Source organism: Phodopus roborovskii, unplaced genomic scaffold (assembly GCF_943737965.1).
Source record: "Phodopus roborovskii unplaced genomic scaffold, PHOROB, whole genome shotgun sequence".
Lineage (NCBI taxonomy): Eukaryota > Metazoa > Chordata > Mammalia > Rodentia > Cricetidae > Phodopus > Phodopus roborovskii.
In genome coordinates this window covers 4,525,213-4,668,899 of record NW_026126418.1, presented here as the reverse complement: position 1 = coordinate 4,668,899, position 143,687 = coordinate 4,525,213, and the positions used below count along the sequence as shown (strand labels likewise).

At 43.0% G+C, this 143,687-nt stretch overlaps 4 protein-coding genes across 7 annotated transcripts; all 4 read left to right on the top strand.

Annotated features, from left to right (window-relative positions):
* Positions 1–32,089: 32,089 nt before the first annotated feature.
* Lmo2 (LIM domain only 2) lies at positions 32,090–43,460 on the top strand. Of its 3 annotated transcripts, none has more exons than XM_051184098.1 (5): positions 32,090–32,204; positions 32,551–32,700; positions 32,930–33,149; positions 37,806–38,021; positions 42,503–43,460. In XM_051184098.1, exons 3-5 carry the CDS (start codon positions 33,109–33,111, stop codon positions 42,720–42,722), a joined length of 477 nt encoding a protein of 158 aa, XP_051040055.1. In that variant the 5' UTR covers positions 32,090–32,204; positions 32,551–32,700; positions 32,930–33,108; the 3' UTR covers positions 42,723–43,460. The 3 variants fall into 3 exon arrangements, with proteins under 3 accessions (XP_051040055.1, XP_051040053.1, XP_051040054.1); XM_051184096.1 differs by having other exon boundaries at positions 32,551–32,802; XM_051184097.1 differs by lacking the exon at positions 32,090–32,204 and having other exon boundaries at positions 32,511–33,149.
* Positions 43,461–82,654: 39,194 nt separating this feature from the next.
* Fbxo3 (F-box protein 3) lies at positions 82,655–109,246 on the top strand. Of its 2 annotated transcripts, none has more exons than XM_051184078.1 (11): positions 82,655–82,823; positions 85,273–85,362; positions 88,763–88,926; positions 94,002–94,116; positions 95,349–95,553; positions 96,614–96,659; positions 98,919–99,003; positions 99,866–99,988; positions 101,730–101,845; positions 103,256–103,446; positions 108,142–109,246. In XM_051184078.1, the coding sequence occupies exons 1-11, from the start codon at positions 82,720–82,722 to the stop codon at positions 108,337–108,339; spliced, it is 1,437 nt and encodes a 478-aa protein (XP_051040035.1). In that variant the 5' UTR covers positions 82,655–82,719; the 3' UTR covers positions 108,340–109,246. The 2 variants fall into 2 exon arrangements, with proteins under 2 accessions (XP_051040035.1, XP_051040037.1); XM_051184080.1 differs by lacking the exon at positions 108,142–109,246 and adding an exon at positions 104,383–105,783.
* Positions 109,247–121,480: 12,234 nt separating this feature from the next.
* Positions 121,481–131,008, top strand: Cd59 (CD59 molecule (CD59 blood group)). Its single transcript, XM_051184101.1, has 3 exons — positions 121,481–121,568; positions 128,905–129,006; positions 130,629–131,008. The coding sequence occupies exons 1-3, from the start codon at positions 121,508–121,510 to the stop codon at positions 130,880–130,882; spliced, it is 417 nt and encodes a 138-aa protein (XP_051040058.1). The 5' UTR covers positions 121,481–121,507; the 3' UTR covers positions 130,883–131,008.
* An 8,756-nt stretch (positions 131,009–139,764) lies between these two features.
* CUNH11orf91 (chromosome unknown C11orf91 homolog) lies at positions 139,765–141,765 on the top strand. Its single transcript, XM_051184100.1, has 2 exons — positions 139,765–140,342; positions 141,576–141,765. The coding sequence occupies exons 1-2, from the start codon at positions 139,844–139,846 to the stop codon at positions 141,659–141,661; spliced, it is 585 nt and encodes a 194-aa protein (XP_051040057.1). The 5' UTR covers positions 139,765–139,843; the 3' UTR covers positions 141,662–141,765.
* The last annotated feature ends 1,922 nt before the right edge of the window (positions 141,766–143,687 follow it).

Genomic DNA, 143,687 nt, shown 5'->3' with positions numbered 1-143,687 from the left:
CTCTGGAGGCTATGTTAATAAAATTAACCTTGGATCAGAGAGTGGAGCCAGCAACTAGTTGACAAGAATCAGCCTTAGTACAGAGAACCCAGGAAGATGATGAGAGATGCACAGGAAGGAGTAGGGAGGGACTTAGATATTCATGAGATTTTTTGGTTTAGGACAGGTGGAGAGCCATGCTCTTGCTGGATCTTCAGTCAAAAGGAAGGTCAGATGGTTGCTTCTCAGCTTCTCTGATGTAGTAGGTTTTCACCATATCTGTCTCCTGAGTCTTTATTGGTAAATAGTACAACTTATCTAAAAACAGCAGTCATCTGTGTTGCATTTGGATTTTGCTTTAACTCCTTTGAACTTAGTCATAAGGTTCTCTAGTGAGTCAGGTCTGTCTGTCTGTCTGTCTGATCTCATGATGCTGTGCCCAGCTTTTTCTTCCCTCTCCCTACCTCAGCCTCATGTGTTTACTGTTCAACTTCATCCTGCTCTGCCACTGAGTCCTGCCCTGTCTCCACTAGCCCTGGAAACACACAGGGATTCAGCCGTTTCTAAGCTAATCCTATAGGAGTCAAGTGTCAAGGGTTTCCTAAGACTCCTTTGGGTTTTAACTTTGAACCTTTATTCAGTCTTACGACATGAGTTTAATTGTGCTGTTTTTGTATTTTTCTTGATACTGAGTCTTATTACATAACTCTGCCTGTAGATCATGTTGGCTTAGAACTCATGGAGACCCACTTGCCTCAACCTCCAAAGTGCTAGGATGAAAGGTATGCACCACCATACCTGGCTTTTTTCCCCTCAAGTTTATATATCTGAACATGAAGTCATTTTAAGGTATATGTGGCTGTAGTTGATGGGGTGCAGTCCTGACAGCTCAGGGACAGAAAGCACTACAAGTCTGCTAGAAGCAAAGAGGGGTAGAGTGGGCTCTTCAGAGGCCTGTGGAAGGGGTCATGAACTGTTTCTCTCTAAGGTTGCTTACGTGGGCATGGTTCTTTGTCATCAGTCTTGGGGGAATCCACAACCTGTCAGTGGTTAACTTTCCCTGAAAAGCATCTTTGAAAAACCTCCCAGAGCTCAGGGAAAAAGGAAGAAACTTGTTTCTTATCTGGCAAATAATGAAAGCATTTGCTTGTTTGTTTTGCTTTTTTTTTTTTTTGAGACAGGGTTTCTCTGTGTAGCTTTGGAGCCTGTCCTGGAACTTACTCTATAGACCAGTCTGGCTTCCAGCTCACAGAGATCCATCTGCCTCTGCCTCCCAAGTGCTGGGATTAAATGCTTTCAGCACCACTGCCCAGCGATGAAAACATTTGTAAAGATAATAACAGATGGTGTTTATTGAGTCTTTTTATGTTCCAGGCACTACTAGAAGCTATTTAAATATCTTACTGAATCAAATCCTCACAACAATGCCAAGAGATGGGTGTATATTTCTTAAGGACTTTTCTAGATGACAGAATAGAGGCTGGGAGAGATAAAATAATACGTCCACAGATAATGAGAAAGCCACAACAATGGAGTTCACTCAGAGCCACCCTGCTACTAGGGCTATCTATCCCCCATTCAGGTACTTAGTTTCAGTAGAGGTCCAAGTCTCACAAGGGCTCAAAGACAGCTGGGGGATAGTCCCATGTGGTTACACCAACTCAGAGGAGAAGCATCCACAGGATGGGCAGTGAGTTTTCAGGCTGGTTCCAATCTAGAGATGACACTCAAGTCAACATCTTTGACAGGGAAAGTCAGGTCAGGAACACAAGGGTTCAGAAACAGGATGTCAAGGTCAGCATGGTAACTGCAGGAGGCCTGAAGCTGGGCAGAGAGCTGGAGAGAAAGATGATTTTTCCAGTGTGCATGTGTGTGTGTGTTTGCATGTGTGTTGATCATGAAGGGCAAAGGACAACTTTCAGGAGTAGTTGCTTCTCTCCATCCATCACACAGAGTGGAACTCCTACCTTTTGCAGCTGAGCCTTCTTGCAGGCTAACCTGGCTTCTCAAATGCAGGTACTCCAGTCCTCAAGTTCAGGTTTTGGCCCATGATTCTGTCCCAGGTATTTAGTCTATAATCTAGACCACAAAGCATCTAACAGAGAGGTTCCCTTGAGTTGGGAAGAGCACAGATGCGTGTGGTCAGTGGGCATCAGAAACAATGTAAAAAATATTTCCTGGACTGAGCTCTCTAGACATGGGCCCACACAGTGCCAGCAGGATTCCTGAGAGATAACAATCATCATCATCAAATAGAAAAGACGACAGCAACAACGAAAGGCAACTGAGGTGATTGGTGGGAGGTCACAGGCACTTTGGCAGACTGTTGTCCCTCAATACTGCCCCCAAATCCTGTAGAACTGCAGGCTGGAGAGGGTCAGGCTGTGCTTAGGAGCGTGACCTCCTCCACCAAGCATGCCTGCTCCTTTGAACACGTTTTGAATGGTGGATGTCTCTTTTTCTAGGTAGAAACTTTATAACCAGATGCCTAGAGTTAGTTACCTATGACTCTCAAACTAAAAACCTTTTGAGGAAAAGGGGTAATTTTAAAAAAATGTGGTAAGATAGCTAACCCAACTCTAGCACAGAAATGTTGGGTTTAAGGACAGAGGGGAAAGATAGATAAGCATTTCATGTGAAGCCATGGCAAAGGGGAGTATCACAGAAATGTGGCCTCTCCCATGGGGGTTAATCTTGCCCTTCTGTGGTACCCAAGTTATAAGAAGTGAACAGTTTTTAGCTGGGAAGGAAAAGGTGGTTCTGTGAAGCCTGTAGAGCCCTCCTGTGGATAAGTCCTCCCAGCCTTGGCTTCCTTTTCAGGTGAAGGGGGTGACATTTGTCCATGAAGCCATTGCCCAGCAGGTTTCCATGTCCTGCCTGAGGTAAGCAAAAGGCTGCACTGCATGTCCACTTTCACTGCCCTAAATGGGAGGCACTCGGGGCCTGGGATCTGGGATTCCTATGTCCCCTGTCCAAATGCCACTCTGCCATTTCCTTGTTGAGCCACCTTGGGGAAATTAGTACCACCTATTAGGACTCAGAGATGTCCTGGGCACATAGTATCCATGGCATTGTACTGAAAAATATTACATTATTGAATGACTAAAAAGTAAATTATTAGGAATGACTCATGGTCTTAAAAATAGCATTACACAATGAGCCACCAAGAGCCTTATTTGGAATGTTCTGAAAACTTTTCTAGGCTGGGGGTAAAGCTCAGTGGTAGAGTGCTTATGTGATATTGGAAAGCTCTAGGTTCCAGCCCCAGATTCTTAGTATAAAATGGGTTGGTGGGGGAGGGACTTTCTAAAAAAAAAAAAAAAAGACAGCTTTTTTTTGATAATTTTTTAATTTAAAATTGCAACAAGCTTGTTTTAAATGTCAATCCCAGTTCCCTCACCCTCCCCTCCTCTTCCGTCCCCCCAAGCCCCATCCCATCTTCTTACTGCTACCCAGGGAGGATGAGGCCTTCCATGGGGGATCTTCAAAGACTGTCATATCATTTGGAGCAGGGCCTAGGCCCTCCCCCATACTCTAGGCTGAGAGAGTATCCCTCTATGTGGAATGAGTTCCCAAAGTCCATTCCTGTATTAGGTATAAATACTGATTCACTATCAGAGGCCCCATAGACTGCCCAGTCCACCTAACTAACACCCACATTCAGGGGGTCTGGGTCAGTCCTATGCTGATTTCCCAGCTATCAGAATGGGGTTCATGAGTTCCCCCTTGTTCAGGTCAGCTGTTTCTGTGGGTTTCTCCAGCCTAGTATTGAACCCTTTGCTCATCACTCCTCCCTCTCTGCAACTGGATTCCAGGAGTTCAGCTCAGTGTTTAGGTGTGAGTGTCTGCTTCTGTTTCCATCAGCTACTAGATGAGGGTTCTAGGATGGCATATAAGGTAGTTATCAATCTCATTATTGGGGAAGGGTGTTTAAGGTAGCCTCTCCACTATTGTTTAGATTGTTAGATGGGGTCATCCTTGTAGATCTCTGGACATTTCCCTAGTGCCAGATTTCTCTTTATACCTATACTGGCTCCCTCTATTATGGTATCTCTTTTCTTGTTCTCCTCTATTCTTCCCCTGACTCAATTTTCCTGCTCTCTCATGCCCTCCCCTTCCCTCCCCTTCTCTTTCTCCTACCTCCCTCTCCCTCCCCCATGCTCCCAATTTGCTGGGGAGATCTTGCCCCTTTCCCCTTCTCAGGGGAACCATATATGTCTCTTTAGGGTCCTCCTTGTTTCCTAGCTTTTCTGGCAATGTGGATTATAGGCTGGTAATCCTTTGCTCTATGTCTAAAATCCATATATGATAAGTACATACCATATTTGTCTTTTTGTGACTGGGTTATCTTGCTCAGGATGGTTTCTTCTAGTTCCATCCATTTGCCTGCGAATTTCAAGATCCTATTTTTCCCCCCACTGAATAGTACTCCATTGTGTAAATGTACCACATTTTGTCCATCCATTCTTCAGTTGAGGGGCATTTAGGTAGAGTCAGGTTTTCCCTTTGCTTCAGCATGCCAGAGCTATGGGGCTGGGTGAGTGTACTGGGATATGGTCCAGATTGGGTACCCTGGGTGGCAGCTATTAGTTAGTGATGTTCCCTTGAGGTGAGGTCCTCAGTCAGGTTGTGGCATAGGTCATTTTGCAGCTGTGTTCTCCCTTCAGCAGGACCTTGGCCTGCATCTGGTAGGGCATAATCGAAGGTTGCTGCTCTGGCCACTGGTTGGTAGGGTAGCCATTATTCAGCTTTCCTGGCAGTAGGGCATATATCAGTTTAATGCATACTTGGCATCCTGCTGTTTCCCAGTTGCTTCTAATCCAAAGAGAGGAAATAGAGAAACCAGACAGTGCTCCTTCAGAACCTCCCTACATCCCAACAAAAAGGACACAGGCACTCTCTAGCCCTGAATGCAAAACCCAGTGGCAGATTCTTGAGCCAGCCTATCCATTCATGACACACAGCTCTTAGACACAGTCACACTGTTATGGATCGGAGGAGTACTGAATCTTAAAATCTCTTCATACTTTGAGGAAATTTTCCTCCCAGGGAAGTCTGGTGACCCGCTCAAGCCATGTAGGAGACAGAAATGGCTGGATCCCAGTTCTCCTGGTGTCACCCAGTCATATTTGTAAAAATCAAAGGTTACAAACTGGAAGGTCTTGCTGAAGTCTGTCTCCAGCTGCTGTTTTAAAAAATGTACTCTGTTGGCTCGTGCATGGTTTAAATTTTTTTTTCAATCTTTCAATCCTTAGGAAGCAGAGTTCACTTAAAAAACCCATGTCAGCTGTCTTTGAACTTGTAAACTCATGTGGTACTAAGGATTTGAGGCTGAGTGGTTCTTGATGGGGCCACTAAGAGGCCAAAGCAAGCAATGCGGGTTGCACACCATTCCAGGAATCTAAAAAAAAAAAAAAAAAACACATGTTAGTATAAACAGCTTTTAAATATCTGGTTCATAATTCATTGCTCGTTCTAAGAACTAAAAGTTCTTATTTGTAGAAGTTTAAATAAAATGGGGGATCTTGAGAGCCAACTGAATTAGACCTATTTGTTTTACAGGTGACCATTCTGAGTCAGTCCCAAGCCATATAAATCAGCAATGAAAAACAGTTCTGTTTGCATGCATATGCACCTACCCACGATCACACGTTTGTGTTTGTGAGCACACAACACACACACACACACACACACACACACACACACACACACACACACACGCAAGGCAGGGTGGGGGAAGGGGCAATGGAATAGTTATGCAGGAGCTGATTAGATGGATCCCTTGACTCCTGCTCTGCAGGAACTCCAAACCCCACATCACATTTTTCCCACCTCTGTAGTTGTGCAAGCCAATCCCCAGGGTTGTTTCTGTAGACTGCCGTGTATAGAAAATGCTGATTTTCTGTACAAGGAGTATTGTGCATATAACAGAATGCAATAAACATAATGAGTGAATAAATGAATGAGTCAGTGAAGGACTTCAAAATGCGGTGTTGTTTTCCATATCCAAGGAAACTGGTCCTGAGGCAATATCTTTTGGAGCCCGTGGTGCCATCATCTTCGTTCACAGCCAAGCAACCTGCCCCAGTGATTGTGTCTTGCTTTTTCCGTGGACACCTCAGTGAAAGCCTTTGATTCAATTTTCACTCCCTCTCTTGTTATAGCTCACTTACTTTCGGACTCGACTGGGCGCCCCAGAGTTGTTCTCGGAAATGCTTCTGCCTTCCCTCTGCTCTTACCTGTTGTCCTCAAATGAGACAGATGCCCCTTCAGTGTTGCATCTCCCTAGGACAAGCTGTCCTCTGCAAAGCCCCTTGATCCTGTGGTAATTAGGCTCTGAGAAGGGAGGTACCCTGTGGGTATCAGACTGGTTCAGACATGTCTAGACCCAGCTTAAGCTACCTTGCCTGTCAACAAAGATGGAAGCCCAGTGGAAAGAAATGAGACAAATACTTTCCAGTGTCTGGTGGAGCAGTGTGGGGTCCTAGCTTATCATTTCCAGGGCTACATTGACTAGGAGGCTATCACAGACCTCAGTTACATCCTGAGATGGGATTGGCTACTTTGATGGCCTTTGCAAACAGAAAGATTTCTCTTTCTGAACAACAGGCTAGAAATTGAGTGCAAACTCTTCTTTTTAAAATTAATATTAAGAAAAGTTAAGTCTTGCAGTGGGCGGATAGTATATACCTATAGTTCCAGTCTGAGGCAGGAGGATCACTTGAACCTTAGAGTTCAAGACCAGCCTCAGCAACATAGTGAGAACCACTTTCTTTAAAATTTTGTTTAGATTGTATTATTTGTGCGTGCGTGTGTGTAGGTGTGAGGACAATTGTGTGTGTGTGTGTGTGTGTGTGTGTGTGTGTGTGTGTGTAGGTGTGAGGACAATTATGGGATTCAATTTTGTTCTTCTACCATGTGGATTCTGGGCACTGAACTCAGGTTGTTAATATCTTTACCCACTGAGCCATCACACTGGCTTGAAAACCCATTTCTAAAATAAATTGTCTCAGCAAGCAGTTTGGGACAGAGGAGGAAAAATTACAACTTACCATATGCTGTAAGTTATATTCATAGAATATCCTTTTGTCTGTCTTTGAATGTCTTATGAAATTAATTCAACAGCCTTGAAGAGGTCTTATTATGTTCACTTACAAAAAGTAGAGATTCGGAGAATGAATTCCAACCTAGGCTTTGATTTTTTTTCCTAAAGATAGAAATCTCATTGTATATTTCAGACTGGCCTGGCACTTAGTCTGTATCCCAGGGAGCCCAGACTGTCATAGAACTATTAATAGTAATCCTCCTGCCTCAGCCTACTGAGTGTTGGGATTAAAGATACACACTATCATATATAACTTCAGTTCAGACTTATCTATCTACATATAGGCATGTCCAAGCATGGTATATGGGTCAATACTCCCCATGATAACTATGAGTGTATCCCAGCACAGCAGCACATACTTGCTTAGCAACTTGATTGGCATAGATCTTGTGTGTGAACTTTGTAGACAACAATGGCGTGTGTGTCTCTCCTTAGCATTGCTCCTCTGAAGAGACTATTGTGTTTTCTTCTCAGGCTCCCCCCAGCCGATCTTCCCATTGCCTGCTGGCTTGTACTGTAATAAGACATTGCATGCTTGTGGAATTCTATATTCCCACCATAGTTGCACTCTGCAGATCAAGTTAAAGTGGAAAATAGCATAAGAACATTCATTGTAAGTGCTCAGAACCCCAATGGCAGGTGCCATCTGATCCCAGCCCAGTGCTCAGCCTGGAACTTCTGCAAGGGATTATCCTAAAGCCACCCCTCATGATCCTGCTGCTTTCTGGTGTTCAGATGTATACAGTAGCAGAACTCCAGACCTTAAGATCAGTGGGGGAGAAATGAGGAAGGAAATGACATGTCCAGTGGCTACTGTCCCCCAGCTTGTCCTGTTCTTTCTAGATACAGCCCAGACCTCACATAGTTATAGTGCAACCACTTGTCTGGTCAAACGTGAAAAGGTTTCTATCTGTTACAGGCTACTTGTGTTGCTATATGAAGGCTGGGATGCAATAGGGTTCCCTGGAAATTCACACGTCTCTCTATGTTGGGCTGATCTGACATAAATCTCTCTTCCCAAAGCCACTGTATAAATGGTCCCAGGTCCAGACATAAAGAAAGCATGTTATTATGGCCCTCCACCCTTCAGAAGAGCTGGTCTTAATGTGCTCCCAAGTCCATCAGCTCTGTCATAACTGTTTTCTTCCCCCACCTTTCTCTGCTTCAAGTCAAAGCACTCAGCCTTGTCCTTACTTCTGAATTCACTCTCTTGAGGACAAAGCAAGGTTCAGTTTATTCCTGTCTCCTTGTCCAAGCACTGGGGCTCCTAGCTTACAGAATCTGCACCCTCGGGGCTACCCACAAAGTTGCAGGCTCAAAGTGGTAACGTGAGGGGGGGGGGGTTGTTTGATGTGGTTAGCCTGTCATCCCCACCTTTTCATAGCCCTGGCCCCAAACCACTCTCCTGCTCACTCCTTCACCCTGCATTTCCTTGGTTGAGTTCCCATGGATGGGCGAACGACAACCTTCACAGCCTCATCCCAAGGCTGAAGCAGGACCAGAGGGTGGGGTATTATCTCTCTTTCTGAATTTCTGGCTGCTTGGGGTAGGTCAAGCCAGTATGGCCTCCGGTCCCCAATAGAAAGAGAAAGCAAGAGTGAGCAGAGCTGCAAAGACTGTTGTTACACGGTTTCCCTTCAGCCCCAGAAATAGAAAGCCAGACTTCCGACTTGCACAGCCCCTGTGCAAGCCACTAGACCACACTGCCAGATAAGAAAAATGTTAGATTGTGTCATACTTCCTTCATGGGCTGTAGCTTCTGCAAATGGCCCTGTATGTCAGAGAGCCTCACTAGGGAATGAGGATTTAGAGGGGATGGAAGAAGAAAGACAATGGAGACTTGTCATCTCTCGTGTCTGGTATTATAAGTTGATGTTTAACCACTAAAGGAAAGGAGAGCTCATGATGGAGCATGAGTGAGCTAACTTAATTATGTGCATGTGTTAGAGAAGAAAATGAACTGGACCCCAGCAAACAGGGAATCTGCTAGCTAGCCCTGTGTCCCTGGCATTTTCAGTACCCACATATGGATTTATCAAGTACCAACAAGGTGCCGGCTGCCACATAAATATTGCAGATTTTGGGTGCAGAACAAGGAGGCTGGCCCAAAGTCAGAATCACCTAGATGCCACCTCTGGGCTCAGTACCACTGCACCATGGAAATAATTTCCATTCATTCTTTTCCCAGAGCAGCCTCGGCAGGCTTCTGCGTTGTCAGCCGCTATAGGAAGAGTGATGGTCTGGGTGTTGACAGGCTCCTAATTGGAAGGTAGGAGGTGCCGCCAGAGATCCGCTATAAAAGTTATCTTTGGATGGGGGTGGGCTGCTGGCGCTTGGAAGAGACTTAGGGGTGATGTGGGGTGAGCTGTCAGCCTGGGACGTGGCCTGGCCTGGTGGACAGTTGACACATGCAGGAGGAGACAGCTGATAGATGGGGCCATTTCAAGGAATGGTAACAGTAGTATGCATGCCAAAGTTCAGAACCCAAAGAGTTCACAAGCGGGTGAGGTAAAGGGAAAGAAAGCCTGTAGTGGTCCCAAAGACTTGGGCCTAGAAGAGCTGTTGAAAAGAGCTTTGTGGCAAAGACAAGGGGAAAGATCCTTGAGTGCCCTTCTAGCCTTCAGTCAGTAAAAAGTCAGATTCTTCGGAGTGACTTTCGTGCACTTATAACCAACCATTCCAGGTCCCGAGAGGTTCAAAAGAAGAACCAAGCGAGGAGAATATAACATTTACTTTGAGAGGTGATAAATCTACACACCAAAGTTAAAATGATGCCCGTGCATTATGTAATAATACTGGCACTTGTGCAAGCTCCTTCCTGCTGTTACCTCGTTTAAACCTCTCGACAGCCCTGCATCCCTGCAAAGTAGGTACTGTGGCCTCTGTTGTAGGAGTGAGGGTGATATAGGCTCTGAAAGCCGGAGTATTCTCACTAGGTCTATGGAGTACACGAGCAATTGAACCAAGGCTTTACCTATGTTTGCTCTGGAGTTCCTGAACCTGGCCCCTTTACTGAAAATGCAGTAGGGAAAGGCGCATGCTGTCTGACAATGCGAAGGAGGTGTCCCAAGGGAAGGCCTTGGTAAAAAGACAGGAATGTATAAGATTTTCAGAGCTACTGGAACATTGGGAAAGACCTTTAGAAGAGAGGGGACAATGTGGGACCAGGTCAGTGATTGCTTCACAGAATTGTGCAATCTATTGGAGGGCTAATCATTGAAGGGCTAGGAATGTTGCCCAGGGGTAGAGCATTTGCTTAGCATGTGCAAGGCCCTGGGAATGACCTCCAGCATCACAACAACAACACACAAAACAAAGCTGAGGATCCTGAGATGGAGAGGAAAGTCTAAGTGAGGACTGGGCCATGCAGAGCTTGCTCAGTTCTGTTAAAGCCCAGTGGATTGTGTCTGCCAACCTGGTGATCCTCCCAAGGCATACCTGGCGGGAGGGCCTTGTACAGTCTGGCAGATAGACATGCCACAGGCAGGTGAAGCTTCCAAACAATGGTTATGCAACTTTTGAAAGAGCGCCAGTGTTCAGAAGGAAGGGACCCCTCAGGCTGTGTGATGGGCTTTGCTGCCTGTCCACAAGGGCCTGCGGGTGTCCTGGTAGAGTGAGGAAATAGCAGAGGCACCAGGTGCTAGGGTACCAGGGCCTCCTGAGAAGGAACAGGTGCAAAGCAGAGCAATTAGCCCAGAGGCATCAGTGGGACAGACAGGCTGGATTTGATAGGGAGCCACTGGGATTACATCACCTGCTGGTGAGCAGGCTCCATTAAGTCTCCTCGTGCGTGCCGGACAGCAAGGAAACTTGGTTCTTCTTCAAGGAGCCAGAGGACACGGTAATTAGAATAGCTTTTTTTTTAAATCAAAACATTCAGAAGGGGGCCAGAGCCTTCAAGCCTCTCACATGGTGTTCTGGCACTCCGGCTTCGCTCCAGACAAGAGGAAGAGCGGCTGTCGCAGGTGCTGAGAGTTGGAGAAGCCCAGAGTGAGGCAGGTGTGCACTGTGTGAGCTAGCGGCTGCTAATGTCTTTGGGAACTGCTAATTTACCCTTCTGCACCAGCCATAAAAGGGGATCACTCAATTACCCCCCAAAGAGGCTGATGTTTACCTCAACCTCAATTTCTGTCTCTGTCTCTCTCTGTCCCTGTGGCTGCCTCTGACTCCCCCCACCCCCGTGTGTGTGCGTGTGTGTGTGTGTGTGTGTGTGTAAAATGAACAAGTTGTGTCACTGCCCTTACATCTCCAAACACATTCCCACACTGAGTAGAAGATAAGGGTTATGAAGAAGGGACAGGGAGTAACCTTGCTCCTTCGATGGTCTGCAGGTCTTAAAAAGTATTCTTACAAAGCCAAGGTCGGTGGGAAAGTGTTCCTACTACCTCACAGGACCAGTAAAAAGTACATTTCTGAGCTTCTACCTCTTGCCAGATGAGGTGAATTTGGTTTTCTATGTGGCCTGGCTTGCCCACGTGTCTCAGCTCCCCCATGGAATAAATCCTTTGTTTTCATCATTCCAAATTCGGTGTTTCTGCTTAGACAAACTCAACCACACTCAAACATCATCTGAAAAATTAAATCTTAATGAGAAGGCTTCCTCACTTTATTTGGTAAGTGATTGAAATTCACCACTGTCCTTCCTGATAATCAGTTTAGACTTATAAGGAGTAGGGTTTTTCCTGCCCGCCGTCAGTCTTGTCCTGCCGCTGCACCAGCCCCAATTAACACACAGAGACTCTGTATATGATATAATGCTGTTGGCCAGTTACTTGTTTCTTATCGGCTAGCTCTGTCTTAAGTATTAACCCATTTCTACGTATTTCCACATGGTCTTACCGAGAGCAGAGGAATGGCGGTTCTGTTCTCTCCAGACTCTCCATGTTGACTCCTCCTTCCTACTTCCTCTTTCCTCCTTGTCTCCTAGTCCCTCCTCTCTTGCTTTCCTATTGGCCAACAGTGCTTTATTCATTAACCAGTATGAGATAGATATACAGAATGACATCTCCCATCATGCAGCCCCTGTCTCCTCATCTGTAATACAGTGTGGGGACTCATAAGCCATTGTGAAAATTAGAGAAAACAGAAGTTTCTGGATACACACTGGTACTTACTCCTCATTAGTCATTAATGTTAATAATCCTCACAATAATATCAGTTATTATTATAATTACTCCCCACTAGGCAGAGCATTTAGTCATGGTTCTCCAGAGGAAGAGAATCAATAGAGTGAATATAGAATGAAAGGGATTTATTAGTTTGGCTCACATGATATTGTATGGGTAGCCCAGCAATGGCTATCTCACATGGGAGCAGCCAGGACACTAGTAGTTGCTGGGTCCACTTAGCTGGATATATCAGCTGTCCCACTCAGGTGCTGGAGACCCAGAGGATTACTGGAAAGCTATTGTTCTTCACGCCAAAGTGGAAGCCCTAGTTAGGTCTGATATCAGTGAAGGAAGGCAGTACATGACCCTCCCAGCAAGAACGAAGGCAGGCAGGCAAAAAGCAAAAGTATTTTCTTCTTTTCATCTATTATCTGGGCTGCCACCAGAAGGTGACACCCATATTTAGGGTGGCTCTTCCCGATTCAAATAATCTGGTCAAGAAACTCCCTAGTAGGTGCTGGAGAGATGGCTTGGTAATAAAGATTCCAAACTACTCTTGCAGAGGACTTGAGTTCTGTTCCCAGAACCCACATCTGATGGCTTACAGTCACCTATAACTCCAGCTCCAGGGCAATCCAATGTCTCTGGTCTCTAAAAGTCACCTGGTGGACAAAAAATCCCCACATTCACAAACACACTTATATACATAATTTAAAACACAATAAATCTTTTCATTTTAATTAAAAAAGAAACTCCCTGATAGGAATGCTAGCAGCTTTTCTTTTAGTTGATTCCAGATTTAGTAAAGTTGACAACCAAGATTAGCTGTTACAGGTAGAAAGCTCCTTAAGTATAGGGACAGTGTCTATTTTGGTCATTGTCTTATATCCTGAGCCTAACAATGTTTGGTATATGACAAACATTTGTTTTGAGCTGGTGGGTGAAGAAATAAAGGAAGGAAGAGCAGCCACACATCATTTGATAACAGATATATGTTCTGAGAAATGCACTGCTAGGCGATTTTGCTCTCATACAAACACAGAATGTATCCACACAAACCATGGGTGGCATTGCTCATCTACACACCCAGGACATAGGTATGGTCTCACACTCCTAGGATATGAACTTGTGTTTTGTGGCACTATACTGAAAACTCCAGGGGGTTCTAACACATTGCTATCTATGTGTCTAAATATAAGAATGGCAACCCATGCAGTAATCAAAGATGAAACAGTATTCCTGTGTGGGTTGGAAGTTGCTCTAGGTGAACTAGTGAGTGAGGGACATGGAGATGTCCTTCTGTATGCTGTGAATATATGTTTCTCTTATCGGTTGATGAATAAAGCTATATTGGCCAATGGTCAGGCAGGATGTAGCCAGGCAGGAAGTTTAGGAGGAGCTTCCAGACTAGGAGAAAGTGGGGAAGAGAAACACAGAGGTCACAGGAGACACACTATGTAACTGCCAAAGGAGTAACATGCCAGAGCATTACTGGTAAGCCACAGCCTTGTTGCAATACATAGTTTAATAGAAATGGGTTAATAATTAAGAGAGAGCTAGCCAGTAAGAAGCCTGAGCCATTGGCTAAACAGTTTATAATTAATAAAAGCCTCTGTGTATTTATTTGAGGCTAAATGGCTGTGGAACCAGGTGGAACAGAAACCACTATTTTCATTTCTAGGCTTCCTAAAGCATGCACCTTTAGGCTATGTTAAATTTATTTTAAAAATTCTCTCTTGGGGCTAGAGAGATGGGTCAGCAGTTAAGAGCACTTGCTGCTCTTGCAGAAGACCCTGGTTCAGTTCCTAGTACTCACATGATAGCTCATGACCATCCTCCATAACTCCAGTTCCAAGGGGATCTGATGCCCCCTCTGATCTCAAAGGGTATCCGACATGTACCTGGTACACAGACACGCACATCAACACATTTATACATGGGCTGGAGAGATGGCTCAGCTCTTTCAGAGGACCTGGGTTCAATTCCCAGCACCCACATGGCAACTCAGAACTGTCTGTAACTCCAGTTGCAGAGGATCTGACACCCTCACACAGACATACATGCAGGCAAAACATCAATGCACATAAAATAAATAAATATTTAAAAACATTTATACACATAAAAATAAAAGTCTTTCTTGAAAAAAAATAGCCTTGGCTTATTATAACATCTAACTTTAAATACTTCACATTTTTAATCTTTTTGCTCTTTGCAATAGCACAGCATATGAACTATAAGCAATAAGAATATTTCATCTTACCAGGCATTGTGCCACATGCCTTTAATCCTAGCACTGAGAAGGTAGAGGCAGGTTGATCTCTGTGAGTTTGGGGCCAGCCTGTTCAACATAGTGAGTTCCAGACCAGCCAGAGCTATATAATAGTGAGACACTCAAAACAAAACAAAGGAACAAAGGAGAAGGTATTTTCATCTCCATTATAATCTTAGGGGGTGGTTGCTGACATATATATATATATATATATATATATATATATATATATATATGTTGGCTGACATAATATGGCCTAGCCTCCATCTTTCTTGTTGTTTTTAGGGCCTTGAATATAGGCCCTTCCTTGCCAGACCTGTCTCTGTTGATCTGACAGAATGATCTGGCCAACATAGTCACATGGCCAGGATGGTATGGCTTCCAGCTCATTTCCAGGATCCAGAATGGCAGTGATCTGATGGATGTATCCTTAACACTTGACTTGTATATAAAATGAGCGAGCACTTTGGGGATGGAGACCATTTCTAATTCATTTTCTGTTTTTGTTTTAAGGGACAGGGTATCTCTATGTCACAGTCCTGGCTGTCCTGGAACTCACTCTGTAGATCATGCTGGCCTCAAATTCACAGAGATCTGCCCACCTCTGCCTCCCAAGGGCTGGGGTTAAAGGTGTATGCCACCACTGCACAGCTATAACTCATTTTTAAATCCTTAGTACTCAGCACAGCAGCTGACACAAATGGTGTGCTCAAGGACTACCCTGGACTTCAAAGAGAAACAGAGTCCCAAGTAAATTTGTCATCTGTCTTCTGCATCACCCAAGCCTGTTCCATGTTTATTACTGACTCCCTTTCTCAGTTGCACGTGTGTAAAACTCCTTGGTAGTATGGAATACTGGCTGGCTTTGCGGTCAGCATTTTCTAGATTTGATTTTGTCTTTGTCAACCACTAACTGTCCTGCCTGAACAGTCTCTTGGCCTTCTCTAACCTGTTTCTCCTTCCAGCACACCACAAGCTGTACCAATTCATTCAAATAGCATTTACTGGGTATCTAATACATAGTGGGAATGGTCCAGGCAGGGGAAATACACAGATGCCATCGAGAGAAACATGACTCTTGCCTGACAGAGCTTACAAACCAGAGCAGCTGAGAGACCCTGGGAAACAAGTAGTGTGGGGTATACCAGATAGTCATTTTATGTACTGTGGGGAAACTCAAATGGAGTAAGGGAGAAGGGCTGATATAGTCAGGGCTGTGAATATCTAATTCGGGTGACCCAGGAAGACCTTTCTGATGAGGACTGGCATCTTGGGAAGAATGTTCTAGGAAAAAGGGGGAAAGCAAAGGCTCTAGAGTTCAGGGTTAGCAAGGTGACCATGTGACAAAAGCCGTGAGAAGGAACAAAGACAAGGGTGCAGTGCTGGCTGAGTCAACCACATGGAAATTTGGAGAAGTGTGGCTTTTGCTCTGGCTGAGCAGGCAAAGCTTTGGAGAGCTTCAAACAGAGGTGTGAGACTGTCTGAGTTTTAAAGGGTCTCCCTGGCAGCAGCATTGGGGTGGAAACCGGGCAGTGTGGGTGCCATACATGAGTAGGAGGCCAGTCGCACCCACTCTACAGGCTTAGAGTGAGGAACATACAGGATAATGCATGCATGGGTTTGGCTAAGTCAGCTAGAGATCACAGCTACTGGCCCAGCCTGCCTCAGTTCCCATGTGACCTGTGTCATGCAGGGTGCCACCTGTCCTTGCCCACTTACAAATCGCTGGCTGTATGCATCTTTCCTTCAACCCTTCCCAGTGATGCTCCCCATTGTGGCAGCCTCACCATCTCCTCCTCCCCTGGTGCAGCTGAAATGCAGCATCATTCACGCTGTTCCCCATTCAGAGATCCCTAATGGCTCCTTAATCACAATGGGGAAGACTGGTCTTCAGGGTATCCTGCAATGTGATACTTTTCCTACCCATGGCTACTGCTACCTTGGAGGTGAATAGCCGTGAAGAAGCAGAACTGGACATGACGTGTAACTCCAGTCAGAATCACAGAGGAAACTGCCCTGGTGGTGAAAAAATCCTTTGCCAGCCCTTACCCCATATACCCTGCCCATAGGGGGCCATTTCTGCCTCCCTTCTCCCATTGTATTAACATAGACACATCACTCTTAAAGCTCCAAAATGGTGGGGTTTCCCAAATTCCTTTTATTTCTCTGGTCTCCCTTGGTTCCTGCCCATGGGGGGCCCTTCACCCATAACAAAACGTCCTCATCATGCCTTCACTAGTTCTGATAAGAGACCCAGGCTCTAAGCCATGGTTTCCCTGCCTCAAGTGCCTCTCTTCTTCCATTCCGCTTTCCTGTATGGCTCATGTCACAAAGCAAGAGTGCCAGACTGAGGGCAGCCAATAACTGGAGCCTGCTGGCTACAGGGAAAAGAGCCAACTCCATGACAGTGTATTTCTACCAACCTGGAAGCCAGACCCTGTCTCCCTAAAACAGCCACTGCTTATGATGGATTTAAAGGCTGGCTGATTTCTCCCACAGAAGGACAGAGTGATTGGTTCCAGGAGACACCTTCTACCCCGTAGATCTTGGAGAAGACAAAGAAAACCTGGTCCCCAATCCCAATGGTCTAAAATAGAATGCCTGAGGCTAGCTACCCTCAACACACATGCCAAAGCATAGACAGCCACACAGAGTAGTGGGACACAGATGTCCCCTGTTCTTGTGGATGGGCAGCCACAAACGCTGTTATGGAACCTTAAAATGTGAAAATGTGATTGTAAACCTTTGAGTTATTACTACCCAGCTCTGCCTGATATGGATGATGGCTGTGTCTGGGACACTGTTTCCCTACCTAGTGCCAGGACACCTGGGAAGCATTGGGTTCACAGTGTCATCACTAGCTGTTCAGAATATATAACCCTTCTGCTACAATGCTACAGGCCAGAGGCATTCTGTTACCCTGAGCAACTATCAGGACAAACAAAAGGCAATGCTTTGGAGCTTTTGGACCCACTCTTGTCTTCTAGCTATTTTTTTTATCAGAATTAGGGTACCCAGTTGGGAGCCCAGTATAGAACTAAATTTGCCCTCAAGTGTCCATTCTACTCTGTGCATCTTTGGATGTCTCTGTGACCTGAGGCTGACTTAATAGTTGTGCTGGCCTAGGCTGTACCGGCCACATTGCAGGTGCCCAGCCATACTTCTGCACCTAGAGAAAGACCACCCAGTAATCCACACCATATACCAAAGTGTCCCTAACAGGTCACAAAGATATACTCCTAGGGGGCCTGCTGCAAGTGTCATATGCCTGAACAGGGTTGGCACCAGACAAACTATCCAAGCTGTAGCTCCCCATCCCCAGTTCACACTAAGCACAATACAACTCCTACTCTCAACAAAACTTCCTTTCCCAGGCCTCCCAATGAAAGCCCACTGCTTAAAGCTATCCTTGACTAATCAGTATGTCCACGGGGCTGGAACCATATCCAGAGGCTTGGACTTCATGAAGTGCTGGGCCTGTTATCCCTTTCCCAAGACCCTCCCTCCCAACCAATAAGCAAGGCACTCCATATTGTACCACAAACCATCAAAACCAGGTGCTACTGGTGGCATCCCCTAGGTTCCACCCTTCTCTATGCAGGGCCAGACAGGTGGGACATTGGCATAAAATCTGACTGTTAGCCCCAAGTCCCAGCTGCGTGTTTAATCCCAACATATATGTCAGTGTTTGCATCTTCCTCAGCCTGAAGAGGGCAGCTAATGCTGTTGAGCCCCACATATTAAACAAACCTAGAGTCCCAGAGGAGCCTGACTCGCCCACACCAGTCTGGCAGCTCCTACTGAGGTCTCACCACTTCTCAGACTCAGACTATACATGGTTAACTCTGACAAGTGCCTTAACATTATTTTGACACTTTGGAATTGAATTGCACTCTTGCAATACCCTAGTCCGAGGAAGTCATAACCCCTTTCCTACCCATTGCGCAGAGTATAAGTGTGGGTCAGAAGTTACCACTAAGGGCTTGCAATATGGTCATACCAGGAAACTAGCAGAGGCAGCAGAGAAAAACCCATGGTTCTATCAGCCTGCATAACACAAACAGCAGTGTCATTTCATGCTTCTACTAAAGAGCCCAAGTATGCTGGCCACAGAAGACTTGACAGCTGCTAGGGGAAGAGCACCAATACAAGGGACATAGTGTATCTTTATATAGATACAGTTTGCAAGCAAAGGTTCATGTAGCCCAGCCTATGTATTGCCAAGCCAAAGGCAATTTTTGTTTGCAGTAGATTGAACTCCCTAGGGCTTGGATGTCTTCTGCAGTCTGGCATGACATTGCTTCAGGGGTCCTCTTGTCCCCAGATAGATTTCATGTTCTAAGATGGCTACCTAATGTTGGTACCATCTACATGTAAGTTGTGTTAGCAAGAATTGTGGCATACTGAGCTGAATGTTAGAGAGTGAAGTGTGGAAAAATTGAGCTGGGTACACAAAGTTGCTTACAGCAAAATGACAACTCCAAACTGCTAATGTCCACCTAGGCGGATACCATCAGCTGCTCCAGCTCTTCCCAATTCTGTTTTACCTAGGAAGTATCGTTCAAGGTACTCACACTTTCACCTGTTATTTGCCTTTAATTTTCATTTTATGTGCATTTGTGTTTACACACACACACACACACACACACACACACACACACACACACACCGTGTGTGCTTGGTGCCTGCAGACCAGAAGACAGTACTGAGTCTCCTAGAATTAGAGTTACTGACAACTGTGAGCCACTATATGGGTTCTGGAAACTAAACCTGAGTCCTCTATAGGAGCAACAAATGCTCTAAAACTCTGAGCCATATCTCCAGCCCCATCGTTTCTCTTTTTGATAGACCACTCCAGAACAGATCATCTGAAATTATTCTAGTCTCTCTTCTAATCTCAGCTTTGTTCAGCAGGTGCATTCCTGTCAGCATCCCTGGGGCCAAACTCTCTTTCTTGTCTGCTGTGTTCTACATATCTTGGTCCTGAAAACCTGACAGGGGTAGCAAGGGAATGAAGAAAAGACAGACAGGACACACAGACACACAGACACACATGCACAGAAAATCTGGGATCATGCAGAGGGAGTGCATCAACTATTCAACATGAACCTAGAACTTCAGAGCTCTTACTATGTGTTGCTGAAGGAGAAGGACAAGCTAATCTCAATAGGAGGTCTCTGTAGGATAGCAGCCCCATGTGGTAGTCATCCATGAGGAGCTGCAGTTCATAGTTTTTGCACACACTGCCAGCATTCACATTGTTGGCATTGTCTGCATTGACCAGGACATTGCCATCCCCCTGGACTTCACCTCCTCACCATGAGGAAGGCTTTATCACTCCCATTGATCTGAAGAACTGAGGTTCTTTACATGGCTGTGCCCATGTCAAATCATTCACTCAGGATGTTTTGTTTGTTTGTTTGTTTGTTTTTTGTTTGTTTGTTTGTTTGTTTTTTAACACACTCACTTAAGGCTTTCTCTACTCCCCAAATGTCAGGAGACCCTGTTCTCAGGGGACTCCTTACCCACATTCTCTCCTTGATGCCTATGCTCATATCAGAATAAACTTCCTGCTTTCAGTCACTGGCTCAGAAGTGGTGTTTTGACCATCAATGCCTTTAAACGGGAGAGAACACCGAAGCATAGCAGAGTCAAGAAACCTGGGTTTAAATTCCATCTCATGCACATCAGCAATTCTGGGTGTCTGTTAATACAGTTCTCTGACTCTCAGTTTTCCTAGCTACAAAATTGCAATAAGACTACCACTGATTTCAGAAGACTGTCAGGGATTAAGTAAGACAAGGCGTTAAAAACAAACAAAACTAAAACCAACCAACCAACCAACAAACAAAAAAAACAAAATTACCTGGCTCATAGTAGAATCTCAATTAAAAAAAATAACAATTGTTTGTAGCAATAGGTAAATGTTTTTATAAATGCAATCTCTTGTCTGAAGTACTCAAAGCTAAACTCAGCAAATGCTACTTCCTAAATAATATGGCCTCTTTCTTAAGCTTTATTTCATGAAGTCTTTCCTTTTGCAAGTCTCAGAAGACTTCCTTGTGGGATTGGAGAGATGGTTCAGTGAGGACCCAAATTTAGATACCCAGCATCCACCAGAGAAACAATGTGGTAGCGCGTGCCTATAATCCCAGAGCTGGGAGACAGAATGCCAGCCAGTCAATCAATGGAGCAATAGAGGAAGACAGCCAGCTTGAACCTCTTGCCTCCACGGGCACATGCAAACACTTGCTAGGATGGTAGTACTGTCACCTTGATGGAATCTAGAATCACTTAGAAGATGGATGTGGACTGGTGGATTAGCGGCTTAGTCCACTGTGGGTGGGGAAGTTGCCTGGCTGGCTGAGACCCTGGACTGTCTGACTGGATGAAGGGCACTGAGTAGCGTGTGTGATTTTATTGCTCCCTTCTTACATGCAGAGTGATGTAGTCAGCCTCTTCAAGCTCTTGGTGCCGTGTATTTCCCACCAAGAAGGGCTGGACCCTGGAACTGGGAGCTAACTAAGCCCTGTCTTAAGTTGCTTTTTCTCATGGTGTTTTATCACAGCAATAGAAAAAGAAACTAAGACACACGTTAAAAAACAAACAAAACAACAACAAATACAAAACAAAACAACAACAAAAAACAAAAACAAAAAACAAACAAAAAACAAAACCTGTGAGCCAGCAGGGATGCCAGTGTCCTGTGTCTCTAGTTGAGGCTGGCTTAAGGCTTCCATTTGGAAGGCCTTTGCCCCATTTCCTCGACTGTCAGGTAGGAAGTTATTGGACTTTACCATCCTGGAGGATTTCTGAGAATCAGAAGGTTGTAAGAGAGAGCATTGGCTTCCTCAGGCTGGCCAGAACATCCAGCCATGAGTGCCTGGGTGCTTAAAGAAGGGAACTCTCCTTTAACAAGCTGGGCTGGTAGGAGGGGAGAAAACTGGGCAGGAAGCAGCCTTTTAACAGCAAAGAAACCGTTAGAATCCATCTCTTCACTCATGCTGAAGCCTGAGCTGCCCCACCCAGCCCCTATCCACTATCAAGGACACTTGTCTGCTATCAGAAGCCCTGGGGACACTATTCCCTGCTTTATCAAGGACCTGAGGAAACATTTCTCCAACTGAAGATAAGCCCCGCCCCCCCAAACCACCACCCATGCAAACAAATTCTTTTTCTTTTCTCCAGTCTACTTCAACTGAGTTTCTGCCTTTTTCTGGAAAGAAGGCCTCTTCTACCTGGGTCTGCAGTGACTTGTGGAGAGGCAGGTAAGTCATGTTTGACTGGTTCGCTTATTCATTCCCTCAATAGTACTTACCCAGTACCAGAGGCCACCAGATGCTCAATTCTGAACAGTGCTGGGAGCCAGGCAGCCTAATGGTCCTAACATGGAAATTTCCAAAGTGAGGTCTGAGTTTGGAGTTTTATCCTGCAAATGTATGTTCTGATGTAGTTGGTTCTGGTATGCAAAGGGCTTCCCTATGGAAGTAATATTTGAGTTGATGGAGAGTATGTCTAAGTGTGTATGGTAATCTACCAGACTTCACTCTTGTCTTCCACGTGGCTGTTTTGGGGTTAAAAAGATGCCTCATGTTTCCAAAGACCGGCTGCTGCTTCATGCTGGTGCTGTTTGCCATCCCAAGTCACTGCTGCGTGACCTCATGAAGGTTAGGATGGAAATTACTTATGGAGTGATAGGGAGGCCAGCATAAACCTGGAGGGGCCACCTTCAAAATTCAATCTGCTTTGCAAAAGTTACCAGATAAAAGATATTTCCAGATGGAGGGCCACACAGGAAATACAAATGGAATATTTTTTGATGGGTCTTTCTTTGTGAGATCTGATTTGAGGCTTCTCCTGCAATACCCTGAAAGTGTGGGGAGAGGAGCTGGCTCTCTTCAGCCCTGGTGCCTTTGGAAGGGGCTGTGATCTACCAGACTTTAAAAAAGTATGGATGTGTAGGAGACCCCTCCCACTGCATCCATGGATGGAGGCTAAGCGGTCAGACAGATGGGTGATGGGATGCATGGTTGTGTATAACGACTGAAGTACTGCTCTTCAGCCTCAGAAACTAGCAGGCTTTCACAAAGATGGCTGTCAGGGATTTGGGGACTGGAACAGTTTCAAAAAGCCTAAGAGGTCAGGAGGTGACCATTGAGGTACCTGAGGAGTATGTCACAGATCATGGGTCTGGCTTCACTATAGAACTGGGGATGTTAAAAGGGATCATGGAGCCTGAAAAGGCTGTGAGCTCCCTGACAGCATAGGCAAAATTCTACCTGTGGGACAGATGTGCAGCCAGGGAATGGCCATTAACTTTCACCAGGCTTCTTTGTGTGTATAGTAAAACACATATAAAATTTTACGGTAAATACACACAAAATCTACCATCTAACCACTCCCAAGTGTGCAATTCAGAGACACTCGACACACTCTCATTACTGTGCAACGTCACCCACCATCTATCTCCGGGGCCTGCCTGTCTTTTTTTAATCTTTCCCAAGTGAGAGGCTGGATCTGCTAACAATAACTCCCCACCTCAGTCACCTCAGTGCCATTCTACTGTCTGACTTTCTGGGTTTGACTCCTCTAAGCACCTCCTAAGAGCAAAGTCATAGCTTCTGGTCTTAGTGACCAGCTTATTCCACTTAGCTTAATGTCTTCAGGGTTCATCCACAATTCACTGTGAGTCAGAATTGCCTTTGTCTTTGAGCCCGGACAGTGTGGCATTGTATGTACATGGCTCTACCTTCTAATCCATTCATGTGTCAATGAACACTTAGGTCACCTTTGTCTACTGTGAATACTGTTATGGGTATGAGAATACATATTATCTGTTCAGGTCATTGTTTTCAATTACTGGAGGTATATATCCAGAGGAGGGATTGTTGAATCTTACCAAAATTCGATTTCTAAGATTTTGAGAAACTACCATACTGTTTTCATAATGGCTATACCATTTCTTAATACCATCAGTAGTGTATAAGTATTAGTTTCTTCAATTACTTGGTATTTTCAGTTACTTTTTTGTTTGTTTGTTTGTTTGTTTGGTTGGTTTTTTTGCTTTGTTTTGCTGTTGTTGCTGTTGTTCTCAATTTTGGTGCCAGAGATGGAAGCCAGGGTTTCACCCACCCTATAAAACTATGGCTAAGCACATGCACACTCTTGCATATAAGCAATATCTTCCACTACACCCTCACATCCCCTCCCCCTTTCTTCCTTCCTTCCTTCCTTCCTTCCTTTCTCTTTTGTTTACTCATCCATTCATTCTTCCTTCCTTTTTATTTAAATAACATTTTTTCATTTACTTTACATACAAACCAGTTTCCCCTCCCCCTGTCTCCTCCCCCTTTCCCTTCCACCCTCTTCCCCACCCATTACTCCTCCATATCCATTTAGAAAGGGACAGGCCTCCCATGGGCTTGCTCAAAGCACCACATCCCCTTTCGTATAGGACTCAATTCCAATAGATAGGAGCAGTGTCTTCTTGTGAGCTTGATTTTTAGGTGTCCAATGGTGAGCATGTTTGTATGTTTATCGGGTACTTGGATACTTTCTTTGGAGAAATCTGTACCAGAGGTCTTTGCTCACTCTTAAGTTGGGTTGCTTGTTTTGTTCCATATTCTGCATCCTCAGCTCCAATCAGACAGATCATTTGTAAATACATTATGCCATTCTGGGATTATGCTACTTTCCACCCTATTGATGGTGCCCATTGGTGTCCAAAATCCCTTAGTTTTGATGTAGTCCAGTTTTCCAATTTTTAATTTTGCTACCTTTGTCCTTAGTGTGCTACCCAGGAATTCACTGCTAATTTCAACTTCATAACACGTTTCCTTTAAGATTTCTTCTAGGAGAAGAACTCCTAGCTACCAACAATATGATTCTGGGGAGAATTTCTTCACCAGCATAAAGACTCTTCAGTCACTGCATCAATGTGAATCTAGAAGTTGGGCAGTTGATACCATGGATATGATATTTAAAGCCTTTAGTTCAAAACAAATTATTGAACATCTACAAACTGAGGTCACTATGCAGGAAACTAATAAATACATATCATGATGTCTCATTCCCAAGGACTTAAGGGAAGACAACTCTTTTGCAGTGACAAGATATTGCACACACAACATCAGAAAAGCTAGGTCTTAGAGCTAACAGTGGCAGAAATGCAGAAATATTATCACCCTAAGATTCAGGGATAAGAAGATCAGACCTTCAGGATAAACATATGGCTGGAGCTGTGCCAGGCAAAGAAAACTGGAAAAGCTTCTATCCTAACCACAGTAATTATTGGTGTTTACTGAACACTTACTTTATGCAGGGCACTATGCTCCATCCATCACACACAGTTTCTCAGTTACTGCTCCTAGTCTTGTATTAACCATTGCTTCTATTGTATCAATGGGATTTTCTTCTGATTACCCTGATAGTGAGTTGTGAAGTAGAGTTGAAATTAGGTTTATTTATATTAGAGTCTCTATGCTTAGTCATTTTATTTTAGCCCCAGAGCTTTGAATCAGGGGAAAAGCAACCGTCCAAAGAGGGATAAAAGAGTAGACCGTGCACAGACCATGCATACAAGAAGGGCGTTTGAGACCACCACAGGCTGTATGAGAGGGATCAGAGCTACATTTGTGGGATAGAAGTGGGCAAGGATGGGGTGCCTTCATGTATAAAGGAACTTGGCTTTGAGCTGTAAAATTGATAGAGTCACGCCCAGAGCATCAACCCTAATCATCAGTTCACTCCTTTCTTCTAGAAAAACAAAAATGAGATCAGTCAAACAGCTATGGGCTGTTGTAAATTCTGGCATAGGATGATGGAAAAATCCATAGTATTCCAGATAAGCTAGGTTAGCAGTATGGAAATGAGGGGTGACCAAAGAGAAGCAGAGAGCTGGCAGAAAGGAGCCCCTTTCCTGGTGCCTACTGAAGGGTACCTCCCTCTGTAGCAGGTCTCCCTCTGTAACTGGGCCCACCATAGATGTGAACCCAGCTCTGCTCCTCTCTATGGTTTGTTATTCAGAGACACAAGGTCAAGCTTTGGGGGTAGGTATCATCAAAGTCTCCTTCCTCTACCAGGTCCAGTTCTCTCAGCTTCCCCATCAGCACCTTGGTCTCAACTCCCCCATACCTTCCTCCAATGGAAGGTACATCTGGGATGTAGGCTCTCAGACCAGGAACCCCTGAGTTTGAAGAGCCGATGCCCATGGCAGAGTCCTGTCTCTAAGTTGCTTTCCTGAGCCTGAGGCTGGGCCAGGCCTTTGTGATCCCATCCCATGAGTTGTCAAAGGGTCTCCATAGCAAGAAAGAGAAGGCATGTGCCCCTAGCAAGGCTACTACTACCCTGCTTGGGCTAAGCTCTCACATGGCAGGATTTGTTATCCATCTATCTCCAGCCAAAAAGAGCCTTCTGATTGACTCCCTTTAAAGTTCTCTGCTTAATTGATTCTAATAATAGCTGCTGTCATTGAGTTCTTACTCCATGCTGATCACTGTGCTAAGCATTTGGCATGCATGATCTCATTTTGTTCCTACAACCCCATGATGGAGATATTATTATCCCTATTTTGCACATGATGAAATTGAAGCTCAGCCCTATTACATAATTTGCTGAAAAACCTGTGAAGGAGCCAGGACTCAAACATAAGTCAGTCTAACTCCAAAGCCTGGGACTCACTGCATTCTCTGCCTGTTTCCTTGAAAGACAGAGAGGATGCTACAATGGCAGGTCACATGTCTGTGTGCCTTGTTTTCTGGTGCCACCTGTATCTTAGGGTTTTGGTGAGCCAAAGTTTTGTGTCTCTCAAAAAATGTGTTATGGCATACAAATCCAAATTCTCATGCATATCTATGGTCCTAGAAACTTGGGAGACTGAGGTTTGTGGGTTGCTTGAGTTTATGAGTTCAAGGTTAGCCTGGTCCCAATAATGAGAACCTGTCTCAAAAGCAAATGAACAAAAAACTACCTCTAAGCCACTGGTTCTAATATTAATGGCATCTATGCCTGTATCCTTCATTTAAATATTACACTCAGGAAGACACCTACACTCAAAGCACTTGGAGGTCTCTAACTTCTTTCCTGAGTGCTTTATTTTCTCTTAACCCTCATACTTAAATACATCTTTTAGTAAAGCAAAACCCTATTTAAGAAATAGTCACAAACACACACATACACATGCAACAAACCAGACAGGCAGGCAGGCAGAGATGGAAGCAGAAACCTTCATTTCAAGTTCCTTGTCTACTTTTTCCCAGAAAGTATTGACTGTGGGAGCATGCTTGGGCCCGGGGTGGGGTGGGGGGTGAGGAAGCAGAGGATCTGCTAGAGACACAGTTATCATTCATTGACTCAATTAAATCTATCAAGGGCCTGCCACGTGCTGTCATATGCTCAGTGCTAAAGACACAGTCGAGAACAAGTCAGAAACAGTTTCTGCTTTTGTAAAATTTCCATTCTTGCAAAAAAGAAAGTCCTAGCCAAACACACAAGAACAACAGCCTCCTGTTGCAGAGGCTGCAGAGAGGAAGCTGTGATAATGCTAGAAGGAAAAAGAAGCAGGATAATGGGACTAGGGGATGATGAAAACTTGCACTTTATTTTTTAAAGATTCGTTTATTCAGCCTGCATGAGTTTATGTGCACCACAGGCATTCGGACACCCATGAAGCCCAGAGGGCACTGGATCCCCTAGAACTATAGTTACAGGTAGCTGTGAGCCACCTGATGTGGATATGGGGAACAGAATGGGCTCCTCTGGGAGGGCAGTGGGTGTCCTTAACCACTGAACCATCTCTCCAGCCCCAAGAAGTTGCGCTTTAAATGGCCTTTCTGAGAATAAAGCATTTGAACAGAGAATTAGACTAATTCCATGAGCACCATGGGATGATAGGACAAAGAACACTTCAGAAGCAGTGTGTGGTGACACACAGCTGTGATCCCAGCACCTGGAGGTGAGATGAGGAATTCAAGGTCATTGTCAGCTACATAGTGAATCAAGGCTAAGCCCAGGCTACATCACACACACACACACACGCACACACACACACACGCACACACGCACGCACGCACGCACGCACGCACGCGCGCAGAGAGTGGGCAGGCAGAGAGGGAGGGAAGAGGGAACATTTCAGGCTGAGGAGAGCAGTATAAGAGCCCTCAGTTGGAGCCAGCCAGGTTTGTCACAGGGAATAAAAAAGCTGGTGTGATTCAAGCAAACAACTGAGGGGGAAGAGGTCACGGGTATAGTACAGTATGTCAGATGGCGGGGCCTCCTAGGCACACATCAGGAACCTAGACTCCAAATGTGGTGAACCTGGGTCCCATGCAATGTGGTGTGTTACTTAGCTGGAACTGCCTCTACAACTACAGAGAGGAATTCCTAGGAACAGCACAGTGACAGCTCTGTGAGCCTCTGAGAGTCTCTTTACTCAGCTCTGGCTCCCCTTGAACTTGGAGCAGCCAAGGAACTCAAACCTAATGTAGGAGGGGGCGGGCATAGTAGAAGGAGCAGCTGACTCTCATTTGCCCACAGTCTGTCAAAGGGCTTGAGTCACCAGCAGACATTCAGAACGGTCTTGAAGCCTGACTCTTTTTAATGCATTCTTTGAAGGTGACTGTCAATGGCTCCAAAGTTCTATAGAAATGTAGGCCACACCATTTTCCTCCCCCAAGCTCCTCACCTGTTTCATTTCACTGAATCCTGTAAAGACAGTAGGAGATGGTACTCTGAAAGTCCCAGTGTACAGATGTGAAACAAAGCAGCAGAGAGGCTGGGCCACAAGCCAAAGGCCAATGAAGGCAGAGTTGCTGTGGGTGAACCATAGTAAGCTCACCAGGAGGGAAGCCCCACCCCCTACCCCCCCACCCACCCCCCACCCCGCAAACTCCTGCCACTGCACGGGAGTAACCATACTTCTCAGCATTTCTCAGATCCCTCCCAATAGCTGTACCCTGTTAAGATCTGTGTGGAACTGACATTTCAGGACAGCCTCTTCTGTGCCTTACTTGGCCTCCTCTCCCCTTTCCCTACCCCATCTCCATCATACACCATGTATACTCGTTTGATTTTGTGAAGGCCAGAGGGAAACATCAGTGTTTTCATCCATCGCTCTCCCACCTTCTTTTTTGAGGCAGGATCTCTCACTGAACTTAGAACTCACTGATTGGCTACAAACCAATGGGACCTCCTGCCCTGGGGGAGAAAGAAGCTGCCAAGCTTTTTCCATGGTGCCTGGGACAAAAATCTCAGCTTCTCATGCCCGTGTGGCATGCACTTTATTAGCTGATCCAAATCCTTAGCCACTGGCCTCTTAGTCCTCCAAGGTGAGTCTGGAAATGACTGGAAGACAGGAAGTTGGTGAATAAAATCAGGATGTGGCTAGATCATATACTATGGACGAGTGGAACTAAAATTGCCAGCAGCTATCCCAGGCCTGATGGGGACAGTCCTAGGTTATTATCTTAAACATGGGGATCCCTAGTCTGAACTTTTGCAAATGCTGAAGCCTCACTTAATCTCCTCCTGAGGCACCCCAGTCTCAGCTGTGTCTGGCAGATGTCTTGATTGGCTGGAAGATTGCTGCTTCTTGATGTGGTGATGATTGCTTCTGAAGGATGGGGTAATAGAAACCGCTATCATTTCTGAGCATTTTCTAGGCACCATCATTGTGCAAGCATTTTTGCACATATTATCCCACCGAAAATCCCTATCAGATGAACAGGCAACCCAGTGACATTGACCCTGCTCTATCCCCTATGAAACTTCTTTATGGAACTTCCATGTAACAGACAAAGAAATTGAGATTCAGAGAAGGAAAGTAACTTCTCCCAAATCACACATCAGAGTTCTGTTTATGTAACTCCCAGGTCCATTCTCCTAGGGCTCAGTTGATGGGGATTAAAAAAAAAAAAAAAAAAAAGATTTACTTGAGTCTCTTTCCTTGCAAGACCTGATTTGTTTATCACTAAGGTCACTTACATAACTAACTGGCCCTGAAATGTTCCCAAATGAGTCTGAAAATGCTGGAGTCTCATCCCAGCTCTGCTCACAGTACCTGATGGTACCCGATGGTACCAGAGTCTCAGCCATCTCCAGAGGATGTCTTGACTGGCTGGAAGTCAGATCCCTGTGGCAACTAAATGTTTTAAGAATTTTGCATGTGAGCCGAAATAATATCAAAAAAGACAGCTTAATTTTTGTGACTTTCACAACTAACAAGATGTATGTTGCAACTCAGCTTCTGATGGTTGAAAGAAAAAAAAGTAAATAGTCACAGTCATCATTTTCTTAGCAGAAGTCCATTTTAGCAAAGAAATGTAGTCATAGTCACTTGAGACTCCTCTTCCCTGGAAAATAATTGTAAATGTACTAAGAAGAAAAAGAAGGAAAAAACAAAAAAAGGAAATTCCCAGTGAGAAAAAAAAAATTCACCTGGGGTCATGTTTACCATTCAGACTGATTCAGACTTCTGACATTCTTATTTCAGAAGGAAGGAAAACTTGGAAAAATGTCAAAACTTGAGGATATTTAATGTTTTTGAAGGTGGAGGAGAAATTATAGTTGAGCCTTGCAGGGTAGGGATCAAGAGAGAACAGCTTTAGCTCTCAAAAACTGTTTTACACATTCAAAAAGCTCCTGAACATGGCAGTTACTGGTTGCTATGGGAAGATATGATAGGGCCATGATTGCTTTAAAATCAGTCATAATAAAAACACGTTTGAGACTCGATTCTAAATGTTATACTTAAATTTGGGTGACTTAATTGCCCATAGAATAGAAACGAAGTCCCACCAGTAGGCAGTAACTTCTTACAGTCACTGTGTGTGAAATTGAAATCTTAAGATATCGTATCCAATATGCACCTTCTCCAAGAAGGCTCTCCCCAAAGAGTTGTGAGAGATAAGAAATTGACCCAAAGTTGCAAGCTTGCCTCTCTTTTTTTCCCTTTAACACACTCAGTTCAAAGCAGAGGCATCTTATTAAAAGAATATTTATGCCCTGGAGTTGGCCATTCCAAAGTTACCTCTCGGAGCCCTAGGAGATATTTATTTTAATAACTAACTCCAACCCCAAGAAAATTGGAGCAAAGAAAGTGGTCTCTCTCTCTCTCTCTCTCTCTCTCTCTCACACACACACACACACACACACACACACACACACACACACACACACACACCACCCTGTTCCATTACAAATCCATGTCCCACATGTTGGGTGCATAGCTCAGCCAATCCTTACACCAAATCTTCTAGTAAGTCCCCATTTTACTAAAGAGGATGCTGAGAATGTAAATTCTTGCTGTCAGCCCAGTTCACACAGCCTTAAAAGAAAGATTAGAATATAGGCAAAATCTTTAGCCATTCTCACTATACTGTGTCTTGAGGGCAGTTTTCCCAGTCATAAGAGTCTATATCAACCCCAAGCAATCCGTTTCATGAGCAGATAAACTGCTAATCACAACCCATGTATTATCATTGTTTCTCATTTTTCTTTTGGTTTTGTTAATGAGACAATATCTCATGTAACCCAGATTGGTCTTTAAGTAGCTTTGTAGGGGAGGATGTCTTAAAATTCCTAATCCTCCTGCCTCTACCTAGGAATCCTGGTCTATGCTACCTAGACCAGTGTTTATTTTTACTTCAGACAGAAATGAAAGTAGGATAACAGGTTACATATTTATCATATTGTTTAGGCTTGCCTAAACATTGTAAAGATATTTGTGTTTAATTAAAAAAAAAAACAAGACCCTAAATAGGAAACAGTCTTTTTTATATACTGCAGGTGGGTTTTGGACCAACATAAGGGCATACACACAGACACAGATTTTATTTATCTTCTCTCAGTTCAGAAACTTCAGGACATGGAGACAGAAAATGACATGAATCTTTCTGTTGTGAGTCAGGAAATTATTATTAGTGAGAAATCAGTGAGGGTTTGGCTCTGTATGGGGACATTAAGCATCCAGGAATTCACCTCTGGCTTTAGCAGCCATCTTCCAGGGTGAGGTTGATCTGAGCTGCAAAAGAATCTTTAAAATGGGTTTGAAATGCCTATGGCCTTGATAAAACAATGGATTGTGAAAGCACTTGGGAATTTCCTCTGTAGAAGCCTCAAGACTGGCATCATCATAAGCTAATGAACCTTGAATGATAATTTCTGAAGCCAGTTTCAAGGAAGTCAAGACCCAGGGGAAGCCATGGTTCTCTTCCTGGAAAAGTAGCTAGCTAGAGTCCTCTTCTTCCCTTCTGTATTTCTTTCTCCTTCTAGAACTTGCCTTCAAGCTTGAAGGAGGAGCCGTAACTCCAGACCAAGTCTGTCTTTTTCTTTATTTATATAGGGCAAAATAATAGCAAATAATAATTGTAAGGTCCTTCCTCTGGTCCGAGCATTGCTGGCACTTTACGGAGAGGGCAAGCCTAACCGCTGGAGTCCGCTCTTGAAAGATGCTGAGGGAGGGAATTCTGTGGCCAGCAGATGGAGAGGAGACCCAGACAGTGTGGTCCCTCCCAGCCACCCTCCCCGCGGGATTAGCTGTCCCCAGCACTGCTCAGGCGCACCCGGCTCTTGAGGTGCCTGATCACACAGCTCGCGTTCCCTCTCTGGAGCGCAGTCGCAGCCACTAGCTCTCCAATAGAGCCGCGCTCTCCCGGGCATCCCAGAGCACCGCGACCGTGGACCTGGGACCTCGAACCTAAGACGAGCGCACGCGAGCCAGCCACTAGGAACGCTTACATTTCTGCAGGTGCTTATCTAACATTCTTGTCTTTTCTTTCCCGCTGAGCGGGAAACCAAAAGGGAAAGGCAGAAGAAGGGGAGCCCTGAAAAGGACGAATTAGTGTCAGCCCGGCTTCTTGCCCCTGGAGAGGTGCTCAGGGGAGACTCTCTGTCTCCTTCCTAAGCGGGCCCCTTTAAGAAGCCAAGTCAGTGCTAGTGCTGCTGCTACTGCTGCTGCTGCTGTTTGGATTGCTAATCCCCAGGAGCCCCGTTTAAAAAAAAAAAAAAAAAAAAAGGGAAGAAAAAAAGGGGAGGGGGCGGGCAGCTGTCTCTTTAAATGTGATTTCCTTCTATTGTATTTGAATCGTGATCAGGAAAAAGGAAATGAAACCAGAGACAGAGGGAAGCTGAGCGAAAATAGACCTTCGCGAGAGAGGAGGGAGCGCGAAGAAAGCAGCGCGGTCCGCTCCCCGCCCCCAGGCCGCCGCCCCCTCTCTGCCCAAGGCGCCCCGACCCTGGCGAAGGTGCGAGGGGATCGGGGCAGCCGGGCGGAGCCTGCGACTGCGCGCGATCGGGACCGGGCGGCGGCGGCGGCTGTGGTGACGGCAGCGGGACCGGGATGGAAGGTTAAGTCCTGGGCAGCGGCAGCTGCCGCAGCCGCCAGAGGGAGGCCGGGCTGCTCCCCGGCCCCCTACCTCGGCCGCTGCGCGCCGGGCAGCCGGCTGATTCGCTCTCTCTCTTTGGCGTTTGAAGGGAGCGCGGTGACTGTCCTTGAGCGTGGAGGGGCGAGCTCGCCGGCGGAGCGACCGAGCAAGAGGAGGCGCAGGAGCGGCGGCGCCCGAGCACCCGAGGGGGTCCGAGTCCAGGCAGCGGGCCAGGCACGCGCCACAAAGGGAGCGCCCCCGCCACCCGGCACGCCGCCTCCCTCTCCAATGTCCTCGGCCATAGAAAGGAAGAGCCTGGACCCATCTGAGTAAGTGTGGCGCTTCCTCCCTCGCGCCCCCATACTCCCCACCCCACCGGGTCCCAGACTTGGAGCTAGGGGCTGGTTTCAGGTACGCGTCCGCAGCGTGCCCTTGGTCCCTCGGTGTCGCAGGGGTTCCCCCTGCCTCTCGGGTGACTCTGGAGACACCGAGAAGGACTGGGCGGCGGAAGCAGTAATAAGGATCGGCGGGCGCCGCCGCGAGCTGCTCGGGGCTATTTGGAAAGCACTCCAAACCTTCTCCAGAAAGTTTGCCCAGGAGCAGGCACCTGGAGCTCCGAGGCGCAGGTGCAGTGCAGGGAGAGTGGATGGAGGTATTCTGCCTCCCCCCTCTCACTCCACCGGGTTCCCTTTCTCTTTGTCCATTTGGCCCTGAAAAGGGGAGACACTCCAACAAAACGTTTCTGGGGTCCCAGACAGTCTCCTACCCGGCCTGGGGCAGAGCAGCTGCAGGCATTGATGGGGTCCGCCTGTCCACCTGGGAACTGGTTCAGGCCTCCAGAGACTTCTAGAATAGCTAATTCTGAGTTCCTCCGAGTACATATTCGCCCCTCCCACGAGTCTTCTAGTGTGGGCATGCGAACCTCGAAAGTTTGAGCACTGTTTTTTGGGGTTTTGTTTTGTTTTTGTCTAGGTTTATTTTCCTGGGGAGCAAGAATCCCATCAAACTCTCAGAAGGTCTTGGGTCAGCGAACCGGAGCTGTAATAAACTTGTACTGTCTGTGCTCTGAGCTTTGCGCTAGTTTGCAAAGAACATCCCCTATTCCCAATCCCTACCCCAGCCCATTCTCTAACATTAACAAGGGGAGCCAGGAATGCTTAAGGTATCGTTTTTCGTGTCCACGCAAATGCCCTTTTAAGAGTCATTAGCTGTCTGGTTTTGCGTTTTTATTCCTTTGAAGTTTCCATCTAATCCTTTGAAGGGATTTGTTAACACAAGACCAAAGGAGCTGGCTAATGACTTGTCCATTTGTGCTTGTAAGCAGCATTTGTTTTGGTGGCTTTTTTTTTTTTTTCTTTTCCTGCTTTAAAAGAATTGTGCTTTCCTGCTGAAGTTCCCCTACTCACCTCCCCCCTTCAATTTCAGCCTTCTGTGGTGTTTATTTACCTGGGTTTTACCCTCAGTCAGCAGCATAAAAACCCAGCATGTTCTCATAAAACACAGGAAGTCCCACGATCCAGCGAGAATATAAACATCACTCTTCAGTCCTGAAGGTTAAGACACCAGCTTGGAAAGGAGCTAGGTTTGTTGACATAAAGACCAGCTTCCTTAAAATCTCAGGAGAAAAACAACAACCCTTTAAAAAGCAAGTCAGTGTCTATAGTTGGTTCTCTTTTAAAAATAAACTTAGCATTACATCTGAGTTCTGAGTTTTCAGAGATTGGGCAAGACGTGATACTCCACATAAGGGAGTCAGACAGACAAACTGCTGTTTGTTGCTTTCCTATCTGACAGCCTAGCCACTCATCCTTTACTAGAAGTTGAATCTACAGAGTTCAGTTACTTAAAAAAAAAAAAAAAGGATTTTATTGTTAAGTATTTGTACATGTGTGTGTGCACCTAAGTGCAGGTGCCTGCCCCCAGGCCATAGCTGTTGGAGCCCCTAGAGCTGGAGTTACAGGTGGTTGAGACCCACCCATTTTGGGCGCAGACTCTAATTTGGGTCCTCTGGAACAGCAGAAAACACCCTTTGGAAAGGAAGTTTTCCCTTCCCAAAGTTTGTTTCTTTTTACCCCCAGACTAGAGAACAGAAAGGTATCTCAAAGCTGTAATAGTGAGCACCTAGTCCAAGAGGTCCACTGATAGCTCAGTGAATGAAGGCTGTCATTGAAGATGGACAAGCCAGGTGGGAACAGAACATTTCCCCCTCTTTCTGGGAAATTGTTGAGAAATTTTGCTGTAAATCAAAGCTACAGAGGTACTCCAATGCAGGGTTTGGGACAGGCTGATGGGAGAAAGTCAAATGTTAACTTAAGTTGAATCTTATTCAGTCTTTGTCTTGCATTGTCCACCAGAGGCAATGTCACATCATCATTAAATATAGAAAGACAGATGGAGTCAGTATCTCGTCCTGCCCTTATCTGCTCTCAGACCATCATGTCTTTTTCTATTGCTACTCACTCACCTTCCAGCTGCCTCACTGTATGTTTGCTCAGAGCCAGCTTGGGTCTTTAGCACCACATCTCCAAATACAGACCGGCCATTGCCTAGGCGCACGCAAAGGAGGCATGTACACAGGGAGCCAGGGTTCGTGAACATAGATTTCCTCTACCATGCAACTGGGGATCCCTCTTGCCTCCCTGCAGGTCATTTTAATTCTGGGGAGTTTTATTCCAGATAGGTGCACATTCTTCTCTCAGCATGATGGAGGTTCTGCGGGTGTTCTTGAAAGCCCAAAGAAAGGCCATGAGCTTTGCAATGAGGAGAGAGTTGATTCTGAATTAATGTGCTTAAATGAGCCAAGGATCTTAGTTAACTTTCAGATGGGATGGAAACCCTTATATATACCCCATAGAAACAAAGATTCTAGCATATTATTAAAACTATTTAAGGTCTTAGTCCATCTCACCCATAATCCTATATACACGAGAGGCTGAGGCAGAAGAATGGAAAGTTCCAGTCTGGCCTGGGCTGTTTAATGAGATCTTGTCTTAAAAAATTTAAAGGAGGGGGAAGGATTTGTAAGCTGCCTCCACTGCTAAAGGCAATTGCTACTAAGCCTGGCGACCTGAGTTTGATCCCAGCCCTGACATGATGGAAAGGGAAACCAACTCCTGAAAGTTGTCCTATGACCTGTGTACACATGCACGCAAGCACATACACATACATGCACACACACCCATTTTGAAAAACTAAAATAAGGTAGCTGGAGAGATGGCTCAGTGGCTAAGAGAGTCTCTGGCTCTTACAGAGGACCCAAGTTGGATTTCCAGAATTCCTAATTCTAATGGGACTGCATTTCATGGGTACAGGCCAATTAGGCCACAAGGTCACTTGGTAAAAATGCCAAATAAAAGTAAGAGGCACAGACTTATGGCCCCAGGGTACCCAAGAGAACCCCATTCATCATTTCATGGCAAGAATGAAATCCAGTTTTTAAAACAAAACAACAACAAAAACTAGATACTTTTTAAGTGTAGGTTTTATTTGAATAAGGTTCCAGAGAGCACTGGTTAACTACTACAAATCAGCAAGGGTTAAGCTGTGCCCTGTCTCCTATTTGATGTCACAATCTATTCCTTCATGCTCATTTCCTTTCAGAAAAGTTATTTCTTATCTGTAAAACAGAAATAGTTAGGTTCCAGGGAGGTAAGGCAAGCAGAAGTTCCTATGTATGACTTTAAAACAAGTTTCATGTGTGTGTGTGTGTGTGTGTGTGTGTGTGTGTGTGTGTGTCTGTCTGTCTGTCTGTCTGTCTGTCTGTCTGTCTGTCTGTCTGTACAAGAGGAAGTCAGAGGACAACCTGCCAGAATTGGCTCTTTCCTTATACTGTGTGGGTCCTGGGATCCACATCAGATTACCAGGCTTGAGAGCAAGCACCCTTACCCCCGAAGCCATCTTTTAAATGAAAGAACATATCCCTCAGGCTCACTGTGAACAAGCTGCCTGGATTGAGATCTTGCTATCAATTTAATTGCCTTCCACTCTCTTTAAGGCCATTGTTTGTCCCTTTCTTCAACTTTTTTTTTTTTTTTTACTAATTTAACTTTATTCAAAACACTTTTACTATTAAAAAAAAAAAAGGATGTGAAGAAAGAAAAATCTAGTTGATGCCCTCTATCTGTATAACAACAGCATTGTATCCCAGGAACTCTTTGCAAGGATTCATTCAAATTTAGTATTCTTCCATTGTTTTGAGACAGAGTCTAATGTGGCCCTGGGCCTCTTGTTGAGATTGGAAGACTGGTTCTCTGACTCCCACCTCTGGATTGACTGGGATACTGGGGACTTGAACCAAGGGGCTCTGATATGTTAGGCTCTCTCTCTATCCATGGAGCTGAATCTCTAGCCAAAGATTCGTTCAGAAAGCAGGACAGAATGGACAGTTTCAACAGGAATAATTAGATATTGATGGAATCTTTTAGTTTGGAAAGAGAGAGCCGCCTAATATAATTTTCATTGCTTTCTCCTTCCTTCTTTCCCTTTGATTCTGCGCACTGTTCTGTAGATTCTTAGCACACTGGGTCATCAGATACTTTGACTGTGAGCAGTTCTTTTGGTCCCAAATATGTTCTCTGAGATTTGGCAGTGCCTATATCCTGGGTACCAAAGGAAAAAAGGAGGGAGACCTGGGAAGAAGAAGAGAGCAGAAGGGAAAGTTAGGAGAGATCAGAGGCACCCTCAATGGTGCTGGAGTATAGTCAGGGCTATAGCGCCACCTGCAGGTGCCCTGGACACTTTCTGGTATCCTGTCCTCGAATTTTCAGATGATGAAGTCTCTCTCTAGCTTGCTCTGTCCCAGTCTCTCCCCCACATCTTTATCTAAGGTTGGCTGTGTCTCTGCAGTCTGAGATAGGGAGTCTTTTCTCCTTATAGTGATGGAAGGAAAGGGAGTGAGGTTACCTGTTTGGCACTGAGCTGTCCCAGGGACTTAGTGCTTGTCTCCCTTTGGTGAGTTTATCCCTAACGCTTGAACTCCTCCTCAGGGAACCAGTGGATGAGGTGCTGCAGATACCCCCATCCCTGCTGACATGTGGTGGCTGCCAGCAGAACATAGGGGACCGCTACTTCCTGAAAGCCATCGACCAGTACTGGCATGAAGATTGCCTCAGCTGTGACCTCTGCGGGTGCCGGCTGGGAGAGGTGGGGCGGCGCCTCTACTACAAGCTGGGACGGAAGTTGTGCAGGAGAGACTATCTCAGGTACCTTCCCCGCACTCGTGGGGCACATCTGGGTTTGAACACATGGCCTCTAGCTCGTGCTCTGGCTCTGAGGTGCCTTCCCAAGGAAACCAGGCTTTGGAGGCTGAGCCCCAGCTGCCTCTGCAGAGGGACTATGAGCTCTCCCTCCGCTGTGGCCATGTTGGCAGAGACACATATCTGTGTGGTAAATCAGTAGTGTTTTTAAAGGTAAGAGAAGAATAAACACAGAATTCAGAATAAGGACAAAGTTCTGGGGGGGGGAGGGGTAGACCAAAGGATAGGGTTTGGAGAAGTATACATAGGGAAACGGACTATCATGGGAACTGGGCGTAGGAAGAGAGTTCATTCGTACGTTTCAGGTTGGAGTCTTAAGACCTCGTTTTAATACTCAATAACCATATGCATATATTTAGGTGTTCTTTTGCATGACTCCAATATTATTGATAAGAACTTTTAAAGTAACAATCTTTTCTTGCTGATGAGCTCCAAGCACTGAGTCTCACAGCAGGAAGATGGCATTCAGTGTCTATAAAGGGTGAAGACCTAGAGTCAGGAGGTTTGAGTCACAGCCTAGTGCTGTGGCCTTGGCAAGCCTCTCTCGGACACAAACCTCTATTTCCTGTCTATAAAATGGATGTAGTAATTGCAGTTACTTCTAAGGTTAAAAATAATACAAATGAAGCGCTTGGCTTGGTACATGGCTTAAGAAATAGATGTTAGCTGATGTGTGTCGAAGTGTTATCACAAATTATTTTCCAATATAATGGACGAGGAGATGGATTCATGGAAGGGTATAATGAGAAGTGCACAAGGCCAAGTGAGACCTGGGGCATACTCTTATCCATGTGAATGTCCTGGCACCAAGCAAGTGTCTGCCTGGCGTGTTCTAGCGTCTCTAGCTTCTCTATTAGCTGCACTGGAGGGGACCCTGTGCCCTGCACTGCCAGATCCACTGTTCAGCTGTCAGTTCTTTGTTATCGTACTGTGGCAGAGGGTCCACCGAGCATGCAGCCCCAATATATTAGGACCACCTAACCTGAGGAAGAGGCTCTTTTAGGCTCTGGTGCCCGTGACTGCTGGGGAGGTTCTTCCTCCTGCTTTTGTTCTCAGAGCATCGTGAAATAAAAACAAAACTGCTGGTAATTCCACAGTTGAAGGAAGCTTATTTGGTCACTCGAAGGCTGAATTAGTTTTTACATGCTTGCATCCTTTGATGGAAATCATTGCAAATTTAGTGGGTATTGGCAAAAAGAAAAAAAAAGCAAGCCTGACTATAATTTTGTTGAATTTCTTTTTTTTTCTTTCTTTTCTTTTCTTTCTTTCTTTTTTTTTTTTTTTTTTTTTTTTTTTCTTTTTTTTTTTTTTCTTTTCAGTCATAAGAAAATAGAATGGAGATAAATACAGACCTGGTTTTACTCACCTCAGGTCTGCCAAATCAGTCAGAAAGCAGCTGGGTAAATGATTCCCACTGGGCCCCTGCCTCCATCCCTGTCCAATCATTTGAATCTTATTAAACGAAGTCAGATACAGTAAGGTCAAAGGAGCCGATTCCTCCCTATCTCCACGGTTTTATAGGACATTCACGAAGAAAGGCAGCGCTGCCTGGGCTTGTTAATCTTTTCCATTTTCAAAAAGGAGAGGAAAAAAATAGTCTGGGAGAGCCCAGTGTTAATTAACTTGTGTCTTGGTGACACGAAATAATTCTTCTCCCTGCTACATTCCCAGGCAACATGTTAATTAACTCTGCATTAGTGCAGGCGTTCCCAGCCACCCTTTAATATTTATATTATTGTTATTAAAATGGGCAGCAGAAAGCTTAAGGCGTTGACACCTCTTGACAGAGGAAGGATTTTCTTCTTCGGGGATGGTCCATTAGCCATGGGCTTGTTTACTTCAGTTCTTTGGCATAGCTGGTGCTGATTTAACAGGGTAAGTTCAGAATCACTCAGGGAGCCCTCCAATGAGGTCCAGTCCCTCTCCCTGAGGCAGCTTCTCGCCGTGAGGGTCCAGAATGGATAACTACCTCCCAGACCTTTTGAAACTTCCAACCTCAAACATCCAGGCCCTCAGCTCAGACCTGCTGGGGTTACACAGTGCTGTCAGCAGCTGTTTCTGTGGGTGTCCAGCCCAGATCCTCATGGATCCAGTTTTCATGAACTTTTATATAGGTTATGTCTTAGCAATTGGCTCCTGCATCTAGCCAGTGCCTGTTGTAGCCTGAAATATGCAGCCAATGACCCATACTTCAGGGGTGTCCCAAATTCCTGCAGCTTAGAGAGAATCTAAGGCCATTTGGAGATAGGACTTATGCTTCAGGAGTCCCAGACACAGGGCCAAAGCTCCCTCTGAGTCTGTGCACCTGAGATGGCTACAGTGCTCCCTCTCCTCTTTCCCACGTCCCCTGAGGACATCATAAACCACTTGAACATAAATGCTCGCCTGTGGTCTACTTCTGCAATACAAGGATTCTCTGAGCCAGAGATTAATACACATGTTAAGTGTCAAGTCCTGGTTTATTTCCATCACTGTTAGCATGTCTGAGTACCTGACTTAGAATCAACTGCTCAGACCCTTGCCTCTAGACCTGGCCTTACAGTTCAAGACCTAGAAGCCTGGAGAGGACATGCCATTTGCTCAGGTCACCTAGCTAGTTAGAGGTGACTCTGGTACCAGATCTTATCTCCCAGATGTTAGTCCTTTGTCCTTTCATTAGCTGCCTGATGTGTTGTAATCTGCTTCCTGACTTCCCTTTAACAAGCTCCCTCCTTCCTTAAGAGTCTCACACCTCAGGCAGTGCATACTGTTTTCTCAGTTATGTGTTCTGCTCAGCTCCAAGCTTAACTTACTGAACAGTCGGGGAACCAGACTTTCTGCTCTGTGGCCTCCAGTGTGTCAGTTCCCTACAGCTCCACCATTGCTCTGGTGGGACAGAGTGTTATCCCCCATCGATGAGTCCGATTCCAGCACAGAAAGTAGGATCCAGGAGAGAGATGAGATCTCTCTCTACTCACAGACCCCTCTTACAGGCCATTCATTCTGGCCAAATGTTGCAAACTTTGGTAACTGCCTTTACCTCCCTCAGGACACAGCAGCCGATTCTCTCATTTTATAAATTGGTAAGAACTTCTAATGAGAACAAGCATTTACCAGAAACAGTCACAAAGGCCCTACATGGAAGCTACAAGCAGACATGCTATGTTACAAGCCCCATATGAAAATAGCCCTGTAGCAGTGATTGGGAGCACACCTGGGATGTGTTCACACAGCCAGTGTGGAGCTCAGTCATTGATCTCTGATGCTCTGACATGCCCTAGGGGTCGCACTAACATCCAAGCAAGGTTGCTACTAGGATGGCTCGGAGAAATCCAAGGCCAAACTACCTTGTTCTGGTTTCTTCTGTTCTTAGGGGCAGGCTTATTTTTTAAAACGGCAGCCACCATTAGCTTCATTAGCACAGTCTGCTGAGCCTTCTCTTATGTGTCTCTATCAGGTATAGGGATAGTTGAGAATTTTTGTTTCTAACAAGTCCCTGGATGCTGCTGATGCTGCTAGTCCCTTGACTGGCTCACTGAGAACCACTGCACTGGCTCATGCTAAGTTGCTTCTCCCATCCCAAAGCTAAATGTTACTTGATTAAGTGGCTGATGCACCAAGGCTAAGGAGAAACTTGATTTAGGTGTGAGAAAAGTGATCTCTGCAGAGAGTCATGCTCAGGGGACAGGAGGAGCGTGAATGAAGATCTTCTGTGCATCATGGAGAGATGCTGTTTATCCTCTGGGTCTCTGAGGCATGATTAGTGGTACTACAAGTCTCCTGAGATACTCCTGTCTCCTGGCAGCTGGGGCTCCAGCGAATGGTCATGTGGACATGGACTTTGCAACTTGATAAAGAGGGAGATGACTCAAGGCACACTTCCCAATGGGTGAAATTAGTGTCTGTTGAGGTAGAATTGGGAATCTCATAATGATGCCCATTTTACTGCATTCCTGGTGAGTTAACCCTTCAAGGGCTGGCTCCAGCTCCTTTTCTACAGAGAATGTCCCTCTGGGGAGAGGACATGTACAGCATGCCTAACTTCTCACAAGTCACTTCAGCTACATCTCTTCTACAGCTGGTCCACACAGCCTAGAGGCATGGATAAAAGCAGGAAGGGAGGGATAACAGAAAATAAAATGCCAGTGTTACCCAGCCTACCCTCTCTGTCTTCAAGAAACGATCCATGGCTATTATCTGGGTTCAGCTTTTCTGTTTGTTTGTTTGTTTTGTTTTGTTTTGTTTTTGTATCCCAGTTCCTGCTTGGAACATGCCATCCTCCTGCCTCAGCCTCCTGAGTACTGGGACTACAGATGTGCACCACTATATGCGATGAGGTCTAGCTTTTCCCATCTGTGTGAAATCCTGATAGATAGAGCCAGTCACCACTTTTTGTCACTTTTTGATGCCCCTGTCTCTTAGCTTTTTTTTTTTTCTTTTTGCCCCAGGCTTTTTGGTCAAGATGGTCTCTGTGCTTCCTGTGACAAGCGGATCCGTGCCTATGAGATGACGATGCGAGTGAAGGACAAAGTGTACCACCTCGAGTGTTTCAAGTGTGCTGCCTGTCAGAAGCATTTCTGTGTAGGTGACAGATACCTTCTCATCAACTCCGACATAGTGTGTGAACAAGACATCTACGAGTGGACTAAGATCAATGGGATGATCTAGACCAGAGTCCCCTGCACCCTGGGGAGGTGTTCAGTGAAAACACTGTCTCAGTGGGGGTCTTCATTCTTAGGCACTTTGGGAACCTGAGGGTGGGTAAGGCATTTCTTAGGAGATTGTGGACACTCCTTGGGCACTAAGACATAGCATCCACATGACATAATGCAAAGGCCAAGACTTCAGTGACAAAAGGACCAGCCCTTAGAGAGAATTTATGGTCACAGACTATCCATAGTAACTGACAAGATTAGTGGAGGAAATATTTGGGGACCAGCATGCACTGTGCCATCATGATAGGATTTCCAAGATAGGACGTGTTGGATATAGATTAGGTGTGACTGTGGCATTTATGGACTAGAGATGTGCAATTAATTTCTTCCTGGCTTTGGAACAACCCTATTCTAATCACTGTTCTTCACACTAGGGAAGGACAGAGAGAGGACAGAAATCATTCTTTTTTTCTTGATCACATTCCCATGGCCTAAATCTTTGGGGTCAGGGGAAACTGCATGGAAATACATTTCAGTTGGGAATGAAATACACATCCTTCAATCAAACAGTTATTTAAAGCAATGTTGGTGAATCACTGTTTTTAGATACCTTAATTTTGAGGTGAGGCACCCCCCACACACAGATTGTTTCTATACAAATTTAAATCTTAAGAAGAAGTCAAAGTTGTTCAACTATTTTATTATCTTAGATTATATCAAAGTATTTGTTGTGTGTCATTAAAACAAACAACCTCGATTTGGAGGGTTAATAAAAATGACAAGCTAAAATGCAGTGTTGTTGATGTGAAATAACTTACAATTTGGACTAACAGGGAAATGGTTTGCTTTTCTCCTCTCGGAAAGGTGAAGTAAATAAGCAATTTATTTCTAGGTCAAATAAAAGCTTCCATTTATTGCAAGGGTTTATATGAGGTTTATATAGGTTTCTGTATTACAGGCAATTATATAACAGGCCATCACATAGCTCAGAGGGGTGTGGAATAATTAAGTTGTTATTGTAAAATGTGCATTTCACTTTGGCATTGTGTGGAGTGAGTGGAAAGCAGCAAGATCATTGCCTTTGGGAAACTTGTAACCTAGAAAGCACACAAATACATAAAATAGATTCCCTTTGGGAGAGAAGGTAATTACCTGGCTTGAAATGTGGCGAAGATGCTGAGCTTGACATTTCTATTTTCCAAGATGTGTGTCTCAGGGTGTTTTATGACAAGTGGTTAAGAGGACCTTACTTTGAGGATTTAAAGCCAGCACCTTAGCTTCTGTGTTCGCCTGCACCCCCCTGCAATCCCCACCCTGAACTGGGGCGGGATCTGATTGTAAGCGCCCCCTGCTGGTCATTCCTTAACCCACCAGTCCAAGGGTGTCCCAGGGAATGACAGACCTCCTTGAAGAATATACTTTCAATTATTTCATAAAACCATTGGCAAACACTAGTGAGTCTAGATGTGTTTAATTATCAAGATGTCAGAAACATGCAGCTAAAGCAATGTTTAATTAACTTGAGAGTGCTCTAACATCTCTGTCGTTGAAGCTTTTTTCTTTAATTCTAGAGGAGTAATAATGAAGCAATGTCTCTCTTGGCCTGTAAAATGCTCGGAGTGCTTGAGAGATCTGACTGCTTAAGGTGGCCTATTTAAAACGAATCCAATTATGTTGAATCGAGGCCTAGATGGCCATCAGGTGCTTCTGGGGAGGGGATGTTTGCTCTAACTCTGCAGCTCTTAAACTGCAGTCAGTGAGTCAGGGTGTCTGCATCACCGTGAACTTGCTAGAAATAGACTAGGGACCCTATCCTCAAAACACACAGGAACAGAAACTCAGCAGGGGGCTGCCTGTCCTGGAACCGGCTCTGGGGGAGATTCTGACTCGTGCTCTGAAGTCTAAAAACGGCTACTTTACATCATCTTCCAGCTAGCAGGAGCGTGCTTTCAAAATTGTTAGTATTCAATATGTGGCATGAAGGTTAACCACTGAGGAATTCACACATGGAAACAAACGCTGCTTACCCAGGGGCCGGAGACTGTTCACTCTGCTTGTTCAGCTAACATCTGTCTTATTCTTCTTCTGATACCATCACAATTTGGTCTAACATTTTTTTTTAATCTGTGTTCTGTTTAATACTATCTAGTTGAATATAGCAGTGAGATTACAAGAATGGAGGATTCAGATTCAAAGACTAAAATGTAAGACATTTTCACTTTACTCAGAGGGCCAAACACTGTACTGCCACATGTAGAGTAAGGTACATCAAGATGAGTTGAAGTTATACTTGCAACTAACTCAGGAGAACCAAAGAGGAGACACTACTGGCCTTTTATATGTAAACCAATCTTAAACTGCAAGCTACCATTGGTATGTGGTTTGTATGCCCTACTACCATGTGACAAATAAATTACTAAGATGGACCCTAATAAGTACTTCCATCTGAACAAATATTTTTGAACAAATATTTTTAATCTGTATAATACTTGTTTCATTGTAAGCTTGCAATTATGTGTGTTCAAATATCATTTTTGTGATATTCAAAACTGAACCAAAGCCATTACACATGCTAGGCAAGTGTTATTGCTGCCTGTCTAACATTTTAAACCACACCAGTGATGATAGTAACAGCTATTGCCTTGTAATTGTTTTTCTCTGATTTTGTTTGAGACAGAGCCTGTGTGTTGCCCAGGATAACCTGGGGTTCACTGTGTAACCTGGGCTGCTTCTGAACTTGCAATGCTTCTCCTTCTTACCCCTGAGTGCTGGTATTGTAGACACCTCATCACACCTGCTTATTCCCGTGATAAATAAAAATAAAGTCATCTTTGGGTAATGTAAACTTCATTGCTAACCCTCAACTATAGTACAACTCAGGTTAAGATTTAAGAAGTAATCAAGCCTAGACCTTTACCATTCCAACACAGTGATCATTGATGCCCCCTCTTTATTTATTTATTTTCTTCTATATATATTGTGTGTGTGTGATGATGATGATGATGCCATGGTGGGAGTGTGGCAAGAGGACAACTCTGGGGAGTCAGTTTTCTCTTGGCACCTTATAGGATCTGGAAAATGAACTCAGGCCATTGGACCTGTGCATGTACCTATACTCACTGAGCCATCTTGCCAGCCTTTATAGGTACATAAGCAAAGTGTTTGCAGAAAACCACCCTAGGGGCTCCAATATCCAATCCCTAACTGTCTGCAGAGAAAGAGAGGACAGTTCACAGAGCCTCCCTGGTGGTCCTGGCCTGAATGTGTCACTGTTTTGTCCAGACCCAGCATAAAGGAGCTGGGCATCTCTTCCCTGGCCTACACTAGGATCCTGGAGTGTCTTTCCTTTCTCCTCTTTCCTCTGTGGGGATGCCCCTTCTTGCATTGCTCCAGTAACTCGACCTGTGCTTCTAAGGAAAGTTGGGCTCCCAGAGAGCTGGACTGGAACACCAGCTGGGAGGTTTAGCAGCTGAAGTCTTGGGTTTTAATTACAATGACAGGACTACTTAATAATCCTCCACATGGTACTTCCTGGGCCAGATGCTCGCTCAGATCTTCACAACAATTAACTCCTTGAATTCACTGAGCCCTCCAAGGAAGCTTCGGTTTATTGTTACCTGTGTGGTACCATGAAGGACCCTGAAGCCCAGGTGGCCGTAACCACTTGTCTGAGGTCCTCCAGCCCAGCTGGGGCAGGCTGCTTTCTCTGGGCATCTCAACCCTGTGCCCTGCTGCCTACCCGGGCTCATATCACTAAACAGAAAGATGCACCAGGGTGCAAATGAGTGTTTACTAGAGAGTGGCCACTTTTATGATCTTAAGAAGGAAAATTTGTGACACCCCTCCACACACATTTCCTGAGCCAGCAACAGGACTTTGTTTACATGGTAATCCTACTCACACACACACACACACACACACACACACACACACACACACACCATACACTGAGCCAGAAACAGGACTAAATTTATATTGCAATATTTTTTTCCTTAAAACAAAAAGGCCTCTTATCACCAAACAGAAAAAATCAATACCTTTCTCCCCCAATTACAGGATGCTTGAGCTTAGTCTATTGAGAAATGTCAACAAAGCACAAAAATGAAAAATAAGCACATAATAAAGATATGTGAAAAATACAAAGGCAACAAATTAGCCCAGGGATGGTTGTTTAGGAAGAAGAGGTAGGTTTGCAATGACCCTGCACCTGGAAAGAGCTTATGTGTGAAGAGCCAGGCGTCAGGCACCTTGAAGGATGTGTCTATAAGTGATCTCAGAGTGCAGGAGTGGAGGCTTGGCAATTGGCTAGCCGGTGGCTGGGGAACATCGGTGGGGTTGATTCCAGTTCTGAGACAGAACAGCTTTCTAGAATCTTTAATTCTTCTTTCTCACTACTGTGCCACAAGATCTGGGCCCAAGTGAACTTCATCAGCCTCTGACTTGACCTTGAACTCTTAGCTCAAGCCCCGGTGTTCTTACTGTTTCTACTTGTAGAGGTCAGTCGCCCAGGCTTGAGTGCTGAGGAGTCTCTCAGAGGACAGGAAAAGCTGGTACCACAGAGGCCCCTGGGCTGAATCTACAGGATCAGGACCTTTTTTTTTTTCTTTCTTTCTTTTTTTTTTTTTTTGTGCGGGGTGGGGAGGGGAGGGGGAGGAACTGGTCCATCTATGCATCCTTTGCTGTCAGTTGTTTTCTAACTTCAATCAGAAATTGCTGCTGAGGCAGGGACGATGGCTTGCTGGGTAAGAGTACTATTCAAAACTGAGGACTCATGTTGGTATCTTCGGCACTCATGTAAAAAATGTCTGTGTATTCCTGTAACCTCAGCATACTGCTCAGGGAGAGCAGGGTGGTGCTGTGGTTGGGGTTTGCAGGATAGGCAGCCTACCAAAACATGGTGTTCTCCAGATTCAGTGAAAGACCCTGTTGTGCAGATCTTACAGTGAATTTGTAAGGGTGGCTACAACCCTCCTGGGTGTGGCCTCAGGTAGACAGAAGTGGAAAGAGGAAAGCTGGAGGCGTGGCTTTCCTCTGCTCTATTTCTGGTGGGTCAACCTATCCGGTAGGAAGCCCAGAGAAGTACTCCTGCGATTCTTTGTATTTTTCTGTGCAATTGTTCTTCAATAAACACCCATTTATCATTTATCTTGGGTTTAGTGAAATAATTACATTCTCGCCTTCAATTGGCACATGGTAGGATTTGCCGGAGGGGCTTGAGAGATGGCTCAGAGGTTAAGACAACTGATTGCTCTTCCAGAGGTCCTGAGTTCAATCCCCAGCAACTATTTGGTAGCTCACAACCATCTGTGACCAGACCCTGTTTCGGGGAACAAGATAGGACAGCCTTTATCCTCCTCTGGCCTCTACACACACACACACACACACACACACACACACACACACACGCTGCTTAGCTGAGTGATGGTGACCAGCTACCGAGGAAGCTGAGACAGGAAGATTTCTCTTATGGAGGTGGGGGCGGGGCTGGTGGATAGCTCCTAATCCCAAATCCCATGAAGGCAAGAGTACTGTCTCCTGTCTTGGTGTTTCCAGACCCAGTCACCTGACATGCTACGTGCTAATGCTATCGACCTGAGTTTTGACTCTCCTCTAAGCTTCCACATCATTTGTTGCCTGACATATTTTCTTCGTTTTGTTTTCCACTCTGCTCCCTGCTATAAAACCCCTTCTGGGAGGAAGGCCCTATCTCCTGCTAGCAGAGCACAGGGTTAAGAGCCCTGGAGCTAACGCCTGCTTCTGTCTCTCACTGGCTGTTGAACTTCAGGCAAGCAACTTCACCTATCTGGGCTGTTTCCTCAGCAAGTGACAATAAACAGAAATGGTCGCAGAGGGCTCTTACATGTATTTGAGTTCATATTCATAAAGCTCTTCACTGACACCACATAAGCCAGAGTTACACATGTAGAAAAGGAGCAAATGTTTATGGGTACATAGAAGAGGATGGCAGCTGGTGAGTCGATTTATAGGGGAGATGGACTTTTCTGTAATTAAATAATTACATTCATTTATGTTTTGTGTGTGTGTGCATATGCACACGTACCCATGTGTGCCCCACTGCACTTGTAAATCAGAGCTCGACTTGTTCTAATTGGTTCTCTTCCTTCCCTCATGTAGGTTCTGGGTCAGGCTTGGCAACAAGTGTCTTTACCCACTGAGCCGTCTTGATGTTCTAATTTCAAAAGGAATGGAGAGAATCCTATTCTTCAAAAATGTTAATGCTATCAAAGACATTGAAAGTCTGTGAGATTCTTCAGCCTGGAAAAGGCTCTGGAGACCTGACAACTAAGTGAACCCATCAGTCTTGGGTAAACAGTGCTACAAACACCCCAATACCATCTTTAGAGACTGGGGAAATAGGCCTGTTAATGAAGCACTTGCACATGGTTCTGAGGCCTGGACTTGGATCTTAAGAACCTGTGTAAAAGCTGGGGGGGGGGGGCGTGTGATGGCCTCCCTCTAATCCCAGTTCATGGGAGGCAAAGCCAGGGGATTCCTCAGACCAAGCTGGCTATCTAGTCTAGCATAACAGTGAGCTCCACAGTCTAGAGACCCTGACTCAACAAGGGAAGTAGAGAGTGACCAAGGAAGACACCTGGTGTGAGGGCCAGTTTTTTGTCAACTTGAGACAGGCTAGAGTCACCTGAGAGCTGGGATCCTCAACTGAGAAAATGCGTCCATGAGATCAGGCTGTAGTCAAGCCCATTTTCTTAATTAGTGAATGATTATTGTGGGTACCACCCTGGGCTGATGGTGTAGTGTTTGTTCTATAATGGAGTAGGCAGAGAAAGCCGTGAGATCTCATCTCAAAACCCAAACACATTTAGCTGAAACAAGTGACCCCATGGATGCTTGACACTCCGCACAGCACCTACAGTGGCTTTGGGAGGACTGACTTCTGAAGCAGGTTTCCTCTCAACCCTACAAAATGAACCTGCTAAAGTATTCCTATTTCCTTTGTAATTAGGATCAGAATTTCATCATTTGACTCTGGAAATGTGTATATTAGGGCAGGAATGTAAGCCGTCACCTTTGCTTGTATGCCTCAGAACTGACTTAAAAGAAGTTTCAAAGCACTAGCGGAGGCTGCTCTCTACCAGTGGCTATGAATTAATTCTCCTGGAAAAAATTATTTCTACAAGTTAATAGAATCTTTGAAGCTCAATCAAGCCAATTTTCATTGTTACATTGTGATGCCTTTGAACTGGGCTCATTAAATTAGCCTATTAGATGACCACCTTGAAGATGGTTTTGTTGCTGACTCTCTGTGGCTCAGTGTCCCACCCTATCCCATTCATCTTAGTTGCTTAATGAGCAGCTCCAGGCAAACACTCCCTTTTCATTATATAGTAGCTAAAAGAGACTTGTAGCCAATGTGATAGACAAGAACTGAAATCAAGAATCCTGATGTTGCCACTAATGAGGCCACCAGTTTCCTCATTTGCAAAATGAGGGATTTAGGTCATTTCTAGGAGTCTAGTATTCAGATTTTTTTACAAAGTATTATTCTATATGAATGGGTGTTTGGCTTTTATGTATGTTTGTGCTCCATGTTGGAGCCTGGTGCCTGAAGAGGCCAGAAGGGGGCAATAGATCTCCTTGAACTGGAGCTACAGAAGGTTGTAGCCCCCATGTAGATAGTGGGAGTCAAGCTCAGGTCCTTTGATAGAGCAACAAGTGCTCTTAACCACTGAGACATCTGTCCAGCCCCTAGTGCTCGGAATTGGATTTACGGACAGATGAGTATTCAAATGAAGAGCAAGCATTTGCTGGCAGCTGGTCTGCAAGGTGTCCTAAAGATGTTGTTTCCTGGCTTTGAGCTGAATGAGGTTTCTGCCCACATCAAATAAAGATAAGATGCCAAAGATATCACGAAGTTGATGAACTGTGACTTCTAAGACCAGGTCATAAAAGACTGGATGACTTGAATATTGCTGTCTGCTGGATCATTTTTTTCCTGGAGCTGTCAGGTCACAGAAATCTTCTACAGTCCCACAGGGAAATCCATGTGGGCGAGGAGGAACTGCAGCTCCTTGCTCAACCAACACTCATTTACCAGTCTCAGAAATGAGCTACCTGGAAAGTGGATCTTCTGCCCAAACTTTTGAGTGACTTAGCCCCAGCTTGTGTCTTAGACAAAACCTCCCTAACTGCCCACATCAAGCGATATAAGCTTTTTCTGAATTCCTGACCCACAGCAATTATGGAAAACACACAACATCATTACAAGCCACTGAGCTTTGCAGTGATTCGATGTGTAGCAAGCAGTGCTGCTTAAATCCATCTGTCAACTTGATCTCTGCATGTGTCTTTGAGATTGATTTCAAAAAGGGAAGACTCACCCCAAATGTGGATGGCATCATTCTGGGGGTTGGGGAGGCAGCAAGCTGAGTAACAAGCAGTATTTACTTCTCTCTGCTTCCTGACTGTGGGTACAGTGTCCCAGCTGCCTCTGTTCCTCACACCATGTCTTTCCCAACATGATGGACTGCATCGTCAAACTGTTAGCCAAAAGAAAGCCTTCCTTTCACCAGGTATTTTGCCATAGCAATGAGAAAAGCAACTAATATACAAGCTATAATTAAAACACATTTAGTAACTTTTATGGCAATTTGATGGAGTAATTTTACATCAAATGACTCCAGTGATAAAAATGTGGGGCTTTTATTTCTTATGCCTTTTTAAAATTGTATGTCCCTTGTCATCCGGTTTTTATGGCATTATACAAAAGCACCAGTAAATGGTAGATTGAATAATTAAAAAATAATTGCCCCTGCCCCCCACAGCAAGTTTGAAAACATTGATCAGCATGTTACAATCTTTGTGGAAAGTTGAAAGGGTTTTTAAATTATATGGTCTAGCCTCCCACTCAGTGATAAATTGTCTTTTACTGTTTCTCAGCAATAAAGTTCTGATTCTTGGCAGTGTTGTTACAATCAATGTTACTAAGCATGCCTTTCTCTGAGTACTTGCCATGTAAGTGCCTATCCTGGGTATTTATGGTCCATACAACAATACTGCTCAGCAGGTACTTCTAGCCCAGTCTCATAGGAGAGGAAATTAAGGTTTGGACTAAAGCAGATATTTTTAACTAATCCAGGCCGTCTGATTCCAGGCTCACGGTATGACCTCTGGCTTCATCAGCATATTTGTACCCAACACAGTTCATTTTATATAACAAAATGATACGTTTTCTCTGACTGCTGGAAATTACACTTATTTTAAGAAGGATAGGATTGTAATCATAATACAGCCCATAAAAACAGAGTGTTTGGGGGCTGGAGAGATGATTCAGTCCTCTTCCAGGAGACCCAAGTTACCTTCAATCCCTAGCTTTGGTGCTATCATGTGTGGCATGTACACACACACTTTTAAAAAATGTAAAAAAATAGAATAATAATCATTTCTACAAATCCACATACCACAGAGACTGCTTGATAATAATAAAGAACATACGTGTTACATGGCAAATGCTGTGTGGTCAACCCTCCATATCCATGGGTTTTATATGCAAAGATTTGACCAACTCCAGACCCAAAACATCTTTTTTTCCCCTCTTTTTTTAATTTAAATTAGAAACAATCTTGTTTTACATATCAATCCCAGGTCCCTCTCCCTCCTGTCCTCCCATGTCCTCCACCAAACTCTCATTATCCTGAGTGGGAGCCCATTCCACATAGAGGAATACTCTCTCAGCCTAAACATATGGGGGAGGGCCTAAACCCTGCTCCAAATGTTGTGACAGACCTTGATGATTCCCCCATGGAAGGCCTCACTCAAAACATCTTTTTAAAAACCTGTATCGATGGAGACGGTAGAGATAGCTCAGTAGTAAAGTGTACTTGCTGCTCTTGCAGAGGACCTGGGTTCCAGTTCCCAGCCATTAGTAACTCTAGTTCCCAAATGAGCCAACACCTTCTTCTAGCCTCCTAGGGCACTACACAGACACACACAGACACACAGACACACACACACACACACACACACACACACACACACACACACACAGAGTGTACATACTTACATATAGGCAAAAATACCTGTATACATAAAAATAAACAAATCTTTAAAAAATGTATCTATAGTGAGCATGCACAGACCTTTTCTTGTCATTGTTCTAATAGTCTATAATAATTCTTCATGTCATATTCACATTGCAATAGTGTAAGTAGTCTAAAAATGATTTTTATAGGAAAATGTGTAGATGTTACATAAAATGCTTGAACAGCCACAGATTTTTAGGACATGGGTGGAGCCCTGAAGACAATCCCTGGTTACTAGGGAATGACTTATTATATACATGCTCACATTCCTAAGAATTACTAGGTTAAAGAAAAGCCAAAGAACAGCCAAATTTACTCACATTATCCTTACACTGACTCTTGTAGCAACGATGGGATAGAGACATCTGGGACTTTGGCTAAAGCTAATGTCAGTGCTAAGTTGTTACCCGAAATAACAGAAGCGAGGAACTGGGGGACTGGAAGGTGACCTGGAAACATGTTTCTTTATCCAGATGGAGAGCAGGGAGTCTAGAAGAAGTCAAGACAGCATGCCTGAAACCGAAGCAATGAATGCCCCAGTACCTGTCCAAGGTTCTCTATAGCTCACAGCCCTGGATACAAAGGCTTAAAATAATAAAGTGCTTCAGAACCACTCAACACTCCTGCGAGCAAGAGCACTCTATTTGGGCAAATAATAAACTCAGAATCTGCTTATCAGCTCTCCTAATGGAAATGACAACCAGCAAGGCAAAATGCCTCTTGATTCTCAGGATAACACAACCGGCAAACGGGATCTTCGGTTATTACTGATGGAATCCTCCCAGCTATTACACCTCGGGAGAATATTAATGCGTGCAGCCAGCAAAGACAGATCTAAAGAAGGGGGAAGTAAGGGCTGCGGCCCTGCACAATGCCGCTGGTATTCAAATTGGGCTCTCCTGAGCTGTGTCTAATATCAACACCATTTTTTTTTTTTTTTAAAAGAGACATATCAGTTGCAGTCAAGGTTTTTATTTTACTTTCCTCATTCTTCACTGCTTGGGTGAGGGGAAAGGGGGAAAAGAAGAAAGAAAAAAGAATCACCAGCTACATTACTTTTTAATTTAATGCCCTTGGATAAGGGCGATCACAGCGAGGCATGGAGACTGCGGGGAGAGCGGTACGAAGGTCCTCATCCACGAGTATGGGTTGCAGCAGCCCTCCTGCATCATTTTCTCCAGGTAAAGCCTTGCTTCCCATTGTCATGGCATCTCTGCATCAAATTATTTGAATTCCAGACACATCGACAGCACGCTGAAGGGCCCCTGCCAATTTTTGCAGCTTGCTTGGAAAAGAGCATCAGGAAGCCTGCATTAGTCATTTATACGACTCCCAGGTCCCTGTAGTAAATTCAGCTTACGGGCCTGCCTCCAGGTGAGGCCCTGTGTCTTCTCTCTCTCTCTAATCTTGTAACCCTTTTGAGGCCAGTTGTTTCTTCCCATAAACCAGTACTTCAAATCCTGGCTCAGACTGTGGACCTCTCGGAACCTTTCTGTGGGGGCTGGAGCTGTCACCATAGCGCCCCCCCCCCTTCCTGTATTTTCACACAGATGAAGTCTGGTTAAATTTGACAATGGTCCTCTCATAATGAAACAGCTGAGCAGACCATCTCGTTTTCAAGGTGCCTCTGACCGGTTCCTCTTCCCCTCTTTGCTTCTTCTCTCCCTCCCACCCTTTCTTTCCTTTCTTCTTTCTTCCTTTTTTTTTTTTTTTTTTTTTTTTTATTTTTTATTTTTGCTTTGTTTTGTAACAAAGACTGTAACACAGACTGGTCTCAAGCTCACTATGTAGCTGAGGCTGGCCTTGAACTCCTGATCTTCCTAGTATCCAACTCCAAAGGGCTGGAGACATTTTTGAAAAATTGTTTTTATGGTTTAGAGAATTTTTCACAACATAAATAGGGGGAAATTACACATGTCATACAATCCCAAATTTTCATATATTTTTATATGCACTTAGACATGCACACAGACATATTTAATTAGAAGAAAATGTAGAAAAGCAATGGTGATTATTCTGTTTTGTCTATACCTTTTTATTTTCTAAAACAAGCAAGCATTGCATTTATAGTCAGGAAAATAAACATTATTTATAAAGATAACTTCTTACTAGCCAGGTGGTGGTGACACATGCCTTTCCGGGTTTGTGGACAGCCTAATCTACAGAATGAGTTCCAGGACAGCCAGAGATACACAGAGAAACCCTATCTCAAAAACAAAAACAAAAAACAAAAACAACAACAACAAAAAAACAAAGGTAACTTCTACCAGGGATGTTTTAGACAAAAAGGATTGTTTTTAAAAATTCTAGTGTCTGGTCTGCCCAGATTCCCACTGAATCAGGGGAAGGCTCCCACTGCTGGCCCTTGGGCAGCAGAGCTGTTCCTAGAGACAACATCTGGGGTTGTGGTTTAGAGCATTTGGTCCTGAAGGATATAAGTGGCTTCATTCAGCCACTCACATTATCTCCTGTGAATCCAGCTGTCCAGGGAGCAGACACGGGCATGGAAGAGAAGGACAAGGAAGAAAGGAAGGAAGGAAAGAAAGAATCCCTTAGCTGGCCAAGTGAGAAGGAGACTAACTTGATAACTGAGCTATCACAGACCCTGAGTAAACTTCTAACCCAGTAGCACAATACCATGCAGAGCCAAGGTTTCTTTATCCCACGAGCTCTTGGTGGCTGCTCTTCCTGCATCTGCACAGCCTTCCCTGTTACTCTCTGGGGTTCAGTAAAATTTTCCCCTCACTCAGGCCAGATATTCATTCTTTTAACTACAAGAGACAGGGATTTCAACAAACATTGCTTTTATGATGGTACTGGACTGGACATCAAACCTAGGTCTTTCCATCATACACCAAGTAAGAGCTTTACCTTTGACCTATATCCCCGGCCTTGGTTTTAATGGATTTAATTTTAATTTTTGAGATAGGACCTCATGTAGCCTAGGCTGGCCTGGAACTTACTATGTCTCAGAAGATGACCTTAAATTCTTGATAATCCTTTGTTCATCTTCTAAGTGTAGGAATTACAAGTGAGCACCAACCTGCCTAACTTAACATATTTCATTTTGATAAGGTACGTTTTCCATTGGTAAGATGATGGAAAAATGTAATTGTACCTGGAAAGGTATAGAAACCAACTTGATAAATTATTGCCACAAAGATATAATATTCTGACAGGAGGATTTTTTTTTACATTATTCATTTATTTTGTGTGTATGGATGTTTTGTATGCATGCGTGTCTGTACATCATGTGTAAGCCTGGTGCCCATGGAGGCCAGAAGAGGATGTCAGATTCTCCTGGAACTGGAGTAACAGATGATTGAGAGCTGCCATGTGGCTTCTAGGAATTGAGCTCAGGTCTAGAAGAGTAGCCAACATTCTTAACTATTGAGCCATCTCTCCAGCTCCACATATTACATTTTTTAAAGAGCAGCTTCAGGTTTTTAGGGTATTGTAGACTGATGAATGATGAACAAAAGTCTTTCATATGCTCATCAGCTAATTTCTATTGTAATTTTTTTTTTATAGTGATTGGATCAGACCAGAGCCTTGAGCATGTTAGGCAAAGGCTCTACCACTGGACTAAAACCCAATCCTCTGGGTTGTTTGTTCTTTTTATCTGCCACTGGTAAAGAGTAATTCTTTGGGCTGTGTGATATATCTAGAACTTTGCTACTCCAGGTATCCAGCAGCGGCACTGCTAGGTCTAGAATTACCAAGTCAGGCTTTGCATTTAATAGATCCCTGGTGATCTCTATGCACTGATCAAAGATATCAAAAAGGTTATGTTCTTTCAGCAACAAAAAATATTTTCTTTTCAAGCCAGTGAGGAAGTACTCAAATGTCATCTTAGGTCCTCAGAAAGCTGAAGTTCAAAGGCCACTTGATCAACCTGGGCAAGATAGGATCTGTCTCAATAAGTAAGTAAATAAACATTGGCTTTAAAGATAATATTGTAGGACAGATGGCTCAGAGGTTAAGAGCACTGGCTGCTCTTCCAGAAGTCCTGAGTTCAATTCCTAGCAACCACATGGTGGCTCACAGCCATCTATAATGAGATATGGTATTCTCTTCTGGAGTATGTATACATGATAGATTAGATAGATAGATAGATAGATAGATAGATAGATAGATAGATAGATAGATAATTTTTTGGTTTTTCAAGACAGGGTTTCTCTTTGTAGCTTTGTAGACCAGGCTGGCCTTGAGCTCACAGAGATCTTCTTGCCTCTGCCTCCCATGTGCTGGGATTAAAGGCATGCACCACCACTGCCCAACTAAATAAATAATTAAAAAAAGACAATATTGTAAAGGGGGGGAAAATCTAGAAACATATCTGACTCCTAGATTTCGTTGGGCTGAGTGTGAAATAACCCTTGAAATGCATCTCCCTGCCCTCTCAAGTTTCTAGGCTGGAAAAGTTGGCCATTGGTGTTAAGGACCTATGTTTTTTAGCTCTTGAAAAGATTTATTATGATTAAAAATTATGTGTAATCATGTGTAGTTGTGTGTGTGTATACTTGGGGATGTGTGCATGTGACTGTAGGTGCCCATGAAGTGAGAGGCGATGAACCCTCCTAGAGCCAGAGTTACAAGCAGTTTTGAGTAGCCTGATGTGGGCTCTGGGAACTAAATTCTGGTTTTCTGAAAGAGCAGCCAGCTCACTTAACTGCTGAACCATCTCTCTAGTGGTAAGAGTCTTAGCAATTTGTTTAACATCCAATCTTTTTGTAGACACCGTAAACTAATTTTTCTAGAGAACCATTATGTTATCAAGAGACTGTCATACATTCACATTGTGTTTCCAATTTTGTTCAAAACATTAATTTTATAATCACTCTTCATCAGTACCGAACAATGCATTTTAAAGGGAACATTTTTCAGAAGTGTGCGACTGACTTTCCACTTTGGAGGCTGTATTTTCCTATCATCAGCATACATCGCTTACTCCCACTAATTAAGTTTTATCAGCAAGATGGCATCCACTCAAATCTCCCATACTATGCTTAACAGTGACTTAAAATTTTATGCTCCATAATGCCTTTCCAATATACTTCAACATTTTGCTGCAGCAAAAAAGTCATTGTATAATTTCTTGGATGGCATAAAAATACCAAAACTTTCAAAATAGATTTTTGCTACATCATCCAATACCAAACTCAAAGATCGAAACAAGAAGCATAGAATAGCCTAAATTTTAAAAGCTTGGCTGCCACAGTCTCTTACCTTGTTTGCAAATGTGTGGAGTTGCTGCATATAACTCCAGTTTTAGATCTGCAATTCATCTTCTAAAAATCTGTCTATACTTTATTTGCCAGGCAGTCTCTCTTTCCCAAACACCCACAACAGTTTTCTTCTAGGAAGTTCACAATTCTCCTAAGGCTTTGTTTGCTTGCTTGCTTGCTTTTTGTCTTGGCTGTTTTGTTTATCTGTAAATGCATTTGTTTGTCTCTGTCTCTGTGTGTGAATGAGGACATGTATATGTCATAGTCGTGTGTTTGTAGGTCAGAGGACAACCTCAAGTGTCAGTCGGTGCCTTCTATCTTGTTTAAGACAGGGTCAGGCTATCTGGTCCTTGAGCTTCCAGGGAGTCTCTTTTCTACACCTTGATTTTGTCACAGGAGTTTGAGGATTGCAAATGTCCCCTATGACACCCAAATTTACATGGTACCGAGGACCAAACTCATGACTTCTTGCTGTGCAACAAGCACTTTACCCTCTGTTTAAGTCACTCTTCTATTGCTATAATAAAACACCATGACCAAGGCAACCTGTAAAAGTAACCATTTAATTTGGGTCTGATGGTTTAATAGGGTTAGAGTCTATGACCATCATTGTGGAGAGCATGACAGCAGGCAGACAGGAGCAGAAGTGAGGGCTCACATGTTGATCCACAAACATGAGGCCAAGAGAGCTAACTGGAAATGATGTGAGCTTTGAAACCTCAAAGCCTGCACCCAATGACACACTTCCTTCAGCAAGAACACATCCCCTAATCCTTTCCAAATAATTCACCAATGGGGACCAAGTATTCAAACATATGAACTGATGGGGGCCATTCTCATTCAATCTGCCACATCTACTGAGCCAACTCCCTAGTCCTGGTTTTTTGTTTGCTTGCTTGCTTGCTTTTTTTTTTTTGTTGTTGTTTGTTTGTTTGGTTTTTTGTTTTGTTTTGTTTTGTTGGTTTTTTTTTTTTCTGGTGATACAAAGTCTTGTTATGTAGCTCAAGATGGACTCAAACTCTCTATTCTTCTGCCTCAGCCTCCCAACTTCTGGTATTACAAGCCTGGCTCCCAATTATCATAGCTTTATCTGTTTCATATAGCTCCCCTCGCAGGATGTAGGTTTAAAGTAATCAAGAATAATGTGTAGCATTTTTCATTTTCTATTTTTTTTTAATTTTTACTCTTTTCTTTGAGACAGGATTTCTATGTGTAGTCCTGTCTGTCTTAGAACTCACTCTGTAGACCACACTGTCCTCTAACTCACAAAAATCCACCTGCCTCTGCCTCCTCAGTGCTGGGATTAAAGGCATGCACCACCACTGGCTGGCAGGATTTCTTGCCCTTTTCAAAGTTAGTCTATTATTGCCTCTGCCATGATTTGCTTTTGTATTTCATTCCTTTAGAATGTGTAGTTCTGGGACTGAGGAGATAGATGGCTCGGTGGTCAAGAGCACTGACTGCTCCTTCAACAGAACCAAGTTTGATTCCTAGCACCCATATGGCAGCTTGAAAAGTAACTTGGAAACTAACTGCAGTTCCTAAGAATGTGATAACCTCTTCAGACCTCTGTGGGCACCCGACACATATATGGTACACAGACATACAGGCAGACAAAACCTCTGTATACATAAAATAAAATGATAAAAAAAAATTAATGTAGTATTCATTGGTGTCAATGTGACACTACGTTATCAAATGTTGGATGGGTGTCATAAAGGAAGCCAATGTGTATTGCTGTCCTGCATCCTGAATAATCTTCTCCCTAGACATCGCCTTGTCAAAGCTGAATCATGTCTGTGGTGCACACCATGTCATTTCTTATTTCCACATCAATTTTGTTTGTCTCTATTCATATATATTACATCATATTTCAACCTTGATTTCCCAACATGTCATTGAAATGCTCTTTGCCTTCTGTTTATCTACTATGTGATAAATACTTCCAAGTATTGCTCTTGTTTCCAGCCTTTAGTTGATATATTTTTCCATCCTTAAAGAATTTAGAATATGGAGAACACTGTAACTATTAAGATATAATAAGGTGTTGGGGAAGGTTTCCGAATTGGTAAGCATTTATAAATAAGTAGTTTTTGAAAACTTCCTACTTGTACTGATGGTAAATTTGAAAATGTAAATTTGACAAAAAGTTAAGTGTGTTTTCTTTCTTTCATTTTCTCATTTTTTCTTTCTGATAAGATCTCATGTAGCCCAGGATGGCCATGAACTCCGTATGTGGATGAGGATGGCCTCCAAGTTTTGATCCACCTGCCTGCACCTCCTGGGTAATGGAATAGCAGGCCTATGACTTTTCTATTATTAGACCATTATATTTGATTTATTTGCTGCTGAGGATCAAACCTTGGGCTTCATGAATGCCAGGCAAATATTTTACTAACTGAACTATATCTCCAGCCTCAAAGGGTTAAATTTCAGGGATAATGTTTTATAGATAAACTTTGGCTATTGCTTCATGTTTTAAGTCCTTGGATAGGAAGAAATTCAGTCTACTGTTTGCTTTTCTGCTTTTTTCTCAAGTTATGCTTGACATGAACACTAGCAGCCAATCCATATCCTAACCCACTATTCTTTGTTCTCCATCCTACAAAAATGTACCCAATGTTTAGTTCACTCTCTTTCATTTATTCCCCTGTTATCTGATCCTGAAATTGACCTGAGTCTCTAAACAAAATAATACAGTAGATAATATCTTATCTGAGAACTTACATGTATGTAATATATAAAATTACAATGAATGGCATGTTAAATACTACATTATTAATTAATAAGCAGATGACATTGCAAATAACAGCATAGCCATAATAATGAGCAAGTTCTGTTATATAATTATATCATTAAGTACTGATTTCTAATTTATATTTACATAATTTATTCTATGAATTGCTTGATGATTCACATAATAAAATTCTTGTAGATTTCAATTGAGAATTCAGCAATACCTTTTGGATACAGCACATGGAGCATGCTATAAAAAGTAAAGGAGATACTAAATTATTTAGTGCAGGACTAGCAATAGGGCTTTGATTTTCTCTTTTAATTATATATTCAACAGCTAATAAGATGGTTCAGCAGGTAAAGAAGCTTGCCATGGAAGCCTAACAATATGATATTAATTCCCAGAAAGGTGTCCTCTTACCTCCACACAAGCATCATGGCACACCATGCCCCATCACACAAACACACACCCACACACACACACACACACACACAGACATATTGAATTACATACTTGTTAGTATAAGTAAGGATTAGAAAAGCAGTTTCTTAGTTGAGCATGATGGCACATGTCTTTAATCCTAGAATTCAGGAGGCAGAGCAGAGGCAAGTAGATCTCTATGAGTTTGAGGTCAGACTGCTTTACATATTAAATTTAAGGCCAGACAGGGACACATAGCAAGACCCTGCTTAAAAAAACAAAAACAAAAACAAAAAACAAAACAACAAACGTCTTGTTCCGAACTCATTTTTTAAAGGTTTATTTATTTTATGTGTATGAGTGTTCTATCTGCATGTATACCTTTATGCAAATACTATTATAGATGGTTGTAAGCCACCATATAGTTACTGGGAATTGAACTCAGGACCTCTGGGAGAGCAGCCAGTGCTCTTAACTACTGAACTATCTCTCTAGGCCCCCAAGACTAATTTTTAAGTGATGTTATATCTTCTGTTGGTTTTGACTGTGGAAGATTTTCCTTTGTGTAGAAGCACAACAAAATACACAAAACTAACTGCATGCCTTTATCCTATTGATCAGATAATCCTTTATAACCCTATCACTCAGAAGGCAAAAGCAAGTGGATCTCTGTGAGTTCAAGAGTACATACTCTACATAGCAAGTTCAAACCATCCAGTGATAGATAGTGAGATCCTGTCTCAAAAAAATAAAAACGAAACCCAAAATCATTAAGTCTCTTAAACTAGACTCTTCACTGCCATCTACAGGGAAATTATAAAAAATATATACAGCAGTCATTTTTCTAATAAGAAAAATTCCCAGAGTATTAAATGTGACTTATATCCTGTAGGGTGAGAATCATTAAGGCATTGTCCAGCTAGACCAACATTCCTGGCCTTCCCAGTCCCATTGGCACCTACTTTTCCATTTATTTGTATCCCCTCCCCCCTGTGTGTGTGTGTGTGTGTGTGTGTGTGTGTTTTGTCTGCATGTATATCTGTGCACCATGTTCATGAAGTTCTCTGGAAGCCAGAAGAGACCATCAGATCCCCTGGAACGGAAGTTTCTGATGATGTGAGCCGCTAAGTGGGTGCTGAGAACAGAACCCTGGTCCTCTAAAAGAACAATTTGCGATTTTAAACCCCGAGTCATCACTCCAGTCATTAGATTTATCTTTAATTGCTTCCAATCTCCTTTCACAGGAGGAAATTTCTAACTGCCATAACCTTTGTGGGACTGAGTCTGGTGTGATTCACTCATAGTGTGGGTAGACAAAGCAGGAGGGGATATAAGGTAGAATTCCACTTCTGTAGAAAGATGTCCACATTCACAAATAATACAGGTGTTTGAGGTTTTCTCACTTGCCCTAGGTAGGAGGAAAAAAAATGTTCTTGACATCTCTTCAATGCCAAAAGGCATTGACCATGCAGAAAGTGGGGAAGAGAGTTGAGCCCAGGCAAAAATCCTAAAAGAAAAAACCTCCCTAAGATGAGTAAGATTGTAGATGAACCAACAGGATTCCTAAATATAGAAACTGGAAGGCATCACCTACATGTGGAGTGGGGGAGGGAATGGGTTGGGAGGGTGGTCGTGGGGGAGGGAATGGGTTGGGAGGGTGGTCGTGGGGGCATGGGAGGGTGGAAGAGAGGGAGAGGGAACTGGGATGAATATGTAAAATAAGAAAAATAAATATAGAAAAAAAGAAAAAAGAAACTGGAAGTGAGGGAGGGAAGGAGAAGGAGCTTTACATATGGTCGTGTGATGGTGTACTTGGGAAAAGATGAACAAATATCTATTCACCTTAATAGGGAATCAATAACAAAGCAAAGATGGCACCAAAGTCCGACTTGAACCAATGAGTTTCACTGGGGTTACTTATGGGTGCATGGGTGGTACCTACAGAAACAGAAACAACACAAAGCAAGATGCCTTACCAAAAGCCCACGCCAGCATGGGTGACAGCTCGTGGAACTCAATGGAGCACTTGCAGCAGCTGGAGAGGTTGGAGAGAGCCTCTTCTTTGCAGCTCAGCTTGTCTTAGCCTCTTCCAGGCAGCTGGTCTGGTCTGAGAGTGTTACATAAGCTTTGGGAAGGGGAGGCTTAGTGAATCTAGTCTGTTTCAGGGACTTCCTGAAGTTATTCCTTAAGGCACGTCCCTGAAGGACTTAATGTTTTACCTTCCTTTAGAATATCCCCAGTCTTAATGAGCATACCTCCAAGACGCCGTTTAAAAATGTTATGTTTATGTTTTTTCCTTTGTGTATGTATGTGCAACACATGAGTGGAGTGCCTGCAGAGGCCAGAAGAGGGCATCAGAAACCCTGGAACTGGAGTTACAGACCAAGTGAGTACTAGGAATTGAATCCAGGTCCTCTGAAGAGCCACAGGGCTCTGAACTGCTGAGCCATCTCTCCAGATCCAAAAGAGAATGTTTTATCTCTTAGGAAATTGTGTAAACACTAGTGTAAACTCACAAGCTCTTTCAAAAAAGAGCAGTACAAGCCTGGCACACTTGCTTAGAAACAATGGTCAAGGGGGACCTGGTAAGATTGTTCAGTGGGTAAAGCTACTGTCCAGGCAAGCCTGGTAATCTGAGTTCGATCCCCAGATCCCAAGTAAGGCCAGGCATTGTCCTATGACCTTCATGCACCACATGCACGTGGCACACACTCTCCCACCCCTACCATACACACACAATGGTCAGAGATCTATTCATGTTTTTAATCTCTAGAAGTAGGCAAACTTCAATGGTAAGATGATTCAAGACTTTTAATACACAATCCCAAACAGTTGAAGTAACTCCTGTTTCTCACATCACAAATAGCAAAGTTTAAGATTAGCAATAACTATCTCAGGGCTCACAGGGCCCCAGCGCCTGAGACTCACACATGTCATTGTCCCCAGGGTGCTTTGTGAGCACTGAGGTGGTAGAGTAGAGGACACATCGGGCGGGGGGGGGGGTGATAATGGAGCTAGGTCATGTCAAAGAGTCAGGCAGAGGACAGAAAAGCACCTGAGAAGAACTAACTCTCTGGGCAAGATGCATACAGACAGAGGTCACTGAGGGCATCTGCAGATGCTGGAGAAGGAGAGAACATCAGTGAGGCCATATTTCCAGTGAGGGACCTGAGCTTGGACAGCAACCATTAGATCTGTGACCTCTGAGGGTGAGTAAGAAAACTAGATTCCAAGGGAGGGGCATGGCTGAGCTAGAGACAAGGGAGGGAAGGCTGTGGAGGCCCAGTTAACTCAACTCTCTTTCGCCTTTATTGGTGTGTGTGTGTGTGTGTGTGTGTGTGTGTGTGTGTGTGTGTGTCTTGAATAATTGAATTCTTGACTTCTAACATAGTCTTAAGTAGGACTCAAAAAAAAAAAAAAATAAAGAGGTTGGTAGAAGGAGAAATGTGGGATGTAATTTTAGTGTTGTTATGTCAATGGAGATAGCCTTTAGGGTAAGGAATGTGTCTTAGGGTTTCTATTGCTGCAATGAAAACACCATGACCAAAAAGCAAGTTGGAGAAGAAGGTGTTTATTCATCTTATACTTCCATATCATCATTCATTATCAAAGGAAGTCAGGACAGGAACTCGAACACAGCAGGAACCTGGAGAAAAGGGCTGATGCAGAGGGCACAGAAGGGTGCTGCTTACTGGCTTGCTCACTATGGCTTGCTCAGCCTGCTTTCCTATAGAACCCAGGACCACCAGCTCAGAGATGGCACCCCCCTCAACAGGCTGGGCCCTCTCCCATCAATCACTATTTAAGAAAATACCTTACAGCTGGAAGCGTATGGAGGCTTTTTCTCAATTGAGGTTCCCTCCTTTCAGATATCTCTAGCTTGTGTCAAGTAGACATAAGACTAACCAGCAGAGAAGGTGCAGTGATTTGAATGAGAAAGATCCCCCATAGGCCCATTTATTTATATGCTTTGTCCTCAGTTGACAAATTGTTTTGAAGGTTTAGGAGGTGTAACCCTGTTCAGTGGGTGTGGCCTTGTTGGTAGAGGTATGCCCCTGAGAATAGAGATTGAGGTTTCAAAAGCCTATGCCAGGCCTGATGTTCATCTCTCTTCCTGCTGCCTACAGATCAGGATGTTAAAGCTCTCAGCTACTTCTCCAGCACCATGCCTGTCTGCTCCAGCCATAATGATAACAGACTAACACTCTGAAACTGTTAAATAAGCCCCCAACTAAATGCTTTCTTTTGTAAGAGTTGTCTTGGTCATAGTGTCTCTTTACAGCAATAGAACACAAAGACAGACGATTTTATTGGTTTTGGCAAGAGGAGCTAGCTAAGAGGAAGAGAGTGAACATTTAAGAGGAAGGAGGTACGTGGAGAAATGGCTCAGCATTAACGCACACACATGAGGCAGCTTATGGCCACTTGTAACTCCAGCTCTGGGCGACTCAACTACCTTTTCTGCCCTCCACAGGTACCTGCACTCATAAGGACCCCCCACCCAGATAACATACATACATACAATTTAAAGGATAAAAGAAAATTTTAAAAATCTAAGAGAAAAGGAGGAAATTGATGGAGTGTAAGGATATACACGAAAGAGACAGGCCCATAATGCAGTTGATATTAAAAACAGAGATGATGGCTGGAGTGAAACTTGGTGGTATAGCACTTGCCTAACATTCATGAGGCTCTAGATTTGATCCCCAGCCCTGTAAAGCAAGGATGATGCTAGCTAGCGACTACTGTATAGGACTGTTAGGGGTATCAGGTGAGTTCATTTATATGACACAGAAAGATCAATACACAGTATGGCACACAGTGCATGGCAGGTGCTTAGTAAGAGATGATAGTGGTGCTGATGCTGATGCTGATAGTCATGGCAAAAGCCTTTGGGGGGACAGGAAAGATGAAGCCCACAGGTAGGCACAGGACCACTAATGTGAGAATTCCTTCCTCAGGAGAGGCAAATGAAGTCTACCCTCTTTTTAAAGTCCCAAGTGACAAACTCAAGTATTCCACCAAAGTTCAACCTGGGGAACTCGTGGGCTTCTAAGGCACAGGTGCAGAGGTAGTTACAGGCTTGCAGAAAAACCCAAAGCAGGCACACTGCAGTCTCCAACATGACTAATGGTTTCCCCACAGACACATAGATGGGGTCTCCCTCAGTTAAGCTTCCCCAGCCTTATGCTCTCTAACACCTCCAAGAGCCCCAAGCTACTGTGTGCAATTGGGAAAGAATTATATTCAAATGGCTGGAAGGTATAAGAGAGAGCCGGTGAAATCTCAGGCAGGGGCCCTCTCTAAGGAAGGTTCAACAGTCCAACAGAAGCCAGATCCCAGGGGCCATTTGCAAATAGCCACAGCTGTTCTGAAGATGCTGATGATGTTTTGGTTGGAGGATAGTGCTCTAAAACAGGCAGGAATGAGAGATGAAGAGAGAGGAACCCAGGGAGGTGGAGAAGGAAGAAAACCACCCTGTGGGTGGGGTGGGGTGTAGAAAGGGTTCAAATAAGTGAGAAAAGGAAGAGGTGGTGCTGCCCTTAGCTCCAACCAGAGACCACCCTTGAGACTGTCTGTCTTTGCCTGGGGTTGGACCCACTCTTCCCACTGATTAAGAAATCCTGAGGGTCACAGAGTGTACACTCTCCGTTCCTGTCCCTCCTGCTAACTCATTTAACTGGAATGTCTTGTCCCCGTGGCAGGTATAGTCCACAGCCAGGAGAATCCTGTTGTCTTTCACATCATCCCAAGAACAGGCGGAAGTTCAGATGTGTATACCCTGGTCTCAGGGTTGGTATGGACCAACCGGGCTTTAGCGTGGGGCAGCGGTGTCTCTTGTGTGCTTTAGAGTTTCCTTATGACCATGGTTGGAGTTAGGCTAGCGAGAATTAGGTGGGCAGGTGTTCTAAGAACGGGACAGGGTGCCTGGGTGGCAGGAGGATATTCCTCCCCTTTCCGTGGTATCCTGTATGATGATGGTAACTGCTTCCATGAATCCCAGTACTAGAAGTTCCCCAATTAACCCGGTTGCATTGATTCAAAAAAGGGAAGAGGAGGCAGTCCTTCAGCCTCAGCGTTCTGTGGTAGAACTCAAGGGCATGACTGGAAAAGTTGAGAAACCAGTACCCATGCCATCTGATTCCCTAGGAGCACTTCGCTCTGAGCTTGGTTTCAGCCCAGCAGTAGACACCTCCAGGAGTGAGTGATGCCGCAAGTTCTGGGACCTGCTTCGGGTCTACTTGGACCCAAAGGTGACTCCGTCCCACATGTACATCTTCCAGCCTCCTGAGAGTCCCTTTCCGAGGGACTGGCGTGATCTGGCCAGGGAATGGATGCACCAGATACCAGGAATCCCAGGAAGCTTCCGCACAGGTCCTGTGGCTGCTGTGGCTTTGCATGAGTCTCTTTGAGCCTAGCGCCACCTTGCGGACATCGCCGGTCACTTTGCCCCGGTAAACGTGAGGACCCAAAGAGGAACAAACAGGTGGTGGGGCCTGGCTTGGTGGGAGAGGGGTGGGGATGTTAGAGGTGACCCGGAGGGAGGAGTCAAGGCCTGGGGAGGACTCCAAGCCTCAGCTCCTCTCTAGGACCTTACCTGGTTAGAGCATACGTACGTACGGGTTTTCCCTGGAGGCTGCCTCCAGAGCCTCCAAGCAAAGTGCTCTCCTACATCCTGTCAGCCTGCCTCTCGAGTGGAGTTGCACTTCCAGCTGGATCGCATAAAATGGTTCTCTGCAAGTACAAAGACCATAGCCTTGGTATCTTGAAACAAATGTATTACTTGCCGGCACAAAGAGCAAACACAGTTTCGCGTGTGTCCACATTTACCCGTTTGCCCATGTGAGAATAGTGTGGGTGCCAACGGTGTCGCACAGGACTACCAACAGTGATGCATCCAGAGGCTGTGCAATCCTACCACCAAACACCAAAATAAATATAAGAATCCCAGTGTGGCTTAGTGGAAAGAAGGCAGACAGCACAGCTTTAGAGCCCAGCATTTAGGCTGTAACACTTTCTCAGAAAGGAGAAAAAGAATGTGTTCCTAACGTTATTTTCAGCCAAGCTCTGAATTTTCAAGCCCTTGCCAGCTATTCGGCGGGAGGGGCTAGTCTCTGAGAGTATAGAATGGCTTACTAGTAAGGTTGGGGCTTGGACAGAGGAAGGGGGGAAAGGGCAGCCAGTGAAAGAAGAGATAAACTCAGGGGAACCTGGAGAGATGGTGCGGTTTGGTTTTGAACCCTGCTGCTTCTCAGTGGCAAAAGATAGGTTGGTGCTTTCTTGGCTTTTTTGTTTTGTTTTTGAGATGGTCTCACAGTATGGTCTAGGGTAACTTGGAACCCTGTTTAGCTTAGGCTGACCTACCTACCATCTGTGGTGAACTTCCTGCCTCAGCCTCAAAAATGCTGTGATTGATTTCAGTCACCAGCCACTTCACTAAGCAATCTTTTTTTTTTTTTTTTTTTTTTTTTTTTTTTTTTGCTGTTTTGTCCACAGGACTGAGCAGCTTCCGTACATGAGGAGAACTGACAGGAAGTGGAGGATTGGCAGGTCACGTACAAATGAAAGACTGTGACCTCTTCCCTACAGTTTTATGTAGTGGACAGAGGCAGGCCTACAGGAAGGGTGGGGCACCCCTGTGTCTTTGGCAGAATCTAGCCAGAGATGTCTAGAGAAGTCTAAGGAGGTGTCCTGGAGTGTGTCCTGAGGGGCTCTAAGCCCAGCCTCGGCTGACTTTTGACTAACAAAGCAGAAAAGGATCTTCTTGGGTGTCTCCTAGCAGCCCACTCCCCAACCCCCACCTCCACCCCAACCTCAGTCAGAAAGGATTTGCCTGTAAGAAAACCAAGGTATTCGTGAGGCCCCGAGGTGAGGGGGTGACTCTGTGGGCACAGAAGTCTAGTGACTGCAAGTAGGGAGCCTACAGCTTGGTGTTGTCTGTGGATACTCTGGTCAACACTGATGCACAAGAACCATGTGAAGGTTGTGTTAATTACCAGTTTGAGAAGGTCTAGACTTGCCTGGGGGATGGGCCTCTGAGCATGCCTGGATGAATATTTTGATAGTTGACTGTAGTGGAAAGACCTGTGTACTGAGGACAGCATGATTCTGTTACAGGAATCCTGGATAAAGTGGAGAAAGGCTTCTAAGCACTATCAAGCATTAATTCATCACTCTGTGCTTCTTAGCTACCCATGCAATGTGACTAGCTCCCTCAAATTTGGCCGTTGTGTCCTCCCCACCATGATGGACTGTAACCTGGAACTGTGAGCTACATAAACCCTTTCTCCCTTATGTTACTTGGCCAGAGTATTTGATCACATCAAGGATCAAACTAAGACAAGGCTAAGACAAACCACCTTTAACACAAGGTACACACCTAAGCACTCACTTCTCGTTGGGTCATGAACTTGGTCATTACAGAGGGGAGATTTCAGTCAGGTGATGGTGGTGGTACATGCCTTTGATCCTAGCACTCAGGAGGCAGAGACAGAGGCAGGGGCAGGCCAATCTCTGTGAGTTCAAGGCCAGCCTGGTCTACAGAGCAAATTCCAGGACAGGCAGGGCTACACAGAGAAACCTTGTCTTGAAAATACAAAATAAAACAAAACAAAAACCAAACATACAGAGGGAAGATTTCTCCAGCCATATCCTGCCATGCTTCTGCAAGTGGAAGCTGTGGTGATACATTATTTATGATTTATTAAAGCTTGCCTGAGGATTCAGAAAGCAAAGTCAGCCTCAAGCCATAGAGATTGGGCTGTGGTGATACACATCTTTAATCCCAGCAGCCAGAAGCTAGAAGGTGGTGGTACACACCTTTAATCCTAGGACTTGGGATTAAGAGATCTACACCCAGGCCTACACAAGGCCACCAAGATCTATACAAGATTGATCCAGTCCTAAAGAGAAACAGCTCACACAAAGATGATCTCAGCACCTGGGTTCACAAGTCTTTAATCCCAGCACTAGAGGGCTATAAAATATAAGAGTGATGTCTTCAGTAGTCAGTGTCAGAGCAGGGTCTTCAGTAGTCAGTGTCAGACATTCATTCTCCAGCCACACTGAGGATAGGAAGACACTGAAGTCTCAGGATTCTCCAGCCACAATAAGGACAGGTTAGCGAGAGCTTATGGAGACAGGATCAGCCCTTTCAGCCTGAGGTAGCGGTAAGAGCTAGTGACTAGCTGCTTTGCTTTCCTGATCTTCATCTTGAAGCTTCAATCCCATTTATCAGTCTCTGGGTCTTTTAATTTTTGTGTTACAGGGAGCAGTGAGCAAAGAGCCAATCTTGGCTGGCACTGTAATTTTCTGAATACATTCAAAGACAAAAGTTGTGGATGTATAGGCTACTGATTACAACCAAAAACCCTAGAACCCAAGCAGTATTTGATAGAAAGGACAGTAAGGTCATCAGACGACATGGACATCTAAGCACACCCCCATGTGTTATTGTGACCAGGCTCTTGCAAACTGTAAGCAGCTGTGGAGTAGTGGCTAGAGAAACCTCTCCACACTCAACAAATTCCATAGGTCCAGGGAGCATGGTGTTTCGGGGCCAATCACCTTCCTTTAGGGTGGCTCTCTCATCTCTGCCTCCTCTATTTTCACACATCTGACCATTTGAGAAGGATACTGAGACTTAGGTATGGGTCCTAACCACCCCTGCCACGTTTTCAGGAGTCCACTAAATAAGCATGCCCCCCCCCAGGTCTGGCATGATGCTAATTCACATGTTGACTATACTGTTTGCGAGCAATGGCATGTTGAGTGCATTCTCGCCATGCTTTCTGTATGTGCAGGGTTATGGAAACCAACCGTGAACAATGTCCTTCCCTGTCCTGTCTTTCCATCTGCCTCAGGGGGATGATCCGGAATCAGATAAGCTCTGAAGGTATAACCCAGGTGCTGCTTCCCGAGGGCTGAGAGACTCCAGTGATACCTGAAGCCATTTACTGCTGATCTAGCTTCTGGAATACTTTAGAAGCAGAACTGCTGTCAGTCCCACCTCAATATCAAACATCTCTTCTCTGTAAGCAGCACCTGACACAGAAATTATGGAAAGGGAATGGCCTTTGAGCCAGATATCAAACTCCTTCAAATCTCAGTACTCCTTTTGGGGCCATGGAGCATTGGGCTCTCTGTACTCTAGAGCCAGGGTCCTGTGGTTCACAAGCCTCGACTGAACTGAGTTAGGGAGCATCAGCTCCCTAGTGCCACTCTAGGCTGATCACTGTGTAAGAGGCTACTGGGAACTGGTAGCCGTGCCCTTAGTAGTTGTGGTGGTTAATATGGACTGTCAACTTGACAGAATCTGGAATGACAAGATAAACCTCTGGGGACATCTCTGAGGGTGTTTTCTCTATTGGGTTAACCTGGACAGGTGGCTCTGAGCAAGGCAGTAAGCAGAGTTCCTCCATGGGCTCTGCTTCAGCTCCTGAGTCAGCTTCCCTCAATGATAGACTGGAGCACGAAAGCTGAATTGGACCCTTTCTTCCCCAAGATGCTTTAGGTCATGATGAGTATCGTAGCAACAGAGAGGCTAAGTAAAGCACAGGCTGTAATAGACTCTCTCTCTCCTTGAACTGTAATCCAGACCAAGCCCTTTATTTCTTGGGTCTCTTCTTGTCAAATATTTGGACACAGTAACAAGAAAGGCGATGGATATAGTACAGAACACTTCAAAAATCACAAGTCTCGGAGTTGACTTTGGCAAGTTGAATGTCCATACAGCTACCTAGGTGTTGGAACACAGTCCAAGAATGGAGTCCTGTGAGAGGAATTCTGAGTGCTTGTGAGAAAACTCCAAGAAAACAAGAGCCTTGTGGACTTCTGTTCCTTCAAGAACACAGAGTTGTTCTTGGAATGTGTTTCTGTGCTCCTTCCAGCTGTAGCAGATAGGAGTGAGTTTAGGTCAGTTCGTTCATTACCGCCAGGTATGGCTATTTATTTGCCTCTATGGAAAAACACGTTTTTGCCACGCCTCACATGGCTTCCACATGTGGCTTGTCTACCGTTTGTGGTGGTCTGTACCATGCTACTTATCCATCCCGTACAGTTTGTCCTTGTGATTGTACTCTTCACTCATGTGACTAGACTTAACTCTTAGGGTGTAATTACTTGGTTTTTGGAGTAAAGCTAGCTATTGTGTAATACTTTAGTCTGCCTTCTTTATCGGCTCCCCCCCCCCCCAGGCCCTACTGCCTCTGCAACAGAAAACACCTGGGAGTGCAGATGTTTTGTTTCCTAGGCTTGGGATGATCCAAATAATGCATTCTGTGTAAAATCCACAAGAAATCAAAGCTGGAGGAATGGCAGACATCCATGATGCCACCCTTAGGGAATGTGGTGGTCCATGGGATGAGTTTGGAGTTGACATCATTTTTAGTAGGGAGATCAGGCTGGGCATCTTGCAAGGAAGTCAGCCTGATGCATTCCCCAGTCCCCTAACACTTGGTAGCCCCAAGAGAAACTCGAATTTACAGCTGTCCCACTGGAAGGTTCTGGAATGAGAGGTGTTGGTGCTGAGATGGTAAAGAGAAGATGGAGAGACAGAATCCAGAGTACAAGAGACATATCTTAATGATCCTGAGAACTCAGAAGCACAGTACTGGGTAAAACCCAGAGTGACTGAGGAGGGAACCTGGAAAGAAAGGGCCAGAGGGGAGCAGAGAGGGACCATGTCAGAGCTCTAAGACCTCTCTCTGCAAGGTCTCAGGAGCAGTTACTGTTGGGGTTCAATAATGAACCCGTTGGCAGGGTGTTGGAGTCATCTCTGCAGAACCAGGCAGAGTTGTAAAGTTAAACCAGGTAGACATTATGCCAGGACCCTGGAGGCTGTAGAGGTAAGATACAGGACTGCAGGACTGAGGGGTGAGGCGCAGAAAGTGTCCAGATGGATGAATAATGTACAGTCAGTAATTCAAGTATACTGTATCCACAGTTGTGGCTGAAGCCCCAGAGACACTTGAAAGTTTCTGCTTGTCCTTCCCTTGGTCAGATGACAGGTTGGCTGTAACCCAATGCAGTGTTAGGTGTTCTCCTGATGGGGTCTAAGGGCATTGCACCCTTCTTTGGTTTGCTGTATTCAATAAGCTCACTGACCTGCTTTTCCTACTTTATTTTTAGTATGCCCATGAGTTCATGTGGGAGCCAGCTCTCCCCTTCTACCACATGGACTCTAGGGATCAAACCTCAAGTCATCAGGCTTGTTGACAGAGATCTACTTAGTCATCCATTGGAGAATTTTTGCCCTTTGGGAGGATTGGGCAATGTCTAGCCTGGATAAGATCATAAGGGCAAGCCAAAGTTCAGTTCCACCAAAGTTCACTGGGAACTTTGAGTTTATTAGGCTTCCTTACAGAGCAATGGGTGAGGAATTCGGGGCAAGATAGGTGACCTTAAAGCAGTCACTCTGGAAGGTCTGCACCTAGCAGGTACAATGGCTTCCCTGTGGCTGCACAGATGGAGCCCCCTCTTCTATCTCTTTCCTGTCTATCGATGTACTCTAGCCCTTCCTTGAAATCCCAAAGCAGAGATGGCTAAATTTTCAGGTGAAGATCCCCTGACCCCATTACCCCCTCTTTCTCTACGGGAACATCAACCGTCAACCAGCCTAGCTGCGGTGACCTTTCACAAGCACACCTGCTGAACTCCAGAAGATGGTGGCATTTTGGCTTGGAAACTAATTCTGTACAGCAACATCTCCCCTGTTGGATCTCTAGGATGTTAATCCTCTGTCTTCTTGGGCTGCCAGCTCTTTGAGTGAAGCACAGCTCAAAAGATTAAGTTCTTGTCTCTGCTCATTGGTGTTTGTGGTGGCAGGGCATCCTAGCCCCAGTGTGGATTTCAGGTTCTAAAAGGCCAGTTGTAATGTCCTAAGTAAAGAAATTCAGGTACTGACCTGGATGGAGATATGTGGTGATATTTTGTTATGGTCTAACAAATAAAGTTTTCCTGAAGATCAGAGTACAAAGCTAGCCACACTGGTTAGCCACAGAGGGCAGGCAGTGGTGGTACACACCCTTAATCCTGGCACTCAGGAGACAGAAGCAGAGAGAGCTCTGTTAGTTCAAGGCCACCCGGGCCACACAAAATTGATCCAGTCTAAAAGAGAAGCAGAGCCTTGACAAAGGCAATCCCAGAATTTGCATTGACATGCCATTAATCCCAGCACTAGGGAGGTAGAGACAAGAATGGCATGGCTGAGGATATCTGAATCTTCTTCGAATTCCCCAAGACAGCGCCCCTTACCAGCAGGAAGTAGTTTGGAAAGAACGACGCCCAAATTCCCAAATATTGTGTATAAATGTTTGTTTTCATTTAATTGGACTATTATATAAAATTAAATAAAATTTAAAAAAAAGAATGGTATGGCTGGGTGGAGAGAGGAATATAAGGTGGGAGGAGACAGGAGCTCAATGCAGTCTGAGGAACGGTGCAGTTTAGTCAGTCTGAGGATGCAGTCTGAGGACAGGATCACATCTTTGGTCTGAGCATTGGTAAAGGTAAGAACTCTCTAGTGGCTGGCCACTTTGCTTCTCTGATCTTCAGCATTAACCTTAATATCTGACTCTAAGTTTTTATTACTAAGAACAATTAGAATTCGTGCTACAGAGGTACCCAAAACATAAGCTGCCTGGGGTTCAATAATAACTCAATGACAGAGGTACTCACTATTCAAGCCTTGTAGAATGACTACCTGTATGCTTTACGGATTCTGTTAGGGCACCTTAAATGCCTTGTATTCAGCTCTTTCTCTGATCAATTTCTAAGCTATTGGCAACTACAGCTGTTTTTTTTTTCTACTACAGTAGTTGAAACTTAAACTACTTAAATTATCTCCCAGACTCAAGTATGAACATTCTCACATGGTCTCATCTGCAGGCTTGGCTGAGGTGAGCTCTAAAGGGAGAACTGACAATTAACAGTCCTGGTTTTTCATAATGAAGAAAGGTGTTTGACCAAAGACTCAAGTTAGAAAAAGAACAACCAATAATTAGGAATAACATGCTCTGAAATCAGCCCGTTTATGAAAAGCCTCACTGCCATAGCCCATTAATGATGACCTTGAAACTTTGAAATCTAGCCTATCAGTGACAGCCAGCACTTAGCACAGCAGCTCCTAATGCTATCATTGGACATGTTTTCCTGTGAATGAATATTCAATAGGCAAAAGCATAAAATGAATTGGATGCAATTACCTTATTATTATAAACCATTACAATATCTGTGAATTCTAGACTTTATATGCAAGCCATTTATAGGCATATTCAGCAAACAAGAAATCACAAAGGAGAATCAAATTATCAGGAAAATAGAATTAGAGAATTATTATAATTTGTGTGCCTAGTATATTAAATAAAGAATACTTTTGAAGTATATGTTTTTTGTGATATTCTTATCCCATCATACAAAATGTAGAATGATTAGGGAGAATTCATTTTTAACTGGGCTTTCTAGTTGTTGGGCTTTTTTCCCCCCTAGTTCAGTGTAGTTTTTAGTTCTTGGTGTACATGGGGTCTTGCACGCCCACCTAGGAATCCTACATGCAGAATTCTGAGCATCCCTTTGAGTTACCTGCTGTGATATCCAATCCCAGAGGTCACAACACTAAGTTCAGGGTCTGTACCTCAGACATCAGAAGATGAACCTTGTGTTATCTATTCTAGTCAGACTTTCTTTGGAGTACCAGCACACAAATAATGACATGGAGACATTATTATTAATTATGAAAAATTGGCCTTTAACTTAGGCTTGTCCTCAACTAGCTCTTATAACTCAAATTAAGCTGCTTCTATTAATCTATGTTCTGCCATGTGGCTTTTACCTTTCCTCAGTACATCTGACCTGTTCCAAGTCTGCTGGCAAAAAAAACCCATGCTTAGATTCCTCCTCCTCTTCCTCTCTATCCCCAGAAATCCCACCTATCCTCTTTTGCCTAGCTACCGGCCATTCAGCTCATTATTAAATTAATCAGAAAGTGCCTTACACAGAAACACATCTTTACAGTGTACACAAATATTCCTCCAACAACAATTTACTACCAGTGACCCCTCTTACAGCAGCATTGAGGTTCCACAGCCTTCTTTATTTCCGTCTGTTTCCAGGCAGTAGCTGTGGTGCCCATCATAATCCCCAGGGCTGCCAGACTGTCCCTCACACTGTAATACCCATGGCTGAGATTTGGAAAGATCCAAATCCCCAAGTCTAAGATTCTCAAAATTGCTTTCTCAAAAGATTAAAATTCTGAATGCTAAAATCATGAAAGCTAAAGTCTCTAAATAATTCTTATTAAAATCAAATGCTTTGTAATAGGAATGCTAGGTGGTTGCATTGTTATCAGGTGGATCAAATACTTGAAAATCTGATAAAGAATTAGCCTAGATGTCTGTGGGGAAATTTAACAGGTGCTTTAACGAAGAAATATTGCTCCCTGATCTACGTCAGAGGTTGGGTGCCAAAGATGAGGAAAGGCACCAACAGGAGAGTTTTCCATAGAAAACACACCCAGCCCCCTACAGAGGAAAGTAAATATTATCTTTTCTTACTACTTCCTCAGGCTCCTCAGAACATCCCATTGGTTGAGTTCAAGCAGGCAAATAAGAGTTACACAGTGAAGGAGCCCAGAGGTCAGCCTTCTAGAGCACAGAGCAAAGCAGAGATTCTTTTTTCCCCTCTTCTCTGGAGAGTATTGGCAATAAGATAAAAACAAAACACTAGCCCACCTGAGTTTTCATAGCAAGTGTTACTGATCACACAGTTAGAGCTTAGCCACTCTCATGACACAGACCATTGGTCACTGGCACAGTGTTATGCCCAAAGACTGAATCTGTTAATTACCACCATTAAGACCAAACCCATTGCAAAAGCAAAGAGTCTTTATTGTGAGTTAACTCGGGTCCCTCCATCCATCCCTCCCGAGCAGAGCAGGGAAGGCAAAGCAACCAAGTTACAGGATTCAGTTTGAGTAGCTACTACCACTCTAATCCTCTTATGTCCCTTCCAAGCTTCTCATTAGCCACGGGCTGGCTGTGTTCCACAAGAGCAACTAAATCCATGCCACAGTTTTGCACAGCCTGTCTACCTGGTTGCCTTTTGAGCATCTGTGGCAGCCTCCAATCTTCATCCACCCCTGTACTTTTATCATTCTTCCTACCTTTAGCCCTAAAGCATAAATACACTCCTGGATTTTGCTGGGCTCTGCTGCCTTTTAGCCCAGGTTGTTCTTTTGATGGTGTTGCAATTGTGATCCTCCCTTCTGTTCATTTCCTGGCCTCCAACGTGTGTGGGCTGCCTCATTACAATCAAGAGGATGCTGAAATCCTCAGCCCTGAGACAAAGTTGAAGTTGGTACACAACCTTTATATAACTGCAGTTCAGAGGCCAGCTGTGTGCAGCTCCAGTGCTGTTTGGTGAAAATACAAATTGGGGGGCTGGAGACTACAGAGTACAATATGCCTGACACCACTATCCCAAATCAACCCTAGCTCCTAGCTTTCTTCTTCCACTGAAAGGTGCCCCTCGGTTGGAAAGAGTACGATATAATACATGCCAGGAAGTGCTCATGGTCCCTGAAAGATGGTATTTTACATATGGGAGAGGACACTGGTAGGCTATCATTTTAGAAGGAGCCACTCTGTCTAGAGCAGTGGTTCTCAACCTATGGGTTGTGCGTGACTCCTTGGGATTGAACAACCCTTTCACAGTGGTCACATATCAGACATCCTGAATATCAGATATTTAAATGATACCCGGGTGTTGGTGGCGCATGCCTTTAATCCCAGCTCTCAGGAGGTAGAGTCGAGCTTGATATATATATATATATATATATATATATGAATGATTCATAACAGTAGCAAAGTTACAGTTATAAGATAGCAAGTAAATAATTTTTATGGTTGGGGTACACCACAACACAAGGAACTGTATTAATGGTCGTAGCATTTAAAAAGTTGAGAACCACTGCTCTAGAGTCTAGAATTTGGCATCTAGTCATTGCCAGCCTCATATCCAAGCAAGTCCTTCTAGGTCTTGTAGGGAGTGGAAAAATCAATCAAATAAAAATAACTAAAAGTATGTGTTTAGAGGTACAGTTCCCTCTTTTTGCCTCAAACTTTAGTATGAAACTGTGTGATCTTCTTTTTATTTAAAATGTAATACTTTGTTCAGTGTTCTAGTTAGCTGTAATTGTCAACCTGACACAGCCTAGAGTTCTCTCTAGGGCAATTTAGATTTGTCTGTCCCCAACCAAATGTTACAGAGTGACATTTCCACATTCTAAAGAGCAGACCCAGGGAAGTGTTCATGTCAGTTCTTCCTAGTCTTCAGGGCTAAGATGCATGTCCACAGTGAGACAGGAATTATGGATTGATGCCTGAGGGACTTACTGCAACAGTCAATAGGAACCTTGAAGTCAGTGACACTAAGGGGGATCAGCAATACATGGGATGTTGTCTGCTGTGGCTTGGTTGTCATATACAAGGTATCAGAGGAGTCCTAAAGGGAACATATATTATTTCAAAAGCATTGAGGGTAGACTATTACAGAGAAAAGGAGAAACTTGCATTCTGCATCTGGCCCCCTTTTTAGCAGCTTGTAATGGCAAGAAGATACTGGCATTCTTCTGTGCCCTTCAGAGTACAGTTTCCTAAATAGCCAACTTGGAGGACAGTTATCCCCACTCAGGTGCACAGGCTACAATGCACCCCCTCTCACCTTTATACTAGATCCAGAGAAGTCAGTCCTGAGTGCTCTCTTGTCCTTTGTTCAGCCATTATTAGGGGTAGTGGAGAAGCATACAACCTGGGACAGGATGGCTCCCCAAATTAAAAGGACATTGTTCCCCTAATCATTACTTCCCCCATATTATGTTGGATAGAAAAGCAGAGCCTGGGCCTGGTGGGAGGGGCTGGCAATCCCATGGCATCTTCCATGAGACATGACAGAAGATGGCACCAGAGAGAGAGAGAGAGAGAGAGAGAGAGAGAGAGAGAGAGAGAGAGAGAGAGAGAGAGAGACCATGTTAGGACTTCTGAGCCTACGTATCTGGGAAAAGCAAGTCCTTCATCAGACTACCTGCTTTGACTTTTTGGACAGGAGAAACGAATCATTTAAAAGTAAACAAAAACAAGTATTCAAGGGTACATCTTACTCTTTTCTGTCTGATGCTTTAATATGGCATTGTGTATTCCTGTTTTCACTTAAGATTTTGGCATTTACTTCAGTATAGACTTTTGGCATTCATTTTCATTTCTAAATATATTGCACTGAAGTATTACTTCTCTCAGTTATTCAGACTTTTTCCTCAGATGGGGCACAGACAAAAGAAAGTGTTCTATCCAAATATAGGTTAGTGAGCCAGTGAGTTCTTTGGTTTTACTTAAGGAGTATAAATGAAGGATTATTTCCAGAAGCATGGAAGAAGGCAGCTGCATCACCAAAAGAGCCCACCCTAGGCTGGATGATAACTTGTGAAAGCTGTATCCCTTGGAGCACCCAGGACTATTATCAGACAGCTCAGCAGTTTGGACAGTCTCTTCTCTCCCCAGAGCTAGCCTATATAGTCTTGGGAAGTGGCTCTATAAATCTGGTTTAGACTTCAGGGATTTCCTGGGCTTTGCGTATCCTTTACTTTCTTAGTCTAGCCAGTTTTCTTCCGCTATCCAGTAGGGAATGTCACAACTGGAGAAACGAGCTATGAAACAGGTATCCCTTTTAAATTCTGTGCTCCAAAAAAAAGTGCCCTCTCTCAGTCCTGATTCTGGTGGTAGGATAACTTCACAGGTTTGATCTTTTGCACTTGATTATAGCTTAGACTAAGTCCAGGTGTAGAAGGACAATAGGAGCAGATGTAGTGCATCTGAAACCCCCACCAGCTATTGTACTTAAAAACAATCAGCCCAACTGAGAAATAGATACAACCCCAAATTAGGAATAATGTTATAAGCATTTACCTATCGAAATGGGCATAGTTCCTGTGTAACTAGAAGTGACTCTTTTGGGCCAGGCACAGGGTTTGAATTTAATACTTTCAGCACTCAGGAGGCTGAGACAGGAAGATGAAGATGAGCTTGAGGCCAGCCTGGGCTACATAGGGAGCCCTGTCTTAAAGAAAAGAAAAAAGAGAAGGAAGAGGAAATGACTGTATTGCCTTCAATCAGTCTGAATTTAAATTTTCATTTGTTGAATGATATATCAGTGCCCTGAGTTACAAGGTTGGATAAGGCATAGAATTTACCACATGAATGCGAGAGCCCATGGAGTTGAGAAGAGGCATTAATCTTTTGAACTAGAATTACAGTTGGTTGTAAGTCATCAGGTGAGTGCTGGAAACTTAACCCAAGTCCTCTGCAAAAACAACGAACACCCTTAACCACTGAGAAATCTCTCTAGGTCCAGAGTTTACAGTTCTAGGGAATCCAAGGCAATAAGCATTCAGATAATTTGTACATAAAGAAATGGGAACATATGGAGATATAGTCAGTGAATATTTTGCTTTTGGGGGCAGAGGGAGGAGGTACAAAATCATTAATGACATCGTGAATTGAGAAAATGTACTTCTGAGGGTGATGTGTCCACTTTTCCAAGTACTTAGGAGAAACTTTCTCCAGGGGTGATGTTAGGGAGTAAAGGCACTTGCTACCAAGCCTGACAACCCCAGAAGTAATTGGTGGAAGGAGAGAATGGACTCTGACCTCCATGGTGTGCTCACACACATAGCTTCCCACACTCAAAAACACATACATACTTATGTACGTACATACAGAAATGTGATTTTTAAAAAGGAAACTTTCTATAGGATATTTATAGTCACCAAGGAAATGTAGCATCTGTTACACTTACTAGCTTGAGAAATTAACGTTTATTAACAAAAGTTATAATCTTTAACCCATGATAGGAGGGGTGGTTTTTGGAGATGAGGACCAATTTACAGAACTTAGATACAGGTAACTAATGCACCATCTCTCACTCCTAGTGAAGGGAGTGACTGGTGTGTGCAGAAGTCCAGGTCTTTTGGATTCCCAAACCTCTCTACTCACAGCCCCCTTGAAACCAACAGAATTCACTCCTCGGTCCACCATCCTATCCATCACACTTCTCCCATGCCCACCTTGATATCAGCTTTACAAAGCTGAAGAATTGCATCTTCCCATGCTACAGTGTCTCATTCAGCTCAGCCCCGCACACTTGCAGTACAAAATCTGGACTTACAAGTTACAAATTTAAAAATTCGATTTCCATACATTTTACTCGTAGGCTGAAAATTTGCCATGCCAACCAAGTTAAATGAAAGGAGCTGATAGAAACTCATCAGAGGGGCAGGAAAGATCATGTCCTCTGTCCTAATGTTAGAAATGTTTGAGGTCTCAAAGACAGAGCCCACCACTCCAACTAAAGTGTCTGGACTCTTGACCAAGAGTCCAGTGCATCTAGTTTTTATTCTAATTCAGGTAGTGATCGTTTCATTCCCCATTGATGGGGATCCAACCTCACAGTCTTAATTCAAATGGCTAGTCTAGAAAAAAAAAAAAATGGTCCACAGGAAACAAAGAGGAGGAGGAAAGGCATCACTACTGCAGGCCATTACATTACTGGAAAATGTTTTGTTTTGCTTTTTGTTTTCTTAGACAAGGTTTCTCTGTGTGACCCTAGCTGTCCTGAAACTCACTCTGTAGACCAGTCTGGCCTCAAACTTCCAACTCACAGAAATCTACCTGCCTTTGTCTCCTGTAGTGCTGGTATTAGAAGTGTGAGTTACCTGACTCAAATTACGGGAAGGTTTTTTACTAAGGGAGGGGATTAAAACATTTGTATAAAAGTCTTATAAGGTAGGGAGATAAAAAAATAATTATATTTCTTGTCCTAAACACGAGCTTTGTAGTACTTGATGGAAAAGATTCATATTTGATTATTTCTTAGACTAAGTATTTGGAAGAAACTTTCTCCTGGATGTGGGTAGGCTGGAAATTAACACTTGTTGGGTAACTAGATGTGGAATTTACCCAGAGATTATTTTCATTTTTAGGAACATTTTGTTTTGTGGGCAGGGGTAGAATTACAACCTCCCGATTATTTCGAAATTGAAGTGCCTTTCCCCCCCTGCCATTCCTTCTGTATTAAGTAGAAAAAGCTCAGAGTACAGCAAGGCTGAGTGCGGGTGAGGGTGGGGCCCAGGGGAATCTGAGGCGGGCAGTGAGGGTCATGGACTGGAAACGAAGCAATGGGTTTGGGACCCAAAGGCCCATGATGATTAGTGGAAGGTTTAGGGAGAGGCTTTGGGGATACCACATTTAAGATGGCAGGTAGAGAGAGAGGAACAGACTGGCAGCGAGCGTTCTGACTAAGCTTAGGGATGTGAAGGCAAACACTCAACCACAGAGGACCAGACACAGCGCCAGACAGCAGCGGCCGGCGGGGCGGGCCGCGGGGTGGGCGGGGCGCCCCGCACCCGGGGGCGGGGCCGGGTGACAGTTACATAACTAACCTGTGCGAGCGGCCGCGGAGCGGTTCGGCGGCGGGGGCGGGGCCGGGGTGGTGCCAGGCTGCAGCGGGCCGGGCAAGATGGCTGCCGTGGAGGCCGAGACGGTGCCGCTGACCCTGGAGTCGCTGCCCACCGACCCCCTTCTGCTCATCCTATCCTTCGTGGACTACAGGGACCTGATCAGGTAATGGGACGGTGCTCATGGCCGGGGTGGGAACGCGGAGGGAAGCCGCGGAGGAAGCAGGGAAGGAGGCCCCGCGGTCGTTGAGTGGACGCGGGCTTCCTCCGCACCCACCCGAGGGTGACTGCAGGGCAGCCGTTATCTTGCAGAGCCGCAGTGGGGGCTGAAGGAGACGCGGAGGAGGGGCCAGGGCATCCAGGCCTTACTCCTGCCCAGGTCCCGGGGGACCTCGCGTCCTCCCCTCAAGCCTTGGCTAGGCCGATTTGCCCAGGACAGAGGTGGCTCCCCGGTGCCGCACGTCGCGGACGCTCGCTGGCCCTTTGGGGCCTGCTCTAGCGCCGGGGAAAGGCCGCTGTCCCGGCCCACGCGCATCCCTGTCGGGCCTGGGGTCCAGGGTGACCAGAGCCCGCGTGGGCAGGTAGGACGCGCGCGAGAAGGCTGCGACCTTCTGACTCCCTCCGATGCCACCTTGGTCACCGGCAGGCAGCGTGCCCTTTCCCCTGTGTTTGTGACTTTTTTTTTGGCTGTCAGTTTTCCTTCTTACGGTGGGTGGTTGGATTTTGTGTTCTGGTCACCGACTTCCGGTAAGGCCTTACAGGTGACTGCAGTTACCTCAGGGTTTTCTGAATTACCAAGGTTTGCTCCAAGAAAATAAATAAACAAACAAATCCGGAGCATGCCAGTAAGGGTGGTCAAAAGCCCAATGCTTTCAGAGAACAGGACTGTATAGGTCAGAGAAAGAAATGGCGCTTCTCCGCGACAGCCCCATCCCCCGTGTTAGGATTGTTTACACCCTTGACAGCATGGCCAGGCGTTCTTGTGCTTCCGTGTATGTTTATAGGGGAGACAAAATCATATGGTGAAGACAGTTTTGATTTTTGATTGGTTACTGGATCCTGGCACAGTTTGCTGATCGTGCCCTCCGTTTTTTAGAGGCCTTTTAGAGGTATGGATTTCTTGGAGTTACAGGTAGCTGTTGGTTGGCCTAGCTAAGTGGTGGCAGAGTTATTTCCTGGGTTTTCTGTTGTGGCCTCCCTCCTCTCGTACCTGCTTAACACTTTTGTTTTTCCAGAAAGCACATTTTCCCCTACTCAGCCTGTACTAAAGCAGAGAAAGTTTTTTTTTTTTTTTTTCTGAAGGAAAGCTGTTCAGCTCAAATTGATTTCATCTGAAATACTCTCTTGTTATAACTTATCTTGACAGCTTTCTATCTTTGATTGCTGCCAGAGTTATCTTTCGAAGACGAATCTGGCTGCCACTCTTCTTAAAAGCCAGTAATAGCCCTGTTTACATACTGCACCCTGAACTTCTGCAGTATTTGAGGCCCTTATCATCTAGCTTATCATCTAAGACCTTTCAGGCCTTCCTCTGCTATCATATTTGCACAGTCTATTCTAACTAGAGTAGACATCAGGCAGCATACCACACACTTGCACATTGTCTGAAATACTTAATTCTCCTCAACTTGGCAACTTCCCTCTCCCACCATCTTCCTTCAACTACGTGTGTTTGTCATACGTGTGTGCATTGTCAGAGTGTAAGGATTGTTTATTTTTGTATTCATTTGTTCAGTTTTTTTTTTTTTTGGAGCGTCTGCCATGTGTCAGTTAAATGTAGGCATACAACAGTGAATTAGAGAGAGATGCTCTTTTTTATGTAACTTAAATTCTATAGAAAGGATGGAAAGCCAAACAAGTGCATAATTGCAAGAGGCCAAATTTAGGAAGGGATACATATGTGGCACTGTTGGGGATGTGTAGGATGAGATGACTAACTCAGTGGGAGACACAGGAGTGGCAGAGTGTAGTTCTGCCCTAGCGAAGGGAACAGTGTTGAGAGGCTCATGGGTCTGTTAACAATAGTGTGGCCTGTTCAACTAGAAAAACTAGAAAGCTGTTTTTGCTAAAGGTAGTAATGAGTAACAGGCAAGCCGCATGAAGGCTGGCTGGTGAGATCATGTAGCCTCTGGTAAGAATGGAGTTTTAGTTCAGAGCTTTAGTAGCAATCAGAATTTTAAGCTGAAGTGACATGACTCCTCCATAAATGCTTGTGGAAATAAGTGGAGTTGAATACTATTTTTGTATACAGACTCATCCAGCATACTGCTGCTTCTTTCTCACCCAGTACAGTCCAGCTTTGGCAAGTGTCTAACCTGTTTGTTGCCAGGCCCTAACGGTTTTGGTGCATATTTGCTTGACTGTGTTGGGCTAAACTGGATTAATCTATTGTGAACTTTGTGTGAATATGAGATAATATGTTCCTTTCTCCTTATTACTCACTCACAGGGCAATTATACTAACTCACACATTAAATAGATTTTAAAAGATACTGCATTGCAGCATAGGTAATAAGTAGAAATAAGAAAAATAAAGGGACTCAGAATTTAACAATGACTATTTTAATGTTTTTTAATTTTTCCCTTTTTATACTAATTGAATCTGGTTACTGCCAGTTGTTGCTATGTCAGTCGAAGACTTAGCCAGCTATCAACTCATGATCCACTGTGGAGAAGACATTGTAAAAAATACTGGCTGATATCTGAGTAAGTATCCTGTGAGCATTTGTTCTTTTGTGGGTGTAGGTTGTGGTGTAGTTTTTTAGAGTAAGTTTTTCATTGTTGCTGGAGACAGGGACTCATTCTCTAGTCTGACTGGACTTGACCTTGTGGCAGTCCTTTCTGCTGCAGCCTCTTCTGTGCTGGCATTACAAGGGTAAGCTACCACACTGACTTCCTAATGCTGCCACCCTTCAGTACAGTTCCTCACATTGTGGTGACCCTAACCATAACATTATTTTCATTGCTACTTCATAACAACAGTTTTGCTACTGTTATGAATCATAATGTAAATATCTGATATGCAAGATGGTCTTAGGTGACCCCTGTGAAAGGGGTTGTGACTCACAGGTTGAGAACTACTGGGTTAGAGTAATTTTTAATTGATATACAATAATTGCTCGTGTTTATGGGATAAAGTATAATTTAGTACACCTTTTGTCAGGCTAATTAGCATTTCCAGCTCCTTAAGTATGCATCATTTCATTGTATTTGAAGCTTCCCAACCTTCTTTTTAGTTCTTTATAGCATGCTGTAAAACATATAGTAAATTGTCATAAACTGTAGCTGTTGCCTAGTAATACTTCACTTTCTAGTTAACTCTTGTTTCCAGTGATGTTCTGAACCCCTTGCTTTCCTCCCCTTCCCAGCCAGTAGTGCAGAATATATATATATAGTTTTGAATCCTGACCTTTGACTACCATAATACTACTATGTACTGGTTTTCTTTTCTAACCTAGTTTCTGTTACAGGGTCCAGTTAAACTTACCATGTTGCCAGAATAAAAATGTAGATGACAATAAGATTTAGGAGAAGTAGAAGAAAAGGCAGGGATACCTAACATGTTTCTTCAATTGTGGGAAGTCAGGACCACTGAAGAGGGTGGAGAAGTATTTATACAATATATTCATATTTAATATAATATATAAAACATATGACATATAATACATACATATACACATGCACACACACACACACACACACACACACACACACACACATATGTGTATGTATGTTTTTTTGAGATAGGGTTTCCCTGGCTGTCCTAGAATTTGCTTTGTAGACCAGTCTGGCCTCGAACTAAGTATATTATTTGAAGCTGAAAGCATTAGTTCTACCAAGGGAAAAGTTGATAACAGCTGTCGAGCATTGGGAGGAAGAAGAATGAGGAAGGAAGAATTTTAAGTGTTGTTATATTTTCATCCTTTACTTTGGGGCATCACCTGATACATGTAAAATTTATAAATCAAGAACCAGAGGTATGAGGATTTAGAAGTATAAAAACAATTTCCATACATAACTTCTCAAGGCTTAGACTTTTTATTTTTGTTTTTTGTTTGTTTGCTTGTTTGTTTGTTTGAGACAGGGTTTCACAAACTCAGTTTTTAAAGTATTGTACCCAGGACTTCACTCATGCAAGGCAAGCATTTTGAAGTGGAGTTACAACCCCTAGACTTGTTGATACCTGTATGTTTTTATGCTTATACTATATATTATTAAAAGGGTGGTTTATTCCCCCCTTACACCCCTTTACACAAACCACACTGAAACCAAACAAAATGTACACCTGGAGTCTGGCACTTGGGGGACTGTGGTAGAAGATCCCGAGTTTGAGGCTAAACTGAACTACATATACAGTTAAAAAAAAAAAAAACAACACATAGCTGGACGTTGGTGGTACACACCTTTAACCCCAGCACTCAGGAGGCAGAGGCAGGTGGATCTCTGGGAGTTTGAGGTCAGCCTAGTCTACAGAGCTAGTTCCAGAACTGGTTGCAAAACAATACTGAAAAACCCTATGTCAAAAAAACCAAAGGGGGGGGGGGAAGCAAAATACCTCTGTTCTGATGATTTATCCTTTCCTTCTTATTTAAACCTTTAATTCTACATTTCTAGTCTTCATTGTAGCACCCATCTGTGAACCCAAGCCTGAATTAGGAGTCCTCCTCAGTCTCCTCTATTTTCCTGTGAAACCACTAGTCTTCCCAGTTAGTGCTTCCGTGTCTCACACCCTTGCTCATCTCACCTGCCCACCACAGCTTTGTCCAGTCTATTGCCTCTCACTAGGGCTACTTCAGAACTTTGCTAAGTCATTTGTATCCATTCTAGTTCTCACCCTTAAATCTACCCTGCATCCCAAACCACAGCCTCAACTCTCCCCTTTCAACTTCCCCTTAACCCCTTCAGTGACTGCGTTTTCTGTAGGAAAAGGTCTAACCTCATTTGACAGTACTTTCACGTACCCTTTGTGGTACTTATCCTCTGTGTTAAGTTTACATTTCATTCTTTGTTTATGATTAGATGATCTACTTTTGAAAGGAAAGAAAATGTGAATTTTTTAATGTTCTCAATGGCCAAGTGGATTCTCAATAAATGCTTATATAATTAAAGCAAGCAAAGTTGTTGAATCATGTACTTGTTTTGATTTAAGATTCTCTGGTTGATCCAATGTAGATATGCTAGTGCAGTATTATTGCTATTAAGTTCTAAATATTTTCAAAAATGGGATAACTACTTAATGCATTTTATATTTTTATAATTGAGGCCAGGTTCAGTAGCATACACCTATAATCTCAGCACTTGAAAGGTGGAGGCAGGGGAATCAGGTCATGCCAGCCAGAGCTACATGAAACTCTGTCTCAAAAAAGTTGTGTGTTCTTTGTTTTTTTTTTTAACCAATACATTTTCAGAAGTAAATTGAAATTAACTAGGAAACTTGGGGAAAAATTCAGTAGAAAGTAAATGACTAATAAATTACCCTACCATGAAGTAGTAACTATTAAAGCTTTGATGTGTCACTTCTTGTTATCTAGTTATCTTTGTAGCTAAATTAAATTAAGAAACTAAAAAGGCAATTACCACAAACTCCCAATAAAAAGTGTGTTGGTAAATTATCAAAAACATGTGCTAAGTTTGTGATACACATTTGTTTTTTTTTCTCCTTAAAAATGTTTAATTCCTTCCTTCCTTCCTTCCTTCCTTCCTTCCTTCCTTCCTTCCTTCCTTCCTTCCTTCCTTCCTTCCTGTTTTTAAATGTATGAGTCTCTGCATGTATTCCTGCAGGCCAGAAGAGGGCACCAGATGTTATTATAGGTGTTTGTGAGCTACCATGTGGTTGCTGGGAATTGAACTCGGGATGTCTAGAAGAGCAGCCAGTGCTCTTAACCATCTCTCCAGCCCCCTGTGGTACCCATTTCTAATTCTAGCAACTGGCAGCTAGAGGCATAAAGATCAAAAATTCAAGTCTATCCCTAGCTGCATAGCTACTTGAAGGCCAGCTTGTATTATATATATATGACCCTATCTCAAAAAGCAAAGGAAAAGAAAAAAGGATATGTTAAAATAATCTCAAAAGATTTTTTAATCTTGTCTTTTTAAATCTATTTAGGGAAGAGAAATCCCGGAAGAATCGTTGCTGGAAATCTCTCTTCATAGATACTTACTTAGATGTAGGAAGATACATTGACCATTATGCTGCTATTAAAAAGGCCTGGGATGACCTCAAGAAGTACTTGGAGCCTAGGTGTCCTCGGATGGTTTTGTCTCTGAAAGGTATTGGGAATACATGTTCCCCATCCACATTTTAGTTAGTATAGTAAGACTAGTTTAAATAACTTTGGATCTATTGTGTACCTGGGCTAATCCAACCTCTTCTAGTTCACCATTCACATTTTGTTAATAGCCAAGAAAGTATAATGCTGGTGTTAAAGGGATCTTGCCCCTTTTTAGTTAACCTGGGAACCCATATGGTTATTAGATAAAAAGCTGAACTGCTTTTATCTTTGTTTTATATAAAAGAAACAACGCTAAGATTGCTTGAGAATAACCATTATGATTTATTTTTATTTTTACAATGATGGTGGTTGAGCCCAGGGCCTCATGCATTTTAGGCAAGTATTCTACCATGGAACTATACCCACATTCCTAAAGATTACTATTGTTGTTATTATTGTTTTGTATGTATGTATGTGGTGTGCATGTGTGTGTACATGTTTACATGTGTGCTCGCCTCCATGTTTGGAGGCCAGAGGACATCACATATCTTTCTGGATTGCTCTCCACTTTATTTACTGAAGTAGGGTCTCTTCCTGAGCTTGCTGACTGAGCTAATATAGCTGGCCTGCTTACCCCAGGTATTCCTGCCTCTACCTCCCAAATGATAGATTACAGGTAGGCTGCTTTGCCTGCTCAGCTTGTACATGGTCTCTGGGGATTCAAACTCCATCCTCATGCTTAGATGACAAGTGCTTTATTTATGGAACCATTTCTGTAGCCCAAGATTAATTTTTAACTGAAAATGTTTATAAATACCCTTTTTTGTTTGGTGTCTATCAAATGTTAGGAAAGAATCTGGGTTTTTAAGCATGTTAGACTAACACAGAATAAGGACAACTTTTCGTTTGGTATTTACAAAGTACTAAAACTAAGATTTGAACTCAAGTATTTTTGACCTCTGAATCTATGTTCTTTCTGTAATATTGTCTAATTATAACTAGAAATACTAACAAGTTATTGGTTTGATTTGTAATTAGTTCCTATAAAATATATTTGTAACTGTTTATCTGCTTTCCACTTTAAGTTTTTTCAGACTTATTCACTAAGTGGAACCACATGTTTGCTATGGTTTTTCTAAGCTAAAATTGGAATCTGTTCTTTTTTTCATTAGAACCAGTCTTTTTGAGATAGCATTCCCATTTTCTTTCAGAGTTCCACTGTAATTTCTCAGGAAAATGTTACTTCAGACAAACCATGATTTCATGACAAGGTGCTAAATCTGGGTTTGTTAGATATTAGTAAATGGAGTAGGCAGAGCACTGGGAGCCCCAGTTAATATTTTAACAACTTATCCTCTAGGAGGAAATGAGTAATAACATTTACCTGGCATGGGCATAAGCTACTTCGATAGACATAATCTGAAAATAATTATGCAGTGGTGATCAGTAAAATAGTTAATAATTTATAATAGCACAAAGATAGACACAACACTTGTTGGTTTTTGTTTTTTGTTTGTTTTCTGACACAGGTTTTGTGTGTGTGTGTGTGTGTGTGTGTGTGTGTGTGTGTGTGTGTGTGTGTGTATGTGTGTGTGTGTAACCCTGACTGTCCTGGAACTCATCCTGTAGACCAGGCTGGCCCGAAACTCAGAGATCTGCTTGTCTCTGGCTCCCAAATGCTGGGATTAAAGGTATCCACCACCATACCCAGTTTCAAAATTAAGGGTTTTTTTTGTTGTTGTTGTTATTGTTGTTGTTGTTGTTTATTTGTTAGATTTTTTTTTTTTTGACACTGGGTTTCTCTATAGCCCTTGCTGTCCTGGAATTAGCTCTGTAGACCAGGCTGTCCTTAGACAGAGATCTATCTTTGCCTCCCAGGTGCACCGTACCTTTATGTAACACATAGAATGCAAACATTAGCTTTTTCCTTATTCAACATATACTACTGGCTTCTTTTCTGCTTTGTTTCTTTTCTATTAAACTTTTTTGGTTTTTTTTTTTACATTTTCTTTTGTATGTGTGTGTGTATGTGCACACACATGCATGTGAAGATCAGAGGTTGATGCCTAAATTGTTTTCCACCCTATTTTTTGAGACAAGGTCTCTCGATAAACCTGGAGCTCATTGATTTAACTAGAGGGAATGGTCAGTGAGCTATAGGGATATGCCTGCTTGTGTCTCTAAATTCTGGGATTGCAGTCATTCAGCAGAGTGCCTGACTTTTAAAAGTTGTTAGGGAGCAGAGCAAGGGCTTTCTTGACTGAGGCATCTCTCCAGCTCCTAATATATAGAGAGAGTAATTTAGATTTACGGAGAGTTCTGTATACTCAGTTTCCCTAGTATATTACACTGGAGGACATTTATCAGAACTAAAAATTCATTAATATTTTGTTACTTTTATATTTGATTTAAATTTCATCATTTGATTTAGATTTTGCAGGTATAGTTAAGGTCCCCAATGAATTGAATTTGAATGTTAATTAAAAGGGAAATGATCTTGAATGGGCCTACCTTAATCAAGTATATTTTTAAAAGGATCTGGGTTTTTCAGAAGGCAGAGAACTTCTTAATATGTTTTTCCTGTTGACTTTGAGTAAGCAAATTGGTATATTGAGAAGGCTTCAGAATAGGAGATGTCAGGGGACTCCTGGGCACTGAAGCCTCATTGAGAAACTGCAGGTTGCTGAATTCTGCAAATGACTGAGTGAGCTTAGAAGATCTGAAGCAGAAGGTGGCTAAAATGAGCTAGCATCTCAATTAACACCATGATTTCAACATTGTGATCCAAACAGAGGATCCCATTCATTTGCGTTTGAACTTGTGATCCATGGAAACAAATAATAAGTGAGTTCCTGCCTTGGTTTCCTGTGGGTTGGGCTCAGTGTACTCCCATCTTCTCTCAGCTAATCTTAGAGGGGTAAGAGCACCTGTGTAGGGGAGATGTTAAGCATGGAGCCCTGCCTGGGCTAGCCTCACATTTAATTGCAAATCAGGCAAACAAATGAGTATTGTTTTAAACTACTAATACTTTTTTAACTCGGTCATTAAATATATTTGGGGCTGTGGGTGGTACTTCACTGCCCCCTTGCAGTGTATCTAAACTTTAAGTGGAAAAAATAGTGTGTATGCACATGTGTTTTACTTAGGTACATAAAATTGATTCATGCATAGTGAATTTAACCTTTTGCTGTTATTGTTATGAAAGTTCTCCACTAGTTTTAATAAAGCTGTTTGATTTAAAGTCTAAAGATGAATCTCTTGGGTAGAGTTTTTTTTTTTTTTTTTTTAATTACTTTAGTGTTGAAATTGAAGCTGAGACCTAACACCTTCTCCCTCCACCACCACCCCCCCTCTTCTTAGACAAGGTTTTCCTGTGTAGCCTTGACTGTCCTGAACTTGCTCTGTAGACCAGGCTGGCCTTAAATTCAGAGATATCTACCTGCCTCTGCCTCCAAAGTGCTGGGATTAAAGGTGTGTGTCACCACTGCCTGGCAAGGCCTAACACATTTTACACCTGTGCCCTCTACCTCTGCACTGCATCTCTCTTGAGCCCTTGTTCATTAAAATATTTGGCTTAGTGATATTTAATTTATTTACTAATACATTTGAACTTAACCATGCCACTTAAATATGTTCATTCTTTTTTTATTCTTAATTATGTTTCTTTTCTTTTGTATTTCCTTTTTAGTGACCACAATATAGATTAAAATGTGCATTTTTAATTTATTGAAGTCTAATAGAATTTAGTATTTACCCCTTCCTGAACAGTAAAAGAGCTTTAGTTCTGATCATCTCCTTCCCCATCTTATGGGAGGGTATTTGGGCTCCAACTCAAGTACCTATGCCTGTTAGTCCATCACTGACCCCTCTATAGAGTTATTTTGTGATTTTAATTTTTAGCATATTTCTTAATCCTGAAAACGTGTGGCTAGGATCACAGTTATGTGTCAACACTCTGCCTGCTCTTTATTTGCTTCTTGTTTTTATTGAGGCTTAGTTCTTCTGAGGGATTACACAGCACTATTTGGGTCTTAGGGTAATAATTTTTTCTTCTAGAGAGTACCTTCTGCTTTTGCTGCAGATCATCATTAATTGATCACATTAATCTGGTCTAGGATTGATGTAATTGGAAAAACTGCTTTTCATCTGTGAAGGCCAGTTTGTTTCCAGTTCACTTTTTTCTTAGGATTTGGCTTTCTGTAACCTAGCCAAAACCGTTTGTTTGTTTGTTTGTTTGAACAGGTTCTTTTCTCCTTAGCGGACTCTGAAGCCCCCTCCCCCCCTTTAATCCATCAGTCCTACAATATTGCCTAAAAAAAGCAGGGCTCATCATCTCTTTAACCACTTGTTTTAAAATTGGCAATTGCTTAAAAAATCAAGTTGATTCTAGATGCCTAATTGATCTCTTGTGTTTTTGTTTGATTGTTTTGTTTCTGTTTTTCTTTTTTTGAGTTCACCTTGAACTCTAACTCCTGGGTTACAGTCATGTGCCACCATATCTGGCTACTTTGTGGGTTGTTTTGTTGTTGGTAGTAATTTTTTTTTTATGCCTTAATAGAATTTTTGCCATAATCATTCAGTGTGAGAGGTTTGGCCCAACAACCTGAGGGGCTGTTGCTTGGAAGTAGATCTCTTCTCTTGGTGTTTGTATTTTTTTTTTTTTCTCCCAATTTGTGACAGTTAAAATGCAGCAAAGTTTTCATATGTGCATGCAAGACTTCAACTTAGTGGTTTCTCACAGAATGAACCTACATCTATCCAATGTCCCATATTTCCCGTAAAGGGTCGTATTGAAACTCTGGAATGACATCAGCTGAGAGAACTGTCAAGGTTGTTTAAAAACATATTAGGTTTGGAAAAGTGATAAGGTTTTTTTTTATAATATTAAAAAAATTAATTGTTCATTTCCTTGGTGCTCCTCTCCATTTTACTTGTGCTGGTGTTTTTCCTGTTGAGAGGAAACTAAAGACTTTGTTTAATGTTTAAAATTTATTTCCAATTCACTGTGCTATATTTTAACAGTGCATGTTGAATAGAATTCACTTGTAAGATTGTTTCATGGGCTGGCAGTTAACCTACTAGATGGAAGTCTGATTGTGTGTGCACACTTCCATCTTTGGTGTGTATTTGCAGAAGGTGCACGTGAGGAAGATCTGGATGCTGTGGAAGCTCAGATTGGTTGCAAGCTCCCTGATGATTATCGCTGTTCATACCGGATTCACAATGGGCAGAAGTTAGTGGTTCCAGGGTAAGTCATTCTCAGAAATGAGCATTACTTTCTAGAATGAAAGTACATTTTATTTAGTTTTCCTTAGTTATGTGTGTATATAAGAAAATGTATGTTTATATAATATATATATACATATATATATATATATGAATGTGTATATTGTAGAAAGGGGGGATCTCTCTTATAGCAATCCATAAGATAATAGCTCTAGGTTAAATTAAATTTTACCAAAATAAATGTCTTATAAAAGAATTATTCTTACCAACTGATTTTTATGATTAAAATGAGATCTGGTCAGGGACAGTAGCTGTGGGACACAGGAGAGATACGTGTGTGTACATTTGTGAGTATATTTAACTAACCTGTTAAGAATGCTTGATGTGTTTACCCTGTTACAAGTTAAGCAAAATGGTTGAGGAACTTGATGCAATTTCTATCTACTATACTTGTAAAGGAAAAACAAAGCATGATTTGTTCAGAGCTGAACACACCAAACTAAGGAAAGAAGAGTTTTGTCATATTCAATTACAACCTATAATTGAATGGCCTTTTTAAAATCTTTGCAAATTGAAGTATTCATTTTGTTTTGGATTTTTGATTTTTTTTTCTTCCTTTTTCTTGTTTTGTTCTTTTTTTTTTTTTCTTTTTGATAAAAGAAAACCCTATAGTAGCCATCAAATTTGTTTTCAGTTTTAGAATTGATAAACTTTGACTGTGTCTATTCCTTTTGTACTTTCATGCAATTAAGCTATTTCAAAGATAATTGTATTTGTAAAATACCAAGAGCACAGGGAGAATGTTGCATTGTTCTTGATGGAATCTGTTGCTCTTCTGTGTGTGAGTAATTATGGGAAACTGTTAATGATTTCAAATCTGTGTTGAGTATTCCCCAAGGGGATTCTACTGATAAACAGAGTAGTACTCAGAAGTGAGATGTCAGGGATGGGTCATAAACAGGTCAGTTAGGGAGCTGGAGAGATGGCTCTGTGCTCATGAGTGAGTACTGCTCTTGAGCCCATATTGGGCAACTCAAAATGGCCAGTAATTACAACTCCAGGGAATCCCAATGCCCCTGACACCGGTTAGGGTTGCATAGCAAGACCCTAGTTTTGTTTGTTTGTTTTAAACAAAACAAAAAAGAAATTTGTCAGTATGAAATTATTCACCAGAAAGCTGGAACACAAGCCCTGTGGCACTGTGTGTTTTTGTTCTGCTGTTGACAGTTTTGAGTCTGTCTGTATTCTCCTCAGGTTGCTGGGAAGTATGGCACTGTCAAATCACTATCGCTCTGAAGATTTACTAGATGTTGATACTGCTGCCGGAGGATTTCAGCAGAGACAGGGATTGAAATACTGTCTCCCTTTAACCTTTTGCATACATACGGGCTTGAGTCAGTACATAGCTGTGGAGGCTGCAGAGGGCCGAAATAAAAATGAAGTGTTCTACCAATGTCCAGTAAGTAGGAAGTGTGTTTGATTATTGCTTTAACATGTGTTCTGACAATAATATAAATGTATGCATGGATACATTGAGGGAAATAAAATAGACTGGAACATGATACATTTTATTAGCTAGAGAACTAATATCCTCACATGATAATAACAAAATACCAAAAGGAAGGTTTGCCATTGTACAAATAGTGCAGACTGCAACATGTTTAGATGGAAAGTTGTGACTCACATTAAGGCATTTTAAGTATAAGACAAACTGAGGAACTCATTATTGAAGTCTTGGTTGTAAAGTGTAAAATTATCTTTTGAACATTCTAGAACTGTTGAGGTCTCTTGATTCTGAATCCAAAGCCCTTTCTTCTAGGATAACAAGCTATTTATCACTTTAACTTGTTAATTATGTTCTTGAGGATAGTTTCTTGTCTTAATAGTAATTGCACTCTATGTTTTCATTTTATTGAGAGGTGCCTGCAGACATTTTATAGAATAAGCCCCAACATAGAAATTATAGTAGGAACTGACAGGCATTGCTAAAATTATTTCTCAAGGAGAGTCATAAGACTTTCTACCCCTTCCCCTAAGGTCCCAATGGCAAACCAAGGCACGAGTCCACCAAAGTTCACTCTAGGGAACCAGTGACAATATTTCATAGGTGAGGGATTACTTATAGACTTGTGGGTAGCCCTCCATGAACTGGCTGCACCCCAAAAGCTTTACCCAGTGTGAAGACTTCCCTATAGCTGTATAAATGGAGCCCCAGCCCTAATCTTCCCCTACTTCTATATACACCAGGTGGTAGGGAGTAGCTGGAGAGTAGGCTCATCTGTGGACATGGGTATAAACAATCAGAACAACTGCCATGTCTGGTGAGGGTGGGTGGTTGCAGCTGAACTCTCCAAGACAGTGATTGCTTAGCCTGGAAAATAGTTACAACAATAAAGAATATCTGAGTATTAATTAGAACACTGCATTTGTTTTTATCTATTTTGCTTTATTCTTGGAGAAGTAGATGAGGAACAAGAAGAAATGTATTTGTATCAGTTTTGTTTCTGTTTTCTTCATAGGACCAAATGGCTCGGAATCCTGCTGCTATTGACATGTTTATCATAGGTAAGAGAAACAGAAAAGTGTCTCTTCCCTTCTTTCTATTGGCTTAGAAAAGAAAATGAATTGGTAAAATTGAGTTACTTGAGCAGCTGGCAACTTTATACTTGGATCTCTTAGTACTTCCTGGTTTAATAAGTTCTATGTGTTTTCTCATTGGGGCGTCCCTTTTGTTTTGTTTGAAAAAATTAGCCATATCCTATACAGTCTTAATTTTTTAACTTTCTTTAGATAAATGATAATAGGTCCTATATTACCTTAACTGTTGCTGTGATAGGGATACCCTGACAGAGAGCAACTTGGAGAACAAGGAATTTATTTCAGCTTACAGGTCATAGTCTGTCATTGGGGAAACCAGGGCAGGACTCAAGAACTGAAGCAGAGACTGTGTAGGAATGCCACTTGCTATCTGGCTCACTCACAGGCTTATGCTTACCTTGCTCTTATGTAGCCCAGAGCCATCTGCCCAGGAAATGGTGCAATGTACATGGGCCAGGCTCGCCTACATCAATTAATAATCAGGACAATTCCTCAATTGAGACTTCCTTCCCAGGTGACTCTAGGCCAACAGTCCTCAACAGTTCCTCATGTTATGGTGACCCACCACCACCATAAAATTATTTTGTTGCTATTTTATAACTAATTTTGCTACTGTCGTGAATCATAATGTGAATATCTGATATGCAGGATGGTCTTAGGCAACTTCTATGAAAGGGTCCTTTGACCTCAAAGGGTTCATGACCCACAGGTTGAGTACTGCTGCTCTAGGCTATGTCAAGTTGATAGTTATAGCTAACTAGGATAATTTCTATAACATATCAGTGAACTTTCCCCTGAGCACATTAATATATAATTGGAGGTACAATTACTTAAAATGATTATATTTTTTTCTCATTTGATGCTAATTAACAAGTCACAGTAGAGACCTGAGAAACATCATTCTTCAAGATGAGTGTAAATTGTAGCCTTCACACACTCCTTGGCACTTGTTTTCCTTGGCTGTGAAGATATTGCTTAGTAATTTAGGGGAACTCTTTAGTTTAGATGTAAGTGCAGCCCACTTTTTGCTGTTCATGTGGTCTCATCCTGCTAACTAGCAGAAGATTCCTACATACTAAGTCTGCTTTATAAGGGGATTTCTGATATAACATATCCCCTATGTATTCATAGTACAGAAGAGCTAGGGGATAGCTCAATGGGAGACTATGTGCCTGGAATATGCAAGGCCCCAGTTTCAGTCCCCAGCACTAAGTAAATAAACAAATGTTGGCATTTAATTTCATCTTCTAATTGGAATCTAGAACCGAAAACAAGTATCTGGTTTTTTTTTTTTTTTTTAATACTGTGACATGGTCCAAGTTTGTGATATATTTCACAGTATCTAAAAAGTCTAACTTTTAACCCTAGTTATGCAAGTTTTTAAATTTAGCCTTTAGCTTTCAACTCATTCTGACTTCTACAGTGTCCTATTTCTAAGCTAAACACCATCATGTCTCTGGAAGATGTCTAGACTGAGCCCAGCTTGTGCCAGTATTTTGAGTGTATTTTAGGATGTGTCTAAGATGAACCCTGTTCATTGAAAGGAGGTGTCTGATAATCTTTCTTAATGTGTTTTTCCTAAATGTAACTATTTCCTTTGTTCTATGTGACTTAGAAATTAATAGAAAAATAGTTTTTATCACTGTACCAAAACCAATTATTTTGAGTATAAAACAAAGAACACCATAGGTGGAAATATCTGTAGAATTCCCTAACAAAAATTGGGCAGGAGCTGTGGATAATGCTGGTAGAGAACATAAAAGACATGATGTTGATGGAGTTGAGAACAGAAGGGTGGGGTTGATGGCTCATTTGGGTAAATGTGCAAGCATAAGGATCTTGAGTTTAAGTGCCAGTACCCATGTAAAAGCTGGGTGTGTCAGTGTCTGTAATCCCAGCATTTTATGGGGCAGAAACAGCAGGATTGCTGGGCCTTTTGCTGGTTTACCTCCAGTTTCAATGAAAAGGGCCTGTCTCAAAAGAATGAGGTAGAGAGTGATGAGTCAGGGATGTGATGTCCTTTGGCCTCTGCATGTATGTGTACAAGTGCATACGCCACACTCACAATAAGAATTGGGAAAAGAAATTGGACTAATAGAGTACTAGTAGAATTATACCTATAAACATTTCTAGTTTTGGTATTATACCTTTAATATAGTGAAATTATAGTTGGTTGTTTATACATTTTTTTTCCCATTTGCTCATTTCCCCCTTCTTGGTTTATAGGTGCTACTTTTACTGACTGGTTTACATCCTACGTCAACAATGTTGTATCAGGTGGTTTCCCCATCATCAGAGACCAAATTTTCAGGTATTTTAGTTGAGGCTTTTGGGATTGAAACTACTGTAAACCAGAAAAGGCTAACTATTGCAGATATCTATCATGAGATGAGATTTCTCTGAAAGGTTAAGAAATAAACTTCACTGTCCTAAATCTTACTATTTTATTCTCACACCAAAGCTAAAACATCCCAACATTTAATCAGGCCATATTTCTTTTGTCTTGAAAAATCAAGAGAAAAAACTAAATGTCCTTTAGTAGCTTGTCGGTAGCTATATAATTTCTCTTTGCAAACAAAAAAGTTAGCCAATTAATAGTTTTCTTATGAACAGCAAGTAAACAACTAACTCATGGAAAATATTTATTATCTCGAATTGGAACATTCAGATGTTGGTAGTTAATATTAGAGGAGGTTACAGGTAATACTAGTTCATCGTAGCCTTCATGGTAGAAACAGTAGGTTAAGTATATGTCATGGGCTTCTCCACCAGAGGAGGAATTACTAATTATACATAAGAGGCTCAAGATACTTAGATTCTTACATAATTTCATTGCCCATATTCACTATTTAATGAGTATGGTCAGGTTTCAGATGTCTCCCAAATATTTATAGTCCTGAAAACCAAGAGAAACCCTTGTTAGTTTCTAAACTGATTACTGATCCATGGTTTGAATCAGTGACCATGGATCTTTGATTTCTGTCTATACTGAACTAAAATCACCAAGGTTTTCCAACATTATGAAATTTAAGTTCAATAGAATTGTATCAATATGACTTAAAGTTTTAATTGTAAAGCATAATGAAGTTATTATACATGACATCTTTAAACCATTTAAGAATTTAGAATTAAAGCTAGTTGATGTAAACATGTTTAATTTTCTTCCTTGCTAGATACATTCATGACCCAGAGTGTGTAGCAACAACGGGAGATATTACAGTTTCAGTGTCCACATCATTTTTACCAGAACTCAGTTCTGTACACCCACCACACTATTTCTTCACATACCGAATCAGGTGAGAATTTTAAATGTGATTGTTGCAGATCTAAGGAGTTAAAAGGGGTTTAGTTTGGTTCAGGGTTTAAGAGGCTTCAGTCCATGGTTATTTGGCAGAGTATCATAAAAGTGTAGAATAATGCCACAGAGTAAAGCTGTTCACTTCATAGTGGCCAGGAAGCAGAGAAAAGGACAAGCTAATCTTCAACAAGTGAGTCCTTGGAACCATTGTGTAAGTGAACCATAAGACTCACCTTTCATCGCTGGGTGGTAGTGGCACATGCACTTGGGAGGGAGAGACAGGTGGATCTCTGAGTTTGAGGTCAATCTGGTCTACAGAGTGAGTTCCAGGACAACCAGGCCTACACAGAGAAAGCCTGTCTTGAAAAAAAAAAAAAAAAAAAAAAAAAAACAACTCACCTTTTGATCCTGTGATGTTTGGTCCTATGCATGTTTGGCAAGTACTCTGTCACTGAGCTATATAATCCCCAGCCATAAAGTGCACTTAAGAGTTATTTTTATTTTTAAATTGTATTTACTTTTTAATGTATGTGTATTTGTTTGCATATGTGTGGGTGGTGTGGGTTCATTGTGTATGCAGAAGCCTACAGGAGTCTTTATCACAGTAACCTTAATTTTTGAAGCAGGTCTTGGTAGTTAACCTAGGACTCGCTAGTATAACTAGACTAGCAATATGTCTTGTTTTGGGGATACTGTCTCTACCTCTTGTTCAGGCAGCCACACCCATCCAGTATTTAAGTAGGTTCTGGGGCTCCAAGCACCAGCCCTTATGTTTGTGCCCACTGAGCCATCTCCCTAGCTCTAAAGTGCTCTTAAATTTTAGTTAACATTTTTAATTGTATATGAATGTGTGGGTAGTTTCCAGGGGTCAGCTTGTGGGAGCTAGTTCTTTGCTATCCCATGGTCCTGGGAATGCTACTTAGAAATATTCTATGCTTAGGCAGAAAAATAACCTGTTGCTACAAGTGTAGTCTAGATGGTTTGTTTGTTTGTTTTGGTTTTTCGAGACAGGGTTTCTCTATATTGCTTTGGAGCCTATCTCGGAACTTGCTCTGTAGACCAGTCTGGCCTCAAACTCACAGAGATCTACCAGCCTCTGCCTCCCAAGTGCTGAGGTTAAAGGCATGTGCCACCAACGCCCGGCATAGATATTTGCTTTTATTTAGATTCTACTTAGAATTAAGGCTTGTTTAAAATAGAAATACCTTCCTTCACGAAGTGCAAGGTACTCAATGTGAAAATTAGAGGCATAGATTTCTAGAGAAAGAAGAAATGGTAGTATCTAGAAACAGAGTTGAAGTATAATCCCAGTCACTGGAGACATGGTACTTTGAGTTTTTTAGAAGCTAATGGAAAATAAAAAAAAAAATAATAATTGTTTTGCATAGGTTTGTATGAGTGAATGACTGAGTTCTTTAGAAGTTTTTCATGTCTGCCGAATGGATATTTATTTGAGCAGCCAAAGATGGTTGCTACCACAGTGTTTGTATGTATTTTTGTGACTCCTTCTGTTGTTGGTTCTTACCAAATAATAGATGAATAGAGTCAAAAGCATTTCCATGGGGAGAATTAGCCTAGCTAAAGCAATGTCTTTGAGAACTTTTAGCTAACATGGGCTTTGGGTTAGATTTATTAATTTCCCTTGAAAGTCTCCATTGGAATTAACTCAAATGTTATAGTATTTAAAAAAAAAAAAAAAAAAAAAAGTAAAACAAATGTATCTGTGTCCTGCTCTTCAGGATTGAAATGTCAAGGGATGCACTTCCGGAGAAAGCCTGTCAGTTGGATAGTCGCTACTGGAGGATAACGAATGCTAAAGGGGATGTGGAAGAAGTTCAAGGACCTGGAGTAGTTGGTATGTCATCCGAGATTTACATTTCTCTGTCAGTTGCTTCAAAGAAAGTTTAAACTGTGTACCCATAAATGTAATTTGTAGATGTCATTAGCCTATCATTTTAGTTCCTGAAATGTCATCTTTTCTAAAACCATAGCAACTTCAATTGTACAGGGACTGATTTCCCTTTTTGTGGGTCATCTAGGGTTCATTGATTGTTATTCTTGTGTTCTTTATTTTTTTAAAAAAAAATATTATGTTCTATGAGTTAGGTGGCATAAGACAGTAAGAAAATAAATTTTATATTGGTAATCTTTATAAAATTTGGAGGTGGATATTGAAGTTAATAGCACAGATTTAATTTTCATTGCTATTATTGATGCTGCTCTTCCAGAAGACTCAAGTTCAGTTCCTAGCATCCACATTAGGTAGTTCACAACCACCTGTAATTCCAGCTCCAGGAGATTCAATCCCTTCTGGTTTCTGTGAGCACTTACACTCATGTGCACATATGTAACACATATATGTGAACACATAGTTATAATTTACAGTTTTGCTATTTTTATTTATGTGCTTATTTTTGGACACAGGGTTTTACTGTAGCTCTTGTTTGCCTGGAATTCTGTAGACCAGGCTGGAAATTACAGAGATCCACCTGCATTAGCCTCCTGAATTCTGGGATTTAAGGTGTGTGTCACCACATCTGGCTGAAATATAAAATAAATCTTAAAAAGAGAGAATCTAGTGCCAAGGAATTATTACAGCTGTAATTCTTTTTTGCCACTTGTTGGTGTGAAGACTCTTCCTCAGTAACTGACGTTTATCTAGACTGAACATTAAGGATTCACCTTGCAAACCTTATGTTTTAGTCTCTCAATGGTATAGGAATTAGATTGCCTTTATGTTTGTTTGAGCTACTGTCTCAACTGTGACACTTTTCTATTTGTGTTTTAATGATTATGTCAGCTTTGAAGAAAAATGTGTGCCTTTTAAATTTTGTTTTACTAGATATTCCCCACCTGCTGCCTTGTAGAGAATATGGGGAATTAAAAACAAAACAAAACAAAAAACTGTTAAGGGCTGGTGACATGACTCTGCAGACAAAGGCGAGTTCCACCAAACTTGATGGCCTGAGTTCCATTCCTGGGGTCCACATGATGGAAGGGAAACAATTCCCATAAGTTGTCCTCTGCCCTCCATACTTAGGGCAAAAAGTACTTAGCCCCAAAAATCTGATTAAAAAGTAAATATCAAGAGGACTTAAACCCTCATGTTCTCATCACTGCCAGTACTTTGTTGTGTATCCTTTTAAGAGTTCTTCCTAATTGTGCAGTTTACTTTCAAACTACATATATAGCACCTTGAGAACATGTTTACTTTAAGGAAGAAGTGAGTTTTATATTTGGTTTGTTGTTATTATTTTCTCTGCAGGTGAATTTCCAATTATTAGCCCAGGTCGGATATATGAATACACAAGCTGCACCACATTTTCTACAACATCAGGCTATATGGAAGGGTATTATACCTTCCACTATCTGTACTTTAAGGACAAGGTCTTTAATGTTGCCATCCCCCGGTTCCACATGGCATGTCCAACATTCAGGGTGTCTATAGCCCGACTGGTAAGTTAAATTTTTTCTAGTGCTGGATTACAGGACTTTGTATTCGAAGGACCATCTTTGTTTAGGTAGATGAATGGTTTATAAATGATGTTCAAAAAAAATGTGGACATTTTAGGAAGTATTCTTAGGGTTGTATTAATATATGAAAGGAGATAAATAGTGAGTTTATTTTAGCTCCTTCTTTTCAGCCAGAGAAACTAATATTACTTGTTTCTCAGATTAGACTTTTCTACTGCTTTCAACAATAGCTATGTGGCCTGCATATATTAGAAGATGTGAAAGGACCAAGTGAGACCAATTAAATTTGACTTTTATCATTAAGAATTGGGAAACAATTTCAATTTCCTACAGTATTTTTGCTAAGATTCCCAATTTAATAAAATAAACTAGTATCCTATAGAGATCTTTACAGAGGATTTATTGGGTATAAATATACTTTTTGCAGTTTTCTGCTATTATTTTTCAAGTCAACCAGGCATATTTTACAAATCTCATTCTTAAGGTTACTTTGTGATAGGTACAACAGTAACCCTAAATTATGGACTGTAAAATGATTAAGCAAAATGTATGAAGTCCTATGTTACATATTGGGAATAGTATATTCAGGATGCACCTGAGTTGTAGACATTTGCTGGAATGTGTGGGGTTGAAGTAATTCTAGAAAAAAAAAATGGACAAGCCACTAACTTTACTGAAAGAGGATCCATTCTTTTTCAATATAAAGGACCTATACTAGTCCAGATTTGTAAGTAAAGTTTTAGCTTTCTTCTCAATGGGAGAATGCTAGAAACTGTGTTCCCAGTATGGAGAATTTGCTACTCTCTGTAATAGACTTCCATTTTCTCTCTTGGGTAGAGGGGATGAAAAGGAGAGCTTGAGATAGGGTATCATTATGTAGCCCAGACTGGCCTCAAACTCACTGTTTTCTTGCCTCAGCCTCACAAGTGCTAGATGTGTGTCACCATGCCTACACCAGACCAGACTTCCATTTATATGTGCTTGGTACCATCTTATCCTTAAATGGTTGATACTCATCAGTGAAGCTGTCTGGGACTGGAATTTGCTTTGTGGGGAAATTTTAAAACATGGACTTAATTTCTTTAATATGTATATTTTCTATTTCTTCTTGTTTCAGTTTTGGTAATTTGTGCCTTTCAAGGAATTTGTTTTATTTCATCTAAATGTTGATTTATTGACATAAGGTTATTCACAATATCTCCTTAATATCCTTTTAATGGCTACAAGAGATATGGTCAAATACCCTCTTATGTTCTTAATATTGGTGACTTATATCTTTTTTATTGATTATTCAAAAAGGAACAACATTTAGTTTTAATGAATTTTTCTGTACTGTTTCTTTTTTCTATCTGAGTGATTGGTGCAGTTATCTTTATTTCTCCTACTTTGGGTTTAATTCATTTTTATTGTAGTTTTTAAAAGTAGAAGTTTAGATAATTGATTGTAGACCTTTCCTGTTTCTAACCACTGTTTTAGCTGTATTACACAAATTTTGATGTTATATTTTGGTTAATATTTAGTTTAAAATATTCTCAGATATATCCCTTGAACTTTGACTTATGACTGCAAAGAAATATATGTTAATTTTCATTTATTTGGAATTTTTTCAGTTTTTTGCTCATTGATTTCTATTACTGTAGTTGGAGAACATACTGTATATTGCTAATATTTTTTAATGTTCTATGCTCCAAAATTATGTGAAGAATTTCTATATCTTGGTAAATGACCTTTGTGTATTTGAAAAGAATGTATATCCTGCCATGTGAGAATTTATTTTATAAATGACAGGCCAAACTGGTTGATTGTTTGACAGTGTTTGTCAAGTCATCTGTATATTTCTTGCTTCAGGCATTGAAAGACGTTATTGTTGAAATATTCAGTTAATGTTAAGGCTTTGTCTGATTCTTGCTTCATTCTTGTCGGATTTGGCTCATGTATTTCCAAGTTTAACATTGTGTACCAGTGCTTAGAATTTTTGTCTGTTTATGGAAGTAGTTCTTTGATTGTTATCTCTGGCAACATTCCTGTTCTAAAGTTAAGAACATTGAGGTATGTTTGGACAGGCAGTCAAGCTGGGTCAGCTTGTTTTTAATACTTGTTTCAGTGAATGTAAAGTATGGGTTTTACTTAAGGACAGTGGTTCTCAAGCCTTTGGGTCTCATCACCTCCTTCCTTCGATGTATAAAAATCATTGACAACTCCTAAGAACTCATTTACGTGGTTGTGTCAGTGTTTGCTATATTAGAAATTAAAAGAGAACCTTTATAATAGTATCATTTTCTTTTAAAACTACAATAAATAAAACCTTTACATGTTCAATCCTCTCATCTGTATTTATTTAGAGTTTTAGTTTCTGTTAACTATAAGAAAAAGTAGTTGACCTGTTTTACAGAAAGTGTTTTTCTCAAAGATTGAAAATCAATAGAAAGAAAAGAGAATTGTGACTTAACTTTAATTAACATGAAAAAGATAATGGGATTGTATTTTTTGACCTTAATTTCTGTTCTCTTCCTTGATATGGAAATTGAATTGTGTTTTGCTTTTTTTTTTCTTCCACCAGTCTGATTAATTACCAGGCTTTATGATTTCTTTTCCTTTATACTTGCCACTGTAAATACATATTGTATAGTTCAGTGATACCCCTTTGTGGGCTATTTATTGTGTTGGAGGGCACTCTGGACATTCCTAATGGCTTCCTTATGTTCATTCTTCTCTATTCTTCTCTTACATGCTGTTTGTACAGTAGACTTTCATTTGAGCATTTCTCTCTCAAACCACATTTGATTCCTTTAACAGCTCTTGTTTCTTCATTAATATAGTAATTATATTACCTGATGATCATGTTTTAGAATTTCCAAAGCCTTCCCATCTCTTCTTTTGTACCTCCTACAGAATTTTGAAATCTTCATTCCTTAGATTTAAAAGGTAATCTAAAAAAATAATAAAATGCCATATAAGTCACCTTTGTGTATATTTTCTGATTGTTATTATTGTCTTATAATAAATCCTAAATGACACAATTCTTTCTCCTACATTTTCATTTGCTCATTCATATGTCTGACTATTGTAGTAAATAATATAATCAGAAGCCCTGCCTTGGATTTTATATTCTAATTGGAAGAAAGAAACTAACTGTGCTCTCTTGTCAAGTAACAAGTGTGGTGGAGAAAAATCAGGGGATAAAAGGAGGAGTACCCTGCTGGGATGTAGTATAAAGATGTGTCAGGAAAGGTCTTGATGCTGTGTAAGTAGAGATATAAAAGGAGTGAAAGGAACCAAGCAGATTTGTGGAAGAATATTCAGCCAAAGAAGCCCTTGGTGTGACAGTGCTTAGACAACTGTGGGCTTAGCATGATTGACCCAAGAAGGTTTGCGTGCAGAGAACAAGGGAGATAGCAATTAAAAACAAGATCAGAGTAGTCCGTCTAGGCTACATGAGACCCTGTCTTAAAAAGGATATTGGCAGCGGGGGTTGGGGGGCACTGAGAGACAGGGCAGTGCTAATGATATTAATGCCATAAAAGTCATGGTAGAAGGATTTTTGCTGACATCATGTGCTGTTTCTCAGTATTCAGATTACCAGTCGAGCCCTGGCTGTTCAAATTCTGGCCAGTATAACAATAATCAAGTCTTCGGATGTGTGTAAGAGAAATTTGGCAGCTAAGTTAAACCATTACCTGATTAGGGATACCTGCTTAAGCAGAATGGCATTCCAAGAGACATTCTGACACTGCATGTTCATCACTCCTGTCACAGAGACTTCAAGTCTCCCTTTTCCTGCAGCACTGACTGATCTTAGGACTGCACTTCTCTAGGGAATCAGCAAAGTGACACTGGCAGAGGCTGAGTTAGAAAAGGGCCATCAATACCTTTAGCTTAGTTCTTTTATCCCCCGGAACATGGTATCATGAGCCCTAGTGTGAAAGTCCAGTTCCTATGAAGCAGCCATGCTGGAGAAGGCATGTAGAGATCCAACTTCAAGGTGGAAGGAGGTACCTTCTTCAGGCTCCAGATACTTGGATCCTCCCAGTCCAGGTACCAGACATGTGAATGAAGAAGTCCTTGAGGTTGAAGCTTGGTTCTAGTCACCATTCAACTGTAGCATCATGGGAGACTTGAAGCCAGAAGTGTTCCATTGAGTGCTTCCCAGATACCCAACCACAGAAACTAAGAGATAATGAGTGACTGTTGTTGTTATAAGCAGCTGAAAAAAATAAAAATACCTCTTTTTCAAAAGTAGAGGCTACGGATCTTGAAGATGATGTGTTTTTGGAACTTAATAAAAAAGTCTTTTAAGAATGGTACATAAAAATTAGCAGTAGAGGTCATATCTGATTAATATTTTTACAACGTTTTTTCTGTAAGAGAAAAAATAAACACATTACTATAAGTTCATTAAAACTTTGTGACTTATTAGGAATAGTATATTTACCTCCATGTATGAATTACCAAATACAATGTAAAGAACAAGTACTATCTTAGTGAGATGTATTTACCGTTAAAACCATATTGAGCATTATTTAACATGTGGTACAGAATATAGTCTAGAATTTTGCATTATGAGATTTTACTTTTCAGGTTTGTAATGCCTAGCATGTCTAATAATTTATATTCTAGGCTATAGAATTATTATAAGAAATGATAGACATTCTTATCAAAAGATTTTTCTCTTTTAAGGAAATGGGTCCTGATGAATATGAAGAGATGGAAGAGGAAGCTGAGGAGGAAGAAGAAAATGATGACTCAGCAGACATGGATGAATCAGATGAATCAGATGAGGATGAGAATGAATCAGATGAGGGTCAAGCAGAAGAGAGACAGAGGAGGGTCTTTGATGTTCCCATCCGCAGACGCCGCTGCTCGCATCTATTTTAGCTGCTGTCGAGTGAAGCTCTGGGATGACTATTCTGTTAAATAGATTTGTCAATAATGTAAATAATTGTGCTCAGCATATAGCAGAACTAGCATGAGATATCGTTCCAGACCTAGCTTCTACATGACACTACATCAGGAGTTGGATTGCTTTGGTTTGTTTTGTGGTAGGTAGAGGAAGAAATGGGAATATTTTGTTTTCTCTTCAAGGAGTCAGTGTAAAAGCAGTTCTGTAGCTAAAGAACAGATGTTTCTTTGTTTAAAAATATTTTTTACTTAAACAAAAAAAAAAAAAAACCCACAAAAGTGAAGGAAAGATTGTTTTGGATGAGGATTTTCCATGTAGCAGAAATACACAAACAAGGGTAAAAAGAAACTGTGATAATTGTGAAAAGACCCATTTTTAGTTGTTTAGAAACTAACAAAATTTTTAATTAGCTTAATCCACTTCATGGTTGTTAGTATTTTATACTCAGAGAACTAATTGACTAACTTGAATGGGAATAGTTTGCCCTTTCTTAGACAATCTGTCCTTGAATTTTGTCTTTGTCACACAAACCTTGAGTTGCAATTTTTTATCATTAACTTTAATGTCATCAACATAACTTTGAATTTTAAAAGTTAACGTTCTCACGCTATGACCTTTCTCACATATTTCCAAATTCATCATTTTAAATGTAGTTTGTAAAAGAATGTAGAGTGTTAGACTCTTCACAGTGTCTAAATTTGTAAATACACTTTTTGTTTTGTTCCTTTATATACATTTGTCTAACTGTGGTAAGTGATCTGAATTCATGTTAGGGTTAAAGATATTTTCCTGAAACATGATTTTTTTTTTTTTTTGTAATTACATAATTGAGAGTTTGGAATGAAATCCTTCAAGTGTCAAAAACTCATATTTTGAAAATGATTTTGTCTAAGTGCCTATTTCCCAAAAACTAGTATTAAGCCTTTGTTCTTAAGATAGAAGATGGCAATGGTACTTGCTGGCTTGCAGCCAGAGTGTAGTAGGTCTATTCTGAATTGTCTGCAGGCTTTGATTATGCTTTTATTCTCCATCAGCTTTCCTCTAAAAATTTAGGAGAGAGCCATTTCAAGGCTAAGTGAATGTATAAACAAACTTACCATTTTATGATGGCAGATCAGAATATTCTGAGTCATTTTCCATAAAACAGTACAATCACATGGTGTTTCAACAGTAGCCTCATCTTGTGTACACCACATCTGGTGAATGTATCATTTTCTCTGTACTTGACTAAATATTACTGTCAAGATGTTGACAATTGTCATCAAGTGACTGACCCAGAAATGAAATGAAAAGTGATCAAGGACTAGAGATGGGGGAGGAAAGTCACTGATGGCTATTGCTTATTAAGTTGGACATTCCATCAAAGTTATACCCTCAAAGAACAAGAGCGACTGTGACAAGCTGTTGGAGCATCTGCTTTATTGAAGGCAGTAAGTTAAAATAATTCAAGAAAGGTCAGCATCAGATCTGGAGAGCCTTGTATTGGCCTGATTTGACACAAATGTGTCCTCAACACCATGATGACCTCTGCCAAAGCAGCGTTTGCCCGAAACATTGAGAGAGAAGACTGTACCTGACCAGGATGTCGGGAGTTACTGAGAGCTCTGGGTGGTCTAAGAGGATTGTTAGAAAATGAAAGTGAGTGATGAACCTGCAAAGCTGATTGTGGAGGGCAGAGTAAAATCTTCCTTTTCCATCTAGGATTGTAGAAAATATTCTCTGGTGTTTTTACAGTGACAAAAATCACCTGGCAGTGCAATCACCTGATGACTCATTTCTTGGACTATGTCCCCGTTGTTAAGTGACAACTATTATCAGACTGCCAAATACTTTTTTTTAATTTATTTTAGATAGGCTTTCTCTGTTTAGTCTGGCTCTCCTGGAACTTGCTCTGTAGACCAGGCTGGCCTTGAAATTTACAAGAGGTTTGCCTTCCTCTGCCTTTCTAATACTGGGATTAAAGATGTGTGCCACTACTGCCCTGGCAACAAAATACCTTCTATTGTAATTTACAATTGAAAAAGTAGCCAGGCAATAGTGACTCATACCTGTAATTCCAATTTGAGAGGCTGATTGAAGGAGGAGGATCATAATGAGCTTGAGGCCAGCCTGGGCTACAGAATAAAACTGTCTTTTAAAAAAGAAAAGAAAATTTAGTTCTGCAAGTTGAGAAATCTGTTAAGTCCTTTTAAGACCACTAGTCTCATTCTTGAAGACAGTCCTCATAACTTAACCAGCCTAAGGTCTCACATCTTCATAAAGCTGCTATATAGATTAGTTTCAACATAGTGCACAGGAAGTGGACATAGACATAATGGACATTTAGACCCTAGTATCAACCCACTTTAAAAAGGACATTCCCAATAAAGCAGTTAAGAACCATGTCGAAGTTACCTTGCTTGTCAAAGCTGCCCCATAATCTCTTGCCATTCTTTGTCCCCTCTTTTTTCCTTATCAAACTAATGTCCCCATTACCCTTGAACTCTGTCTAATGTTTGTATGTCACTGTGCTTCAGGATTGCTTGGCCACACTTCAAAATTTGCTGCCTTAGTATATTCAACAGACTTTGTTGCATTATTTTCTTTGGAGAGAGGACAATAATAGACCAAAGATTTCCATCCAAGCCCAGTTGATGGACCTATAAATTCATCAGGATTACTAACAGGAACACAGATGATTGACAGCTTCAACTGAGAAATAATGGCCTTCTCAAGGACTCACAAAAACATCTGTATGTTTGAAGAGTCTCTTCTAGCAAGTGTGTACTGCTTAAGTAACCTCTGGAAGGGGTCTTTGATCATAAATTTCAGTCTTGTACCTCCTCATGAAACAAAATGTTAACAGTAAGTTGTCATCAAGTGACTGACCCAGAAATGAAATGAAAAGTGATCAAGGACTATAAAGGGGGGAGAAAAGTCACCGATGGCTATATACTGACTATGCCACTGTAGGTATACCCTCAGAACAAACGTGACAAGCATCTGCTTCATTGAAGGCAATGTGTTTTATGAGACTCCTTGCTCCCTCCAGGAGGCTATGTTTCTATGAATAGGAATTAACTGTACAATAAACCTCCAGGTCACACTAAGGTGTGATTAGTTAAGCTTCTGTTAATTGCATTGCAAACATTCTTAGAAAAAATTTTAATGTGTATGGGTATTTTGCTCTCTGTGTCTATCTGTGCACTACCTGCATGCCTGATGTCCCTGGAGGCCACAAGAGGTCACTGGGGGTCCCCTGGGTTCTGAGAATTGAAACTGGGTCCTCTGGAAGAGCAGTCAGTACTATTACCTGCTGAGCCATCCTCCCAGACTCTTACTGAAAGCAATTTAACCATTGGCATCAGTGTTACCCTAACCAGACTCTAGTCCACTTTCAGGCCTCTTGAGAACACATTCTTTTACATATTTGTCTGAACCTCAGAATTAGACATACCTAAATTATCCATAGCTTAAATAGTTTGCTTCTTAAAGATAACTAGTTCAGGACTGACATGGCACAGTGTCATCAATGTTCCAGATCCAGATGTGTTCCAGGTTCTCTTTTCATCCTTAGCACAAGACCTTAAAAAAAAAAAAAAAAAAAAAAAAAAAAAAAAAAAAACTCATGTAGCCCAAGCTGGCCTGAAACTTGTGATCTTCCCTCTAGCTCATGTGCTGAGATTACAGCTGTATGCTACATGCCTGGCCGAAACTTTTGAAGGTCACTTTATTGTTGCAAAAGGGCAACCAGCCATACATAGTCAAGGAAGAATGAGAAAAACAAAAGGCAAGATGTTAAAGAGGCAAATAAACTGGGTCTCTAACAGTAATGTGGTTGAAGGGGTCTAGAGTGCACAAATTAACATGGAGGTCTGGTGTGGAAAGGTCAATGATGCAGGCAAGCCACAGACCAGAATTCAGGGTAGTGGCAATAGGAGCAGAATGAATTGGGGAATAAAATTATAATGCCTAAATAGTAAGTAGGCCTGATTAGTTACTAGATACAAAGAAGTAGCAGAAAAGCATTGATTTCCAGGTATCTGGCTTTATGAAAAATAAAATGGCAGGAAAGCAGTCATTGGAGATGGGATTTTATATACATTTTAGTTCAGGGGCATGGAGATATCTAGCAGTAGACTAGATGTGAATATGAAGATGAAGTTGGATATACCAGTCTTTTGTGAACAATACTCCTGAAGTAATAAAGTAACATGGATGTATTAGTCTCCAAGGGCAACAACTCAGTCTTATGGATACTATTGCTGTGATGAAACACCATGGCCAAAAGCAAGTTAGGGAGGAAAGGGTTTATTTGGGTTACACACCCAGAAATTATTACTGAAGGAAGTCAGGACAAGAACTCAAGCAGGGCAGGGACCCAGAGGCAAGAGCTGATGCAAAGGCTGTAGAGTGTTGCTTACTGGCTTGTTTCTAATGGCTTGCTCAGCCTGCTTTAGCTCTCCCCAACCAATCACTAATTAAGAAAATTCTCTACAGGCTTGCTTGCAGCCCAGTCTTATGTAGGCATTTTCTCAATTAGTGTTCCCTTGTCTCAGATGACTCTAGCCTATGTCAAGTTAACATAAAATTAGCCAGCACATGGGGGACACTAAGTTGCTGGGGGGGGGGAGTAGGAAAAAAGAATTTCAAAAATTAAGTCAAGAAATTGGTAGCAAAATACAAGAAATTTTAGAACTTGGAAGCGTTGATTTCTAAAAGAGAATAGAGCATGGGAGATAGACTAGGCAATGTATACAAGACAATGAAAGGGCTTTGGATGCAGGCATGCTTTAAATATCAAAGCAGTCCTGACTCAAAGTCTCGGTTGCACGGAGGAAAACCAGGATCTCGGTACTGCTGATCCTGAAACTCAGTAGAGAATAATGATAAAAGGCACATGACAAAGGCTTTATGTTTGCCCCTGCAAGATGCTCAGTATCTATGGTTTCACTCCCTGCTTGTGTGATACTGGCTAGCAGGTGTTTGTCCCCTCTCCCCCAGCCCCTCTGTTGTACAGGATTATCCTCCAAGTCAAACTGCAGTTGTGCTTACTTGTAAAAGATTATCTAGTTGGCCCTGTTGACTGTTTACATCTCGTACAGGGGTGGGGAAGGTCATATAGCCTCACCTGACTACCCAGCTGCTCCATTTCACCTGCTAGGCAAAGGCTGCCCTAACAGCATGTGGCTTCCAGGAGGGAGTAGACTATTCCAGCTTGGGAAGACTAAGGCGGGATCTTCTTTGTGTCTGAGGGAAAGATACCATCTCTACTAGGTAATAACTTTCCAGTGTGGCCTTGGGAGGGGGAGCACCCACACTCATTTAACAAAACTAAATGAAGTCAAAGGTTAATTGAGTGAACTTTGATGAAATTGTGCGTAGGTTTGTTGTTGACATTTGGAGGAGCATAGATGTTGCTCACAATCACTCCCACCCCTACCACTGAAACAAGAAAAGATTTCAGCAACAATCCCATCAAAGGATTTGTTTATTGGTAAACCTTACAAATTTCCATAGTAGAGAAAGGGCCTGGAACTGGGGAGATGACCTACTTTAAGAGGGATTGGGTTTTTATACGTGTTTGGAGTGTTCTACTGGTGATTCCCTCTTTTGGTCTAAAGGTGTCCATGTGCTTCTTCAGCAAGGACTGAAGCTCAGTCCCTACTTGTTGATAGCAGAGGAGTGGATGTCCCAGCTTGCTTTGCTCTTTAGGATATGGCAGTACAGACATTGCCAGCTCTCATATGCACCAATAAATTGTTAGCAGTGCTTCTTAAAAGCCGTGCAGTTTTTTGCTGCTTATGCTGAGTCAGGAAACTTTTTTTTTTAAAGGAGCCGCGCAAATATCTGCTTGTCTCTCGCAAAGCAGAGTCCAACCGAGAAAATGCTGCTACCAAGAAACCTTGCTTGTCTCTGTTCTTTTGTTTTTAAACCCCCTTTTAAGCTTTTGTTAAATTTTAAGTGGAAGTTTTCATTAGCCACGTGGGTGCCATATGTAAGGAGTATGGTTTTTCCTCCCACCGCTGGTCTTGTCCCATCGCCACGCCAGCCCCAAATAACACACAGAGACTCTGTATTTGATATAATGCTGTTGGCCAGGTACTAGTTTCTTATCGGCTAGCTCTGTCTTATTTATTAACCCATATCTATGTATTTCCACGTGGTCTTATCTTACTGGGGAGTGGGGCAGGTGTCTCTCCAGGCTCTCCATCTTGACTCCTCCTTTCTACTTCCCCTTTCCTCCTTGTCTCCTAGTCCCTTCTCTCTTGCTTTCCTATTGGCCAACAGTGCTTTATTCATTAACCAGTATGAGAAACATATATACAGAATGACATCTCCCATCAACCCACCACATGCCAGAAGGAATGGAGCATGTTTTGGGGAGAATACTGTTGTGCCAGCCTCTGGATCCCCCAAACCACCAAGAGACCAGATGCAAAAGCAAAGGTTTTTTAAAATTACGAGTTAACTAGGGTCCTCTGTTGGTCTGACACAGTGGGTGAAGTAGGAGGGACCCCAAGCAGCAGTGGGACAGGGTATATATTGGGAGTAGAGCAAGGGGGCTTCCAGGGATCTACTGGTTGCAGTCTCAGGATTGGTTACTATGCCTGGAGGCCATGAGGGCCATTGATACCTACTGCATTCCACTATGCTCAGTAAAGCACATCCAGAGCCCACCAGCTAACTTCTGATTGGTTCCTTACCACACAGTGGGTATCTGATAGTTTCTCTCCAGTAATTGAGGACAAGGTCTGGCAAGGTAGGGGAGAGTAGAGTTCGGCACATCCTGCTGAGTCAGGGGCCTATCTACATCTTGCTGGGTATTTTCTGTAGCTTGTCATGGCTGTCAAAGTAGGGGGCTGGGTGAGGATCTGGGTCCTTCATTATGACTGGGGGGGGGGACAAACAAAAATGTACAAAGAAATGAAAATTTACTTCCTATTGCTGAGGACAGAAAGCTTTAAAAAAAAATTCTCTAACTGGATCATTGTTTCCTTTCTTCCATCTGGACCGGTGGCCTAACTTGGATTTTTCCTCAGCAGAAAGCAGACCTAAGATACTACAGCTTCATGGACTGACACTCAAAGAGTAACTCCTGTTCCCCTAGGTGGCCAGCCTCTTGGGAACTTTACTCTTTAAAATTATTGTGCTTGTTACTTCTTAACTGGATGTGACTTTCCAAATAAATGGCAATTTCATATTACAGCTCCAACGTGAAGATCTAAGCTATAATTCTGGTCCCTGACTAGTCCACAACAGCTTTCAAAAGCACGACGGGATTTTGTCTTGATTCCACAGAAAACACTCCGCAGCTGTGTTTGAAGAGTATTTAGAGGTTGTTTCAACTTGAGAGCAGGAGCAAGTCACCACTGTAAAGGCCTGGAGTGATACCCATGACAGAAAGAGAGCCCTGGGCGATAGCAAACATGGGCACAAAAACATTTTGAAGAATAATATTTTTGGGGGGGGAGAGAAAATCAAAAGCCCTTTGAGGTAAGGAATCGGAGACTCACGCCTTTTCTGTTTTCTGGATTTTGAAGAGTCTGGTCCTGGCCGCCACACTCTCCCAGGCTGAGGCAAAAGGCTGTGGCCCGAAATAGCTGCTGGGGGTTGGGGGTGTGGTCATCAGTTCTTGGGAGTGGCCAGAAGAGCTTGGCAGCGCTCCAGCCGACGGGCGGAGCTCCAGCACGAGCGCTTTCTGGGTGTAAAATCCCTGGGTGCTAGGTATCTGAGGTGGCAGGGTCTGGAGGACTGCGAGGTGACAGGTAAGCAAGGGCGGGAGTCGGCTGTAACCGAGCCTGGGTGAGAGGTGGGGGTGCTTTGAGAGCGCATGCGTTCGGGGGGGGGGGGCCGAAGCGGTAAGCTGTCCTTGTTCATTCTCCCTCGGAAGGCCTCTCTCCGGCTTGTAGTTCGGGACACCTTTCCCCAGCTTGTAGCTCCTCTGGCCTTCTTTATTTAGTGAAGATATCGGCTGCAGGCGGATTCCCGAAAGCCCGCACACTCTGCTCTCCACGCACGGGAGCACGGCAATCCCTCGGCACCTGAGACCGGGGACGTCCCCGCCTCTCAGAGAGGGCAGACGCAGGGGAGCCGAGGGATAACCTCAGCCTCGATGACTTACTGCCTTTCTTCTGGCCAAGGTCCACATTTAAAACTTATTTATCAGATATCTTTGGTGCATCGGCCGGTGCCACCTTTCAGTCTCAGGGCGGACTTTGAAAAGAACCTCAGGCAGTGAGTGTCCTTTGTTTTCGTTCGTAGGTAGCCGAAGCAGCTATTTAACCTTGTTCCCTCATCAGTAAAGGGAAAAGCCTTACTTCATAGGGTGGTGGTGAGCACTAAGGTTGCCCCCGGAAAAGCTCAAGTTGGCCTCCGGGAATGTGGAAAACTGCAGTTGTTAAGGAGACCTCCCCCAACCCCAGGGCCATCTTTTCGCGGCCTCTCCAGAGCAGACACACAGATGTCAGGATGTCAATCGAGGGAGCTCACATTAGCTGTTAACAGCCTGTGGAGGCTAAGAGGGAGTTACCTCATTATGCACCAAAAAAGCTGAAATTTTTTGGCGTGTAGTTTGCTGTATATGGAAAACCTTCCATTTTACTGGGCAGGTTGAAAGAGAAACCCAAATCAAATGGATTTTAAGGTGGGAATATCGGGATGAACCAGGGATTTGGGGTCCTGGAACAAGTTGCAAAGAGAGGGAGGTGAAGCTGAAGTTCTGTGCGATTTTTAAGAGTACCTGGGTGCTTCTCCCAGGGCCACTAGGTGGCTGGGAGGGGCTTTTCCATTGTGATGGTGGTTTGCTCTTTGTCCCTAGCTGTTGATGTAATTACTGCTTTGAACTGAGTAAAGGATCCTTGGGTTTCTGTTACATGCTTAGCTACTGCATGCCGCAGCTTGTAAGGATATACAATATGTAGGCTCATGAGACTACTAACACTAGGGTATATTAAGCCACTTAGTTCCCAGGCCGTGGTAAGTACACAAGCAAGAAGCATCCAAAGTGATTTTTTGACTATCCTGTTGTCTTGGGACAGGTAATCCCATCCTTCTGGCTCTCTATAAACTTCTATAAAATGATAATGTTGCAACTTTTTTTTTAATGGCATGCTTAGCCTTAAAGTACATCATCCCCAAGTTCCCTGGAGTTGCAGCTACCCCCCACCCCCAGGGCCAGAGCTGTTTGTGAATCCTATGGAAACTGCTGGAGTTAAAAATCTCTAATCTGGCTGGGGATGTGACTCAGTGGTGGTGTTGCATGTGGGTTCCATTCTTAGTATTGTAAAAGTAAGAGGGGGAAAAGAAGGAAGGGGGAGGTGACAGAGAATCTCATGCAGTGTTTTGCTTGCTGCATTTGTTTTGGAAACTCCGTCTACTTTCATGATTCCAAGCTCAAATCTATGCTTGAGATGCTGTGTCACTATTTTCCAGTAATGAAGCTGCTGGCTATAACAGGTTGGGGGGGTGGCGGGTGTTTGTTTGAATCTGGCTTTATTGACCAAATGGGTCTAAAACTCTTGAATTTGTGTGATCTTCCCCACCTCAGCCACCCAAGTCACTGAGACTATAAACACATGCCATTATGCTTGACATTATATTAGTTTTTTTAATTGCTACCAAATGAATAAAATAATAGCTTAAGACAACACAAATCTTACAGTTCCTTCATCTACCTGGAGTGTGATTAGAGGCAGGCTTCATTCTCTCCTGGAGGCCCCCAAGGCTCATTCAAGTATTGACAGATGGAGCCTTTGTGACTGGAGAACCCATATCTGATTTCCTTGAGAGGAGTCAGTTAAGGAGCATTCTTAGCTTCTAGAGGCCATGAGGATGATTGAGCTCTTCCTGTCCTCAGAGTTAGCTGTATTAGGATGAGTTTATCATGTTCTTCACATCCTGCCTCTGCTTCTGTTTTCCAATGTCTGACAGGTTCTGTTCCCTTCCTCTTCCTTCCGAGGACCCTGTGACTACACTGGGACAACTGAGTCATCCCCAGCAATGTGCATAATCCTAGGGTCATTGAAGGTTACCAAGAGCAAGCCTGCAGCCCCTGGTTTTATAATTAGGGTCTGGATGTTTTTATGGAACAGAAAGGTTACTTTGGCTGCTGCTGTGGCAGCCTTGTAATTAACCTGCCTTCACTCTCAGTTGCCTAAATGTAAGAAGTGATTACATTTACCTTATAGTATTGTTGTAAGGATTAACTACATTGTTCTGTCAGGAGCACTAACATAGCATTGGCCTGTAGTATTCTCCCCCCCCCCAAACAAAACAAAACAAAACAAAACAAAACAAAACAAAAGTTAGCTAGCAATCAGGCTTAATGGCTTGTGTTTGGTAACAGTTGTATCAAGTGGTGTAATTGTATGGGCCCTGCAGAACAAAAGACACTTCTAATTATTTAATTAACACCAACATCTCACTTTACAGCCCTGCTGAGAGAGTCACTTTCAATGCTTGGGCTAGGTCACTGCAACCTCCTGGTTTTCAGTGCGGTCTCTAGGAACAGCTGCAGCCCTTGGGGACTGTGAACAGCACAAGCCATCATGCTGTAGACTAGGCCTACCAAGACTCCAGGTCCCTTGATCCGATCATCCTCTGCTTGATCTACAAGGTCAAAGACACTGAGAACCAGTGTCCAAGTCTTTTATGCAAGTGCACCACACATCTGCTCACACTGGGCTTCTAAGTATTTGCTACCCCAAACATTTTCAGCTACTTGGTCAGTCCAGCTTTTTGTCTCCTTTGAGTTTCCCTTGGATGGCAATGAATAAGTAATTGTCAGATTGGATTTGTTATAGAATGAAAATTCTTACTACAGCAATCTTTAGGCTTTGCTTCTTTAAAAATTTTAAAAGTTACATTTATTCTTCATTTGTTGTATTCATGGACCATGGCACCTTGAGGGAGACCAGAGGACAACTTTCAGGAGTTGGGTTTCTTTTTCCACCACTTGGACCCTGGGGATTGAACTCAGATCGTGAGGCTTGGCAGCAAGCACCTTTATCTGCTGAGCCTTCTTGCAGTCCCTTTTGTTTCATTTGTTTTTAGTCTCTGTCTTCTAAAAGGCTCTTGCAGCATCTTGGCTCTATGACCTCCACTATCTGGATGTTCCCAAGGACTAGAGAACAATTAGAGGCATTGTTTTCTGATGTGCTGACACTGTGACCAGCCTGCATGTGGCAAGGTGGGAAAGGGATGGCGTGTTTAGAAAAATCAGAATGAAAGCCAGGGATGTAGCTCAGCTGGGAAAGTGCTTTCCTGGAATATCCACAATGTGCCCCTCGTTGGTCCTGTCTTAGGAAATGTGTAGAATAACCTCTTTTTCTCTGCAGTCCTTCTTATATTTGAAAACTAACTGTAGAACAGCCCTGGTCCCACCAGCCTTCTCCCTGGCTCCAACAGTTGTTTGGTTTTTTTGTCCTGACTTACTGGAAGAAATTCTGAGGTGTAGTGCCTCGACTGGAAGTGTAGTTTCCAGGTCAGGTCTGAGCCCAGGACAGACTTTGTCAGGGACCTCTAAACTAGTCTCAGAAGCCCCGATCTTTAACAAATCTGTTTCATTCTTTCCAGTCCTTTCCAATATACCTTGTCAGCTCTTCATCACAGAGCAGACGTGGGGAAAGGATTCTGTATATTCATTCCTACAGTGTTGTTCATGTTGGGCACCTTTCCCCAGGAAGTTTTCTGGCGTTAGAAGCTCTTGTTGACCGGATACCTACAGTGTCATTGGGATGCATGACCACCATTCCTCCTTCCCTAAGCCAATGTCTGACACAGCTGGTCCTCCTGACTACTTGAGGACTTTGCTCCCTTGCAGCAGTTTTCCATACAGAGTACTCAGAATCCTAGCATGAGTAACTAAGCAGGAAGCTGACAGCATGCTGAGGGCATTGGTACCTCACTGGTAAGGAAAGGGATGGGCCCTGTTTGTCTTTGAAATGCATACACCCATGGTGGCTCAGCCCAATTTCTACAATGGACAATGTAGAAATTGCCTTTTTAGTTTCTTCATTTCCCCCTGACCTTGGTCATCAGATTACCTTCAAAGATATGAGGCTGATGACACACTCCACACCACCCCAGAACTTTTTCTTAACACATTTCTAACTCTGAAGGCATACTGGTAGTTTACCCCATCACAAACCCCCTTTGTCTAGCAGACCTGAGCCTTGGCTTGTGGCCTCATGAGAAAAACATGTAGAGCCCTGTGGTTTTAAATGACTTGTCACCTCCCAGTTTCAAGGTGGGCCCCAAAGAATACAGGAGGGTCAGGACACTTCTTAAATCTATTCCCAAAACTTGGCATGTAGGAAGGTTTGAACCCTTGTGTGCCTTGGTTTCCGTATTGGGTGAAAGGAATGTTGTGGGCAATTCCACACTTGCCTTCTCTCCTGTTACTTGGTACTAGCCACCAGTGGGTGAGGGGGGTGGGGGGATGGGGAGTGTCACTTACATAGCGAGGTCTAGTCACCAGAGTTACCCAGGAGCTGGTTCCTTCCCTGAAGTGAAGAGACACTGAGCCAAGACAGCTGAGCCTCCATGTATACGCAACTTTGCTGTCCCTGCTGTTAGGTCTTCCTGAGGCTTGCTCATGCTCTCTTTACTTAGGGAAAGGGCACTCCAGCTCTGTCAGCAGCATGGCCAGAGCTGAAGCTGAAGTTAGAATCAATTATCTCACATTTTCATTGGACTAAGCAACCCTAATGGGGAAGGTAGTATTTCTTCTTTTTACAGTACTAGCCTTATGCCTACTAGTAAGCATCCCTGGCCCAGGGGAGGATAGATTTATTCCCTGTGCGGCCGTGGACACTGGCTTATATGAACTTAAGTTTCTTAAGGGTCAGAGGTGGGTGGGGTGGAATTCTTGCCCCAGCCTTTGACCCCTGCGTAGCTGCTCTTCCTCCATGCCTTCCTCAGGTGGACATTCCTCACTAGCTGAGATCTTGAAGCAAAAGGAGAGGACCATCACAGCCTTACTCAAAACTGCCCTGAGGTAGTGCACCCTACCCCAGTGGAGGTTCCATTCCTCTTCTTTTAGCCTTCTGTACCCTTCCCAAGACAACCTTGGACTTCTAGCTTGTGGTTTTGGAAATAACTGGAAGGCGTGTGTCAGTCAGTAACAACTCTTGTTCATTCCAGATCTGCTGGACAGGCACAATGAGAGTTCAAAGGCGACTTGTTTTCCCTCTGCTTCTTCTGGCTGCCCTCTGTTCTACAGGTGAGTGATCAGAGCCTCTAGACTGCCCTTGGCCATGATGCTACTTTCTTGGGTCCCTGGGAGTCTGAGCTGCTGCCCCTGGCTTCTAGTCCCTCATCAAGGCCTAACTTTGGTTTCTTTGCTTTGAGCATTCCAGATTCTGCCCGTGTGACAGCTCTGGTGCTTTGGGTACCTTTCATGGCTGCCTGAGTTAAAGCACGTCCTGGGTTACAGAGCTGGGCTTTTTGGTTTTTGTTTGTTTTCTTTTTAAAACAGAGGTGAAGATAAGGTTGTTTTTTTTTTTTTCTCCTGTCCCCCTACTTTGGGACTGTAGCAGATATCATCCTTAAAATGCTATACAGATCCTTTCTGAAAGGTCTCAGGTGTGGGATATAAGGAGGGGACTGGGTGGGTTGTCCTTTGGGCAAGAGTTTATTAGCATTATTAATGCCATGGATAGACAGACAGCAAGTAGGAGGGTCTCTGATGAGGTGGGTAAAGTGGAGGCACCTTTCAGATCTCAAACAGGGAAGGTTTCATAGACTGAGTGTGCAGTCAGGCTGCCTCTGATGTGGAGGACATGGTTTTTGTCACTGACCACCTGAACGTCCTTGGGGAAGAAGGAATAGAGGCACCTGGGGCTAAGGGTTCACACTTGGGCTGTCAGTGAGGAACATGGCTATTTCCTTTACAGAAGAAAGTAGCAGCAGCTGTGGAGGCTGGGTGCCAACAGCTCTGGGCCTCTATCGTGGCGATTCCCCTGAAGGCTTTCCACACCGAGGCGAGAGTGAAACTTGGCACAGCCAAGTTTATTTTATTGTAACTGATGCTGGACCAGGACTTCCAGAGTCTAGCCCAGACCATTTTATTTTAGTCATATTCAAGCACAGCACAATTTTGGAAAAAAAAAGTAATCCGACACCAATGAACTCAGCCCCAAGTGCACAATTTAAGACGTTTGTTTACATTGAGATTCCTTACAAAGTTCATCTGGCTTCTTTCACAAGAATAGGTACTGTTGACTCAGAGATGGTACCCAAGATTTTTGGAGTCTAGGGAGCTTGTTTGAGGTAAACACAAAACCTGTGGGTGTCAGGATTGGCCTGGCCCTAAGATACTGCATCATTCCTGGCTTTCCAGGAAGAGCAATTGTGTACCTCAGTCCACTGAAGAGGTGAGCTGTGCCTTTAACTCTCGGAGATTCTCCAGTGCTTCTCTGTGAGGACAAGGCCTTTTTGCCCTCTCTACACTATGAGGAAGGTCAGCCGTTGGAACTCTTGCCCTTCCACCCCACCGTTTTCCTATTTCACCGAGATAGTGGTCATGATGTTTGTAGCACAGCTAAATAATCTAAAGCTTACACATGCATGTGCCTATCTGTTTTGTAAGCATTTTACATGGATTTACTTATCTAACCCTCTTGTCAACTTAGCAGATCATGTACTTATATCCTTTTTACAGATGACAAAATTGAGACAAAGAGGGTTACGAACTTATGGACTAATGTTGACAAGGAATTTTGAATGCATGAAATAATACCCAGAAGCATGTCCCCAATCTTCCACTGGAGTTCCTGGTTTTTGTTCACTGTGGCCACTCCTAGGCTACTGCTCTAGAGACATCCATTTCTGGGATCCTTCTCCTGGCTTCTGAAGAGCTCTGCTTTTATTCTTCTGTAACAATGGGAACACTCACTTTGTGTTGTTATAAAGATCAAGTGTTGCCAGGTGGGGGTCCATCACCTCTCTAGTCCCAGCACTTGGGAGGCAGAGGCAGGTAGATTTCTGTAATTTCAGGACAGGCTTCAAAGCTACACAGAGAAAGCCTGTCTCAAAAAGCAAAAACAAAACAAAAAAGATCAAGTGTTATTCTCTGTTTGTATCATATTCTTATTACATCCTACTCATTCTTGGCTTTGGGAGTGGGACAGAGAGAGCAAGGATTGAGCTGGAAAAACCAGCAACACAATGAGCACTAGGAAATGAAAGGTTCCTGCAGTGTTGAAGTGTTTGTAGCCCACATACCCTGACTGCGAATATAGCAGGATCTCTACAGATCATCGATGGCCTTTGTTCCTACCCAAGGGGTCAGTGAGACTTTTCACTGCACAGCGGAGAGAATGCAAGTGTACTCCATATTGCATCTCATGCCTTCCTTCCTGTGCCCACCTCTCTTGGTAGCTTTCAGTAGTCCTAGCTGTGGTGCATTGTAATGCGGTCCACCTCTGCCACGTCATATTTCATCCTTAATTCTTCTTCCTGCTGCATTTCCTGTCATTACAGTAGCCTGACACAATCATCTGCAACTGTTGGGGGCAAGCTTCGGTTTGAGACTATCTCCTGCCCTGTGACAAGTTTGCACTATACCTAGTCCCCTTCCTCAGAGAATTTGGGTGTGAAACTAAAGGTGGAGGAGAAAGGAAAAGAAAGATAGAAAGCTTTTTGTCTTTGAGGCAGGTTTCTTTGTGTAGCTCTGGCTGTCCTGGAACTAGCTCTGTAGACCAGGCTGACCTCACAGAGATCCACCTGCCTCTACTAATTCCAGTAGAGACTGGAATTAAAGGCATATGTCACCACTGAGCCTCTAGGAAAATTGTTTTTAATTGCTATTTTCTAAGACCCTAGGAAGCCCTCAGGAGAATGTTCCTGGTAATAAGCCAGTGTGTCAAAGGCAAGAAATGACATTTCAAAGGCATAAAATGAAGAAAATCAAGGGGTACAGGTTTTTCCGTTGTTATAGCTGTTAGAGCAGGATAGCTCTTCTCCAGGAACTAGGGCAAGAAGTGGCCCAGCACGGCCCAAGTCCCACTCTGTCCTGGCTCAGCAGCAATTATCCACTGACTTATGGCCTGTCTTCTCCTAAAGTCTGCACTGTTTACTTTTCCCAACTCAGTGAAGTTAGAGAGTGTCTTGGCTAAAGGAGGCTTCAGTTTCAGAGCTGATAGCTTGGGTTTGAGACTCAGCTCTGTTACTGAGATGTTTGTCATGTGACATTTGTCATATCTATTAATACCGTCACCTCAGTTTTCTCTTCTGCAATGGGGCTGGCTTACTTGAGCTTGCTAACCATAACAGTTCTGTGGAAGGCCTAGCATATAGGCGCACAGACATTGGAATACTGATGGAATATGCTAGCTAGGGATCTGTCTGCCTGCCCTACAGAAGTTCCCAGCATGGCACTGGCCTTGTCCTTTTCTTCTAAAGCCTTGTCACTTAGCCAGATGAACTCTGGCTCTAGCCAGGAGGCCAATTCATTTCTGTGGCTGAGCTTATAAACTGGCCCTCTAATATCCAGGCTAGTACAATACCCCTCCTCTCCCATTCTTTGCTTCTAATATGTTTGTGTCTATATCTAGCACAAGGAAGGGATGGTAGGGAAATGGCATCCTTGGGTTTCTCATGCTGACACTGAAGGAGAGCAAGCAGAAGTATTTGATGGAGTCCTGCCTGCAGGCTTGAGACCCCACTTTGACTCAGTCACTCTCTGGCTGGATGTCCTTCAAAAGTCACTTCACCTCTCCGGGCATTGGTCTTGTCATCTACAAACAAAGTAGAGAGGAGAAAAGTTCTATTTTGTTGTTACTGATGTTTTAGGGGGTTAATTGGAACCTTGCCAAATCAAATGCCCCCTGTGAGTGAGATGCCATACCTATAAAGGATTAGGTATTAAGATACACTAGAGAGAGAGCTTGCTTCCTTGCTGGACTCAGAAGCAAAGATCTCAGCTTCTAGAAACATTTCCTTGCTCCTGGTGATAAACAGAAGCATTGGCCTCACAACTAAAGATGACCTTACAACTAAAGGTCAGCCATACTGGGTCTAATCGTGACATCCTTCCATGAGATTGTACATGTTTCATCTTTGAAAATAGCTTTCTGTGGGTGGGTACTACAAAATACTGATGTCATGGTAGAAGCCATGCAATAGGAAGGTCATTCATTCTCTCTGGTATGGGGAAAGGCATACATAACACCCACATGAATTGACAAGATTCCCTTCTGATTCTTGTTTTGGATTCTTTTCACATATGCTGACTATCATCTTTTCCTTGTCATCATGTTACAAAATTGAAGAAGGAAAAAATAAGTCAGTAAAACCTGATTCTTAGCTCTCAACAGTAAGTCTTAAGTAGAGTGACAGTAGTAGTTGTTTTCTGCTTTTGAATTAGGGAACTCAGCTCTGCCATGACTGGTTGCCCCATCCACAAGAGTTTAGAGTTGTGTTCTCTTGTGTTATCTGTAGGTACTTCTAACCCTGGGTCTGTCCTAACAGGAAGCAATTCAGTGATTATATGCTATTCCAGAGGGCATTAAATTTGGTCTCTAAAGATTGTAAATATAAGCCAGGAGGCAACGAATGAATCTAATATACTCTGCAAGCTCATATAAATAAAAAGAGAGGGAGCAAATTTCTACAAAATTTTGATTGACAAAAATTCACAATGTAATAACTGCCTGTCAATGTATAATGTCTATCTGCTAATGAGTGGGATTTTTTTTTTTTTTTTTTTTGAGGATAACATTTTGCTTATGGTTTAGTGTTCCCCATCACCACATCGGTTAGTTGTAAATGTTCAACTGAAAGTACTAATCTGAAGAGATTTTTGCCTTTGAAAATGTCTTTTTACACCAACAAGTACTGATTATCACCCACAAAGGTGTGATGTAGTTGAGTCTATTTTTGCTTGTGAGACCCTCATGGGATTGTGAGGTCATTCTCTCAGTACTTCCTATCTACCATCATCCCATCACAGGTTATCACCTTCCAGTGGAAGGTTAGGAGGAAGCCTCTCAGTTGCATAGCTAGATGGAGTCTTTGTTATTTTTTTGGAGGGGGTGCCATGTAATCTGGGCAGTCCTTGGAACCACTATCTAACCTTAACCTCCAGCTCCCTTTCTTTCCCCATCTTCCAAGCACTTAAATTGCATGTGCACATCAGCATAGCTCGGTTGGATGGATTTGGATTCTCTTTGCACTTACACCTGGAAATCCTCTCGTTAAAAATCTTCCTGTGGCCAGGAAGTGGTGGTGCACACCTTTTAGTTCCAGCTGGGAGACAGGTAGGTGGATCTTTGTGAGACCAAGCCCAGGCTGACTACATAGTGAGTCCACAACAGCCACGGCTACATAGAAAGAATCTGGCTCAAACAAAACAAAACAAAAACTATACATGTTCGTCATTGGTAAATTCACTGACGGACCTTCACAAGTGCTCTTTGTGAGCCTCAACACAGGCCCTCAGAGTCCTAACTCTCCTCAGTCTGTTCTTTGTTTCTTTTGTCATTTTTAGGAGGAATTTTTTCTGTGTTCTCTCTCTCTCTCTCTCTCTCTCTCTCTCTCTCTCTCTCTCTCTGCTTATTTAAGAGATCAATAAATCATGGCAAAGTCAGTTGTCTTCCTGCCATTGACGTGGATTCTCAGTCTGAATGCAAAGATCATAGCCCATCATCATTTTGAATGCTTAAGCTAGCTTTCCCTGGAATTTCTTAGTTCCTATCAAAACAAAACTAGAATTCCTTATCTCAAAAGGGAAAAGAGCTAGTTCATTCTGGAGCCAAATATGAAGCATGGCCCAGGAAGACAGATTTAGGTTACCCCAAATGCCACGCTCCAACGTGGAAGCAGTTTGATGAGATTTTTGTAGCAACAGAACCAAGAAAGTCATAAATGAAGATGCTATTGGAATACGCTGGTGAAAACATTAGGTAGATGGGTTAAAGTAGGGACCCCTGTTACAGATCTCAGGTGCCCTCTGGCTGTATTCATAGCTTTCTGGTTGGTTAGAATCCAGTGTTTAGTCTGTATATACCAAATGGTTTACCTAATGGTCACAAAGCTGGTTGGTCAAGTGCAGAGGGAAGCCCTAAATGGTCAAGGAATTTGGTTCTGGATTTCACATTCCAGTTAAGTCTCCAGTGTTTGTTGAGGAACTTTCATTCACTGTATTGAACAGTCTCAAATGTGATTTATTTATGTGATTTATCTAACATCAGAGGTATGGCAGGATCTGAGGGGAGGGAGGAAAAGCAAGGACATTTGTTTTAATTTGAGGAAGGAAATAAGGCAGGGAGTGAGGAAGGAAAATCTCCCCTTCACCCCCACCTCCTCAAGACAGGGTTTCTCTGTGGTTTTGGAGGCTGTCCTGGAACTCTAATTCTTGGAGATCAGCCTGGTCTCAAACAGAGATCCACCTGCCTCTGCTTCCCCAGTGCTAGGATTAAAGGTGTGCACCACCCAGCTTGAGGGAGGAGTATCTTGTACTATGGAGAAATAAGGAAGGAATCTACTAGAGGAATGGGAAGTATGGAGGAAATGGGTGGGAAATGTGCCCTTTGACCTCTGAGGTCTCTAAGCAATTTGGCAATTGTCATTCTCCTGGACACCTGGGGGGGGGTTGACTTCATGAACGCTAACAAGCTCTCTAGGCTCCCTGGGGCAGTGGGAGATCCCAGATTCAACTTGGAATCAATTTAGAACCTGGTGAGGTGCTTCCCAGTACCTGTTATAACTGTAGGGAAGCATGGTCGGGTTAGGCATTTCCTTCTCCCAGTGCAGGGCACCAGACCACCTGCTTCCTCTGAAGTAGAGGGCTGGTTGTTATGAGGAATGCATTTTGTTGTTGTTGTTTTCCTATCATCTGACCAGGGACTATATTTCCCCGAATCTCCCTTTTGCCTCTTTGTACTGGATTAACCAATTGTGTCACATTGTGAGACCGAGTTCCCACCAATGGGATGAAAGGCAGTCACCACCTACCTACAATGGGGTGAAAATGGAAGTGATTTTGTTGAGGGCTTTGCTAGCCCGATTTGCTCTTTTTGAGCATACTCTTTTTGAAACAAAGAAGAAAGAACTGGACTTGCTGAGTTACCTTTGCTTTGTTCCTTTTCCCCAGCAGTCATGAACTTCCTAGTTTACATGGGTCAGTCCAAGAGTAGTTGAGCCTGGGAGGATGGGAGCGGAGGAGGATGGGTCCCAAATGAAACTCAGTCACAGTGGACATAGGAAGGGGACTATTTGGGAAAAGGAAAGGGTTGGGGGTGATGGGAAGGGGAAGATTGTGAATATGCTCACAATATATTGTATATATGTATGAAATTGTCAAAATTTTAATTAAAAAATAAAGCCTGGTGGTGGTATACACCTTTAGTCCCAGCTCTCAGGAGGCAGAGGCAGAGGCAGAGGCAGGTACGATCTCTGTGAGTTCAAGACAAGCCTGGTCTACAGAGTGACAGACAAAAACCAACCAAACAAAAAAAGATTAAAAACAAGCTGACCCAAACCTGTGCTCCCAGGTAAGGTCTGCCTAAGTCATTGCTGGATTAACAGAGCCCAACAGTCTTTCTCTCTGACTCTAGGTGTTAGCCTCAAATGCTACAGCTGTTTAGATCCAGTTTCCACATGCAAAATGAATACCACTTGTTCAGTTAACCTGGATTCCTGTCTCATCGCTATATCTGGTAAGGACACCTGGGTTTCTCTGGTCTAAGTGTAGAGAGGGGTGAGAGCTTGGGAAACGGGCACCTCCCTAAATCTCACCATTTGTACTCACCAAGTAATGGCTGCTATTTACCAACAGCAGCTTGTCGTGAAGTACTGGATACTGAGCGTTTCCTATATACTTTTTATGACTGTATCATTTCTCACCGTCTTTCTGTGTGACAGATGAGAAAGTGGGGGCTCATATAACACAGCAGGCAAAGGTCAGGTGTCAACATAGGATTTGAATTTGGAAATTTATGATTCCAAAACTCAGGCTTCTTAATAATGATAGTGTGCTTATCTTCCAAACTTCTGGGCACCTCCAGTATGCCAGGGTCCTAGCTAGAGATGCAAAAATGAAGAAAGAGTATGCATCAAAACCTGGACTGTGGCCTGTTTGCTCATCCCAAATGATTATTTAGATCTCTGCCTAAACATATGTATCAGATGTGTATAGAGTCCTGAGGGGACACAGGTTGAGCTCAATGGATAATAAATGTCACATGCCTAATAAGGAAAACTATTCATTTGAGAGTGGCCTCAGAGAACAGGGCACTTTATGAATGAGGGAAGGGGCATAATGTGCACATATCATCTCCTTTTCCAAGTTGGCTGAACTAGGGAATGTCCACTTAAGAATTTAGGAAATGGTAGACAAGGAAGAAGCCAGCAGCTGTCCTTTGTTTTTGGAGGCTATAGCTCTAAGCTAGGTCTGTGTGACTAAAGATAGTAGAGGGCAATGGCCATTTCAGTATGGTCTGGTGTATGAGATAAGTCCCTTTCTATGAGATAAGAATAAAAACCGCCTTCAAGTGTATTTTCTCCTGAGAAGGAAAAAAATATCAGTTAAGTAAGGACCAATCAAAGGTACCTTGTTGTAAAAACGGGGGTACCTGATAATTTTTGTATAAATTTTGGACTATGGCCAGAATTCTAGGCCTTATGTTGAAGGTGTTTGAGTCCATGGGGTGGGGGAGGAGGGCAGAGTCCTCCCCACCTCCACTGCTAAGGTAGAAAATGTAGCAATGCCCTCCTGAGTACTAAGATCCTTTAATTTTTTCTTTTATGTTGTTGAATAATTTTTTCACTCAGTATGTTTTGCCTCATTCTATTTTCTTGATCTTAGCCCTCCTTATTGGTATAAAGTAATATTTCTCTCTCTGTCTCTTCATCACTATGTAGTAAACAAATTCATGAATAGATTTTGGTTTTTTTTTTAAGTGCTTGTGTTACAAATAGTATTGTGTCTCTTTTCCTATACTGTAAAAGTAGAATTGATTGATAGAGACTACATGTGTTTAGAAATCTTACTAGGTATCACCAAGTTTCCCTCTTAAATAGAAATATAACTGCCTATAACTTTCCCCCTCCACTCATACACTCACACACTCACACACTTACACACTGGCTCTGACAAGATTTATGGGACATTCTCCATTTGGAGGTGTGCCATCACTTGATTGTTCCCTTTTACACCCCAGTTGGGATGCCTATTTCTATGCAAACCTCGCTATTCTCATAGGCTAAGCTCCAAGACATAGAATGGCAGGTTTAAAACTGCACCTGTGTGGTTCCTTAGCATATGTGTGTCTCTCCGCAGGAAGGGAAATCTATCAACAGTGTTGGAAATTTTCAGAATGCGATTCCATGTCAATTTTGGACCGATTAGACCTGACAAATGTACAGTACAGATGCTGCCAGGTGGACATGTGTAACAAAAAGCTCAAAGAAGAAGAAATCAAAGAAAATCAAGAGGCAAATAACAGGCCAAAAGATAAAGCAACCTCCTTATCTATGAAGACTGCGTTGCTGGGGACCTCAGTTCTGGCAGCTGTCTGGAAGCTGTGTCTCTAAGTTACCACTGAGCCCCAGAGCACCTCTGTTGTCTTATCTTTTTTGCTGCAGCTGCAGCACTCCAAAGCTGTTATTGTTTTCCATTATATGCTTTTGGGGAAAAATAAAGTTCATTTGAACATCATGGATGAGAGGAAGCAGTGTGGAGGACCGTCCTGCACACGGATATGTCCACTTGAAGTTTAAGGGTAAAGGAGGACTGGTTTCCCGTTTCAGCTTAAGTGGGCTTTTGGCAACCCTCAGGGATATCTCTCTGGTTCCTAGAATGTAGCTGAAAGTTCAGCCAGTACCTTTAGGAGTGAGTGAGCCAGGGGGATTTTTTTCACCATTCTGTCACACTCATAAAATGCTTTCGCAGCCTTTGCAGATCCTGGCTTGGTGTGTCAGTGAGTATTCCAGATGTGAGCAGTCAGTCAGGGGCAGTTGTAGCACCAAAAATAAAGGACCGAGACACAGATATTGGGGTTCAAGCTTCAAGCTGAAGACCAGAGAAGCAAAGCAGCCAAGTTAGTAGATATTACCTCTATCCAGTTGAAATGGCAATCCTGTCTCTCCACGAATCCTCAGAGGCAAAAGCCTCTCCAATCCTGTCTCTTCCCCTTTGTATTCTTTTTCTCCACCCAGCCATATACTGCTGTCTCCACCTGCCTACTGCTGGGATTAAAGGCACGTGATCCCAGGTTCTGAAATCACCTTTATGTGAGCTATTTCTTTTAGCACTGGATCAATTTTGTGTAGTCTGTGTGGCCTTGAACTAACAGAGATTCATCTACTTTTCTTTTCCTTTTTTTTTTCCAGATTTATTTATTAATTAATTTATGTATACAGTGTTCTGCTTGCATGTATACCTGCATGCCAGAAGAGGCACCAGATCTTATTGGGGATAGTTGTGAGCTAACTTGTGGTTACTGGGAATTGAACTCAGGACCTCTGGAAGAGCAGCCAGTGCTCTTAACCACTGAGCCATCTCTCTCCAGTCTAATCCATCTTCTTCTTAACCCTGAGTCCTGAAACTAAAGGTGTGCACTACCACCGCTTAGCTTCTATAGCTAACTAGTATGGCTACTTTGCTATTTTGATCTTCAATAAATCATAAACCATAGGCAGTGATGTTGTTTGTTTGAAATGAAGCCCAGACCCTTGAGCAAAAGACAAGTGCTGTGCCCTCTAGCCACACTCCCAGCTCAAGCCTTTTCTCTCAGCACTCATGAGGCAAAGGCTCCTGCCTTAAGATCAAGGTCAGTCTGACCACGTAGTGAATTCCAGGTCACCCAGAACTTTGCCTAATAATAATAATAATAATAATAAAAAGTAAAAATGAAAAGAAAGAAAAAGTCAAAGAAAACCAAACAATAACAAAAATTTAAAAAGGAAGAAGGAAACACAAAAGGTCTTTCTGTTCTTTTTGTAGAAGTACCAGTGACTACAATTTGAGTTTTCCTGAATCTCTTAAATTTTACATGGGATTTCCTAACTTGTATTAGAGAAATGAAATTACCTATAATAATGCTTTATTAAAGTTATTCCCTCTCGTTTTTCTTAGAAAATCAAATTGTCTTAACTTCGCTCCACGTGATGAATAAACAACCTTGTAATATGACAGACGCATGTCAGTGTGTTTATTTTAAATATCACCTAGCAGGAAGACCCTTCATGTGTGCCTGCATGCGGGATGAATGCAGTGGAACAGTGTGGGCTGTCATTTGAGATGTCCAGATGTTTCCAGGAATAGCAGCTGGTCAGCAAGTATGCTCTACCTGCCTGTCTCCACCTTGTTGGCTTCTCCGTGATTCGGTACAGTTCACACACAACACATTCTCCGTGGCTGTTAGCACAGTCAGAAACGACTGGATGCTGGAAGCCTCCTTCCTAAGAAAGGAGAAGGCTGTTTTCTTGTATATGCTGAAGAGTGGTTCACAAGATCCATAGACCATAGACCACATCTGATCTTGGGATCTTGGCTGTATTCAGTGCCTGACCTTTGCAGAAGAAGGAATTTCTTTTATTAACGTCAAAACTTTTTTTAAAGGATGTTAAATTAAAACAAAAAAAAACAAAACAAAAAAACCCTCTTTATATAATCTGCTAGATAAATTGTGTGTATTATTTTACATAGCTATGCAAATAGTGATGCTTTTCTGAAAATAAAGTCCCATCCGATGGATGGTTGAGTGCAGCAGAAAGGTGACAGATAGCTCACGCATGTGCTCAAGGGAAGCAACAGAAAGAGAAAATGCCATCGGGCACTTTCACCTCCTGCTGCCTTGGTTATCAGCGTCCTCTGCTGGCCCAGTGTTTTTCTTTACAACATCTTTTTTAAAAATTATTTTATTTAAATAACATTTTCTCATTTTATATACCGACCTGAGTTTCCCCTCCTGTATCCTGATACCAGCCCCATGATTTAACATGGTGAGTGCAATAACAGACTGCCTGACTCTGTTCTGTGTGTTTTGGATTTGTGACTTCCTGACAGAATGGACTAGATGTATAGATGTATACATCTTCATTCTTAGTAGGACCAGATGGTTAGCACATCGAAGCCTTTTAGCACATCTGGTTTCTGCTGCTTGCAAACCAATCTGAACTGATGCTAGAGGACTATGTCACTAAGAGATGCTTTGCACTGAGAAGGTGGTGTTGTCTAAAGGTGGCACTCACCTGATATTGTGATGAGAGCAACTTCATGTACAGGACTTGCCAGCTCAGGCCTTAAGTCTATCTTCATCAGCATCACTGTCTCACCTTGCATAAGAGTTGGAACTACAGATATCAAGAGATGGTTCATTGATTAAATGCACTGGATGCTCTTCCAGAGGACCCAGATTTGATTCCTAGCACCCACATGGCAGCTCATACCTGTAACTCTAGTTCTAGGAGATCTGAGGTATTCTCCTCTTTTCATAGGCACCAGTACCTATATACATAAAATAATAGAGTTGGAATTATGTTTGGATGAATTAGCTGATTTGCTCAAGACCACCAAAGGCAATAAGGTGACACATTCACATTGAGTTCTGTAGCCACCCTCTCTCTACCCTTCTGTGCACAATCTTTGATGTACCACAGCAGCTCTTAAAGAGAGCATTGAATTGAGGTGGAAGCTTACAGTTTAGAGGTTCAGTCCATTATCATCATGTCAGGGAGCATGGCTATGTGCAGGAAGACATGGTGCTGGCTACATCTTAATCAGGAGGTGACAGGAAGTGAACTGTGACACTGGGCAATATTTTAAGCATATATGAGACCTCCATAGTCTGCCTCCATAGTGATTTACTTCCTACAACAAGACCACAACTCCTAATAGTGCCATTCCCTATGAGCTTATGGGAGCCAATACATTCAAATACCACAGACTCTGAAGAAATCAATTCTTTCCTTTGTTTACAAAAGAACCCCCCACCCTTGACAGGATTTCTTTGTGTGGTCCTGGCTGTCCTGTAACTTGCTCTGTGGACCAGGCTGGCCTCAAACTCACAGAGATCCACCTGCCTCTGCCTCCTGAGTGCTGGGATTAAAGGCATGTGCCACCATTGCCTGGCAAAAGAAAACTTAAGTGCCTGTTTTGTCACTGAAAAGTTCTCCAACAGTGTGAGCCTTACAGAACTTCTAGAGACATCACTTCCATACACCATTATCATATCACATTCTTTTTGTAAATGCCCACTGTATTTTTTAATATAGCAGCAATTAAGTACATGGGTTTGTTGTTAGGAAGACACATGTATCCCAGACTATCCTTGGTCTCACTATATAGCTGAGGATGACCTTGAACTTGGAATCTCCCTGTTTCTAAAGTGTGAGCCACCCTATCCAGCTTATAAGGTGCTAGAGATGAAGCCAAGAGCTTCATGTACAGTAGGGAAGCACCTCATCAACTAGTCCTCTTCATTGGTTTCAAGGAAAAACAACTTATCTTGGGCTTTCTGCATATACCCTGGATCTGAAGGGGAATGCATTTGTGAAGCGTCTGGTAAGCAGCATGCAGGTTATAACAGACATTAAATTATTGGGGAACCACATTCGTGAACATTTTAGCCTCCAGCTGATGGTGCTATGGATTGGGAAGCATCAGAGTCTTCAGGAGGTGGAACTTGGCAGAAGGAAATGAGGCTGTTGAGGGGCATGCCCCTGAAGGGGATGCTGGGTCCTCATCTTCTGCTTTCTGCTTCCTGGATTCCACGAGGTGAACTGCTTTGCTCTGTCACATACTCGGTGCCCTGATGGTTTGCTTTATCACAGACTGAAAAGCCGTGGATGCAGCCAGGCATGGAGCCTCTGAAACTGGAAGCCACAGTAAACTTTCTTATTTATAAGTCATCTCTCTCAGGCATTTCATCACAACCACAAAAGCTGCCTAGCACATTAGGCTATTAGGGCTACAGAGGCCTTGGGCTTACAGCGAATCACCACATATTTATCCCACTGACTGACGTAAAGAGAAACTGGCCATAGGTCTCCTTCCCAAATTTATTACATTATTGAAATAAAATTCTCTCTCTTTTTTTTAGTAATCTATTTATCTCATCTAAGGCCCCTGTTCATATACTCATTTTACATGGGAGTAAAAAGAATGAACACACTGAGAGCGCCACTTTCTAGACAAGTACCTACAATGATCCATTAGAAACAATATTATTTCCTCCCCAGCTACTATGTAAGCCTCTGGCAAAGGGAAGGACAGCTTATGTCTTGCAGGGGCTGACCCTTTTGAGCCAGCTCAAGCTTCCTAGTTAGTCCATGGAGTGGTCATTTACTTTCTGTGATTAGCTTCCTTAGGGGTGGGTGGAGGCATTGTTCTCAGCGTTGCTATTCTTGGCTCAGTAAATCCCTGCTAATCAGGCTGTCTGGAAATGTAGGTAGTGACTTATGTTGGGCAAGACCTGGAGTTTTGTGTTGTAATTCATAAATTCTACTACTATGAACCCAATAAGACCTGGCACATAATGACCTCTCAACGGGGAGTGCAGCAATTTCTTTGGACCACCAGCTCCCGATAACGACACTGATACTTTTTGATAATTATGAAAGCTTGACCTTAGCTTAGGCTTGTCCCAAGTAGCTCTTAAAACTGAAGTTAACCCACTTATATTAATCTATTTTCTGTCACATGGCTCATTACCACTCCTCAGTACTGTAGGTCCAACTTCATCCATGTCTGGCTGGTGAATCTCCTGCCTTAAATTCTTTCCCAGAGTTCCTATCTTAGTCTGAAAATTCCGCCTATCCTGCCTAGCTATCGGCCATTCAGCTCATTATCAAACCAATCAGAAGGTGCCTTAGGCAGGTGAGGTTAAATAGACATATCTGCACACAGTGTATAATAAGATTATCCCAACAGTGGTTACATGAGAGCTGCTCTATTTTCACAGTATGAGGGATTGAACCCAGGGCCTTGTGCATGCTTCCAAATGCTCTACAATGAGCTATAAGTCTAACCCTTTGTGTTTTGAGACAGGTTTTTGTCAAATTGCCCAGGCAGGCCTTGAACCTTTGTTATTCCTGAGCTGGCCTCTGGAATAAGCTTGGCTTTCAGGCCTATGCCACAAGTCCTGAGTACAACCTAGAGCTTCTTTTGTGATGTATTACTCTAAGCATGGTCAGTATACTTGCTCATATAATCCTTCTCAATTTTCAATATGAATAGCATTGTCTATACCCAAACCTATCAAGTGTTTACAGCTTACGGATAGATCAGGTGGCAACCATTTCCCTGGCTGGGGTATTTATGCAGCTCTGCCTTGGGATTCAGTGAGCCCTCCCCTTATTAATTCCTTCTCCTCTGTTGTGAGTTTTTAATTTACTCGATCAAGTTTCTATCTGTTGCAACCAAAACTACTTGCCCAAGGCAGTTACTGGTGGGAAATGTTAACAGATGAGAGCGAAATCTTGAACTGTGTCAGCAGTGAACATAATAAAAGTCTGGGTGTTGTTAAGTTATAATGATGGGACTTCTGCAATTGGGCATCTGGCTTATCACATGGTCTCTGTTCCCTCACTTCTAGTAACAGAAACTTCAATTAGCTATTGGGATATTACATCCATCCTTTCAGTCTTGGGAAACTATTAATAAAATTCCTATGACCAAAGCAGAAAGAATGAGTATGTTTTCTTCTGGAGTTTCACCCATGCAAGGACTAATAAAACAAAATAAATTTGTTGTTCTTGAAATTGTGACTCTCTCAGGTATTCAGCTGCAAGCAACAGACAACCCGACTTCAGATAGTGATCAAATACAATCTGATTGTTGTGTTGTTACACCCACAATCCAGAGATAAGCAGTTACTAGTTTTGGGTTAGTTGGGTTAGTTTTGGGTCAACACTGTCTGTGGTATTCTTGTTCTTTCCCTCACAAACACAAAGTCACTGTAGAGCTTCCTGCATTGCATCAAGTTCAAGGCAGAAAGAGGTGATAAGAGAACTGTGTTTCAGTTTTCCTTACTAGGAAATTATAATCTGTTTTACAAAACTCCCAACTGTCTTCTTGCTTGTATATTCTGGCTGGATCTGGATCTTGTAACCATGTGAGCTGCAAGGAGGAATGGGGAAAACTATTATTTACTTTCTGCAGCCTCTGTGGGTGAAGGAAGCAACTTCCAAGTGAAATTCTCAAGCTTTCAAGTTTGTGAAGGTTTCAGTGTGAAACATCTGATCCGCCAGACTTATTTACACCCGGTTTCACTGACCTAGCTCTCAGACCTCAGTTTCATTAACTTGCTTAACAGATAACTTTCATTAGTTTTTATTTTTGCTACATCTACAAGTAAATGGGAACACATGGACCTAGGATAACAAGCATAAAGGCTGGACTGCATTTTTGAGAACAGTTTTTGAAATAGTGGGAATTATGAAGGAGGTGGGAATACCCAAGCCATCAAGTCCACACCAGCACAATGGTTAATTCAGATTAGTAACAAAGGGCTGTTTTGTGTTTCTTAGAATAGCATGGTCCTTTGATTATGGCACAAACAACCTCCAATAAGAGCCAGCCTGCTGCCAGGAAGAGGGACTTAGAGACCAGAGGACATGAAGGAAGCCTTGGCCTTGCCATGGTAGGACATAGGGTCTCCTTTTAAAAACAGGTTATTTATGTCACAGGTGAAAGTGTTAAAAACAAAACAGAGGGAAACTTGAGGACAATTTATTGGAGTTAGGAAGAGAAAATAATTAGTCATGCAGCTGCTTGGGGAGGAAGAGGGAAAGGGAAAGTTGCCCTCTATGAGTCAGAAGCCAGAAAGTGCCTACATTCCCTATTGGCCATCTTCAATCAACTGAATGTGGGGCAGCTGGAGTATATAAATAGCTATTTCATTAATGGGAGAGCTATTCAGTCTATTTCTGTGCGCTTAGGCATACCTACCATATATTTCTTTTCACTGTTTAGCTTAGGCTCAGTCTGGTTTAAGTAATAAAATAGCCTTTGCTATTTGACGGAGGAGGTGGAGGAGGGACTCATCTCAAAGGCAATCTCTCTTATTTCTATTTTATAGACAACTGACTTAACAGCTCTGATGAGACGGCTCATTCACCAAGGGCACTTACTAATTGATCTTGCAGAAGACCCTGATACAGTTCCCAGCACCCACATCTTCTTCTGACCTATGTGGGCTTCTGAGTGCACACAAAACACACAAATTCATGCACACATACAAAATAAAGAAGGAAAGAAAACTGATTTATAAGTCAAGCATCTGCTAGGTGTGATGATGCTTACCACTAATCCCAGCAGGCAGAGAGAGGATTGCTGTAAATTTGTGTCCAACCTGGTCTACATTGAAAGTTCTAGGCCAGCTTGGACTACCTATTGTTTTTTTGGGGGGGTGGATTTGAGACAGGGTTTCTCTTGAAGCTTTGGAGCCTGTCCTGGAACTCACTGTGTAGACCAGGCTGGACTCAAATTCACAGAGATCCACCTGACTCTGCCTCCTGAGTGCTGGGGTTTAAGGCATGACCACCACCACCCAGCTATCTTGGACTACCTTAACTCAAAAAACAAAAGAAAACAATCTCTCTCACAACCAAACTTCTTGCCCAGGACTACAAGTTTGGGTATCAGGCTCTATCCCTTGCTGCTCCACCCCATGTTATTTAGCATCTGTTATTTACACACACAGGTTTCTCTTATGGAGAGCTGGGACTGATTGAGCTTGCCTGGTCCCCACCCATCCCTCATTACAAGTGATTATTACAAGAACATCCTTGACGAAAATTGACCTCCCTTTAGTTAATGGCTAATATTTTCTAGAAGTGAGCTGGGCAGAACGTCTAGTTCTCAGGAATGGGTGTGGTGTTTGGGTGGCCCCACAGTGGATTTCCTTTTGGTGTTAAGCTGCCAGTCAGCTCCTGATAACTAGAAGCTTCACTTCAAAAGAAAAAAAAAAGTTTGCTTCAGAGTCATTACAAATTCAAACTGCTTCCCCCTTTCCAAAATCTTCCCCAGCATCGATAAATTTATCAGAAAAATTTCCTCTTCTCTCTCTGTAGAAGATAAAGTCAGCCACCCATTTCCTCAGTTTCCTAAAGTCAAGAGTGCTAGGACCTGGTTGTTGGGAAATATTTTCTCTTTGCCGATAGAAGGAGAGGAAAGCTGAATTTCTCTCTCACAGCAGCGTTGGCCAACTCCGTGCGCAGTATTAGTATGCAAAAGCACCAGAAATCGAACTGACGGGCGCTGGGAGGAGCCTAGGGACAAGACGAAAATGCTCCAGTGGTATTTAGAGTGCGCAGAGCAGCACCTGGGACCTACAAAGACCAAAGATGGACGCAGTTTTCTGCCCAGCCGGCTCGTGGGGCGGGGCCTCTGCTCTCTAGAGCCCCGCCTTCTAGGGGCGGGGCGAGAGCGAAGGGTGGGGCCGCGCTCCGTCGGGGCGGGGCCTGTGGAATCTCGGAATTCCTAGACGCGGGGCCACGGCGCGCGTCTCCCGGCGCGGGGTTCCTCTCACGCAGCCTCCCATTCAAAAGATGCCGAAGGGGCGGCGCGGCAGCCAGAACCCCAAGATGAGCCAGCGGCCGGCCCCACCCCTCTACTTCCCGTCGCTCTACGACCGGGGCATCTCGTCGTCTCCGCTGAGCGACTTTAACATCTGGAAGAAGCTCTTTGTGCCGCTGAAGGCGGGCGGGGCGCCGGCGGCCGGGGTGGCGGGGATAGCGGGGGTCCGACCCCTGCCTCTGGCACCCCCAGCCACGGTGCCCCCGCCGCCGCCTGGCTTGGGTCCCCCCAGCGAGCGCCCGTGCCCTCCGCCTTGGCCGTCCGGCCTGGCCGCTATACCCTACGAGCCTCTGCGCTTTTTTTACTCGCCGCCGCCAGGCCCCGAGATGGCAACTTCAGCCCTGGTCCCCGGCTCCACAACCCCCTGGCTCGCCTCCGCCTCCCACCCCGAGGAGCTGTGCGAGCTAGAGATCCGGATTAAGGAGCTGGAGCTGCTCACCATCACTGGAGATGGCTTCGACTCCCAGCGCTGTGCGTGACTGCCAACTGAGCCCAACCCTAGCCATTCTTACTGTCCCCTAGAGTACTTCAGGCACCAGAATGTGACCCCAGACTGTCCCCAGCCCTAGGAGTCCCACTTCCAAAAATCTGTCCTCCAGAGTCCAGGCCCCCACGTGCTGAATTTCAACCGACCCCTGCCTCACCACACACCTGAGCTAATCAAGCCCTTTAGTTTTGAACTCCTCCCCTCGGGGGTTCACCCTTGACGAGGCAGAGGCAATGTAGACTCTGGGTCTTGACACGTGAAGCATTCCCTTGCTACATACACTTCACCTTCCTACACTTCTGTAGTCTGGAGCTCCACCCACCACAGGGTGCCTGTCTCCAGAGACTTTAACCTTCACTATTCAGTCTTAAACTGGGGTTTGTAGGTGGGAGGAGATGGTAGGGATTGCCCAAATCTTGGAGGCCATCAGTCATTCTCTGAGGAGCCCTGGCCTCTGCCCTTTCACGGGCCCCACTCCCTATAGCCCTCTGAAAAGGATCTTGGACTCTGACCTCTGATCTCAGATCTGAGGACTTAGGGATCTACACCAGAGCAGACCAAGTGTGTTGATGTAAGCAGGAGTCCTCTGGTATATGAACTGATTCCTCTCTATTGGACAGCAAGGCAGTAAAATTCAGCTGCATTTCCAGCTCAGGAATTAGCAGCAGTAGACTGTCCTTTTTCATGATCATAAGGCTTGAATTTGACTACTAGAGGATGGCAGGTGGCACTGGAAAGACCATTTCACCTGTTCTCTACAACAGATTAAATTGCTCCCCTCTGCCACACAGACAGGTGAAGTATGAAAAAAACAAAACAAAACAAGCAGACCTATGTACTTAGGTATGCATGGCCATGGGAATGGTCTCAAATTCATCTGATACCCTGTAGGATACACTTTTTCATAGCCATGGGAGACAGTCCCTAGAACTGGCCTTTTCAGTTATATATGAGTTAGGTATGTTTGGGCTTAGGGATGTGCACAAATTACTTCTCAGAAGCTTGCTCTGGAAGTTAGAAGATTCCTCCTCAGTGTACTGGAATCCCAGTACTTAGGAGGCTGAGGCAGAGGGATTGAGTTCTAGCCAGCCTGGAGCTACATAGGAGGACCCTAAAAAAAAAACAAAAACAAAAACAAAAACAAAACAAACAAACAAAAAAAAAAAAAACCCAGAAACGTTCACGGCCACAGTTGAGTCTGTTTTGCTCTCCTGCAGATAAATTCCTGAAGGCGCTGAAAGATGAAAAGTTACAAGGACTGAAGACGACCAGGCAACCTGGAAAGTCGGCCTCTGTCTCCTGAGGAGCTGCCCTTCCAGGGCTGGGCAGCCACCTCCTTAGGTGTTAGTGCTTAGATAATGTGTCCTGTTTGTTGTCATTTCAAAGATGGTTATTTTCTGTTCTGTATTTACTGCTGTTATTGTTGCTCCCAGCACCTACTTCACATACAGTGCCCACTTGCATGGTAAATCTCATGGCCTCTCTCCTCTCTGCTGATGCTGGGGGACCTCCTGCATGGGATGTAGAATTGCTATCTATCCTCCTATTCAGAGTCTCCTATGGCTCATGGGATGTAGAATTGCTATATATCCTCCTATTCAGAGTCTCCTGTGGCTCATGGGATGTAGAATTGCTGTCTGGCCTCCTATTCAGAGTCTCCTGTGGCTCAAGAAGTGGACCCAACACTGCCACTGTCAGGCACAACAGGCTGGTCCATATGTGCGAGAGACTCAAAGCATGGGCAATAAATACTGGCCTGATGTTGGCTCTCAGCCAGAAAGACCCTTTGAGGACTAGAACTAAAATTAGAACTTTAGTTGCTCTCCCTCCCAACACTTTCATTTTTTAGAAGTATTTGTTCTTCAAAAAAAATATTTTTTGAACCTTAAGACTCTGGTTACCTTAGCAAAGACATGGTCCTTCTAAGAAATTCACACACAACATTTAAGAAGTATTTATCAAGTGCTTATTATACACTTGGAACTGGGGAGTCCTAACAAGCTGGTGAGATGGCAGAGCAGAAGGGGTGAGGGAAGAGGGGTAGGGTGAATGCAGAGGAACTTATGTAGTTCAATAAGAATTCTTTTTTTTTTTTTTTTGGCAAAACAATTTATTTACATTTTTTTCACTTTACATACTAGCCACAGGTCCCCTCCCTCCCCTTCTCCCGCTCCCCCACTTCCCCCCACCTCACCCTCACTCACTCCTCCTAGGGGTAAGGCCTCCTTTGAGGAGTCAACAAAGTCTGATCTACCAAGTTGATGCAGGACCGAGCCCCTCCCCCCTGAATCAAGGCTGAGCAAGGTATCCCACCATAGGGAATGGGCTCCAAAAAGCCTGTTCATGTGCCCCAGATAAAGTCTGAATCCCACTGCCACTCCCCCCACACCGCCCACAGATCAAGTCATAAAACCGTCACCCACATTCAAAGGGCTTAGTTCTGTCCCATGCAGGATCCCCAGCTGTCAGTCCAGAGTCTGTGAGTTCCCACTAGCTTAGGTCAGCTGTTTCTGTACAAGACAAGAACTCATTCTTATAGCGGTGGCCTGGCCCTTATGAGAGGAGAAGAGTCCTTAGGGGTTATCAGCTAAGGTGTAACAAGATGTGACTTGTGGGGCTACAGGTTTTCCTGCTGCTACACTGTGAGTAGACAGCAGGGGTACAATCAAGGAAGCAGGAAGAGCCCTTAGCTCAGTAACCCAACTAAGAGAGTGCTGACAGCAGTGTGTGTTGAGAAACTATCAGACCATCATGGAGTCCCTGGTCAGAGAAGCAACCATAGGAGGGACAGGTTCAGGGGAAGATTCGTAATTTAATCTGAGATGTATAAAATGGAGGGCCGTATAGCTGTGGGATATATGAGCCTGGAGTTCCGGACAAAGCCTTTGCTGAGGCACAAATTAGGGAGTTCCTTGCGTGGAGATGTAAGATTGCACGAGACCTCCGCAGAATGTAAGGAATGTAGGGAAAAAGAGAATGCATTTCAGAGCATCCTTGACCCATCAACCACAAGTTCAAAATGCTCCAAAATCTAAAACTTTGATCACCAACTCAACTAAGTTTCACATCATGGAATTTTTGTTTCATGTACCAAAAAGTATTTAAAATATTGCCTAGAATTACTTCCAGGATGTGTGGATAAGTTATAAACAAAAAATGAGTGAATTTTATTCTTAAACTTGGGCCCCTTTCCCAAGATATGTAAGTATGCATTGCACATTTTCAAAATCAGAAGAAGAGAAGGAAAAGAAGATCTGAAACAAATCTGTGACACTTCTGGTCCTGAGCATTTTGGCTACTGGAGAGCTTTGAGTCTGAAGGCACTTTGG

Excerpts from the sequence above, each read along its gene's own strand:
- Lmo2 (XM_051184096.1), top strand. Across the intron at positions 33,150-37,805 it reads AAGAGCCTGGACCCATCTGA|GGAACCAGTGGATGAGGTGC; the intron begins GTAAGTGTGGCG and ends ACTCCTCCTCAG. Across the intron at positions 38,022-42,502 it reads TGCAGGAGAGACTATCTCAG|GCTTTTTGGTCAAGATGGTC; the intron begins GTACCTTCCCCG and ends TTTTTGCCCCAG.
- Fbxo3 (XM_051184078.1), top strand. The coding sequence starts at position 82,720 with ATGGCTGCCGTGGAGGCCGAGACGGTGCCGCTGACCCTGGAGTCGCTG. Across the intron at positions 99,989-101,729 it reads TTCTTCACATACCGAATCAG|GATTGAAATGTCAAGGGATG; the intron begins GTGAGAATTTTA and ends CCTGCTCTTCAG. Across the intron at positions 103,447-108,141 it reads GGGTGTCTATAGCCCGACTG|GAAATGGGTCCTGATGAATA; the intron begins GTAAGTTAAATT and ends TTCTCTTTTAAG.
- Cd59 (XM_051184101.1), top strand. The coding sequence starts at position 121,508 with ATGAGAGTTCAAAGGCGACTTGTTTTCCCTCTGCTTCTTCTGGCTGCC. Across the intron at positions 121,569-128,904 it reads GGCTGCCCTCTGTTCTACAG|GTGTTAGCCTCAAATGCTAC; the intron begins GTGAGTGATCAG and ends CTCTGACTCTAG. Across the intron at positions 129,007-130,628 it reads CTGTCTCATCGCTATATCTG|GAAGGGAAATCTATCAACAG; the intron begins GTAAGGACACCT and ends GTCTCTCCGCAG.
- CUNH11orf91 (XM_051184100.1), top strand. The coding sequence starts at position 139,844 with ATGCCGAAGGGGCGGCGCGGCAGCCAGAACCCCAAGATGAGCCAGCGG. Across the intron at positions 140,343-141,575 it reads TGGCTTCGACTCCCAGCGCT|ATAAATTCCTGAAGGCGCTG; the intron begins GTGCGTGACTGC and ends GCTCTCCTGCAG.